Source organism: Zootoca vivipara, chromosome 8 (assembly GCF_965207765.1).
Source record: "Zootoca vivipara chromosome 8, rZooViv2.hap1.1, whole genome shotgun sequence".
Classification (NCBI taxonomy): Eukaryota; Metazoa; Chordata; class Lepidosauria; order Squamata; family Lacertidae; genus Zootoca; species Zootoca vivipara.
Window position 1 is genome coordinate 73,219,207 of NC_142591.1, and position 123,573 is coordinate 73,342,779.

The 123,573-nt window shown below is 46.8% G+C and overlaps 2 protein-coding genes and 1 long non-coding RNA gene across 5 annotated transcripts; 2 read left to right on the top strand and 1 right to left on the bottom strand.

The window, feature by feature from the left end:
• The first annotated feature begins 42,490 nt into the window (after nt 1-42,490).
• On the top strand, nt 42,491-68,923 carry COLEC10 (collectin subfamily member 10). The gene is made up of 6 exons (XM_035125985.3): nt 42,491-42,924; nt 51,892-51,963; nt 55,434-55,505; nt 57,996-58,049; nt 66,657-66,752; nt 67,325-68,923. Exons 1-6 carry the CDS (start codon nt 42,786-42,788, stop codon nt 67,714-67,716), a joined length of 825 nt encoding a protein of 274 aa, XP_034981876.3. The 5' UTR covers nt 42,491-42,785; the 3' UTR covers nt 67,717-68,923.
• On the bottom strand, nt 47,486-85,216 carry LOC132592535 (uncharacterized). Of its 3 annotated transcripts, XR_009557987.2 has the most exons (5): nt 85,062-85,189; nt 69,962-70,132; nt 68,929-69,036; nt 67,408-67,512; nt 47,486-48,487 (listed from the first exon to the last, which is right to left on the bottom strand). It is a non-coding gene; the product is annotated as an uncharacterized LOC132592535 (long non-coding RNA). The 3 variants fall into 3 exon arrangements; XR_015951590.1 differs by lacking the exon at nt 69,962-70,132 and having other exon boundaries at nt 85,062-85,216; XR_015951589.1 differs by lacking the exons at nt 47,486-48,487; nt 69,962-70,132 and adding an exon at nt 61,374-61,687 and having other exon boundaries at nt 85,062-85,200.
• On the top strand, nt 80,779-101,502 carry MAL2 (mal, T cell differentiation protein 2). Its single transcript, XM_035126101.3, has 4 exons — nt 80,779-81,328; nt 85,937-86,107; nt 93,079-93,267; nt 98,831-101,502. Exons 1-4 carry the CDS (start codon nt 80,849-80,851, stop codon nt 98,900-98,902), a joined length of 912 nt encoding a protein of 303 aa, XP_034981992.2. The 5' UTR covers nt 80,779-80,848; the 3' UTR covers nt 98,903-101,502.
• The last annotated feature ends 22,071 nt before the right edge of the window (nt 101,503-123,573 follow it).

Consider the following 123,573-nt stretch of genomic DNA (forward strand, 5'->3'; position numbering starts at 1 on the left):
CGGAAATGCCATTTACCTTCCCGCTGTAGCGGTACCTATTTATCTACTTGCACTTTGATGTGCTTTCGAACTGCTAGATTGGCAGGAGCAGGGACCAAGCAATGGGAGCTCACCCAATCGCGAGGATTCGAACCGCTGACCTTCCGATCGGCAAGCCCTAGGCTCTGTGAGTTACCTGTGCTGAATAGGATCGATGTAGGTGCCCTACTTTCGCTTGCTTGATCATTGGATGATGTGGAGAGGGGGGAATCTTGGGAAAGAGAAGCCTTCATCAACCCACTTAACTTGTTTCTTCACACCTACAGGGATGGCTATTTGGGATGCGCAAGCGTTGGCAGAAAACAACAGAAGTATGGAAGTTGAAATTTCTTGCTATATGTTGCTCTGAAGTGTTGTCCGTAGAAGAACCTCCTTATTGATTTAGAACTATCCATGTTGCCAGCAGCATCTTGCTTCTTTTCCTCTTCTTTCTCCCAGTATTTGCCTTCCCATCTTGCCTGTTATGATTGTTAAAAAAAATCCGTCCGGCCTGTCATTATAATAACTGAATCTATAAATGGACCTGCGCTTTAATCCTTCCTTTGTTCGCGGTGAAGGGAATGTGAAAGCTGAAAACAGTGAGTCAATGTACGGCGGCAGGTGAATATTGTATCATCGAGGCAACTAGGTTTTTTTCCCCAGAAGGATATTTCTGGAGCTCTATCAACAAGCAGCAGCCAAACAACAGCTTTCCTGATTCCGGCCGCATCCTTAAAAATAACTTAGCAAGCCAAGGCCAGCTCAGATGCTTGCAGGCCAACATGGTAACATAAGAACATAAGGAGAGCTCTGCTGGATCTGGCCAATGGCCCATCTAGTCCATCATCCTGTTCTCACAGTGGCCAACCAGATGCCCCTGGGAAGCCTGAAAGGGGGACCTGAAGGCATGGCATGTGGCTGGCAGGCCCATTTTCATGGGAAGCCCTTATTGCAGCGTTTCTTTCTTTCCCAACTAGAAGCTCTGTGGCAGAGCCATACAAAAGGTCCTTAAGTTCTGTCACTGGTGCTTACCATTCATCTGAGGACTAAATAGAGGCTGCCTCTCCCTAGAATAGGAGATCTCCTACCATTGGCATTCGTCTGACTGAGTCCTGCTCCCAATACCATTGCTTTGCCAAGATAATCAGTCATGAGGACAAGGCATTTTGCTGAGTGCTCACCCCATTGCTGAGGCAGGCCTTCCTAATGGAGTTTGGACCTCTTTACCCCTCTTGGCATTTTGGAGATAATTAAAAATAACACCTTTCTTTTTTTGAAAAGTCTTCTGGTGCAAAGGCCTGTTTTCCTGCTGTAATTGTGCTTTCACTTAAAAATAAATAAATCCTTGAGCTTGGGAAAGGTAGCTTAAAAATGTTTTTGAATAGATCCACACTGACATTTTGAACCGCTTTGAAACTGGCTTAATGATTCTTATCAGAGGTACCAACTTGAATAAAATATTGGGGAGGACAACACGCACACATCATTTGAATGGCAATGCATGCCCCTCTGAGTCATGGAGAATAGTTTCTCTCCCTCTCTCATAGCACTAGAACTTTTAGACATCCAATGAACTTGTAGAACCTTTAGACATCCAATGAAGCTGAATCTGAAAAATTCAGGACAAATAAGAGAAAACACTTCTCCACACTGGATAGTTAAACCATGGGATTATCCCTACCAGAGAAAAATGGCAAAATAAGCTGTTGGACTATGCCGAAATGGCAAAACTGACCAGAAAGCTCAGGAACCAAGAAGACCAAAACTCCAATAAAGACTGGGGGGGGGGAATTATAATTTACTTGAGTGACCACTGTAAGCAGATGAAAACATTAGCAGGATTGCAATAACACTTGTAATGTAGAAGATATTGTGGATTAAAAGGAGAGGCCTAAAATTTGGATGATGAAATAATATGCAGTTGAAGAGGTTTATAATATTACCCATGGAGGGGAAGGTGGGAAGTCTAGAGATTCGGAATAATCTCCAAATATGGATATGTATTTTGTATTGTTTTAACTCTGTACTTGTAAAATCAAATAAAACTTATTTCAAAAAACAACAACCCAGATAAACATGGGATCAACTCCCACAAAATGTAGCAATGTCCACCAACTTGGTTTTCTGTAGGAATCTGGTTGGCCACTATGTGAACAGGATGTTGGACTAAATGGACCATGGACCTGAACCCAGGACTCTTCTTTTGTTCTTGTTATTTTCATTCTTAACTAATTCTTGGTGCAAGTTAAAATTTTGGTTTTTTGACTGGACAGTGCCCATTCCGTTCTAGACTCAAAGTGATGGCCTACCCCTTAAGCCAAGAGATTGGTTATGTATGCATGGCAACTCTCAACCTTCAGGTTCAAAGAGCTGCTCAGAGATGTTCCTCACCAAGGGATTCAATTGATGTGGTCAACCTTGTTCTGCCATTAGAGGCTGAATTCCTAAGTGCCCTTATGGGAAAGGACCTTCTTCCAGAACATTCTTCTCCAATCTACCCATCTAGAAGGTCAAAGAGTGCATTTGCTTTGGTGAGATGGCACAAATATCCGAGAAACCTAATTCCAGGGAAACGACTGCTATGCTTGCTCAGTGCCCTCTTGATCTTCTTGGCCTCGGTTTGCTTACTCTATAATGAGCGCTATTGAAGTGGGCAGGAGTCTTCCTGCAATATGATTCAAAGAGTCTCCATCCACCCAGACGGCTTTAATCGCTTGCGCAAAGACCCACTTTGACACTGAAAGCTCATTATTCATGGCTGTATCTGATAAGCCAGATTTGGCTGGTGCCAGTTTCAACATCTCCTCCAGTTACAAGCCATTGATCCAAAAGAAGCAGCAAAGTATTATCTTTTTCTAAATCTATTGAAAGTTATGGATGTTGGAAGTGATACAAGATAAGCTCTGACCAGTACAGTTTCCTGAGAGATTTCTCCCGCCGCCACCTCCTTTCATCTCTGGCTAAATTATGCTTCATGACACTGTGATTTGGTTAACCAGCTGCAGCAGAGTTCTGTTATTTCGAGAACAGTTATAATCTATACCTTTCTTCTTTGGGGGCATCAGATCAGCTCCATCAGGATGACAGGAGGAGCTCATTTGAGACCTGGGTTTGGAACTGAATCAGCCTTGGTCACTTTGATGGATGGCCGGTATTGGGAAAGAGATCGGAGGAGTGTGGCCCTGCCTCTCTTGCTTGATAACTTGGTGGCTTTTGATACCATTGACCAGGGTATCCTGCTGGGCCAGCTCTGTGGGATGAGTATGAAGGCTGCTGTTTTCAGTGGTTCCATTCTTACTTGCAGAGAGTAAAATTTGGAGACTGTTCCTTGGACCCACATCAGTTATGTTACGGCATTCCACAGGGCACTATTTTGTCCCCATCTAAAGGAAGGTGTGAGGGACAAAAGGTACAGAGAGCCCCCTCCCATCCTGAAGAGCAGCTCCTCCACCAGCAGCAGCGCCAGCGGGGAGGGGGAAGAGTCCAGTGAGGAAGGAGGAAGGAGGCGACCCGGCTCTGGCAGCATAGGAGAGCCCCTGCTGCACGTGGGACAGGAAGAGAGAGAGGGGGAAGAGGGGGAGAAGGAAAACATGGAAAGGAGACCCCCTTGCCCTCCAGTTCCAGAATTGCGCAGGAGGAAACGCGGGAGGAGATTTGGGGTGCCCAGCCTCTTATGTTGGAGGAAGACGCGAAGCACGCCATTCCAGGGTTCTGACCAAGACTGAGCGGATGTATCCTGTATAGCTCTAGCACTGTAAATAGCCTGCACTAAATAAAAGTATGAAAAGGTAGCGGTCTGGAGAGTCGTTACTCTAGAGGAGTCGCAACGGATCCCCTGTGACAGAAGGCTTTGGAAGTGGTCATGAAGAGGTTTGGGACAAGGTGCCATCCATATACTGATGAAACCCTACTCTATTTCTCTGGTTCAGGATAGGCTGTTTGGGGACTTAAATGCCACAGAGCTGGAGCTGTTGCACCCTAAGCTACACACAAACAGGCTGCCCAAAGGAAAACAGGCTAAAAACAAACCATAGCCCTCACTTTGTTTTTATGGATCAAGGTGGAAGGGAATCTTTCTTGAACCATGAATCATGCTGCAGTTCTCCAGAACCCCCCAAACTGCCCTGTTACAAGGGCAGGAGGAACAGCTATGAAATGCAGTTTTCTGTCAAGCAACATCTGGTGTCCCTCCTTCTGCCTTAGGTGGAGGGAAGAAACTGGGATGCTGCATTTGCTGCGGGCATCTCCTTTTCATATGGATGCGTTGAAAGCAAGATAAGAAGGCGCCCTTTGAAATTTCCCTTCTGCCTTCCTGTGCTATTCAAGTACATATTGCTGCATTTCAAACTAAAACGGCTTAGGGAGCTGGGTATGTTTAGCCTGGAGAAGAGAAGGTGATATGATAGCCATGTTCAAATATATAAAAGGATGCCGTATAGAGGAGGGAGAAAGGTTGTTTTCTGCTGCTCCAGAGAAGCGGACATGGAGCAATGGATTCAACCTACAAGAAAGAAGATTCCACCTAAACATTAGGAAGAACTTCCTGACAGTAAGAGCTGTTCGGCAGTGGAATTTGCTACCAAGGAGTGTGGTGGAATCTCCTTCTTTGGAGGTCTTTAAGCAGAAGCTTGACAGGCATATGCCAATAATGCTTTGATGGTGTTTCCTGCTGGGCAGGGGGTTGGACTGGATGGCCCTTGTGGTCTCTTCCAACTCTATGATTCTATGATTCTTCCTCTTCTGTTCCTAAAACTGTGACGTGCTTCTGTTCAGGGTTCCAGACACTTCATGCCCACTTGCTCCTCATACCCAAGGTTACCATTTTCTTCTCTTTTCTCCTCTGTGTGTCGGGCTGGCAGGTCCAATGCCAAAGAACCCAAGGAAAGGAGAACAGATCCCTTGAAGTTGTTGATCAGCAGTTAGCAGTACAGTAGCAGCACAGGAACCCACAGTCTCCATTCTGAGATGAATTTGTTTCTAAATGCACAACCATACATGCAAATTAGGGGAAAAAATGTAACAATTTAAGCACACATGCATCTTCTTTGATCCTCTTTTTGGGTAATCCCTTTCCTTTATTTATTTTGGCAAGGCATAAGTGGCCAATCCAGTCTCTGCAGCCTATTATTCAGGGACCCCTTGTAGCATGCTAAGTACTCCCTGGGCTATTTTGCAGATGTCCCCCACCCCATCTGTATGTCTCCCCTAAGGATTTTCTGTACTTCTGCAAACCTTGGGATTCTCCCGAGCCCAAAATGGGCGCTGTCGTTTTGCATCCACAAAGCAATGGCACTCACAGCCTATTGCCGGTAATAGAGAAAAGGATTGTTCGGGAAAGTTCAGAAGCGGAAGAAGCAACGCAGTAATTTTGCCTCTGTTAGACAGCTTTAAAAAAATGTTTGCTTTAAGCCCAATTATGTTTGGTTTCAGTTGCCTGTTGGTGGGCATGTATGTGGGTCCCTCCCACAGCAGATTTCTGTGTCTTGTGGTATACATTGTTTTGTAGAAGAATAGCAGGAATACTTTTCATTTCCATTTGGAATAGATGAGGGAGTGTATTTGCGCTCTCTCTCTCTCTCTCTCTCTCTCTCTCTCTCTCTCTCTCTCTCTCTGTGTGTGTGTGTGTGTGTGTGTTCTAGTATAAACTACCCAAACTGTTGGTTTTTTTAAATAAATAAAAAATCCTAGAGGAACTGAACCTTTTGGAAAATCCCAGTCAGTTAAAAAGGTAAGTTTGCTCTGAAAAGTGGCACACTTCCTATTGTTTTTGCATATAATGCGTAAATTGCCACCTTAGCTCCCTGCATCATTGGTCTGGGATTCTGATCTACAATAACCCCTTCTGTGTAGCATTTGAGGGAGCGGGCTGGGCTGAGGACCAGCAGCACATTCAAGACAATCTGCTGAGGTCCAAACCGCATGTGACTCTTAGCACATGCAAACAGCAACCATTAGTCAGGATCATGGCCGTGACAGATTAGCAGGGGCATTCAGTGTTTCATCCTCTGCTGTTGGCCAATTGGAAATCAATGCCACCCCTCAGAAGCTGTCGTTTGCCTTACAAGGGTATAACAGATCCCCACCAATTTTATATATACAATGGTGCCTTGGTTCACGAATTCAATCCGTTCCGGAAGTCCGTTCTTAAACCAAAGTGTTCTTAAACCAAGGAGTGCTTTGCCATAGCCGCGGGTGACTCAGTTTACAAATGGAACACACTCAACAGGAAGCGAAACATGTTTCTTATTCCAAGGCAAAGTTCGCAAACCAAAACACCTACTTCCGGCTTTGCAGCATTCTTAATCCAAGTTGTTCATAAACTAAGCTGTTCTTAAACCAAGGTACCACTGCATATATAAATTGCACTACAATTTGCTCTTTGTAACTTTAAAAGGTATGCATAATATTAAACATCGCATGGAATTTTGCCCTGAGCTCATGGTGGTGGCTGCATTTTCATAAATTTATTTTTGCAAATTGTAGTACGATAAAAAAAATGACAAAAGCGAAACAAATGGTTACAGATCCCTCATGGGTCGTTGTTAAAGTACATGATTGGAAAAGTATGTTAAGGTATATGATTGGGGAGGAAGTGATGAGCATTAAAATCGGATAAGCAATAAGGGAAACAGCTATCTGTTATAGCCCCTCCAAAACCCAGCACGGCTAGTTGAAGGTCAGGAGCTCTCAAGAGGAGCATTTATAAAAGTTAGGAATGGAAACCCGTGTCAAATCGATTAGATGTAGTTTTGAGTTCATGGTTGAGGCAAAAATTCATTATTAGGGGCTTGGTGGTTGGCGGTTAAACCTCACTGGCTGCAGTCCAAACCTTGGCTTCCGGCTATCAGAGCTGAGCAGCACAGCAGGGCCACTACCCCATCAGAAGCACAATGGCCAGGATGGAAGGTGGGGGACTGGGAACACAAGGCTGGAGCTGGTATAGCCGTCAGACCTGGAATGGGTTGGATGTCGTTGCACAACAGCAGTGAAAACAGCTGAGGATTTAACAGCAGAAAGCTGGCTTAGCCACTTCAGCTGGGCAGAGCGACACCAAGTCTAACACACACACACCCTCCAGTCCAGTGCAAGAGAAGGCTTGTATTGCTCTCTTAGTTGGTAGGCTACATCTTCCCTGAAATTGCTTCTTCTTTATGGGCTGACATAAACTCGTTCTACCTTTCCCAACTAAAGGGGGTGGGAATATTCCACAAATGGAAAGCAAATATTGACTCTGGGCGTCTCGGTTGATGCCCATTAAAAAATAACAACGGTTCATTATTTCGCATTGTTGGTTTTGCTGTAAATTAAAAAAAAGGCACTTAGGGAACCGAGGAAGTCACACATAGAGATTTGATAGGTCTCTCTCAAAGGGAAAATGTCACCGAAACCTGAAATCCACTTTTGTAGCACCCAGTTAACTTCTGCTTCCCAGGAACTTTGCTGCCTGGCATTTCAAGCCAAAAGGTACATTTCATGCAATTCCCTGAAACTGTCATCTAATGGTGTCTTATTGGGCGAAAAGACACTTTGGGTAGGGGCACTTACATGCAGAACACCAGTAGAGTTGGGGGGCAGTCCAGGGTTGAGAAGGGGGGTTTTCTTGGCAGTAACGGCAGCTGAGGGGCGGAAGCAGTAGAACTGCAATCAAGGTCAGAGCCGCCATGTAAATTTCCCACAATTCCCTAGGCCAGTGGGGGACGCAGTGGGCAGTACATTACCAAGCCTGCTTTGCAGTGCTTGTGGGTTTTTTTGGACATAGAAAACCCTGAAATGCTATCTTGGCCCCCTGTTCACTGCTTCAGCAGATGCTCTTACATGTCAGAAAGTAAGTAAGCTTTATTAAACGCCTGCAGGCACAGATTGCATATGGCCACATTCGCACCAAGCATTTAAAGCACTGTTGATACCACTTTAAACATTCATGGCTTCCTCCAAAGAATTCTGGGCACTGTAGTTTGTTAAGGGAGCTAAGGGTTGTTAGGGGGCTCCTTTCCCCCCTCCCAATGTGATTGAACAATCAATTTCTCTTCACAGGGAACTCTGGGAATTGTGGCTGTTTTTTACATTAAGTTATATCCTCCCTTTTAACCTTCATACGTTTCTTGAAGACTTTTTAAAATTGCCCACAGGCCCATTCAGTTGTTTCATTTTCTTTGTTTAGGTGAGCCAGTCATTCTTGTGATAGCTTTGCATTCTTTCATGATACAATAGGTCCTGCGCAGCCTGGTTGTGTTATGTGAGTGGGTGATAAATAAGTAAATAAATAAAAAGGTATATAAATCAAAACAGTTAAGTCCAGTTGCAGACGACTCTGGGGTTGTGGCGCTCATCTCGCTTTACTGGCCGAGAGAGCCGGCGTTTGTCCACAGACAGTTTTTCTGGGTCATGTGGCCAGCATGACTAAGCCGCTTCTGGTGCAATGGAACACCGAAACCAGAGCAGCGCACGGAAACGCCATTTACCTTTCCTGCTGGAGCGGTACCTATTTATCTACTTGCACTTTGGGGCGTGCTTTTGAACTGCTAGGTTAAAATAATAAATAATAGATATCAAAAGGAAATAACTGTTTTCTTGCCTTTTAGAGTCGTTCCAGACTCTGTGGCAGTGTGAACAATGACAAATCACTTCCATAAATAGATAAATCACACACTGACTCATACGACACCCAGCATGGTTTGCCCAGGGTAGATTTTAGCACCTCTAGAGGGGTCCTTCAAGGGTGCTGGGGGGGGGGTCCTGTGGTTGTCCAAACACTTTCCCCAACTGCTTTTGGCTTCTGCTGGTGCATGTTCAACTTTGCAAATATTTGGTTACAGTTCAGAGTAGGGGGAGCTATTGCTGGTTGCCATGATTTGGAGCAGGGAAACAACATTTAGGAAAAGAGGTGAGGAAATGCACCTTCATCTCTTTTGCTTCCTGATCCTCAATTGTCCCTTCCTCAAATGGCCTTCCAGAGTATTTTTTTAAACGGATGTCAGACTATGACTATGGGCCTTTGTATGAAATGTGTAGCTTGGCCCTCAGATTCCCACTCTATGTGGCTATTCAAATATTTGTGCAAGAGTTATACGCAGAAGATAGTTACGACTCAATAGCTTATTATGTCTTGACAGAGGTATTTTTGCTAGTGATCTGCCTCTGCTTAGAAAAGGTCAAAACATATCTAGCTATGGGGGAATTGTTTTGGGAAAGTGGTTCATTTGTTTTATGCCGCAGAATATTCATGTAAATGCTTTGATGCTCCCTATTAAAAAATAAAGCAGGCCAGCCCCCGGACTTATTCTGTCCATCCATAACTGCTCTTTCTTTTCTTTCCGATGTGCTGCACACAGTTGTACTTCAAGCAGCAAGCAGGAGCTTCGGGTATGGTGGGGCATATAACTTTAGGCAGATGAATAAGGGTTTGCATGCAAGAAAGGTGGAGACTTTGGGGGCCCACATATTATATTATAATGCGGAATATATTGTTGTTGGCATCTGTCTGTCCCGAGAGACAATGGAGTGCACCTCCACGGGTGAAGTCAAACTGCTTCATTAGCAGTACCGAATTGACCTTCCATGGTACTCAAGCTTGGTCATTGTGTAAGGACTGCCGAGACGACAAGACCCCCCTCTTGGTCTCACTGATGTGGTCCAAAGGAATACATTTGGCACCAGCTTGGCTGCAGGAGTTGCCAGAAGGAGATGCAATCCAACCGTCTTAGGGACTCCACTCTGGATTTCTGTAGGATTCACTCCTTAGCCTTTTCTTCTCCTGAAGAAATCCTGCAACAGCCTTCCTTCTCCTAGATGGGTTACCTTCCCAGGTTGACAAGTCCCATCGGTCCCTTGCATCCCTCTACAGCACGTCTTGACCACTGGACCCACTATTGGTCTGGTTCGGTCAATCTGCTGGAGCCTGTCTTTGCATGCAGGGGAAGTCCCTAACTCACAGAGGATTTGAGATCCATCGGCTATCCTCACCTGGTTTAGCTGGCCAGACGAAGCCATTCCCCAGGTGTGTGGCCGCTGATGCATGCTGACAGCTTCTAGGAGCCACAGGTGAGTGCTGAGTGGGGGCCAAAGGTGGACAAACTACCCCAGAAGGAGCATGACATGTCCCACACCAGAGATACTCCTCCTCCCTAACATTCCATACACCCCATGGAATAATCAACATCATCCTAATGGTTTGTATCCAAAGTAGTGTTAAGTAAATTGTATCATCAGTCAAAGTATTTCCATTTGTGCAACAGAACTTTCTTCCCTTCCCTCCCCCCTCAACCTCTAAATCTTTTCTAGAGGGTTCCCTTGGGGGTTCCCTCTAGGGGTTCCCCCAGCCCTCCACAGCAGATTTGGGGAGGGCATGAGGCATATGTAGGGCGAGGAGAGGGGGAAAACGTTCTGTTGTGCAAGCAGAAATCCTTATTCTAATGGGACATGTTAACTGGATAACACCCAGTATTCTTAATTATTGGGTTTTAAATGTTTTTAGAATGCTGTTTAAAAATGTTTTACATCATTGATAAGTTTGCCACCATGGTCTCCTTCAGGAGGAAGAGTGAGATATAAATTGATCGATTGACTGACTGAACAAACAAACAAATAACAATAGTATAGTATTCCTTTCCCACCCTATACCAAACGTTCCTGTGGCAAGTTACATGATAAAAACAAAGCAGTGAAAAAGCAATGCCACCCATAACCTCAAACTCATAACCCATCCAAGACGTTATGACACCAGAGATGACACCAAAATCAGCCCTTCAGTTTTCAATACTAGGTATTGAGTAAGTCCTAGCATGTGTGGTCTTTGTAATTCAACATGTGTAATAAGGTCCTTCTCCGATGTTGCCAAAGCCTATTATCCATCTTTGGGGATGATGCTGTCTCTAGAACTCCCTTGGTGGTCCTGACCATTCTCGGCAATGCCAGAGACAAAGGAAGAAGCAAACAAACAAACAGCCTTCTCTCCTGGGTCAGCATCTTCTCAGAATAGTTATGTGACTGCAATGAAGGAGAGCACCGGCTATGTTACTGGGCCGAGGCGCACAGTAAGGCAACAACCCATTTCCATCAGCCAGTAATCAGTAAAGGCATGTCCTCTTGAAAGGGGTGTCTACATTGGGTAACCCCAAAGCCCAAGCCCCCACCCAGGTCATTTGTGCTGGTCTCCAGATCTCCTGCTCCTTCCCCTGCACAAATCTGTGTCATGTTGGAGCTGTTGCTCAAGTCGTTTAAGTCCCTGGCAATGCCCCTGTGTTCTTGGGACCACATCCCTGCACAATGCAAAAAAAGGGGCCACGTGTTTGAATGCACCCCTGAGAAATGTAGCCTGTCAAGAAGCAGGGTTCTGGTTATCAAAACAAGAGGACAAGGTTGCTGTAGAAGAGGAGAAGAAGAGGAGTTTGGATTTGATATCCCGCTTTATCACTACCCGAAGGAGTCTCAAAGCGGCTAACAATCTCCTTTTCCCCTCCTGCCCCACAACAAACACCCTGTGAGGTGGGTGGGGCTGAGAGACTTCAGAGAAGTGTGACTAGCCCAAGGTCACCCAGCAGCTGCATGTGGAGGAGCGGAGACGTGAACCCGGTTCCCCAGATTACGAGTCTACTACTCTTAACCACTACACCGCACTGGCTCCCAACTACAGTGGTACCTCTACTTACGAATAACTCTACTTACGAATGTTTCTACTTATGAATGGAGCTCCATCCACCATCTTGGATGCGGTTTAGATAGGATTTTTTCTACTTACGAATTTTTAGATAGGGTTGCTTCTACTTACATTTTTTTCTCCCAATGCATTCCTATGGGATTCGACTTGCAAATTTTTTCGACTTACAAATGTGTGTTCGGAACGCATTAAATTCGTAAGTAGAGGTACCACTGTACTGTAGTTGCTCTGTAGAGATCCTGAGGCAACATTTCCTATCCAACCCCATTTTCATAATGATTTCCCTTTCCTTCCGCATTCTCTGGAAAATTCTTATCTTATTGGCTTGCATTTAAGTCTTGTATTATTGTTTTCCCTACATGGTAGTTGAAGCAGTTGTTTTTTTAGCCATTCCTTTTAGAATGTGGTCCAGATGTGACGTCTTAAGGCTAGCAAAGCACACACACACTAGCCTGCTTCAGGCGTTCAGAGGAATGTGTGAAGGGTCAAAGGGATTGGGAAGGACTGCAGAGCATCTGTCTAGCACGCAGAAGACTCCAGATTCAATCCCTGGTTGTCTCCAGGTAGGATCAGTAGAACTGTGGTGGCCACGTGTCTTACCTAACAGACAACAGTCCTATGTTGGTGTCCTCTATCCAAAAAAGTATTTGCTCCAAATCTGCTTAGAGATAAAGAACCACAAGAAGGGAGCTGCCCATCTTCCGGACAGCAGACTGGCAAGGTACGCAGGTCACCTGGTCAGTCTTTCTCACTATGGTGAATTTTTGCACCAGTCTCAAATCTTCCATTCTTGGGCAAGGTGATTGAGCAAGTGGTTGCTGAACAACTCCAGGCACGCCTGAAAGAAGCGGACTATTTGGATCTCTTCCAGTCAGGATTCAGGCCTCATCATGGGACTGAAACTGCCTTGGTCGCACTGGTCGATGATCTCTGGCGGGCTAGGGACAAAGGTGAGAGCTGTTTCCTAGTTCTGCTGGATCTCTCAGTGGCTTTTGACACCATTGACCACAACATCCTTCTGGCCTGCCCAGAGGGGTTGGGAGCTGGGGGCACTGTTATACAGTGTTCCGCTCCTTCCTCCTGGGCCATGTCCAGAAAGTGATGGTGGGGGATGAGTGTTCAGACCCCTGGGCTCTCACTTGTGGGGTGCCTCAGGGTTCTGTCCTCTCCCCCATGCTTTTTAACATCTACATGAAGCCACTGGGAGAGATCAACAGGGGGTTTGGGCTGGGTGTCCATCAATATGCGGATGATACCCAGCTCTACTTCTCTTTTAAATCGGAACTAGTGAAGACAGTGAAGGTCCTGTGTGAGTGCTTGGAGTCGGTTGGAGAATGGATGGCGGTTAATGGATTGAGATTGAATCCTGACAAGACAGAAGTACTGTTCTTGGGGGACAGGGGGCAGGCTGGTGTGGAGGACTCCCTGGTCCTGAATGGGGTAACTGTGCCCCTCAAGGACCAGGTGCATAGCCTGGGAGTCATTATGGACTCACAGCTGTCCATGGAGGCGCAGGTCAATTCTGTATCCAGGGCAGCTGTCTACCAGCTCCATCTGGTACGCAGGCTGAGACCCTACCTGCCCGCGGACTGTCTCGCCAGAGTGGTGCATGCTCTAGTTATCTCCCGCTTGGACTACTGCAATGTGCTCTATGTGGGGCTACCTTGAAGGTGACCCGGAAACTACAACTAATCCAGAATGCAGCAGCTAGACTGGTGACTGGGGGCGGCCGCCGAATCCATATAACACCGGTCCTGAAAGACCTACATTGGCTCCCAGTACGTTTCCGAGCACAATTCAAAGTGTTGGTGTTGACCTTTAAAGCCCAAAATGGCCTCGGCTCAGTATACCTGAAGGACCCCCATTGCTCTGCCCGGACACTGAGGTCCAGCACTGAGGGCCTTCTGGCGGTTCCCTCATGGCGAGGATACAGGGAAGCAGACAGAGGGCCTTCTCCGTAGTGGCGCCTGCCCTGTGGAACGCCCTCCCATCAGAAGGCAAAGAGATAAATAATCACCTGACATTCAGAAGACACCTGAAGGCACATTTAGAAGACATCTGAAACTTCAGGGAAGTTTTTAATGTGTGACATTTTAATGTATTTTTAATCTTTGTTGGAAGCCGCCTAGAGTGGCTGGGGAAACCCAGCCAGATGAGTGGGGTACAAATAATATATTATTATTATTATTATTATTATTATTATTATTATTATTATGTCTTCCTAAAACATCACAGGGCATACGTGTTAATTAAAATGTATTTTACCTAGGTCTTTTTGGTCAAATGTAAGTAATACCTAGCCACACCATTTTCCAAAATGCTGTTTCTTTCCCTGCTATGCTGGTTACTGGTTGCTCTGCTCCCCCTCTGGTGTCACATTTTAATTCTTCCTCCTCCCTTCCCATGTCCTTTATTATCTGCCCCTCAAATACCATTGGAGAGGGGGGGGGTCAGAGTTTGAATGCAGTAAAAAAAGAAAAGGTAAAATGCTACATATGAGCAGCGTTTCACTGATACAGCAGCATAAAACGATTAAAAACATTAAGCAATGAAAAGACAAGGTAATAACACATTATGAACGTAAAAAGTAGGACATTATCTATGTTATCAAAACCATTTCTTAACCCTTCCTTAATGTTAAAAACCATCAGTGTAGATCTGCCCCTGGAGACTGAATGTGGCCCTCCAGTCCTCTCTGCCTGGCCTTCAATACTCTCCCCAGGCCACGCCCCTTACTGGCCCTGCAATGCAGCCTGAACATTTATTGCCTCTTTGGAGTGCCTGCATGGAGGACAGAAAAGGGTGTGCAAGTGTGTGAAGAAGCTAGACTTCGGGATAAAGGAACATTTTACATGAGTTGCTCCATCCACTTTGTCCTCTGGCTCTGGCCCTTGATGGGTTGCCCAGTGAAGAACACGACCCCCATCCATGCTATATGAGCTATATCCCCTAATCAAGCGCCATTCCAGACATCCTATATTCCTCATTTCGTTAGATCAACAGAGCAACGAAAACTGCCTTTCCTGGCAAGTGTAAAGTCCGTGACAGACTACAATTAGAGCCAAAAAACAGGTGCATTCTCAGAAGAAGAAGAAAGAGATTTGAAAAAAAATATGACCCAGCGAACGTCAGTCTCCTTCATGCTGCTTTTAAAAAAAATATTTCCCACCTGGCCACATGTTTCTTGGCAACAAGAGGTTTCTGCCTTCGCACAGTGCAATTTGCATTCATTTGTCGGTTCCTTTGCTGTCTTTCCAGGGACACCAGAGAGACATCATTATGGGATTTTCCAAAAGGCTCCCGGCTATATTTAGTGATGGTGTGCAGTGAGTCAAAACATCCACCTGTGTCCTCCACAAATAGACATTATAAATAGCAGTGACTGAAGTGTCTAAATCCCAGCTCCTGTTCTCCAGTTTTAGCATGAATTCAATTAGTGTTCTTGGTTCCAAGAACTGTAGGCTGTAAACGCTGGGTAAGGGGGGCGTGGATACTGGAAATCTCGCAGTTACTCTTACTACCGGCTAGGCTAGCGGAAGAAAGTTGGAAAGAGGAGATGTAACTTCACAGTGCTGTGATTCCTCCCTCTCCCCTCCCCATCACACCTGCTTTTTCACAAGTCTTTGCTTATTATTCATTAGTGTGTTAGGTGCACAGCCTGACATACTGCAAGCTTAGGTGTGCATGCTAAAACCAGGCTTTATTCAGAAGCTTAACTAATCTGGATTCCTTTGCATTTTTGCTCATTTCAAAAAACAGGCTTTTCTCTTGTCTGTCTTGAACCTTGACTACACATATTGCTAACCAACAGTTTCATTTAACGGGGTTATATTCAGGTTTAGAGTTTGTTAAGGCTGCTGGAAGTTGTAGATCTGTGAGGGGTACAGTTCCCAGATTCTCTTGGGGGAAGTCATGTGCTTTCGATGCGTGTTAGATGTACTTTATGGCATGGATTGCTCCTAGTTTAAGAAATGGCCATCCAACTTCTGTTTAAAAACCTCCAATGAATGAGAGTCCACCAGCTTCTGAGGGAGTCCCTTCCACAGTCGCACAGCTCTTCCTGTCAGAAGGTTCTTCAGAATGGTTAGCCTACCTAATGAGAGAGTGCAGTTATTTTACTGTGCCCTAATACAACCCCTGGTGCTGGAGGAGACTCTTGAGAGTCCCATGGACTGCAAGAAGATCAAACTTATCCATTCTACAGGAAATCAGCCCTGAGTGCTCCCTGGAAGGACAGATCGTGAAGCTGAGGCTCCAATACTTTGGCCACCTCATGAGAAGAGAAGACTCCCTGGAAAAGACTCTGATGTTGGGAAAGATTGAGGGCACTAGGAGAAGGGGACGACAGAGGACGAGATGGTTGGACAGTGTTCTCAAAGCTACGAACATGAGTTTGACCAAACTGCAGGAGGCAGTGCAAGACAGGAGGATTGTTTTCTGCTGCTCCAGAGAAGCAGACATGGAGCAATGGATTCAAACTTCAAGAAAGAAGATTCCACCTAAACATTAGGAAGAACTTCCTGACAGTAAGAGCTGTTCGGCAGTGGAATTTGCTACCAAGGAGTGTGGTGGAGTCTCCTTCTTTGGAGGTCTTTAAGCAGAGGCTTGACAGGCATATGTCAAGAATGCTTTGATAGTGTTTCCTGCTTGGCAGGGGGTTGGACTGGATGGCCCTTGGTGGTCTCTTCCAACTCTATGATTCTAACAGCCAGTCCATTAGGGCAAAGGAGGCACTGCCACACCAACCTATCTGCCATCAACCAGCCCCTACCTGCCCGACTTCTGACCTACAACCAGACCAGAGGGTTGCACTGCTTGTCAGCTCCTTCCTCCTGAGTCTCAGTGTCGCCCCCTGTAGAATTCAGCAAGGAGGAGGAGGGTGGGGACAAAACTAGAATTAGCTGGCTCTGCCTGCAATCGCCTCTGGCACCACCTACTGTTGGATTCCTGGTTTTCTGCCCTACCAGTCCCAACGAGCAATAGCCACCAATGCCAGCAGCTCTACTTCCTGTAGCACTGTTTTCTAAACCTGGATTAAACCTTTAGCCTAGACCATGTTCCTCAAACTTGGGTCTCCAGCTGTTGCTGGAACTACTGTACATACAGGGGTCGGCAAAGTTTACCTTGCCTGGACTGGTTCACTCCAGCAGAGATCCCTCTGTGGGCTGGCTGGATTGTGCGCGCGTCTGTGTCTGCGCAGATGCAATTTCTGGCGCCACAAAAATGAGTTCCCGTGCCGTGCTGCGCCGGTTTAGCGCAGGGCGTGGGGACTCGCTGAGTGGGCAGCTTGGTTTGGGGGCGGCTCGTGGGCTGGTTAAATGGCCCCTGTGGGCCGCTTGTGGCCCATGGGCCTTAGGTTGCCGACCCCTGGACTACAACCCCCAAAATCCCAAGCTAGCAGTGGTCAGGGATGATGGGAGTTGTAGTCCAACAACAAGTTTGAGAAACACTGGTCTAAGCCCTTAGTGAATGTGGTCCTCTCTAGAAGTTGTTGGACTCCAGTTCCCATTCAGCTCCGGCCATCTTAGCTAATGACCAGGGATGATGGGTGATACGAGTCCAACAACATCTGGAAGGAAAGCATTCATTGGCTCTTCCACCAATCCACATAGACTGTTTCAGAATAATGAGCTCCAGCCAGTTCATTCACATTAAATGCCCACATCCTTCGGGACGCTTGTCCGCGTTAACAATTATTGTTTTCTGCTTTTCATACCATATCAGAGCCAAAAACAAGATGTGCCTGAAAGGATGCTAAGAAGCAGGAATGCTTAAGGGAAGGAAACTGGAGGGGAGCCAATGAACTGAAACAAAGGAAAAGAAGGATCTGTAGCCATTTGGAACACATTCGCCAGCATTTATATCTTATAAAATTAGACCTGTACTGCAAACACAGGTCTTCTGAGAAAGCATCCCTCTTGTGAACAAATTTAATTAGCCGTGCTATATAAGTACTCCCCAATCATTGAGAAGTCCAAGGATAATTCTGCTGGGCTTCATCTGAATGTGGGATAGAGAGCTCTGGAACAATGGCGACTTTGTAATATTTGCTTAATTGACAAATATATACAAAGAGAGCCTGCAGGGTCTCTGGCTCCTTCCAGGCCAGCAAATGCTCTCAGCTTCTCCAAGTGCTTACAATTGACTCTCTGGGCCTCCCTAAAACCCTCGGACGTGTCTTGCATTTTCCAATCTGGAAAGAGAATCCACCAAGACCACGAACATTTCATTTGTTTTGTTATGTCCCTAAGAATCCAATGAGAACTTTTGGGAAAGAATAAACTAAGCCCCATATCTACACTGGGGTGGGTTGCTATTTTGGAGTTGGTTGCAGCTAGAGATGGATGAACTTCCCCACAAATTGCATACCCCCTCGACTGTCCCAGTTTTATCCTGTTTCTTCACGCAAGAGCACAGTAGCCATTTTGGGTGTTGTGATCTTGCACTGTGATCTTGCTCTGAAAAGGCACTTTTGGGGGTGTGTGATCTCATGTGGGTCATGTGACTCACACAGGAATGCGGCCTCGGAAGATGCATATCCTGGTTTTTCTTCTCAGCGTGTTGCAGTGTATGCAGACTGAGATCCTGTTGGAATAAGCAACAGCCTTTAATTGAAACCCACTGTACAAGGAAAGAGACAGACAGACAGACAGACATTGAGTAGCAAGCATTGTGAGAGACAAAGCAGTATTTCACTTCCTGATTTTTCTGTATTGTGATACTTCCCATTTAGAACAAAGTCCATTTCTATGCTTTTAATGTAAACCCCACCTTTAGGTCTCAAAGATCTTATCTACCTACTGGAATTACCCTTTCAGGCAGCTCCAATATTTTGCTCTCCAGAGTAGACAGAATGAACAAAAAAAACCCAACCCCATTGTAGTCAGGGGCTACATTGTTAGGGGGTGTCCCCGGGGGGGGGGAGATGAGACACTGAGCTCCAGGTTCCATCTACTTACCGTGTTTCTCCTAAAATAAGACGTGCCTCTAAAATAAGCCATGGCACGATCTTTTAAAAGCAAAAAAAAATAAGACATCCCCCCAAAATAAGACGTGTTGGGGGGGGTGCCGGTACCTACCCGACCCTGACGTTCGCGGGACCCTCTGGGCAGGAAATAGCCGCCTCAACCCTGCTGTGAGGCCATAGCAGGAGACCCGGGAACTCCCCCGCGGGAGAATCGGGCACGCGCGCAAAAAACAAGTAAGCGGCGGCTGATCCTTCTGGCCCCGATGCCGTCCGACGCCACGAGGAGCTGCAAGAAAGGAGCCTCAAATGAAAGGGGGAGCGCGAGCGCTCCAACGCAGCCGTTGCTGGAGTTAGCCCCCAGGCGTCTCCAACCGAGAAGAAGCTCCGCAGAAAGCCCCCTAGGAGGTCGGAGAAAAGGCAGCTTCGTTGCTGAAGCCGCACACACCGCCGCTCTCCAGCTGATCGGCGGAGAAGCGCCCGCCCAGGCGATGTAGGGGTGGACTCCAAGCGAAAAGCAGGCACAGCTTCCTGAGCGCTCACGGCTTCTCGAGCACTGGCGGGGTGGCCGCGCAGGCAGGGGACTCCCAGCAGCTCGGAGCTGCTGCTGAAGAGAGCGCACACCCTCAGGTGCTGGGGCAAAGTCCCAGCCGCGCCGCGCCGTGTGAAGCCCAGGGACCCGGCAGCGGGCGGCGCACAAAGCCACAGGACCCGGCAAGAGCCGGCAGCAGCCTCAGCCGCGCCGCGTGAAGCCCCAGGACCCAGCAGCGGGCGGCGCACGAAGCTGCAAGAGCCGGCAGCAGCCGGCAGCAGCCTCAGCCGTGCCGCGTGAAGCCCTGGGACACAGCAGCAGGCTCAGCGGGCGGCGCAAGAAAGCTCCGTACCATACTTAATAATGCTGTACCATGCTTACCGGTAATAAAAAAATAAGACATCCCCCGAAAATAAGCCGCAATGTATTTTTTTAGAGGAAAAATAAATATAAGACGTGTCTTATTTTAGGAGAAACACGGTAGGTCCCTAAATCTCCTACCCTTCCAGGCTCCTTTTTAATTCACTTACAGGACTGATGAACATGCTGCAAAAACAAAGTAACATGGAGAGACCCCAGCCACTCAGGGACCTTAATTTGTGCATATACACATAAATTAGCATATGCAAAATTTATGAGGCTGTGTCCTGAGTCTTTTGTCTCTCCTTCTAGTGTTGTGATGGATTGTCGTGATTTTGCTTATTGCTGGTATGCTTGTGCTGCTGTTTTATTGAGTTTGCCATATGGTTTTTGTATTGGGGTGTATTGTTATTTTTCTGATTTTATGCCAGCTTAGTGCTTTCGAAATGTTCTAAGTTGCTTACAGCCTTTCTATGAGTCGAGTGACTAACAAATTGAAGTAATAGTAACAACAACAACAACAACAACAACAACAACAACAACAACAACAACAACAACTCTATAATATAATATAGCATATCATATCATTCATATCATATCCAGGGTTATAGCATTCTTTCTAGGTCAGGAAACTGTGGTTGAGGCAAAACAATGGAAAGATAACTATTCACTGACTGAGAAATATCAGCTGGCTGATAGAAACAGGCCTTAGTGAAGTCCAGGCTGTATTGAGCTCTTGCCCAACTTCTAGTCATCTGACGTATTCCTCTTCTAGAGGTCCTCTGGGAGCCAGCCTTGCATCAGCAGCGACACACAGTATAACTGGCCTTTTTCTCAGCTGGACAGGAGCCACCTGCCTATGAAAAGCTCCTGTGTACTTGGGCAAAGGTGTAAATAACCTTTCCAAACAGGCAAGGAAGGACTGCCTATTAGAGATGGATGAATGTGTTAAATTCACTTTCACCTGAACATTTCCAGCATGTTAGTGCAAATTTCTCCTACTTTTGACTAACACATTTCTGCAAGCAATGTTGCCTTATATGCAATGCATATTTGTATGTTGCTTTCACTAATATGTGCATTTTACGCACTTTTTACCCTTACATACACATTTTCCGTAACACACTGTTTGGTTGGAGGGATGTGAGTTTGGAAGAATATTCAAATTCCGGTTCACATATTCAAAAAAGCGACACTTACTGTAGGAAATTTCTCCTTATAATGGAAACAGAATTGAATTTCTCCCCCTGGCCCCTACTGGATATTCAGTTATTCTGCATAGGCTCAGGACCATTCTGCGCCGACCATTCTGTGCCAGGGAGAGCAAATTTGACAAGAAAGACCTGGTGAGCATCACTTCCCAGATAACCGACTCCCCTATGTTTGGGGGACCATCTAGGATGTTCTTGCACTAATAAGACCTGAATGCTCAAATTTGCTTAGAACAGAACGTGTACAATTTCAATGTTGTGTTTTAGATTTTGTGGGCTGATGGTTTTTTAAATGAAAACAGGTTTCGGTTATTACTGCAGAAATGTTGCATAACTTGGCGCAGGGACCTGGAGAGGAGCAAGGAAAATGTAACATGAGTAGCTGATCCATGAAAACGAACCCCCCCCCAGCCCATCATTTGTGTTAACTGCATTTTGCTAAATCCTCTGATCGTATTTATCAGGACCCCAAGTTTTAATCAAGCATCATGTGCGATTAATTAAGGCAGCAACGCAACTAAGAGTTGAGCACGCTCGACAGAACAATCCTATGCTGATATTATGCCAGGACTGGGCATATGCCACTGCTGTGTCGGTGGAAAGGCCACTGTATCCAATGTGTGCTCAGGTCACACAAGTAGAAAACCCAAAAAAGAAAAAGCATAAAAACAACAAGCATCTCTGTAAACTTTGCCAGTGCCCACCAATCAGGGGGCTGAGCCAGCAATGCCACCTACATATGGAGCCAATGAACTCATAAGGACGAGGTACACACCCCCACCCACTTCACCTCCATCACCGCAGAAACACCATGCAAGATGCCAGACCGACTGGTCCCTGTGCTAATCATCCCCAGACATCTCTCAAGCCAAGGGTTCGATTCCTCTTATGTTGTTCACAGACATGGTTTCAGGAGCATGCAGCACACAAAGGGAAGGAAGGATAGGCCACACAATATGACATTGGTACGGCTCACTGCGCAAGACACCTGCCTTCTTAGGTCAAGGGTTTGAGACCCACACAGGGAAGGAAAAGCCTTATCACCAAGACCAGGTCACAAAATGAGAGTTTGAGGGTGCCGAAATCCCAAGGGAGCAGAAAAGACTATTTATGTATGTGACCACGGCTGCACGGATGTTACTGGCCCAGAGATGGAAAGAAGATAAAGTTCCTACCAGAGAAGAATGACAGATCAAGTTGATGGACTATGCCGAAATGGCTAAAAGGACCGGAAGAATCGGAAATCAGGAAGACCAAAATTTTAATAAGGAATGGGGGAAATTTATAACTTATCTTAAAGACCACTGTAAGCCGTTAAAATCGTGAGTAGGATTGGAATGCTACTTGTAGTTTAATGGTGAATTTTGGACACAATGGAGATGTAAAAGATTTGGCTCATCATAAAAGATGCAGGAGGAAATGATTAATAAAAGGATCCACAAAGGGGAGGGTGGAAGTCCAGGAGATTCCTTGGAATCTTGCTTTTATGATTTATGTTTGGTATATCTCTGTAAAATTTTAATTTGAAAAACCAAATAAAAAATATATATAAGAGAATTTGAACCTTACTAGAAATGTTGGGATGAGTGCCTACTCTTCGATACACTGCTTCCAGTTGTTTGGGGCAGGGGGGGGGGGCGTACTGAGGAATCAGCCTTATACTGTGTCAGGCCATTAAAACAGCTGCCCTCATACAAACCAGACTCTCAAAAGAAAGGTAAAACCACAAAAGATTTAACACCTGTTCCAAACTGCTCAACCATACCATCGAAAACTGGTGTGCCTTGCCGAGAAATGAATTCAAAATTTGTGGTTTTGCAATAAGCCTTCATTGCCTGCAAATTGGGTCATCCCTAACAAGAGGGCATGTGTTGCGGTGTGACCTGGCAACCAGACCCTGTGTTGTGGGTGGGAACGTTTGGATGGCCAAAACACCCTATTGGAGGTCCCTCAATCCTGGGTACAATTTGACCAATGGGATCACAGCTAAACCGATCGAGGGACCTTTACTTAAGCCTATGAACGTGTCCCTGAGCTTCCTCTTTGGGGCTCAGTGCATCGGAACACCCGCCCACCTCTCCCTATATTTAGGGCTTGCGCTTGACCTTGCTATGCCGTCGTGTGTCGTCTGTCGTTGGGACAGGGGCACGGCAGGAATTTCCCCCACTTGGCTAATTGGCTGGTGCCATTTGGGTTTCGCCTGCCACATAGCAAATCGTCACAACTTGTAAGGTTGTGGATAGGCTCTGGTTCAGGTGATGGGGTGGCAGAGCACTCTGGCCATCCCTATGCAATAGGTATTCCACTAAAGGAATCCACGGACTCATGGTTGGTCTTCCTTGTGAGGGGTTGTGCCCGGAGCCTGAGTCCAGGGGACATCTGGGTGGAGGACTAGCAGGGCTCCTGCTTTCTACTGTCCCAGGTGTTCACCCCAGGCTGACCTATGGTTGGTGCCCAGGGTCAGAGCTACTTGCAAGGGTGCAGGGAGCTAGTCAAACCAGAGCCTATGCAACCACTCGCTTGATTGTAATCAATAAAGTTGTGGCCTAAATTCTGCCAAAAACCAAACCAAGAATTTGAGTCTTGTCTGAATTTATTTCGGGGGGTGGTTAAAAGGTCTACACATGCAATAGTATCTGATGGATGAAGAAGGCTGCCATACATGGGGAGGTTCATATAATAGCTCCAGACAGTCTGTACCCTGAGCCCAGCCCATTTACGGCAAGAGCATTACTGATCCGATGTTTGATGAAAATTCGCCGTGGTGAAAAGTAAATTTTGAACTATATAATTTCAAGGAAAAGCAAAAGCGAGAGCGAACATTATGCCCCATTCCGTGAAAAGGAGCTTTGATGTCTGGGGAGGCATTTCCCCAAATGCCAGCTCTTCTTCTTACTTGGCACATGTCTAGGGCTTTCACGGAGACTTTCATCAGACAAAGAGCAAATTCAGACACAAGAAAGGAAGGGATCGTCCACATTGCCATTCCACAGATGACGTGGATTTTCCAAAATGAAGTTTAGAATTACACTTTCTGTTTTCCAGTGAGTTGGTAATGCTCAAATAATAGCAGGGAAGAAGAAACGTTGTGTCTGTCATTCCCGCTGGGAACATTTCAGCTGGGAAAGTTGCTTTTTTGGAAAGAGGATTAGCATGAGAATGCATCTCTTGCTGTCAATAGTATACAGGGTAGTGATTGAATTATAGAGGGGCAAAGCAGAGCAATTCCTTTCAGCATTACTGACCATGCTAAACTGGGGTTGATGGGATTTGCAGTCCAACAACATCTTAAGGGCTGCAGGTGTTTTAGCAGGTGGCCGGGATGTGAGGAGAAATCAGTTCAGTGTGCATTTAAAGCAGAATCTATTAAATTTGTACTTCTTGAAACAGTACGAGAACCAAAACACAGCCATCCTTTGAAATCCACCCTTAGCTGAATTTTGCTGAATAAAGTTCTCCAAACAATTTTTACCCCCTCCCATACCTACCGTGTTTCTCATATTATAAGACATGTCTTATATTTATTTTTTCCTCAAAAAAACACACTATGGCTTATTTTCAAGGGATGCATTTTTTTCCTCCTCCTCCTGCCGCGGCCGGCATTGCTGCTGCGCCTGTCACTATGTCTTATTTTCGGGGTATGGCTTATATTCCTTGAATGCTTAAAAATCCTGCTATGGCTTATTTTATGGGTATGTCTTAAAATATGAGAAACAGGGTATATCAGGGGGGGATGTACACAAAAAATGAAGATTAGTCAAGATAACATACAAAAATGAATGATATTAGGACAAATCACTAGTAAAAAATGTTGACATCAGTCAAAACTGCATATCAAAATGTTTCAGTTAGATTGAATTCACCCTAAAATGCTGAAGAAATTCCATGAAGATTTTTTTTAATAATTTTTTTGCAAATTGCTGCAGAAATGTGGATAGCTGAATTTAAGACTGGGGAAATGAGAATGGAGAGAAGCAAAATTATTAGATCCTTTCTGTCAGTTTGCATTTCTTAGTGCAGAAAGTATTGCTCAGATGTGTAGAGATCTTTCCTATTCTAATTAATTCAAGAGGGTTCTGGAAGCTGCTCTGTGTGAAAGAAACAAGCAGAAGGTTCATATTGTTTGGGTTATAGCTTTAGAGAAGCTGAGTACAGCTGATTTAAACTGGTAATCTTATCTCTTTCTGTCAATGTCATGCTGACTATAAAAGTGAGGCCAGAAAGAGCCTGGGTTTCACTTTCACTTTCTATCTCTCTTCCTTCTGGTGTGATGTTCTGTACATAGTATGCTTAGTGTTAAGGTTTAGACTTATTATAAGTCATTGTAAGTTTAAGTTGAGTCTGCTGCAACTGGATTTTTATGGAGAGTGCCAATCCTGATTGTATTGGATTTGTGACCATTATGCTCATTTGCCTTCAGTAGCAGTAGAGCTCTGCTGGATGAAATATAAATTTCCTCTTGGTCAATTTTTTGGGAATCCTGCAACTTGTTTAGGTTTTTACTCTGCTAATTGGAATCTGCTCTGGATCAGTACTGAGTAAAATTCAATGACACTTTCATCCCCACCCAGGAGGCATTTGCTGGTATCCCATGAGTGTGCAGAACCCACACACAAATTTACCAATTCCCCACGCCCAATTGCGGATAGCTGCTTACACACACTCTTGTTTGGGAATACACTGTTTTTCATAGCAATTGGCCTTTGGGACATCTTGTCTGGAGGCCAGCCTACATTTCCGCATTTTCCACTGGCCTCCAGAACTTCTGACCTAAACTTAACTCAGATGCATGTGCTGTGTCAATAAGGGCACTTTTAGAACTTTCTTCTAACTGGGATTCATCCAGATGATTCTCATGGGCCTTAATGTCCTGTTGGCAATAAATTCTTTATTTCTGAAAAGAAAGATGACACACATATATTTCAGGCTGGTCCCAGACATTATGCAGCAAACTCGGGATTCCTAATGCTGTGTTTTCTACTTAATATAAGTGGTTGGTTAGAGTGCAAATACAATATCAGTTGGTTAGAGCAGGGGTCAGCAAACTTTTTCAGCAGGGGCTGGTCCACTGTACCTCAGACCTTGTGGGGGGCCAGACTATATTTTTTTTGAGGGGGGGAATGAATGAATTCCTATGCCCCACAAATAACCCAGAGATGCATTTTAAATAAAAGCACACATTCTACTCATGTAAAAACACGCTGATACCCGGACCATCCGCGGGCCAGATTTAGAAGGCAATTGGGCCGGATCCTGCCCCCGGGCCTTAGTTTGCATACCCGTGGGTTAGAGCATGGTGCTTATAATACCAAGGTTGCAAGTTAGATCCCTGTATGGGACAGCTGCATATTGCTGCATTGCAGGGGGTCGGACAAGAGAAGGGTCCCTTCCAACTTTACAATTCCATGATTCTATGAAGAGAGAGGTATTTGCAGGGGAGAAGTACAAGATGTGGGGTGCTAAACCTTCTCCCACCAGCAGCTTTTCTCCCATAATTCTTCTTTGAACCATTTTCTTCTAGCTGGGATACTTCCCAGTCTCAGAGCCAGGGATCGAGGGAGCAGGAGAAAAGCATACAGAGGAAGGGTTTAGGGAGGGGGACGAGCAGGAGGAAGGAAATGTTTGAAACTGGTTTATCTAGCTCAGCATTGTCTTCATCAGGGATGGAGAGGCTGTGGCTTTCCAGATGGACTACAACTCCTATCATCCCCAACGGTTGGCAAAGGTAGCTGGAGATGAGGGGAACTGGGAGTTTGGCATGATCTGGAGAGCCACAAATTTCCCATCTCTGGTCTATTTTAACTGGCAGAAGGCAGTTTCCCAGGGCCTCAGGCATAGGCAAACTCAGCCCTCCAGATGTTTTGGGACTACAACTCCCATGATCACTAGCTAACAGGACCAGTGGTCAGGGATGATGGGAATTGTATTCCCAAAACATATGGTGGGCCAAGTTTGCCTATACCTGCGGTAGATCTTTCTCACTCCTGCCTGTATTTTTGGGAAGTGCATTTAAGCTACAATCCTATGTCAATTTAGCTTTCTCAAAGTTTTATGTTTTATCAACCTTAGTTTCAGTTTGCTGAATTTATGCATCAATTTGGAATGTGTGTGTGTGTCCTCACAAAAATTCCTGAGCATTTTAGTATGCATTTCCCCTAAAATGCACATTTGGTGTATGCAATTTTGCTAATGGAATGCATTGTCATATGCAATTTTTACATCATTATCTGCATTTTTAAACTTGCGTTCCTCCAATATGCACACTTTTGAACACACTTCTGCATGATGAAAGGAGATCCACTTCTTTCAAAAAGAAAACCAGGCATTGCATAGAGGAAGAGTAGGGAGTTTATTGAGGACAGGCAACCTCTTGGTAGTCTTACCACATGAGAGACTCAGTGGAAAACTGAAAGCCACCAATGCAAATAGCTTTGGAACAAGTCGAAAGGGAGAAGTTGCAGCAGTAAGCAAAAATGGTCGGACCTCAGGCCTCCTAACCGAAAAGATAAAGTAGAAACAGACCAGGCCTACTGAGTGTAAGGAGCATGTCTTTCACCATCATAATGTGTTTCAGTGGTTTCCATACAAGGCCATTTAGAGGATATTTTTTTCTATGAAAGAGTTGACTCTTAAATGATGGTGATGTTATTGCTGGATGCTGAAGCCTACCAAGCCCTCGCTCGGCTGGCATGAGCTCTGGACAAATCTCAAACAGACAGCGAGGAGCTTCAAAAGCATCTCTTTAAAATGGGAAACAGAAAAGAGGGTGAGGCTCACATATGCTCCAAATGAATGTCTCCATCTGCTAGGGCAGTCCACTTATTCGGCATTGTACTCATCTAGCTTTTGCTCAGAGTCGACCCAATGAAATGAATGAACATGGTTATGCGCAAATCCAAACTTCCCTTTTGCCCTTTTGACCACACAAGGGTGGAGCTGTGGTCTAAACCACTGAGCCTCTTGGGCTTGCCTATCGGAAGGTTGGCAGTTCGAATCCCCACGACGGGGTGAGCTCCCATTGCTCGGTCCCAGCTCCTGCCAACCTAGTAGTTTGAAAGCACATCAAAGTGCAAGTACTAGTAGATAAATAGGTACTGCTCTGGCAGGAAGGTAAATGCTGTTTCCGTGTGCTGATCTGGTTTCACCAGAAGCGGCTTAGTCACGCTGGCCACAAGACCCAGAAAAACTGTCTGCGGACAAACGTCAGCTCCCTCGGCCAGTAAAGTGAGATGAGCGCGCAACCCCAGAGTCGTTCACAACTGGACTTAACTGTCAAGGGTCCTTTACGTTTACCTTTTTATGCGAACACGGGTCGACACTTTAAAGCTCTGTGTCAGAGCACTCCTTTCTTTGTCCCGGAGCTTTCCCCATGAAAACCCACTTGTTAAAACTGACGCGCAACAACCAGCAATTCAGGTTTACAGCGGATTGCTGTTTGCTCCAATTCAGCAGTAAAGAGCAGGGGAAAGCTCTGGAACAAAAAGGTGCTCTGGTGTCAGGCTGGGAGTTTTTCTCAGCCCTATCTAGACATACCAGGAACCTCCTCAGTTTGTTATAGGCAAGATATATTCAAGAAGGAGCTTTGGGAAAGATGCATATTGGGCTGGAATAAATTTAAAAACATACTACACCTGCATAAAATGCATGTCAATGTAGTAGCTTACTAACTTGAGATGTTATTTCTTTAGCATGATTGGATTGTTCCGTTGACAATGTTTGTTGTGTCTTCCTATGAATCACGGTTGGTTTTCTCTCTGTGTGTACAAACTTATTTAAATAAAGCATAATATATATATATATATCTGCATGAGCCTTTCATTGCTACAGACCTCCAGTTCTGGATATGTGTAGACCACTAGGAATTACTAGTAGCTGTGATGAGTAAAGGTTGGTCAAAGTGAAGGAACTTCTATTTGGATCAATGTTTGTTTCCGCAAAGCCTGTTGGGGGAGTCTTTGCCACTGGGACACACTGAAGCTGTTATCCACAATGCAATGGTATTTGCTGAAAAGTAAAGGTAGGGTGACTCACACTGCTCTATGTTGCACTCCAATTAAAAGCACTATAATTTGGTTGAGCAGTAGCTGTTTCAGTGGTTACCTTTCGGGCTCGAGGGTTTGTTTTGATGCGGCAGTGAAAGTTTACCCAAGCTGCATGCTGCTACTAGTCATGCCTTAAGGGACCATGCCATCTCAACATTGATTTCTTTCCGTAGTGACTCATGCAACTGACTAACTCCAGTGTCTGTCTAGGTAAAAAAAATGCTGTTTGTTTCTCGTTGCTGTTTATTACTCTCTCTCTCTCTCTCTCTCTCTCTGATATGTGTGTGTGTGTGTATGAAGAGTTGATGATCTTTTAAAGTTCCTGTGTATTTTAATCATGGATGGATTTTATAGTTGTAAATGACTTAGAAGCCATTTTGGCATATAAGCAGTATATAAATTAAATAATATTACTGTACTAATCTGCATTGAAATTGTTTTAAAGATGTTTTTAAGATGCTCTTATTGTTTCATCACTTGTTAGTTTGCTGCCCTGGGCTTCTTTGGGAGGAGTGGTAGGATTTAATTCCAACAAATAAATAATAAAAATAAATTTCATCTGGCCTCAGGCAGTCAAATCAATTTTAATCACGTTCCGGCAAAAAAAGTGTCTTTAGTTTCACTCACAGGGAAATGAAAAACTGTTTTCTAGTAGTACGAAATAGAGATATTCTGCAGTTCATAATAATACTGCAGTAATAGTTATTTCCCGCTTGGACTACTGCAATGCGCTCTATGTGGGGCTACCTTTGAAGGTGACCCGGAAACTACAACTAATCCAGAATGCGGCAGCTAGAGTGGTGGCTGGGAGCAGCCGCCGAGACCACAAAACTCCGGTCCTGAAAGACCTATATTGGCTCCCAGTACATTTCCGAGCACAATTCAAAGTGTTGGTGCTGACCTTTTAAAACCCTAAACGGCTTAGGCCCAGTATACCTGAAGGAGCGTCTCCACCCCCATCGTTCTGCCCAGACACTGAGGTCCAGCGCTGAGGGCCTTCTTGGTAGTGGCACCCACCCTGTGGAATGCCCTCCCATCAGATGTCAAAGAGATAAACAACTACCTGACATTTAGAAAACATCTGAAGGCAGCCCTGTTTAGGGAAGTTTTTAATGTGTGATATTTTAATGTATTTTAATCTTTGTTGGAAGCCGCCCAGAGTGGCTGGGGAAACCCAGCTGGATGGGCCAGGTACAAATACAGTGGAACCTCGGTTTATGAACACCTCGGTTTATGAATTTTCGGTTTATGAACGCCGCGGACCCATCTGGAACGGATTAATTCACTTTCCATTACTTTTAATGGGAAAGTTCGCTTCAGTTTATGAATGCTTCAGTTTATGAACAGACTTCCGGAACCAATTACACCCATGTTTCAGTTTATGAACGCTTCAGTTTAAGTACTTCGCAGACCCATCTGGAACGGATTAATCCACTTTCCATTACTTTCAATGGAAAAGTTCACTTCAGTTTATGAACGGTTACTCCGCGGACCGTCTGGAACGGATTAATCCACTTTCCATTACTTTCAATGGGAAAGTTCGCTTCAGTTTATGAACGCTTCAGTTTATGAACAGACTTCCGGAACCAATTGTGTTCATAAACCGAGGTACCACTGTAATAAAAACTTCTTCCTCTTCTTCTTCTTCTTCTTCTTCTTCTTCTTCTTCTTCTTCTTCTTCTTCTTCTTCTTCTTCTTCTTCTTCTTCTTCATCTTCATCTCTGACTGAGAAAAGTCAGCCATAGAGCTGAAAGTATTAACAGAACTTTTGAGGCTTCAATCTGGTGACTGAGCGGAGAGAATATTACTAAAAGGTTTGCACAAACCATCAAAGTTCCCTCCTACCCAGAAGATGCCAGAGTGAGGAAAGGATAGGGATGGGGGAGACATTTGATTCAGTTCACAGATTGTTCTGAAACAATAGTTTTGGTGTTGACCTTTAAAGCCCTAAACAACCTCGGTCCTGTATACCTGAAAGAGCGAGTCCACTACCACCATTCAGCCCGGACACTGAGGTCCAGCACTGAAGTGAGATTACAGGGAACCAGACAGAGGGCCTTCTCGGTAGCAGCACCCACCCTGTGGAACGCCCTTCCATCAGATGTCAAGGAAATAAGCAGCTATCCTAATTTTAAAAGTCATCTGTTTAGGGAAGTTTTTAATATTTAATGCTGTATTGCTTTAATATTTGATTGGGAGCCGCCCACAGTGGCTGGGGGAGACTTAGCCAGATGGGCAGGGTACAAATAATAAATTATTATTATTATATTGTTATTAATATGTAAATGAAACTCAGTCATTCTTCTAAATTCACACTTCCCTGAATTTTGCAATGCAGTTCCTCAGCCAAGTAATGTGTACAAAATTGTGCATAAGAATGCATCTATTAGGAAAATTCCTTTACAAAGATGTGTATATTAGGGTAAAGTTCATACAAAAAAATGTGTATATTGTATTTGGAAAAATTTGCACTAAAATGCTAACAAATTTTCATGAGGACTTAAAAAAAATAAGTTTGCAAACTACTGTGGAAATGTGGAGAACTGAATTTAAGATCGGGAAAATGAGAAACCAAATTTGACAGATTTGCCTATGCCAAGAGCAGAAAGTTTTGTGCTATTCTGAAACCAAAGCAGAAGGAGGACAGAAGCAGGAAATGGAACTATTGCTTCCTTCCTCTCCCCTGGTGTCTTCTGGGTAGAAGAGATTATCAATAGCAGCAGGGAATTTGAAGCTACCACCCTTAAGTGGGACAAACACTTTGCCCCTAGTCATGCCCCTCCCCTCCCCATCTTCAAAAACACCTCACCAAATTTTGCAGCCCATTAAAGGTATGGTGAAATTAGGCGAGGTATTGCAATTCTACTGTCCCTGATTTTTAGAGTGGGGACAATCAGCCTGAAACTCTAGGGCAGCCTTCACAACCTTCACAACTCCCATCATCCCTAGTGAGAAGGGCCAGCAGTCAGGGATGATGGGAGTTGTAGTCCAATAACCTCTGGGGACCCAAGGTTGAGAAAGGCTGCTCTCGGGAATATCAAGAATGGCATCCAAGTTATCAAACAGTCCACTAGTCTTGTGAGTTGATGTGAAACAGATATTTATGGGTTAGAGAGGATGGGGGCAAGGACAGAAGATGTTGTGAGGGTCCTTTTAAGTAAAATATTTGCCCGTTGAAAGCTAGAGAGTTCCAGAAAAACGTCTACTTCTGCTTCATTGACTATGCAAAAGCCTTTGACTGTGTCGACCACAGCAAACTATGGCAAGTTCTTAAAGAAATGGGAGTGCCTGATCACCTCATCTGTCTCCTGAGAAATCTCTATGTGGGACAAGAAGCTACAGTTAGAACTGGATATGGAACAACTGATTGGTTCAAAATTGGGAAAGGAGTACGACAAGGTTGTATATTGTCTCCCTGCTTATTTAACTTATATGCAGAATTCATCATGCGAAAGGCTGGACTAGATGAATCCCAAACCGGAATTAAGATTGCCGGAAGAAATATCAACAACCTCAGATATGCAGATGACACAACCTTGATGGCAGAAAGCGAGGAGGAATTAAAGAACCTTTTAATGAGGGTGAAAGAGGAGAGCGCAAAATATGGTCTGAAGCTCAACATCAAAAAAACCAAGATCATGGCCACTGGTCCCATCACCTCCTGGCAAATAGAAGGGGAAGAAATGGAGGCAGTGAGAGATTTTACCTTCTTGGGCTCCTTGATCACTGCAGATGGTGACAGCAGTCACGAAATTAAAAGACGCCTGCTTCTTGGGAGAAAAGCAATGACAAACCTAGACAGCATCTTAAAAAGCAGAGACATCACCTTGCCGACAAAGGTCCGTATAGTTAAAGCTATGGTTTTCCCAGTAGTGATGTATGGAAGTGAGAGCTGGACCATAAAGAAGGCTGATCGCCGAAGAATTGATGCTTTTGAATTATGGTGCTGGAGGAGACTCTTGAGAGTCCCATGGAATGCAAGAAGATCAAACCTATCCATTCTGAAGGAAATCAGCCCTGAGTGCTCCCTGGAAGGACAGATCGTGAAGCTGAGGCTCCAATACTTTGGCCACCTCATGAGAAGAGAAGAATCCTTGGAAAAGACCCTGATGTTGGGAAAGATGGAGGGCACTAGGAGAAGGGGACGACAGAGGACGAGATGGTTGGACAGTGTTCTCGAAGCTACGAACATGAGTTTGACCAAACTGCGGGAGGCAGTGCAAGACAGGAGTGCCTGGCGTGCTATGGTCCATGGGGTCACGAAGAGTCGGACACGACTAAACGACTAAACAACAACAACATTTGCCCGTTGCTGGGTAAAAGCAAGGTTTAAAGGCGAGGGAAGCTGAATTCTCATTCCTGACCATATAAGTCTCAAAGTCCATGTATTGCTACATCAATTTGGAACGCTACCACAGAGGATAAAGATACACTTTGTCAGGGTGCCCAGTCCTTTTGAAAGAAGTCCACATGAATGACACTGCAATGGAGAGAGAGCACAGTGCTGTGCTGTGGTGGGTATCCTGTCGCCCACACATGATGGGGAAAGACTCTGCGGGTTACTGACTCATGCCGGTTGTAGTTGATACTCTCTAGAGGAGAACACACACACACACACACACACACACTCGGGGAAATTCTTTCTGGTGCTGTGCTTGCTTGTGAAGCATGCAGGAGGCCAGAGAATGGCTGAGCCACAATTGGTTGCTCTCGCTGCAGGTTGCCAAGCAAAATCCATCTCTGGTGGAGATCGGCACCCTACAGGAATTGGCTTACCACACTAGCGCGAAGGCTTCATACCATGTTACCCGCCAGGCGTGGAGTGAGCCGCTCCATAGCCATGTGTGGGCATTGCCTAGCGGCATTTGGGGGAAAGTTCCAAGCCCAGAAATGTTGCTGAAGCTGCATGGATGGGTGCCGTTGCACTTATATGGCCAGGGACAGGACACGGTCAACAATAGCTGTGTAGCTGGATGCACACCAAAGCACAGATCCAATGTTCTGATTGGTCAGATCCACGCCGCAGGCGTCAAAAAGCTCAGTCATGGGAACTGGAGATCTCTAAGAGATAATGTGAAGGTAAAACATTCTTAGCAGCTGTTGACAACCATATCTTCCATGGATTTGCCTAATTCACCTTGAAAGCCATCCACGTTGGTGGCCATCACTGCCCCCCTGTAGGAGCATATTCACCCCATAGTTTAATTATGCACCGCAAGAAGTATTTTCTTTTATCCATCCTGAATCATCATTTGCCCCTGCCATTTCCCCTTCTGCATATAATTTATCCCGTTGCTGTTTTGCCATTGCACCAGTCTCATGCACACCCTTGCATCCGGTCTACTGCTTCCAGTTGCCTCCTTTTCCTTTGCTATCTGGCGTCAGAATTCCAAAGGGAGGCCCCAGCATGGCATTGCTGAATTACAATTTATTTAGGTCTGAACAGAGACAATGGTTTACTTTACGACTCAGAGCTGGCCCACCCATGAGGCAAGGTGAGGTGACCTCCTCAGGCGGCAGGATTCCCAGGGGCAACGAGATCCTGATGTTGATATTCCTTTCCCCCCTTGTTCCTGATGCAGATTTTCCCTCACCCCTTTTCCCCTGGCATGGAGGGGGCTGCCATTTTGGGATCCACCTTAGGTGCCAGTTTATCTTGGGCCAGCCTACAGATGCTAATCTGCATAGTCACATAGGTTGTTTTGCCACTTAACGCTGCTGTGATCGGTTTATTACACTGCTGTTTGAAAAGTGTTGCCACATTGTAGCTAAAATTGAACTGTCACTATCTGTGGGTTTTTTTTTTACATTTTGTTTCCCTATGAACCTCACTACTTCCAGCTACCCACCGCCATTTTACATCTGCCACCTTTATTAATCTAAACTGAAGACATTTTGGATGCTTCAGCTGGTGCAGAGTTCAGCAACCAAGTTGCTCATTGGGGACAAGATGATTTGAGCACATTGCACCGATCCTGACCCGGCTGCACTGGCTGCCAATTTGCTTCCAGGCCCAATTCAAAGTGTTGGTTTTGACCTCAAGGGCTGCTTCCCCCCTTATAAACTGCCCCAGACTTTGTGTTCATCATCTGAGCTGCCTTCTCTGCGTGAGGTCCAGAGGGTGGCAACATGAGAACATGTCTTTTCTTTTTTATATAATAATTTTTATTAAATTTTCTGTTTTACAATTTCAAACCAACATTTTACAACCTTTAAAATATCCTGTGGCTTCCCTTCTTCTCTTGCCTTGCTTCATTTTGCATAGCTTACATCCCTGCATATTTTGCTATACCCATTCAAATCAATTTTCCACTATTACATCCATCAAGAATTATTCACTCTGTTGAATTTAACTTAATGCTGCCAGCGTTTTCAGCCGTACACAGTTATTTTCCATATATTCAGTAAAGGTTTTGCAATCTTCTTTAAACATATGTTCTTACTCTATTATTCTTGCTCTCTTATTCTGTATGTTAAATCTGCAAGTTGTGCATATTCTATCAACTTCAGTTGCCAATCCTCTTTAGGTGGGACCTCGCTCACTTTCCATTTTGAGGCTAACAAAACAGGGGCCACAGTTCTTGCGTATGTGAATAACCTTTCCTGACACCTGGGAATTTCAGTCTGGGTTATCCTCAGCAGAAAGGACTCTTGATAATTTTATTTTTATTTTATTTTTTGAGAACGTGTCTTTTCTGTAGTGGTTCCCTGTTTGTGGAATGCACTCCACAGGGAGCTTTGCCTGGCACCTTCATTATATATTTTTAGGCGCCAGGCGAAAATGTTCCTCTTCAACTAGGTCTTTGGCTCATTAATATTATACAGCCTTTTAAATGTGTCTGCGGGAAGGGGGGGGTTCTTATTCTAGTTTAATTATTTACTTGTGTTTTGTTTTGCATTTTATTTTGCGAACCACCCTGAGATCTTCTGACGAATGGCAGTACAGTGGCACCTCAGTTCTTGAACATCTCAGTTGACAAACGTCTCGGAACCCGATGGCTGAAAACCAAGAAGGAAATGCTTCCGTTTTCGAATGCACCTCAGAAGTTGAACAGCTCCCGCTGCGTGTTTTTCTATTTTCTCAATTGAATTTGAAGACAGACCTTTGCGCCTTGGTTTTTGAACATTTCGGGACTCGAACGGTCTTCAGAACTGATTACGTACAAGAACCGAGGTACCCTTGTATATAAATGTAAAAAAAATGTGATAAATGAGGTGGATGCAGGTCCACAAACGATTATGTAGTACCAGTAATAAAATGTGTTCGTCTTTTAGGGTGCCACAATCTGACCTCTGTGTGACCTTCTGAATGAGCGCTGTAATTACGAGCTTCCTCCATGAATGTTCAGAAATAGCTTGTCTTCCAGCATATAGCGTGTGTGTGCCGATGATGCCATGCCCCCTGGGAATCCCTGTGCCATTTTCCTATCCCGCCTCACACCACCAAAATGTACTTCCCAGCACCAGTCGTGGCACACAGCCAATTAGAAATTCAACCACAGGGCCACCCCTCTCCAAACATACTCGGGAACAGCGGGAGGTCAGCAAGGGTATGGAAGCTGGCATTAAAAAAGAACGTTTGTGTATCTGCCTACAAAGCAGCGTTCTTTGGGCACATAGCCTGCTGAATGTTAAAAATGCATGCACAGAACCGAGACAGAGAAGAACTTGGGGAGCGGGGAGGTGAACAACACTCTGTGCTGGACAAATTGGCGCTCCAAATAATTGGGAACATGGGAGACATCAGCTAACCTTTAAATAGAGTCATGAGGGACCAAAGGTGCTGTGAGGGACCTCAAGAGGCACGTGGTGAGATGGCTTATTAGAGGGATGTGGAGAAAAAACATTACATACCCAGGGGCGTAGGAAGATAGGGGCGGTGGGGGCGGGCCGCCCCGAGCGGCATGATCCCAGGGGCGCTATCGTGGCTGCCTGCCCTGACCCCCAAACGTGCACCCTGTACCTGCGCGTGGCGCACCCCGCCCCATAACGCACGTCCCGCCTCTGTGCACGGCACGCCACACCCCCAAAACACGGGCCGTGCCCTGCCCCCAGAACGTGCGCCACATCCCTGGGGGCAGCGTGCCTGCTCTCTGCCCCGGTACATACCAATGGGGCTGTTTATAGCACATGATGTCCCCCCCCCCAAAAAAATCCTGGGAACTGTAGTTTGTTATGGGAGCAGTGAATTGTAGCTCTGTGACAGAGAAAATACAGTTCCCAGTGTTCTTCGCCATGTGCTTTAAATGTATGGCAGTGTGTAGCCCCCCCCCCCCAGTCTGCACCTTACACCCATGTTGCTCCCTGAGGCAAAGGGCAAGATTGCACCCCACCCGCCCCCTTCCATGAGTAGAAGCTGACTGGACTAGCACTTGAAATTCACTTGAATGGAATGGCATCCCACAATGCACCTGAGGGCTGCAAGCTAGTTAAGGGAGTGTATGACTGGCATAAGGCACACAGAGCCACTTGAGGGTGGTTGCCTCACCTTGCCCAATGGTAGGGCCGGCCACACAAAGCAGCAGCAGAGAAATTACTTGCAGGCTTCCCAGCTTGCTGCATCAACCGGCAGCTTGAAGGACATACTGATAAGTGGAACTACTTATGAAAAGGACTCCACTTGCCCTATGGCCTGATAGCAAGAGTCTGTGGCGCTCCAGATGTTGTTGAATTCCCAGCTCCCACCATCCACAGCCAACAAAGCCAATGGTCCAACATTAGGGGAGTTGTAGTCCAACAACATCTGGATTTTCACAGGTTCCCAACCCCAGCTATACATCAAATGGAGCTTTCCTTCATTTGATTTTGAACACATGCTCCTGTTTGGTCTCCAGTGGAAGGAAAATTATTGTCCCTGTGGGACATAACGAAATCTTGGCTTGTGATACATAGCTGGAAAACAGATTTAGCTCTGAGCTTCTCCTGTGATCTGCGGTTGTATCTTCTTGCATCTAATATTAATTTGACCCTTACGGAAACATTTTGAAGCTACATCTGCTATATCAAGGGTGGACAGATTTCAGGCCTGCGGGATACATTTGGGGTTTTAAAAAACTAGATCCACCAGCCAGAGCCAGGTGGAAAAGACTCCCCCCCCCAAAAAAAAAGGTCACTCGAAGACCTATCATTAGATTCATACCTATCTTCTGCCAACCTCTGTACTACATGGGCATTTCCAAAATGTTTTGCTCAGTGGTCCTCCAATGGAACTTGGTATTTGCTTAAGGTTCACTCGCTAGCCTGTCTATTTCTCTGATCTGGTAAATAATGAAGTAGGAACTGCTTTGCTGCATCGGACAATCTAGCCCAACGGTGGCCAGATAAACTGCAGCAACTGAGCTGGCCCCACCATTGGACAGAGTGAGGTGTCTGCCTCGGGCAGCCGGTTCTGTTAGCCTTGTTTAATTCGATTTACAAATTAAGTGCTGTGGGTGCCAGTCACAAAACGGATGCAATGGGGCATGGCACAAAAGAAAGTGGCTGCTCTCGGGGGTATGAGAACATAGGAAAACCCTCTCTTCTGGATCAGGCCCTCTCTTCTGGATCAGGCATCCTGTTCTCACAGTGGCCAACTACCGTGTTTCTCATATTTTAAGGCATCCCTACAAAATAAGGCATGGCAGGATTTTCCTGAGGTGGAAAAATATAAGGCATACCTCGAAAATAAGCCGTGCCAGGTGGTGGGAGCAGGTCTGTGGCAAAGAAGGTTTGCTGCCGCTGCGTTAACCCCCGGGACCTGGCTGCAGCCTCAGCGTGCAGCGCGCGCAGCCCCAAGACCCGGCTGCAGCCTTTGCGCACCGCGTGCGGACACCCAGGACCCAGCTGTAGCCTCAGCGCGCAGCCCCAAGACCCGGCTGCAGCCTTTGCCTGCCGCGCGCGAAGACCCGGTGGGAGCAGGTCTGTGGTCTGTACAGATACCGGTACTTAATAAAAAAAAATAAGACATCCCTTGAAAATAAGCCATTGTGGTTTTTCCCCAGGAAAAAAATAAATATAAGACGTGTCTTATAATATGAGAAACACGGTAGGTGCCCCTGCGAAGCCCACAAGCAGGACCCAAGCTGGTGAATCTGGGAATCGGCCATCTGAGCTGGAGATCCTCGGCACTGTAAGCTGCTGATCCTGCCAGGTCTTCCCAGATGGTTTCCTCTTTAATGTTTACTCTGTCTTTGTGTTTCTTGCACTGTTATCTATCTACCATAAACTGAAAAAGGAGGGGATAAAAATGTGAACATGAATAAATAACACACATTTATTATTAGATTTCCCCCCCTCCACCCGCAACAGCCTTCCAGCACCATCGCAAAATTTCTGAACCTGTTCAAGGTGGGGATTAGCATTGGCCCCTAAATCTCCCCCGGTCCAAGCAAACCATTTCAAATCTAAACAGTTAACTCTGTGACAGGAAGACGTGTGTTCACTTTTCTCAAGGCGAAACGGGTGCTCCAGAAGGAATTGCATAAATATTTATGAAAATGAAGCAGGACATATTTTCCCAGGGTTGTTTTTCTCTTCAGAGCTTTATCGGGTCACAGAAGTCAGCGTTTATTTTAAACTTAGATCTAGAGCTCTGACACAGGAAAGGGCTGCCTTTTAACAAACTAAGCTGGGACGTGTACATCGATTACCTTACAGCAGCACAGCTGTCAAATTTCCCCTTTTCTCGCAAGGAAGCCTATTCAGCATAAGGGAATTTCCCCTTTAAAAAAGAGAGAACTTGACAGCTATGTACAGCATGTTTTATTTTGTGAGCATGTGTATGCTTGGTGTATCTGCTTTGCTGTTGCTGGTTGTTTTGACAACTCCAGTTGGAAAGCAGGATATAAATCTACTAAACCAGTGGTTTTCAACCAGTGTGCCGTGGCACCCTGGGGTGCCTCGAATGATGGTCAGGGGTGCCATGGGAAACACTGGCCTCTGTCCCTCTTTCCTTCCCTCGCTCCTCTGCTGCCCTCTCACATCTATGGCTCCCAAAGGCTTGCACGGCCGTTTGCTGCAACAGCCCTGGCTACTGGTGCCTCTGGGGCTGGCCAGGGGGTGCTGGTTGCAAGGAGTTGAGGCAGTTCAGAGACCGGGGGGGGGGTGCAGCAACTGCTCAGAGGACTCCCAAGGAGAGGGGGCTGAGGGAGCACCCCCCGAGGGAGGATGTTTGAAAAAGGGTGAGAGGCTGCCAGCTCGTCAGGCAGGGGGTGACATAACTGGGCTCCTGAGCCTAGGGCCGTCTCTAGGCCCGGGCTGGGTGGCGCAAGGCACCAGGGCGCCTGGCCACCAGGGGCGCAGAAGGGACGCCGAACGGCTGGTGTCTGGGAGCAATTGCTGCCGGCGCCCCTCATCCCCCACGGCGGCAGTAGCGCATGGCCAAGAAGCAGGATCAGCGAGACTCCTGCCTAGAGTGGCACCACGCGCCAGCTGCCACTCTAGGCAGGAGTCTCGCTGATTCTGCTTCATGGAGGAAGCTCAATGGCCGCGCGCCGGAGCGGCCACTGGAGGGAGGCGCCAAGGAGGGGCCGATCCAGGGCGGGAGGCCGAGCAGCCCCCTCTGCGGGAGGTGGGCTCTGCGCCCAGGCCAGCCCCCGTCCAAGCTCCGCCATCCTACACCTCTGCCCCTCAGCCACGTGCTACTGCCGCCGTGGGGGTGCCGGAGGATTCTTGAGCCACACCGCTGGATAACCTTAAGACGTGACTGCCTGAGCCCCACAGGGGTGATGCAGAAAGAATGTAGGGGGGACTCAAAAAGGCTGAAAACCTCTGTACTGTACTGAACAAAAAATAGCAATCCCCTGCTACGTGTTCCTTCCTCCCCACATGGGGAAAACCTCCCTCCCCTCTTCCATCGTCACTACTTCGTATGTCAACAGAAACAGTACCACATCTCCTTTGGCCCTTATTTGGTTGGACTGTGTGCCTACAGAGTCTCCATTTTATGCTTCTAAAGGAGAAAATAGCCCCCCAGCAGAATTATGGAGGACATGTGAGGCCTTTTGTGCCCTTTGCTGTCTGAGGAACAGCACCAAATGCAAACATGGATTAAGGGTGCATCGCACCCAAGGCCAGTCAAGTTATTTCAGCAGCTGAGGCACAAAATCACAGAAGCGCCTCCCCTCACTTCTCAGGCAATATAAATTATATATTCATTAATTAAATGGCTGTCAATTTGGTACCCTGTCATGACCATCAATATCTGCTGCCTGAAGCAGCCGCCACACTCTGCTTATTTGTACGCTGGTCCTGTGAACAAATAACTAATTACTGGCATATTATTGAGGCCCTACCCACACTATTTATGGGATGCGGGTGGCGCTGTGGGTTAAACCACAGAGCCTAGGGCTTGCCGATCAGAAGGTCGGCGGTTCGAATCCCTGCAACGGGGTGAGCTCCCGTTACTTGGTCCCAGCTCCTGCCAACCTAGCAGTTTGAAAGCACGTCAAAGTGCAAGTAGATAAATAGGTACCGCTCCAGCGGGAAGGTAAACGCCGTTTCCGTGCACAGCTCTGGTTCGCTAGAAGCGGCTTTGTCATGCTGGCCACATGACCTGGAAGCTGTACGTCGGCTCCCTCGGCCAATAAAGCAAGATGAACGCCGCAACCCCAGAGTTGGTCATGACTGGACCTAATGGTCAGGGGTACCTTTACCTTTTTACCAACACTATTTATAATACCACTTTGAACAGTCATGGCTTCCCCCCAAGGCATTGCAGTTTGTAAATGGTGTTGAGAGCTGTTAAGAGACCCTCCCCATTGCCCTCAGGGCTACAATTCCCTGAATCTCCTGGCTAGAAGGATTGTGAAATGCAATTCTTTGAGGGGGTCTCCTAACAATTCCCAGCACCCTTAGCAATCTACAACTCCCAGGATTCTTCAGTGGAAGCCATGACAATTAAAGCGTTGTTGTTTGCATCTGTCTGTCTCGAGAGACAATGGAGTGTGCCTCCGGGAGTGAAATCAAACTGCTAAGTTAGCAGCACCTCTCTGGGGTGCAAGCCTGGGCAGTGTGTATGGAGGTCCTGAGCTGCCCAGATGACAAGACCCCACAAATACTGCTTAAAATGTATTGTGCAGATGTGGTCTGATTTCAGCAGGGCTTCCTGGGTGGAACTACATACAGGGGGGGGGGGGTGAAATGCTATAAATAAGTCACAAATTAAATCGTTATAACAAAGGGGCAGAAAACGCTATGTAAAAATCGCATAGAATTTTTTTGCTCTCTGGCACCATCTGGTGTTGCATATTTATAACGAATTTAAAACGTTGCTTTTCGACTAGTGTAGATGAGTCCCCTGAGAACCAGTCCAAGCCATTTTGCAGCCTGAGGCAAAGAGCAAGATAGCACCGCCTCTCTCACATTCTATGCACAGATGTGGCAGAATGGTAATGGGTCTTCCACTGCACTAGAGAAGAGCAGGTCACCTTAGCAGGCAATGGCATAGGCAGCTCTGTCCTCCAACACCTCATTCTGCTCCCTGACTCCCCAGCATCTTTTCCCCCTGAAGTGCCCACATCTCTTTCTGTCCAATGGTAGAGACGGCCGTGTCAGCCTTACAGTGCAGGTGTGTTTACACATACTGGAGTCCCATTATCTCCAACAGGGATTACTCTCCAGGCAGTGTGTTTAGAATGGCTGCCTTAATGCCTTTTCTATTATATTTCTCTGATGAACTTAAGAAATCAGCTCTCAGATTCCAGCAGGCAAATACAGAGGCCGGCTTGTGCATTCAAGACATCTCCTCTGGCCAGTGCACTTAATTATTTCACAGCCAAGAGATAAACTTTAATAAACAACTGTCACTGCTACATAAATATATTGCACAGTGTATGCTAACACACACACACACACACACACACACACACAGAGGGCCTCTTGATGGCGTTTCTCTATTTAGCTCTAATCAAGCGGGATCTTCAATTGAGCTTGCTTTCCAGAGTTATATGGGAAATCTTATTTTAGCAATTATTAAGGCTGGAACGAGGAAGGGCATTTCCTGTGGAGCTGAACGGCGAGCAGCATGAAGAACCAACTTTGGAAACACGAAACCTTCCTGTTGCTTTTTCTTGTCCTCCTAGTGCAGATTTTTGGTTTGGATGACGACAACCGGTCAGCGACGGAGATCTGCTCCACCCATACCATTTTACCAGGACCAAAAGGTGAGCCTTCTGTGTGCGAAACATCTTTGTTATTGCTGAAGGGGACACAGTAGTGTGTGTTTCAAGGGAAACGAACACATGGCTTATTATTCTCCCCCAGCTCTTGTGTTACACAGGATTGGGGAAGTAAGGTTGCCAACTTTTTGGCTGCTTCTGCAACTGCGCCTTTAAGAGCAGAAGACCTTGCAGGCTTCTGCAGCTAATCATAGTGAGAGCTTATATTTTGGTGCATCAGATTTAGTGCCGCTGAAGGTGCCCAGGAATTTTGCTAGTCAGTTGGCAATCCTTCACAGAGCGGGCGGGAGACTTATTTTCATTTTAATCTGATAGACAATGCCTGTTGTGGAAGAATAATTCAAATGTCAGTTGCACAAATTACAACGCTTAACCAGAGTGTTTTATTATGTAAACCAGAGGTGGGAAGCAGGTGGCCCTCCGGTCTTGTTTTGTTTTCTCGCTTGACTACAACTCCCACCACCCCAGATTACTGGTCATGCTAGCTGGGGCTGATGGGAGTTGGAGTCCAGCAATATCTGGAGGGACAAAAGTTCCCCATCCCTGATCTAAGCATCTGGTTGGGGAAAAGTAAAGTACAGTGGTGCCTCGCTAGACGAATTTAATTCGTTCCACGGGTCTTTTCTTATAACGAAAAATTCATCTAGCGAATCCCATAGGAATGCATTGAATTTTTTTGAATTTTTTTTTTTTTGCCCATAGGAATGCATTAATTGAATTTCAATGCATTCCTATGGGAAACCGCGATTCGCTAGACGAATTTTTCATAAAACGAATTCGTCTAGCGAGGCAACCTCTGCTCGAAAAATCCTTTCATTAAGCTGAAATTTCGTTAAGCAGGGCATTCATTAAGCGAGGCACCACTGTACTGTAAATCATAATGGAGCAGAAGATATATGTACTGTAGTGTTTGTTTGGGTTATAAAGTGTTAAGCACCTCCCCGCCCCCTCCAGGGGGGAATTAGTTGGAAATATTTTAACTTGAATTAAAGCCAGTGTTATGCCACTGGTTTGAGGAGCAGTTAATTCTGTTTGCGGTGTGCTGCAAAACATGGGGTTTTTGCTGCAAAACTGTTGGCACTGGTTTGGAGTGATTTGGACACCGATGGTGTTAACTACAAACCCTGTGTTTGATGTATCAATTACCCAGTCTGTGGGGTTCTGCGAAACATGGGTTTTTTCCTCTGCAAAACAATGGCAAAACTTTGGCACAGGTTTGCAGGGGACCCAAAATTCCGTAGTTCGTTATCTTGCCAACCCAATTGGTTGTTGTTGTTTAGTCATTTAGTCGTGTCCGACTCTTCGTGACCCCATGGACCATAGCACGCCAGGCACTCCTGTCTTCCACTGCCTCCCGCAGTTTGGTTAGACTCATGTTCGTAGCTTCGAGAACACTGTCCAACCATCTCGTCCTCTGTCGTCCCCTTCTCCTAGTGCCCTCCATCTTTCCCAACATCAAGGTCTTTTCCAAGGATTCTTCTCTTCTCATGAGGTGGTCAAAGTATTGGAGCCTCAGCTTCACAATCTGTCCTTCCAGTGAGCACTCAGGGCTGATTTCCTTCAGAATGGAGAGGTTTGATCTTCTTGCAGTCCATGGGACTCTCAAAAGTCTCCTCCAACCCAATTGGAGGAGACAACTATTCTCTTTCCCACATCGCCTCAGTTCCAGCAGTGTTCTACCGTATGATTATGATTCCACCGCAAAAAAAAAAAGCTAGTGAAGCAGAGTGCTGGCTGTGGCTGCTTGGTTAGCATTTGAAACATCGAGGTTGGAAATCCCTGCCCAGCTACGCTGCTTGTTGGGGAACCCCATGAATCAGTCTGCCCCAGCTTGGCCTACCTCACAAGGCCGTCGTGCAGATAAAAAAATAAGAGGGCAAAGACATGTGCTCACTGTTGCCTCACAGGGCAGGGTTAAATCTAAGGGGTAGTTTTCAGTTGAACAAGAAGAGGAGAAATTTCTGAATAGGAAGAGCAGTCCCACAGATACACCAGCACAGCTTTGCCATCTTGGCAAAAAAAGAAGCGTTCTGGGAATAGGTCAGTATCAAAACCAAGCAGGGGGGCTTATGCAGGATCTTAACTCTGTTCAGCTCAGTCACATGACCTGGCAAATAGGGTGTTTTTATAGGCAGGACTTGTTTTTGCTCTGAGAAGCTTGGAACCGCTCAGCCAGCAGCAGCCTTGCTCATGAATGGGGGTTTGGATCTGGCACAACTTTATCCCAGCTTACTTGCTTAACGCCAACTCCTCGTGAGTAGGAGCGCTCCCTTAGTCCGTCTCACTGTGGTACACATGGAACCCTCATACCTTTGTTTATTTATTTGCTTATTGAATCACATTTTTAAACCGCTTCGCATTTTAAAATCCAGTAAGTGTATACAGTAAGTGTATACAGTATCCAGTAAGTGTATACATCTCCTGCCAACCTAGCAGTTTGAAAGCACGTCAAAATGCAAGTAGATAAATAGGAACCGCTACAGCGGGAAGGTAAACGGCATTTCCATGTGCTGCTCTGGTTTGCCAGAAGCGGCTTTGTCATGCTGGCCACATGACCTGGAAGCTATACGCTGGCTCCCTCGGCCAATAATGCGAGATGAGCGCGCAACCCCAGAGTCGGTCATGACTGGACCTAATGGTCAGAGGTCCCTTTACCTTTACCTTTAAGTGTATACATAAATGCAACATAAATGCAACCGAACAGTTTTGTAAAGACCGAGATACAATACCAAGACTAGAATTTCCTTCCCATTTTCCATAAATGCTCCAGGTTCCACGCCGCACCAAGGGGAGCTCACACCTTCCCTACCAGTTTCTGATTGTAAGCTCCTTGGGGCAGGGGACCTACCCCTTTTGCTTACGTTTTTATTCTGCAAAGCACCATGCAAGCTGCTAAACAAGGTGCACCTCCTCCTCAGTCCTGTGTGTTCATCCAGAAGTTACGGTTGTGATAAAAGTCTCAGGCTAAAAATACACTGCAAGGATTACTCAGGGCAGGCCTGATAATCTCAGTGGCCCGCTCTGGCTTTAAAAGTCAGCCCTTGATAAGAGCAAATGGCTCAGGCTGCTGTCCTAAGCACACTAACCTGGCAGTCAGCAGCACTGAATCAAATAGGACTCTCCTCTGAGAAGATATGGTTAGAATTAAAAAGTGCCTAATGAAAAGGACTGATGAAACCCCCTTGCTTAATAGATATTCAAGGCTGCCCCCAGGTGGCCACAAGAGATACCTGTACTGCAGGCCTTAATATCAACAGCCCCTGCAAGCAAGACCAACCTTTGCCTCTGCAGCTTTTTTTCCAGGCTCATACAATAATTGTAAAATGATTTCATTCTTTATCAAAGAAATAAAATGACCGAGACTCTAATAAGGTGGGTTCCCCTGGTTCGATGTGTCTTTTGTACATTAGTCATAAAGGAAGCTCGGGTATTTAAAGCAGGTATGCTGCAGAGCACCTGAATGAAGCTTGCAGGCCACTGGGGGTCCGGTGGCCACCCCCCATTGTCTTAGCCTGATTCTCAGAAATGCTATGAGGATGAAGAAATGAGTGAAGAATTGTACTTCGTTTACTCATAGCTGCCAAGTTCTCCCTTTTTTTAAGGGAAATTCCATTATGCTGAATAGGCTTGCTCACGAGAAAAGGGAAAACTTGGCAGCTATGCGTTCACTGAGAAGTACTTGGGAGATTATTAACACATTAAGGATCAAGCCAGAAGAGATCCAGGTCTCGTGTTTTTTTTTTTCCACCTAAAAGCAGCTGCAGGAGGGTCGGTTAACCCTTTCATCCTTTTTTGCTTCCCTGATTTCACTCAATGATCTCTTTCCATTGCTGGTTCCCCAACTGCTTCCTCTCACCGTTCCTCTGCCTCCATCATGACAACACTCTGCCACTGAGCTTATGACCTGGCTCCTCTTCCTAATATCCACTGCTGCTTCTCACGTAACATGATGAACCAGTGGATCTCCCACATCTCATCCAGTTCAGCTGTTATTATGTATGTATTTATTCTTTCGGAATTATTTATAGCTCACTCTTCCTCCACACGGACCTCTTGTGTGTTGTTGGGTTACCAGTAGCTGAAGGTACCATGAAAAGGGCCTCGGTGGAAGGTGTCGGTTCTCACACAGGGTTATATAAAGTGCAGTGGTCCTTCAGGTAGCCTGGTCCCACCCAATGATGATGCTTTATACCTTGGTCCATCTAGCTCAGTATTGTCCGCACTGGCAGGCAGCGGCTCTTCATGATTTCAGGCAGGGAGTTTCTCCCAGGTTTACCTGGAGATGCCGGGGATTGAATCTGGGACCTTCTGCAAATAAGACCACCACCTTCTTAAAGATAAGCAGGTTTGGGTATGGGCAGCGCTTGGATGGGAGACAACAGAGGAACCACAGATGTACCCTGCGTGAAATGAAGTTACAGGCAACCAGGGAGAGGGCCTTCTCGGTAGTGGCGCCCTCCCTGTAGAATGCCCTCCCATCAGATTTCAAGGAGATAAAGAACTATACAACTTTTAGAAGACACCTGGAGGCAGCCCTATACAGGGAAGCTTTTTAATGTCTCATGTTTTATTCTGCTTTTATATAAGTTGAAATCCACCCAGAGTGGCTGGGGCAACCCAGTTAGATAAGTGATGTACAAGTAAAATAAAATCATCATCATCATCATCATCTAATGGAATAAACAATCACCCATTGTGTAAAACAGGATGCTGGACAAGATGGGCTTTTGATCTCATCCAGAAGGGCTTTTCTTACATTCATACGGCATCCTCAAAAAAATATAATCAATTTATTTCACAAGCCAGAGCTCCCTTTTGACAAATGCATGGCATCACCCAAAGCACATTCGTCACAATATCTTCCTCCATTTTTAATGGTGCCTCGTGACTCTTTGCAGCTTTGTCTTTAACGAACCAGCACAGCGCAGCACCCCTAGAACATGTTGGAGGAGTTGTGTTGTTGTTTCAAGCACTATCCAAACTGCCACATGCTGTGTCCTCGTCGAACCCTCCTGAGGATGTAGGAGAGGTGTGACTCCGAAAACATATTGAAGTAATTGCACGATTGGTTCACCGCATCAAAAAGAAAAGGAATGGATGCCCTCAGCCAAGGTTGATGGGCTGGTTGCTGAGAACTTCAAAGGAACCTGAATTGGGTCCTATGCGTTCGGTAACTGGAATGGAAGGCAATTTGAAGGGGAATAATAGGAGTTCACCCTGCAGCTGTGTGGTGTGTTTTGGAACGCTCCCCTTTCATTATTTTGACAAATGTCAATTATAAACTCCTTGACATCAGTCAGTGCCTCCAAGCCCTGCTTCTTGTGGTCACCACTGCGGCTGCTGACCATCTTCCAGACCCAATAGTGGCACTTGCACAGCTCTGCTTCTGGAAAAGGGCGAGCTCAGTCTGAAGCGGAGTTTGCCATGTTCTGAGCTCCCTGTTGGAAGTGCAGAAGGACCTCACGCCACATCCTCGAGGCTGGCCGGACTCTTGTTCCTGTGGTCTCTGTCATCACTCCCTTCTCTTCTGACCTATGTGTTCTCCGTGCTAAAAGCAATAATTAAATAATATTTAATTAAAAATCCGAATTCCGTGCCAAATTCCGCAACGAGAAAAGCCACGTTCTGCAACCTGCAGTGGAAGAGCATATGGCTTGCACACAGAAGGTCCCGGGTGCAATCTCTCGTATTGCTTTGTAGAGCTGGGAATATTCCTTGGTCTGAAACCCTGGAGAGTCTCTGCCAGACAGTGTAGGCAACACCAGGCTAGATCAACCAACGCTCTGATAAGGCAGCTTCCTACTCATATTTTAATAACAGTCGTCTTGTAACAAGGATGCCTATGAAAACAACTTTTTTAGTCAGAAAAAAACAAAATCAACTTCAGAGCCAAGTACAGGTCATTCTCAACTCTTCCATGTGCCACCTGAATGGGACTTTCAGGCCACCTATGTTCTACAGATGATAGCTTGAGACCCTCTGGTGCAGGTGCAAGGTGCAGAAGTCCCACCCTCCCTGCACTTTATCTTCACAACAATCCTGTGAGGTCGGTAGGGTGTAAGCCCAAAGTCACACTGGTGATCTTTGTGGCTTCGGCCTGGGTCTCTCTCCAACTACAGAAGCCCCATGAGCAGGTAATGAAGGCTAACCTTTTTTTGGCTTGATCACACACACAGATGACACCAAATTGGGAGGGCTGGACCAGTGGTCTGATGGTGGAAGGCAGCTTCCCTGATATGATCCTACCCATCATTATTTTGAAATGATATTTCTATTCTGATGATTCCAAAGAAATAATATACATGAGCCAAACCAAAATTACAGCTGCCTTAACCCTCTGTTCCCATCTGTACTGTAGGACTAAGAGGGGGCTACCATACAGGGTTTATGGCGGGGTCAAACATAATTGAAAAAAATGTCTTGAATGCATCAATAAAAATATGGACCTTCATAGCAGTGCCAACTGGATCAGGAGCCCAGTCTTATTCAACATATTTATCAATGACTTGGATGATGGGCTTGAGGGCATCCTGAGCAAGTCTGCAGATGACACCAAATTGGGAGGGGTGGCTAATACCCCAGAGGACAGGATCACACTTCAAAATGACCTTAACAGATTAGACAACTGGGCCAAAGCAAACAAGATGAATTTTAACAGGGAGAAATGTAAAGTACTACACTTGGGCAAAAATAAAAAAATGAAAGGCACAAATACAGGATGGGTGACACCTGGCTTGAGAGCAGTACATGTGAAAAGGATCTAGGAGTCTTGGTAGACCACAAACTTGACATGAGTCAACAGTGTGATGCAGCAGCTAAAAAAGCCAATGCAATTCTGGGCTGCATCAATAGGAGTATAGCATCTAGATCAAGGGAAGTAATAGTACCACTGTATTCCGCTCTGGTCAGACCTCACCTGGAATACTGTGTCCAGTTCTGGGCACCACAGTTCAAGAAGGATACTGACAAGCTGGAACGTGTCCAGAGGTTGGCAACCAAAAGGCCTGGAAACGATGCCTTATGAGGAATGGCTTAGGGAGCTGGGTATGTTTAGCCTGGAGAAGAGAAGGTTAAGGGGTGATATGATAGCCATGTTCAAATACAGGGCCGTCTTAATCGCCCCTGGCGCCGTGGTGCGCCAGATCCCTCCAGCGCCCTCCTGCCCCATTTCCCAGCGTGGTGGGCGGGTGGGCGCAGCGCGGCTGCCACAGGCGCTGCTGCGCGGCGGGCAAGCACAGCGCGGTTGCCGTGGGCGCAGCTGCGCGACAGACCGGCCGGCCAGCGGGCGGGCGCAGCTCGCGGCGCCCCCCCTGGCGGGCCAGCGGTGTGGTGTCCTGTGCCACCCAGCCTGCACGTAGGGCCGGCCCTGTTCAAATATATAAAAGGATGTCATATAGAAGAGAGTGAAAGTTTGTTTTCTGCTGCTCCAGAGAAGTGGACACGGAGCAATGGATTCCAGCTACAAGAAAGAAGATTCCACCTAAACATTAGGAAGAACTTCCTGACAGTAAGAGCTATTCGACAGTGGAACTTGCTGCCAAGGAGTGTGGTGGAGTCTCCTTCTCTGGAGGTCTTTAAGCAGAGGCTTGACAGGGATATGTCAAGAATGCTCTGATGGTGTTTCCTGCTTGGCAGGGGGTTGGACTGGATGGCCCTTGTGGTCTCTTCCAACTCTAGGATTCTATGATTCTACAGGTACACAGCACAAGAAGGTGGCCTCTCTCCACAGCTGATCTGTGCAGCCTCTGTGCCTTGGGTTCGCCAAAGGCATAAAGGCAACAGTACTCCCTTAATGTTGCTGTCCCTCCTACCCTAGGAAATGCTATTCAGTAGCATACTGGTGTTGAGATGAGCGAGGTATTTGTGTGTGTGCCTCTTGGCAGTGCAGTTGCTCTCAGAAAGCGTTGGGAGAATTTATTATGCACCTGGAGAAATGAAGTTCTACTGCTTTCCTGCTATCAATCTCTGCCAGCAAAGTGGGTGGAGGCAGTGGCAGACCTACATTTGAGGGGCCCTGAAGCTTGAACTGTCATGTTGACTAGATGACCCTCCCACATGGTCCCTACCAACTCCACAATTCTATGAGGACCCCTTCACAACCAGCAACGAGGCCTGGGTAACCACTGTTATCTTCTTCAATGGGATTGTTCCACGACAGATCGCCACACCTTTCCAACATCTGTGCTACTGACTCTCAAGCTTTGGGAATGTTGAAATATAGACAACGACAAAAATTAATCCCTCGATTCATTGCGACTCAAACTGGGTCTAGTGTTGTTGTTGGCATCTGTTGGTCTCATGAGACAACGGAGGACTGTGCCTTTGGGGGTGAGGTCAAGCTGTAGGCAGACTATGGCCCCCCTCTGAGATCAGGGGCCCTGAAGCTTAAACTTTGTTAGTTTCATAATAGATCTACCCCTGGGTGGAAGATTTCAACAGATAATTTTACACAGCTCTAGAAAAAGGAAATGGGTGAGTTTTGGACCAACAAAAGAGGCCATGAGAGGGCAGCAAGAGTCAACTCTTCAAACTCTGTGTTGAGAGAATGTTCTTTGGAGAGGATAGTTTTCCATGGACACAAAAATCAATTCAAGGTGGTCATGGTTTAGTCTTTTTTTCTTTTGCTGACAATAAAATCGTGGCTAACACACTGCCAGCAGGGTTGCCACCTCCTCTGTTTGCCCTGGTCCTCTACCTTAAACAGTATGCTGGTGTACAAGAATTAAGACAGCACTCTAAGGCATCTGATTGTTTCCTTTGCAGCCATGCCTTTACCTGTCTCACACCTGACATCAGGTGAGGGGCAGGTGAGCCCACAGGCCAGTGGCTCCTCTGCAGCCTCTCCTTTCAAAATGAGGTCAGGATACTCATTCCTAACCTGCATTGTGACTTGTACCAGAGTGTCTGTTTTCTCCCCCTCTACCCACTCACCCTGTGTGTTTGTTTTTGAAGGAGATGGAGGCAAAAAGGGAGACCAAGGAGAAATGGGCAAGCATGGGAAACTCGGCCCCACGGGATCCAAAGGTAAAGGTACATTTGCTGTGCCCTGGAAATGTCTTGGGCCCCCTCCACCTTCCCATATTCATCCCGTCTTTGGAATGCCCTCACAAGTGCTCAGTAATGCCTCTGGATTAATGGAAAAAAGAATAAACTCTGACCCTGCAATCATCATCTGAGGCCCTTTTCTGTGTGCATTAGGATGCAACACCAGAACGGGACTTTTCAGCGGTGGCTCCCTGCTTGTGGAATGCTCTCCCCAAACCTGGCACCCTCATTGCTTTCATTATGCACCAGCAAAAACATTTCTTTTACACCTGCCATTTGGCTTTTAACTATCTGTGGCCTCCTTCAGTGGGTGAGTTGCTCAAATTCAGCACCAAAAGCAAGCCCTGATTGTTGAGGAACAACCAAGCACACTTCAAGCCTCCCAGGTGTTCCCTTGCCGCCATGGCTGTACCTGTCCCACATCTGATGTCAGTTGGGTGTGGGGCAGGTAGGCAGGGTTTGTGGAGAACAGCCTCATCGGCCAAACTGAATGGTCCTACCGAGGCTTGCAGGCTCCCACTCACACCTGAGAGCAGCCTTCACCATCATGGTGCCTTCATTGAACTCTCTCCCACCACTGCACATACACAAACAATTTCAACAATGGATTTCAATCTGTTCTCTCCCTCCGCTTTAAAATTCATGTTTCCCGAACAAGTTTGCATGCTAATTGTTTGCTGTAGCAATTACTAAAACACACATACTGGTTCACAAGTAAATAAAGCACGTCTAGACTATACTGAGGGACGCGGGTGGCGCTGTGGGTTAATCCACAGAGCCTAGGGCTTGCTGATCAGAAGGTCGGCGGTTCGAATCCCTGCGACGGGGTGAGCTCCCATTGCTCTGTCCCTGCTGCCGAGCTAGCAGTTCAAAAGCACGCCAGTGCAAGTAGATAAATAGGCTGCGGCGGGAAGGTAAACAGTGTTTCTGTATGCTCTGGCTCCCGTCATGGTATCCCGTTGCACGGTGTCCCAATGTTTACATGGGCGGACTGAGGAACGGATTTGGGCTTTAAAAAGATACCCGCTCCCGACCAATCCCTCATCCTACTCTCTGCTGTGCTTGACACTCATGGGGTGCCGTGATTGCCACTCGGGTAGGTTGCCAAGCTATTGGCACTTCCTTCCACCCTATCACCAGGTAGTATTGAGAAGCCCTGGCCCAGGCTGTCACCCCCTTGCCAGCTGGTGCTGCTGACAGTGCCAATGACAACGTGGAACAGGAGGAGAAGTTTGTGCCAAGGGAGAGGGAGAGGGAGAGTCCCCGCCACACCAGAATCTCTGGGAGGCTGATTCTGGTTCTGTAGATGAAGCTGTTGATCTCTGGGAGAGCAATACTCCCCTTGCCCCGGACAATGGCAATCCACGCTACACCACTGGGCCAGCAACATCTGAAGGACACCAGGATGAGGAAGCAGCTTGTTTAGAGGAAGCAGCTGGCCACGGGCTGGGATGCCCCATGGTGGGTGCAGAAAGGGAGCACCCATCAAATACATAACACATCAAGGTATGTGGGGGGAGGTGCCACAGTTTGAGCTATTACGAAGTTTCACCTTGGATAAAATAGGGCAAAAAGTGACAAAAGAGCACAAGGTGCTAAACAGGCCGTTTATTGTACCAATGCCCCCCATGCCAGCTCCACAAGCTGGCTGTGGGCTTCAGAGAGAAATTTCGCGGCAAAATTGCTTCGTACTTCAGGCAGCTAGTTGGGCGCAAATAATGGCCGTATAAATTCTGTCCACACATTTATAATGGCCTAAACGCTTCAGGTTTTTGATCAATAGGGTTTTACGACCGAAACACGTTCAATACGCAGCTATAATAAAACACTCTCTGGTGCGACGCTGCTTCATATTGCAAAAATGGGATTTGACGTGGGGGTGGGGGTGGGGAGATAGGCTGTCTGCCATACACATTTATTGGCTCTTAAAAGAACCTAAATTGCCGCCTCTACAAAAACAGGGCTGCTCCATTTATTCACGTGGTTTACAGCTTTAGGAGATGCTGAAGTAAGGCGCTGGGACATTCCTCTCATGTGTTGTGAAATTACTTGGTGCCAAACTAAGGCCTTATCTGCACTATATGTTTAAAGCAGTATCATACTGCTCTTAAGTAGTCTTGTCTCCCCCCCACCCCCACCCCAAATTCTGGGAACTGTAGTTTGTTAAAGGTACTGAGAGTTGTGAGGAGACCCCTAACCCCCCCCCCTCCTCTCAGGAAACCCTCCTCTCAGGAAACCCTCCTCTCAGGAAACCCTAGGAATTATGAAGGGGGGGGTAGAGATGTAACAGCTCCCAGCACCCTGAACAAAATACAGTTCCCAGGATTCTTGTAGGGGAGGAGCCATGACTGTTTAAAGTGGCATGATACTGCTTTAAAGTGTAGTGCACATGGGGTCTAAAGTATATTTTAAAAAGACATAGAGCTGCCATGGGGCGGGGCAACCACCCCTGCATTAAGATATTCCTCCCCCCCCCCCAAATACATAAAGAGAAACACAGCCATCCTTTGAAATTCACACTTATCCATTTTTTTGCAAAGGGTGGCACAAGACTCTTTTAACCGCAATGAGGTTTGCTTCCGAGGAGGCATGAATAACAGCCTTCCCAACTTGGTGTCATCGAGATGCTTTTTGGACTACGAACGCCGCCCATCAACCTTGGCTATTGGCAATGCTCCTTTTACACACAGACACGCACAAAATAAAACCTGAGCATCATCATTATGGCAACCATGTTGCTGCTGGTAATGAGTAAGCACTGAGAATTACATTCCTAAAGGGGCTTGCGGATTAAGACTGTCACATTCTGGTTTCAGCATCGTCCTTGGGGGGGAAAAAAGCTTTATGAAACAAAAACGTAACAACAACAAAAAAAGATGCCTCCGGGCTCCTCAATTGGGAACTTTTAGTTTGGCAAATAAGCTTTGAAATTTCATACTGTTTCTTCTGCTAGAGTGCCGGCGGCGGGTGTGCCGAGCCATCTGTTGCCAGTCGGCACAGAACCTCCAGTGCCGGTGAATCAAAGACAGTCCCTCTGTTGGATTGGGCTCTCAGAGCATATGGGAAACCTACTGTTCGGCTGGAAAACAGGGGAAAGCATGAATGTTCACAGCTTCAGCTCTACAGATGGCTGCAGCTCATGGCTGAAGCCTTGGCTTGCTGGAGGAAACTAAATGTCCCCACTTCTTTTTTTAAAAAAGTGGTGTTGTTGCCACCCACCACCCCTTAAAGGGCCGCTGAGTGACAATCAGAAATGTAACAAGGGAAATCTTCCCCATCCCCGCACTGGGGAAAGATTTGCCCTGTTGAATTTCTGCCTGTCACAGGGCTATTAACAAGAACAGCAGTCCTCTCGGAAGAAGGTGGTAGGGTCATCTAGCTACATAAGGTCATATGAAAATGGTGTGAGAATGAATAAAATGGGGACTTGTCACTGTATTCCTTTGCAGGAGACAAAGGACCGGTTGGCGATATTGGTGACCAAGGAATCATGGGTAAAATTGGACCGATTGGCAGAAAGGGTAGGTTTGCCTTTAATACTTTTGGGAATGTGTCGTGATGGCACAGAGCAAAATGTGAAACATCTGCTATTTACGCATCCCAAATTAAACAGATGGCTTTTATTGCCAAAGCAACAACAACAAAAAATGAAGTCTTATGCCTTCAACCCATGACCGGCAGAGTAGACCTGAGATTTACCAGGGTTGCCTAAAAGTTTTCGAAAATGCATTCGCTACAGAAGCAGCTAACCATAGCTGAAGTTTCCCAGTACAAAGTTCCCTGGTTTTGGTAAGGAGTCCCAACACCTAGACGTTGTTGAGGAACTGCACAATAAAAAAATAAAACAAATCCAAAACTTGATAGAATGGGGTATGTCCCCTGATAAAGCAAAGAATTTCTACAACCTTGTTAAAATATATTACATGAATTCATTTATTCATTTCTTTGAAATTTCTATGCAATGGTCAAGCACACAGTGACCATTCACGACACCAGTGATTGGCAATAACACACCCTTTGCTAGCTTTAGTGTGCTAATTTAATACCTGTGGTCAGAGAGAAACTCTTGGTATCAGCTGAATCATAAATTTATAGAATCAAACTAGCTAACAATGCCTGTTCAGCACACTGAAGCTGAAGTACTGTATTCCTCTGAAGTTCTTCTCTTGGAGAGTGGTAACTTTAGAGCCACCAGTGGCATGTCCCAAGAGAGGGAAATGTTCTCCTGTTGTTTTCTGAACGTTGTCATTTTCCATGTGTTCTGCCCTCTTTCCCTTATGGGATATTCCAGACCCCCTATCATAGCTGCCAAGTTATCCCTTTTTTTAAGGGATTTTCCATTATGCTGAATAGGCTTCCTTGCGAGAAAAGGGAAAACTTGGCAGCTATGCCCCCTATAGAGTCCTTAAGTGGGTTCCCTATAGGTAGGAGAAAATAACAGAGGCCAACCAGAGTATATCGAGAAGCAAAGTGGCTAGTAAGACTGATCTTTTTTCAAGGAACTGTTGCAGCAGGGTCCCCACTCAACACATGCAGGAGGAAGGAGAACCCTGAACAACTTTTGAAATTGTCCACCCTGTAGCCCAAGATCACCCCCCAAAACATCCTACATACATCACAGAACGAGGCGGTCTACAGCAGAAATCCTGCCTGCCAGGATACCTGACTGCATTACCTGGGCAACCTGGCCATTCTTTTGTGATGATTAATACTTTAGTTCCCGAATCCAGATCACAGGCTCAACCTATTCAAAGACAAATACGCCCTTAAAGACATTTTCCTACAGAACAGCTGTGCATCTGTGGTGCCATCTTCCTTGGGGGATGCCTTTAGAGGTACGCTGCTTGGCACTTAAATCTTCTTTCATGCCAACAGCACCAAGCGGAAAGCCTATTAGTTCGCCCAGGCATTTATAGATTGGTAGTTTCAGGAATGAATGATGCCTGTTTGTAGTTTGCAAGGATTTGTAAGGGTGCTGGGGTTTTTTTTGTTTGTTTGTTTTGTTTTTTAGGAAAAAAATATCTGATTTTAATTACAGCTGTTTTTACCTTTTTTGCACTTCACGGATTTCAGGTTTGTAATCATTTTAATGAGATTTAAGGTATCTTTAAAAAAATTAAAAATAAATAAAAGCATAATGCCATTGTACTATGTCCTGAGATCAGTTCTGATGAAAGGCAGGTTCAAAATACATTAAATAAATGCCAAATAAATAAATAAATAAATAAATAAATAAATGGATACTCCTATTGGGCAAGTGGGAAATTTCCACCCTGGGGCTAATAACAACTGGGGGAGGATTATTATTTTTCCCCTGAGGTTGCAACAAGGGGGGGGGAATATCCCCACCCCACACACTGAGGGTCCAGCAAAAAACAAAAAACCTTCCCACTAGTGCCTGCTATTAATATTTTAAGAAACACAGGTGTGGTTTGCAATCATGACACATTTAGCAACATGTCAGGTTTGGATCGGGGTGCTTCAGAACTCTTCAGTTGGCAACTATAGCGAGATCCCAAGAAATGGATGTTTGTGTGCACATCACAAGCAATTGTGATTCTCTCACAATACCCCCATCAACTCTTTGAAAAACTATTATCTGTCTCCATGACTTGCTGCTTACCCATGCAGGAAGGCAGTACCAGGCACCGTCCAGCCACGAAGCCTCTGAACTTTTAATGGGTCAGCTATTAAAAGCTCACAGCTTTGTCCACTAAAACAAAAGCCCGAGAGAGATATTCCATGCAGACCTGTTTAATTTGGCACCTCCGCTTAGCCCTGTATCGGGAAAGCTTTTAATGTTTGACGTTTTGCTGTGTTTTTATTATGTTGGAAGCCTCCCAGAGTGGCAGGGGCAACCCAATCAGATGGGTGGGGTTGGGGTATAAGTAATAAATTATTGTGATTATTATTAGCCCTGTCCATCTCTCAGACCCACTCAGCGAACGTTACTCAACATAGCAGTTCTGTTTTCTTATGTGTACTTCCTGTGTTTTTTCCCCTTTAATCAGGTGACAAAGGACTGAAGGGGTTATCTGGTGTATCTGGAGGAAAGGGCAAAGCAGGTACGTTTCGATTTCATTTTGGCTTCCCTGTCTGCGGGCAGTGATTCCATAGGTGCGTGCAAAGCAAGGATGGAGAACCTGTGACTCTCCGGATGTGGCTACCCAGCTTCCATCAGCCCAGTAAGCCTAGCCAATGGTCAGAGATTATGAGAGTTCATACCCTCCAACATTCCTCAGATGAAAATAGAGACACTTCTCACTCCCCACAACTGAAAAATACACCCCAACAAATAAACTTTAGAAAGAGACAATATCAGCCGCGGACACACAAAGCATTTTAAAATAAAACCAAGACTCCTTGCGCTCCACTCTTGAAATATACTCGGAGTCGAGAGTGAATTTCATGCTCTTTATTCAGCTCTTAGTCATGAAGAAGAGAAGAATGCCCTTTCCCCCAAACCATCTGCTTATATACATTATTTACACAATGGGCTTTGCGTGATTGGCTACTTCAGGGCTACACCTGTGGGCCAATCAGTTTGTGGATTGACTTCTGCCAGCAGCCTGATTGGCTGTTCCTGCAGGCCAATCAGGCTGCGGATTCAGTTCTGCCAGCCGCCTGATTGGCTGCTCCTGCAGGCCAATCAGGTTGCGGATTCACTTCCACCTGGAGTTGGATTGGGTGGCTCCTGCGGACCAATCAGACTGCTGATTCTGGATCCTATTGTTCTATGATTCAGCTCAGTACATAACAACTCTGCTTCCCCTTTCTTCCTGCCCAGGGCAGCCCTGCCCTCTGCCTGGTCCTCATAGTCGTAGGGCTGGGCCTCAATGGCTGCAGCCTCTCCTCCTCCTCCATGCCCACTCTCTAGAAACTTCTGCAAGTTGCCCAAGGGATGTGGCCAGCGGCAATGGCCAGGGAGAGGCAATGGGATTGGAACGTTCCTTCCCAGAGTGACAGCGAGGGCTCTGAGGACCAAGAGGGGTGGCAGGCAGAAAGAGATGGAGGCTTGCTTTCTTCATGCGGAGAGTGAGCGAGCCCCTCCCGTCCTGGAATGCAGGCCATAAATTTTCAGGACAGCGTAAGGCAGGCAGAGGGGGCACTGCTCTCAGGCACGCTCTGAGGGGAAGAGGGGCAAACTGGACAATATGCTCCCGAGTCGCCTCGTACTAGGAGGATGGGCAGAGCGGCCGATGGCGTATATCCTGTTGGAAAAGAGTCCACCCTCCAGTGCGCTCAACTGACCCATCTAGTGAGGAAGACTGAGCTGTGTGCTCTGACTGAACTACTGTGTAAATACCAAATGAATCTGAAAGTTATACAACCGCCAGCCTGCCGTGTCTTGGTGTGAGAGGGAGATTGTAAATCCTGACAGGGATGCTCCCTCGCCACCGCTCAGGGCAAGTGCCAGCCCCTTCTCCTCCCCAAGCTCAGCAGCGTCAGAACTGGAAGGGGAAATAGGGACATTCCTGGATCAAATCACAAGCTGGGGTGGCTTTTGCAATTCCAGGCTGTCCCGGGAAAATTGGGGAACTTGGGAGGGTTTAGGAGTTGTGGTCCATCAGCATCGAGAGGGTTACAAGTTCCCCATCCCTGGTGGAGGAGAACACAGGAAGCTGTCCATCTAGCTCTAGGCGCTGTAATAGTGTCAGTTGCTTCCTCACGAGTAAGCAGCTCCAAACCCCGTGCTTGGTTTTAACAGGGTTTTATTATATCCATATGTACAAGACAGAGCATCAAAAAGCATGACTGCACTATTCCGATTCAGAATCCGGAAGCACCTCCCGTTGTGACTTCCGCCAACACAAGCAGCAAAGAGGTAGCACAAACTGCTCCTTCAGCTTAAACCAAGCAAGGGCTGTCAATCAACAAATTGCAACAAGGAAAAATCCCCAGCAACAATTAAACCACCAATCAAAGCCAAATATCAGACCCACCCCCAAGGCCCTGGGTTGTCTTGTTAGCCCTGCCGCAACCCATGCTCTCTCCTATGGAGAGAACCTGCTTTGCATGCCGAGGCACCAAGAGGACCCCCCAATAACTCACACAGACACCATAATTTTTGTTAAGGTTTTTGGCATTAAAATTTGGCCACAACTTTTTTTATTAAAATACAATCAATTAAATGTGAGTGGTTGCTTAGTCATTGGTTCCCAGCCATCTGTCTCCCGCCTGGGATAGATCTGACTCCCTCTAGCCTAGTAGGGGAGTCAGTAAGTAAGCACCCCCTGAGAGAGGACGGGGCAGGGGACCACAAGCCCTTCTTTGTCCTCTCCCCAGATGCTCCCCGAGGCTCATGCGTGGTCCTGACCCCTAGCGGGGATAAACAGACAAACATGTGGAGCCTGGGATTCCTTTAACGGAATACTTCTATATGGCAGCAGCAATCACATGAGGGTCAGGCCCAGCCAAAATCCGTACCCCTCGACCAATTATTTGAACCAATGACTAACCGCCACACAAGCCTAGCTTGCTAGGCTTGGCACCCTAAACCTCCTCCGCTGTTCTCTCCTCTTTCCCCCCCTTCTCTGTTGGGGTGAGGGCGCCCTCTCTGCTAGAGCTGCTCAGCTGAGGGACCGGTGCTGTATCCTCTGGAGCCTCCCCTTCGGAAGTGCCTAGGTCCGCCCCCTGCAGCCCTCTCTCTGGAAAGCTAGCCCTCTCAGCATCCCCAAGAGTCTGCACCTCCTCCTGAGCCCCAGTACCACCTTCCGGTGGAAGTTGCAAGATGCTACGCTCTGGGGCTCCGGCTTCATCAGAGAGCCCTTGTCCCGACCCGATCTCCTGGGCTCTCTGCTGACTCCCCGCTGGTCGCCTGACATCCAGCAACAACCCTGGGTCTTTAGCCAGGGACCTTTTCTCTAGTCCTACCTGGAGATGCCAGGGATGGAACCTGGGACCTTCTGCCCCTCTCCCCTAAGCCACAGCCCCTCTCCAGTGTATGCATTTTGAAGGTGCTTTGTCCTTCCGACCATGGGCGTACCCAGGATCAAAACTAGGGGGGGCAAGGGGAGGGGCCAAGGCACGGAAGGGGAGGGGCCACAAAGTGGGCGGGAACGACGAACTCGCGCTCCGCCGGGCTGTGCCCCTCCCTAGAAGCAGGGCTGGTGGGCGGAGGCGGAGCCCAGCCCAGCGGAGCGCGAGTTCGGCGTTCCCGCCCGCCGCGCCGCGCTCCCTGGTTCCCCGCCGCGCTTGGCCTTGCCTGAGGGCGCGCCGGGGAGCTGGAGGGAGGTCGCGGCGCGGCGGGAATGGCGAACTCGTGCTCCGCCGGGCTGTGCTCCGCCTCTGCCCACCAGCCCTGCTTCTAGAGTAGGGCAGCTGCCCTAACTTGCCCCGTGGTGGGTACGCCCTTGCTTCCGACAGGCTGTCCCCACCCCCACCCCCACCCCAGTCGCAAGTTTTCAGGTTCTATAACAACGATGGCATTATGTAGCTTGTGAGGATGCTGCACTCGACTGAGTGTGTTATAATACTTAGCCATTCAATGGTGCGTTTAAATGTTCAAACCACTCCACGTAAAGTGCTCTCTTCTAATCCTTTGATAGTCCAGAGAAGCAGATGAGTATTATTATCTCTCTATTACCAGTCAAGGTGGGATGGGTGAGTTCCAACAAAAATCATGGAAAGGGCGAGGCTTTCCGATCTGTTGTGCTGTCTATGCTGCACCATGCACATTGTGTGCATTGTGTTGTACACTGATCTGAAAACATAAGAAGAGGCCTGATAGATCAGACCAGAAATCCACCCAGCATCATGAGAACATAAGAAGAGCCAGGCCATTGGCCTATCCATTCCAGCATCCTGGTCTCACATTGGCCAACCAAGCAGGTCATGCACACAACAGTAATCTCCCTCTCATGATGCCCATGGAGGTATTATACAACCAGGGACATGCGTGGCGCTGTGGTCTAAACCACTGAGCCTCTTGGGCTTGCCAATCAGAAGGTCGGCGGTTCGAATCCTCACAAGGGGGTGAGCTCCCGTTGCTCTGTCCCAGCTCCTGCCAACCTAGCAGTTCGAAAGCACGCCAGTGTAAGTAGATAAGTAGGTACCACTGCAGTGGAAAAGGTAAACGGCATTTCCGTGTGCTCTGGTTTCTGTCACAGTGTCCTGTTGTGCCAGAAGCGGTTTAGTCATGTTGGCCGTATGATCTGGAAAGCTGTCTGTGGACAAACGCCAGCTCCCTCGGCCCCCTCGGCCTGAAAGCAAGATGAGTGGCGCAACCCCATAGTCGCCTTTGACCAGGGGCGTACCCAGGATCAAAATTGGGGGGCAAGGGGCGGGGCCAAGGCACGGGAGGGGAGGGGCCACAGTGGGAATGTGGGCAGGGCTAAGCTCTGGAGGCGCGCGGGGAGCGCGAGCCTGTGGCTGCCTCCTCCGCGCCTCCCAGCTGTTCTGAGGAGGCGGCCCCAGGCTCCCGCTCCCGGCACGAAGCTCCAGAGGCGCGCAGGGAGCGCGAGCCTGTGGCTGCCTCCTCCGCACCTCAGCCTTTGCTTCTGGGGGGGGCAACTGCCCCCCTGCCCCCTGCCTACGCCCATGCCTTTGACTGGACTTAACCATCCAGGCGTCCTTTACCTTTTACCTACCAAACGTGCAACGTATCTGTGACCAACACCCCTGACACCACACAAGCCCTGTTCCTTGACATTTGCACAAAGAGATGATGGTCTGCAAGGGGGCACGGTGTGCATTTGTAGGATTAGGTGTTCCTTTGCAGACCCTTGGGGGGGGGTCAGGGGTAAAGGTCAGAGGGTGTCGGAGGCAGTGACAACAGTAGGGGGTCACTCACACACACCCTTCTCTACTTTGAATGGAAAGTGAGTGGAGAGGACTTTGGCCCAAGTTTAGCAAGTCTGGGTCCAAACAGGAGTGCCGACTTAAATAAAATAACGGGGGGGGGCAGGTATGCCCCACCCTGCATAATCGATCACATGACGCAGAGCACCCACAACATTTGAATGGCGGTGCCCATCAACTTTGTGGGGAGGGCGAAGACCTCTTCGGCCCCCTGGAGTTGGCTCCTATGGGTCTGACTAAATATTAGTTATTCAATTTCTATTACTCCTTTCCTCCCAGGGCAGCGAACAGCAAAGCAGTCAAACAATAAACAGCATTTAAAAGCATTAATGTCCGAAAGCGTATTAAAAACAGCCACACCCCCTCGCAGCTAATAATATTAAGGCTGCTGGGGACAGCATATTTCCGCCATTAAATGCCTGGGTTGAACAGGGTTGTGTTTGAATCCCTTCTGGGTTTTAATGAGGGAAGTAGACACACTTCACCGGGAAGAGCATTCCACAAACAAACCCACCACCAATAAGGCCCTGACGTGGTTCAGCAATAACCAGGCAGCAGCCAGTGAGGGCACCACCAAATAATTCAGTGCCTGGAGTTCCATTGTGGAGAAAAAGGGGAGAGAGAAAATAAATAAATAAATAAATAAATAGTTATATACAAAACCCCAGGTCAGTGATGCAACATTAAAACCTGGCACACATTAAGTCCTGATTTCTGTTATCGTAACACACTGAAAACTTTTGTTAAAGAAAAACATAACTCTTTTTTGTTGTCACACAAGGACTTTTCTGTTCTAAATCCAGTTTTTTTTCCTTCTTAAGGGCACCAAATTATTTTTTAAAGCACATATTGACATTCTCGCTAAAGCAGAGAAAGTACTATGCAAACAAAGGAAAGATCTTGCGTAACGTAACTCTAATCCCTCTCCTTTCAACAGGGGAATTAGAATGAGTTCAGGAGTACAGGGTTGCCGGGGTGTTTTCGTTTTGGCCTTTTTTTGCCAGGCCCAAACAGAATCCAAGGCCAGTTTGCAAGGTTGAATATTTTGGGTGCTTCTTGCCAGTCCAGCAGTCCAGTCCACGTGCTGAGGACTAAAGCAGTCCAGCAAAACGGCCCTCAGCATTTTGCAACAAGCATTCATCCCGAATGCATGGCTGTGATAAGTTGTGTGTATTTGAAATTACAGTATGCTAATAGGCCCAAGCTGCAAGATGGCAGAAGCCCACTAGACAAAACATAGAATCATAGAACCCTAGAGTTGGAAGAGACCACAAGGGCCATCCAGTCCAACCCCCTGCCAAGCAGGAAACGCCATCAAAGCATTCTTGAAATATGCCTGTCAAGCCTCTGCTTAAAGACCTCCAAAGGAGGAGACTCCACCACACTCCTTGGTAGTGTGCTGCAAGAGAGGACAGTTACCAAAGAGTCGTCAGTACCAAAAACTCTACAGTACTGTTTCCCAATCTTGGGGCTCCAGTTGCTTTTGGACTACAATTCCCGTCATCCATTACTTGCTAGCTAGGGATGATGAGAATTATAGTGCTGGAGACGCAAGTTTGGGAAACACTGTTGCAGAGGAAGAGTGGGGAACCTTTGTCCACTCCGAGATGTTGCTGACGTGAACTGCAACTCCCCATCACCCCTGGCCATTGGCCATGCTTGCTCAGCCTGATGGGAGTTGTAGTTCAGCAGCAACATCTGGCGGGGCAAAGGTTCCTCACAGCTGCTCTAGCGTGTGGTCAGTAACAGTGCTTGAAAAGCCCTGTCCCCCAAAAAAGAAATTACTTGTTCTCCTGTAGCCTCACCTAGCAGACACAGCAGCGGAAGTCAGCAGAACACAGGTTGAGATTGCAGGTGGCAGAAAAGCAAAGGCGATTTCTGCATTTTCCTCCGTAACAGCTTGCCTATTTTCCCAGCCCACAAAAAAATTATTTTTATCCTCCCTACTCCCACAAGAGCTTGAGGCAGCTTGCATTAGAAACATGACTGTAAAATAATCACGTTGAAACCTATAAAAGACAGAGGACACACAGTGGCAATAAACATGCTTTTGCCAAAACATTGACTAACGCCGCTGGGCGGCTGTGGGAGTCAGGCCCATGTTAAAAGTTCTGCCGTTTTTCAAGTCAGAGGCCTGGTTCATATATAATGAGAAAGCATGGTTTCCATTATGTGAACATGCTCCAGGTCCCCTTCACGTAACAGAGGAGAGTGGAAGATTCTGCTGCTGCTGTTACAGAAGCCATGGTTTCCTGTTACGTCCAAACGTGAGAACAAACCAGAATCAAACTAGCCCTCTTCGGGCTTTCACTTCCGAACATGCAAAGAGGCCCATTGGGACATGTGAGATTAATTCTGAGCCTCCCAATGACATCAAGTACACTAGAAGTATTCCCAATCCAGTGTGTCATTTGCAGAGTCTGAAAGGGGCAGCAGTTTCCAACATGGGGGCAGGAATTCTGGCCAATCAGGGATTGTGCGATATAACTCTGCCATGATGGTAGCCTCCTTCAGACTCGCCCAATCATGTTTAAGCCTCAGGACAGTGTCACCAAAGGGGCAGAGCTAGCCCTGCACATTCCTTCAGGGCCCTTCGCATTTCAGACTAAGCACCTGAACAGGGCTTCATTGGCTACTGAGTCTGGCTTGCTCACTCACTAGAGTTTAAACAAACCATAGTCCCTTGACAAAATGTGGAACCATGAGTTGTTTAAAACTGGAAGCAAGAGCTTCTGATCACCTCCTGGTGGGTAAAAGAGAAGAGTGTGGATATGTTAGCTGGAGCCTCATCGCAGCTCATTCCCAGCATGATGCTCATTCCTGAATTAAGAAGCAATGGCCGGTTAAACCAGGATTGTTACGTCCAAATTGTCCCCATTGCACATTCTACCCCCGACTTGCAGTGTTAAACAAAAAGGGGGCTTCCGTGTGCATTTGACTGAACACACTTATAAGCATTATAAGAATTATTTCAATTTCTTAGCTGCCCTTCACCATAAGGTCCCAGATTGGGCTGCAGCAAATTAAAAATATTAAAAAGAGTTTAAAACAATTTGCAGTCACAAGATGTCTGGATACAAAAAACATGACTTTCAGGTGTCAAAGGATGAGGTAAAAAGGTGCACATTCACCATACAAAGGAAACTCCACACTGAAATGTAAAGGTAAAGGGACCCCTGACCGTTAGGTCCAGTTGCGGATGACTCTGGGGTTGCGGTGCTCATCTCGCTTTATTGGCCGAGAGAGCCGGTGTACAGCTTCCGGGTCATGTGGCCAGCATGACTAAGCCACTTCTGGTGAACCAGAGCAGCACACAGAAACACCATTTACCTTCCTGCTGTAGCGGTACCTATTTATCTACTTGCACTTTTGACATGCTTTTGCACTGCTAGGTTGGCAGGAGCAGGAACCGAGCAATGGGAGCTCACTCCGTCATGGGGATTTGAACTGCCGACCTTCTGATTGGCAAGCCCTAAGCTCTGTGGTTTAACCCACAGCGCCACCTGGGTCCCCTTCAGGGGTCCTTTACCTTTACCTTTTTCCATGCTTTGTGTGCTGCAAATGGTTGATGCAATTCTATGGTGGAAATCACCACAAGGCCTTCCAGTCATGAAACAGGGGCTTTGCCCCTGCCATTACCCCTGCAACCCCAAACTGACTCAGCCGAATGGGTTGTGAGAACCTTCAGAGCAGCTTGCATGGGGAAAACTCCTTCCCAGGAGTTGTGTGTGGCATCAGACCACACCCAGGTCCTTCCTGACTTTATCATATGTATCTTTGTTTTAAACGGCTATGTAAAGCTTGCCCACTTTGATGCTTTACCCACTTTGATGCTGGGTAGCCTGTTTGATTATATACCTGCATGGGGTTAGGTGCTGTCTGTGACTGTGGGAAATATCGCAAAGTCGTTGGACAACTGGACATCAATGTTGCTCGGCTCAAGAGTTCCATCAAGTTTGTGAAAAATGGTATGTTTAATTTCCTTGGTTCGAAAACTGTCATTTTGGAAAGGTGGCATAAAAATGTAATTAGGCGCCAGGCAAAAACATTCCTCTTCTCCCAGGCCTTTGGCTAATTAATCAACCTATGGCCTTTTAAACTGTGGGTGGGAATTTATTGCTTTTGTTTGTTACTACCGGTATACCATAGCCTTTTATATACTAACCTTTTATATTCTTCCACATCCGTTTAATACTCCTAACCCTTCTTTTAGCCTCTTTTAGATTACAGTATTATAGTCTTTTACATATACTGTACCTTCTGTTTTAATAATTTTAGCTTTCCAAAACGTTTTACAGATTTTAAATGATTGTTCCCCACCCTCCTTATGCTGGTCTATGACCGTAATAAATATTTGATTGGTTGGTTGGTTGATATGTTATGTATCTTTGTGTTTTTATATTGTAAATCTCCCTGTGATCCTCGGATGAAGGGCCGTGTAGAAATTTAATAAATAACAACAATAATGATTCGGGGCTTTTGAGGCTATCCTGGAAAAGTCTGCTTTGTTAAAACAGGCTTTTTGTTTTTCTCCCCCAAGTGTTAGCAGGTATCAGGGAAACAGAGGAGAAATACTATTACATCGTACAGGAAGAAAAGAGCTACAAGGAAGCGCTCACTCACTGCAGGATTCGAGATGGGGTTCTGGCGATGCCGAAGGATGAGGCTGCCAACGCCGTGATCTCTGACTATGTATCCCAAAGCGGCCTCTTCCGGGTCTTCATTGGCCTGAGTGACATGGAGAACGAAGGGCAGTTCATGTATGCTGACCGTACACCATTGCAGAACTACAGCAACTGGAAGGAAGGAGAGCCTCAGGACACCTCTGGGCAGGAAGACTGCGTGGAAATGCTCAGCACCGGGCAGTGGAATGACACAGAGTGCCATCACACTATGTACTTTGTCTGCGAATTCCCAAAGAAGAGGAAGTAGGTGCCAGGGGGAATCTGTGGCACACTCTATGATCACCCTGTGCTGGTCAGCTATTGAACTACGAGTCTAGGAGAGGAATCTGCTTCCAATACACCAGGTATACAGAACTGGTGGCCCTCCATAAATTGTTGGACTCCAAATCCCCTCATCCTTATGCTGGCTGGGGGCTGATGGCCCTTGGAGTTCAACAAACTCTGGAGGGACATTACGATGACAGTATAATTTGGATATTACAATATTTACTACCCAATGAATCTTTTAGTACTGGAGCTTGAGATCTGGGGCTTCTGCTAGGTCTCTGCATTATCTTCGGACACAGCAACCTAAGCTGTTGCCTCTCGTCCTTGCTTCCAACATCTGGAGCTCATCCACAGGTAGGGTTGCCAGACTCAATAGAGGACAGGACTTCTGTGCCTTTAATTGTCCGGCTCTCTTTTGAGTCTGGAAACCTTAAAGAGAAACCAGCAGACCCTTTGCTTGGAAATTAAACAAAGGTTCTGCTGGTTTCTCTTTAAGGTTCCCAGACTCAAAAGAGAGCAGGGCAATTAAAGGCACAGAAGTCCTGTCCTCTATTGAGTCTGGCAACCCTATCCACAGGCCTGATTACAGACAACCAGTGGCAAACACGAGTACCAAAGCCACAAGAGATAGAAAAAAGGGCACCCTCGACGTATGCATGTCCTTACAGGCCTGTCCTAAGCAGCTTTACTTGGGGGTACGTCCCACTGAGTTCAATAGGACTTAGGCTTGGTCTACACATATAGAAAAATGAGAATAGAATACAGCTTCAGAGAGCAGGTGGTGGAGTTAATGCTTATGAATTCTGATCCCCTCTTAATTATTATATTTTAGAAACTCCAGCAAATAGAGAACCTGTGTAACAAGTAAAGGTCTGGTTTTCTCTTTGGAGGCAGGATTGATTTTGTTTTTCTACACAGAAGCAATCAAAATTGGTATCCCTTACTGGCTGTAGCACAGTCTGTTCTACCACCACACTTGGATCTCATTCCCCTGCATGTTGGTTCCAGCGTAAGTATATTTAGGACTTTCCCCTTACTCTGATCCAGCAGCCTGGCTGCTTCTGATAAATTGCAGTGTGGTGTCAGTGAGATTATTCCTGGGGCTTCATTTCTCATGCCATGTACTATATCACAGAATTGTTGTGAAGGTTAGGACACAATAAAGTCTATAACATGGTGCACTATGACGTACTGCATGATAAGTAGTTCTCCGTAGTAATCCCACTGGGTGGTCTTGGGTCTTCTTCATACAATCACCTAATAAACAGGAACCCAGCTCCCACTCGTCTCCCTGTTCCAACTAGAGATGGAGGAGAAATTTTATTCAGTTCACATTTCAAGGCAAACCAACATAGTTCACATTTTGCAAAACAATATGTTTGCAAAACTGAAACCTGCCCGGAATTCACACTTCTCTGAATCTTGTGGTACAGTTCTCCAACCAAGCGATGTGTACAAAAATGCATAAAAAGGTAAAGGAGCCCCTGACCATCAGGTCCAGTCGTGTCCGACTCTGGGGTTGTGGCGCTCATCTCACTCTATAGGCCGAGGGAGCCAGTGTTTGTCCGCAGACAGCTTCCGGGTCATGTGGCCAGCATGACAAAGCTGCTTCTAGCGAACCAGAGCAGCACGCGGAAATGCCGTTTACCTTCCCGCTGGAGCGGTCCTATTTATCTACTTGCACTTTGATGTGCTTTCGAACTGCTAGGTGGGCAGGAGCTGGGACCGAGCAACGGGAGCTCACCCCGTTGCAGGGATTCGAACCACCGACCTTCTGATCAGCAAGCCCTAGACTCTGTGGTTTAACCCACAGCGCCACCTGGTCCTTTACAAAAATGCATATACTGCCATAAAAAGTGTGCATACATGTATCTATATACTGGTGAAAATAACACACAAAAATGTGTTAGGGGAAATTGCTTGGCATATTTGGCAAAAATCATGATAAAACCCTGATCAATTTTCGCAGGGACTTAAAAAAAGAATTGCAGAAAGATGTGGAAATGCGGAGAATTGAATTTAAGATTGGAAAAATGAGGAACTGAGAGAAACCAAGATTGACAGATTCATCCATCCTTAATTCCAACCCTCGTGGGTGGGGAATGGGTTATTAATTTCCTGTTCTTCTTAGGGACTTTTGCCAAGAGCTAGTTAATGAATCACAGCAATGGTGATTTTAAATGAGCAGAGAAACTTGATTCACAGGTTAGTTCAGGAGATATCACCTGAGTCACGAGCTTCCTGGGATGGGTGTTGACTACGGTAGTAGCGGGCATCTGTCTGCCAAATTAGCACCACTGGCGGTAGAGATGATGGAAGAGAAGACAGGAACGGCCCCATGGCTTGCAAAAGTGGCAAAATAGCAAAGGACCAAGTACCTTCCAAGTCTAGTTGTCCTTTAATCAGAAGGACCCCATTATGATGCACCAAGAAAACACAAGAGGGAGAGAAATTAATACGTCATCTTTGGATACTGAGTTGTCCATGCCTATTGCAACTGGATCTGAAGCATGTTTGCTCAGCAGAAAATCTGAGAGCTCCTTTTGTAAGTTGTGCATAAGATTTCAGCCTTGGGCTACTTTCACAGGTCTGGAACTTGTTTTTCTCTTTGACATCTGGTGGGAGGGCGTTCCACAGGGCGGGTGCCACTACCAAGAAGGCCCTCTGCCTAGTTCCCTGTAACTTGGCTTCTCATAGTGAGGGAACCGCCAGAAGGCCCTCGGCACTGGAGGTCTTTCAAGACCGGTGTTATGTGGTCTTGGCGGCTGCTCCCAGTCACCAGTCTGGGATCTGGATTAATTGTAATTAATTGCTGCAATCTGGATTAATTGTAGTTTCCGGGTCACCTTCAAAGGTAGTCCCACGTAGAGCGCATTGCAGTAGTCCAAGTGAGAGATAACTAGAGCATGCACCACTCTGGTGGTGCATATCAATGAAATACAGTCATTCACAAACAGCAGATACAGCTGTGAGTGAATGGGCTCTCGAAATATAGCCAAGAAGTCTTTCAGTTCAGTGATGATTATATTGATCTATATTGATGTTAGATTTGTGTGGTATGTGAGAACTCCAGGGCAGAGCAAATGCATTTTTCCCTCAAATGTTGTTGCTGCGCCTTGCCTGCCTTCCTGCCACACCCTTAGCCATCCCCAAAATATTTCCCCACTGCGATGTTGCACCATGCAATTTCACAGCCTGTGTTTTACTCTCTTGATTTTCATTAGAAGGGTGGAATCTTGGAACGACTTGTAGAGTCTTGTTTACCAAGAAGGAACAATGAAGTGATCGACAGAGAAACCCTTAACAAATACTATAATGGAAGACATACAGGTCTGTACAAAGGCATGTCCATTCTTAAGGGGTTATTCAGCACTTAAGCCTGTGTTTAAATTTAAGTGTACATTTGACATCCCAGTGCCAAACAATCCAGTCCTATACAGCCACAGTTATTTTGACCGGAAGGTTAAACACAGGCTGAATTAAGAACTCTCCAACTGAAACCAATAGCTTTAAAAAGTGTTTAATTGAGCAGGATCGTGTCCATTGTGTAGAAGTCATTCCTGCTGTAGTTCATATGGCATGCATATATAACAAAAGGTTTAAAAAGGTAAAGGTAAAGGACCCTGGATGGTGAAGTCCAGTCAAATGGGGTTGCGGCGCTCATCTCACTTTCAGGCCAAGGGAGCTGGCATTTGTCCACAGACAGCTTTCCGGGTCCTGTGGCCAGCATGACTAAACAGCTTCTGGTGCAACGGAACACTGTGACGGAAACCAGAGTGAATGGAAACGCCGCTTACCTTCCCGCCGCAGCTGTACCTATTTATCTACTTGCACTGGCCTGCTTTCAAACTGCTAGGTTGGCAGAAGGTGGGACAGAGCAACAGACAGAGCTCACCCCGTCACAGGGATTCGAACGCCAAGCTTCCGATCGGCAAGCCCAGGAGGCTGAGTGGTTTAGACCACAGCACCACCCGCATATCCACTATGCTTTTAAAGAACTATGATACAGTCATGATTTCTCCCAAGAAATTCTGGAAGCTTTGAAACTTTGCTCTCCACTCCGTCGATCCCACTGCAGTCCCAGTCCAGATCAGGGTCTCCATGCCTTCAATGTGCATTGCGAAAAGTCATTTTTTCCAGGGGTGTGTGTGTGTGTGTGGACTTCAACATGGACTGATGGATGTTGTACTTCAGCATCATCTAAAAGAGCCAAAGCTTCCTTACACCTGGGTTAAACGAAACGGTGCACTTCGTATGCACAAGGAAGAGAAGTTACAGCCCTTTATTCAATTTAGGTGTCTGCAAAATCTCGACAGGGTACTGGGTCGCCATTAAATTTTGACATTGATGAGATGGCTATCTTTGACGAAAGCAAAATCTGGCAGGGACTGAGTTGTGGCTGTGCCGCTTCGCTGCTGCAGAACTCCAGCCCTGCTGAATTTCAGGAGCACAAAACTGAAATTAAGCAGCCACGAATAGAAGCACGGAGGACCAGTTTCTCTGGAACACACCATCTGCATGGGACTATGGTCTGAATGCCCAAAGCAGGTGTGTTCCTGGATGAAGTGCCCGCTTGAAAATGACTTGCAGCTGCCGTGTGCTAGCAGAGGACCACAGAACAGCTGCCACCTTCAAGGGAAACCTGTCTAATGACATTCCTCCCTTGCCTTCCTTCATAGAAGGACATGATCCAGCAAGCATTATTGCTGAAAATGTGCAAAGATGAATTTAAATTCCATTGGAGCAACCCTTTTGCTGTTGTTGTTCTCAATAAACTGGGAATGATCAATGCAACCAACACATAGGAAACACCGTAGCTGTGCATTGAGGCAGCACTCAATTCCGTTTTCAGGACAATTTCTCCTTCCCTAACTTCTGTGTTCAATGTGATTTTTCACACAGCACAAAGCCTAGTGAAGTTTAGTGCTCAAATGCATATTAAGGGGAAAGGTGGGGGGGAGCCTGCAACTTGGTTAACCCAGAAAACCGTGGGAGTTTTGTGCTGTAGTTTTCCCACTGCTTTTGGGGACCCCGCCATGCGACGAAATTTGGGGTGGTATTCCAACATACAGATATTTCCCGTCACTTTCGTGGGTGATTCATGGAGGCGGTGGAGATTGATGCCCTCTGTTGCATCACACCAAGCCCACCCGGTGGGGTGGGATGGATTTTCACTTGGAATGAATTTTAAGGCAACATGGTGGCATATTGATCAAGAAGCAGCAGGCACTGCTGTGTAAACAGAATGATAGAAACCAGGAAAGAAGCGGCAGCACTCTAACCAGGAAAACAAACGCAATAATCGCAATGTCTGGATGCATTCTGAGTGGTGCTTTTGCAGTAGTGCATTCCAGACGATCATGCCCCATCCTATTCTCCTTTAATGATGCTCCAAAAGGTTGCCTTTATCTACACATAAGCGTATTTTACAGCCTCTGCTAAAAAAAAAAAACATAAGAAAAGACTCATCTAGTCTGGAGCAAGCTCCTTTAAATCCTTTTTCAGGCGTTGACACAATTTCGTTGTTGGTTGCTCATCTCTGAAACCCTTCTACACCACCAGAAACCAGAGTTTCTACATCAGGGTAATTCCTACCCCAGTTCAGGATCAGACCTATGCTGTATCATTTTTATTACTACCAAGCACCTCTTTCATGCTTGCAAATTGCAACATGACTCCATAGATAGTTGCAACTATGCAGTCCAACCAGAATGTGGTGTGCTGGTTTGGCACAACACGAGTAAGATGAATAAAGAGGGTTTTTTTTAAAGGATATTGAAACTTGATACACAGTCACAGGCGCTTATTATAGCCACACCTACTAGGGTGTGCATGTGTATACTGGGTACAAAAATGAGAAATCCTGTCGGAGGTTCCTAAAACCTAGCAGAGCGCTGCAAACAGGATTGGAGAACAGGCCTCTGATTATCTTCCACGAGTCTGATTCATTCCATTTAATGAGAAAAATAGCCCAAGCCTTTCAAATTAATCCCATTTCCCTTCATTTTGTTGAATGTGGCTAGGCAGAGTATATGCATTCATTTAGCAGACACAGATAGAGAGAGAGAGAGACACACACTCATTCCAGCTCTCTGAGTAGCAAGAAGTTCCAAGGACACAGAACCTACTCAGGTGTGGCATCCATTAGAAGACAGTGGCACCCGCCCTGTGGAATGTCATCTCACCAGATGTCAAAGAAATAAACAACTATCTGACTTTTAGAAGACATCTGAACTAAGGTAGCCCTGTTTAGGGAAGCTTTAAATATTTGATGAATTATTGTATTTTAATATTTTGCTAGATTCCGCCCAGAGTGGCTGGGCGGAATATAAATAAAATTATTAATTATTATTATTAGTATTATTACTGGAGGCTTGTTGGTGTTTTTTAATGCTTGCAAATATATCTTCTTTTTCTTCTTCTTTGGCAATCACTTGTAGCTGAGTAAGATTGTCTCCCATAAACACGGTTTTAACAGTGAGTCCATAAGTGACTGTGGAGGCCAATTCTGCGCCCACATGTTCTTCCACAATGGGGACATAGGTTTCCAGACGGGAGTTGATCACTGTATTCTGCTCTGGTCAGACCTCACCTGGAGTACTGTGTCCAGTTCTGGGCACCACAGTTCAAGAAGGATACTGACAAGCTGGAATGTGTCCAGAGGAGGGCAACCAAAATGGTCAAAGGCCTGAAAACGATGCCTTATGAGGAACGGCTTAGGGAACTGGGTATGTTTAGCCTGGAGAAGAGAAGGGTTAGGGGTGATATGATAGCCATGTTCAAATATATAAAAGGATGTCATATAGAAGAGGGTGAAAGGTTGTTTTCTGCTGCTCCAGAGAAGCGGACACGGAGCAATGGATTCCAGCTACAAGAAAGAAGATTCCACCTAAAGATTAGGAAGAACTTCCTGACAGTAAGAGCTGTTCGACAGTGGAATTTGCTGCCAAGAAGTGTGGTGGAGTCTCCTTCTTTGGAGGTCTTTAAGCAGAGGCTTGACAGACATATGTCAAGAATGCTTTGATGGTGTTTCCTGCTTGGCAGGGGGTTGGACTGGATGGCCCTTGTGGTCTCTTCCAACTCTATGATTCTATGGTGTGGATTTGCCAAGCGTGCCTTCCTCTTAGCTCATTTCTCCCTTTCGTCCTGAGTTCAAGCCTCTTCAAAGCCCATGACACCTTTGGTAAAGGCTGTTCTCCAACTGGAGCGCTTGCAGGCCAGGGTTTCCCAGTTGTCAGTGTTTATACTACATTTTTAAAGATTTGCCTTGAGAGAGTCTTTGAACCTCTTTTGTTTTTGCCACCAGCATTACGCTTTCCATTTTTAAGTTTCGAATAGAGTAGTTCCTTTGGAAGATGATAATCAGGCATCCGCACAACATACATATGCAAATATATACGGTAGGTTGTGTACAGCCTATGCAACAGAGGCACCAGCTTGAACACTTCAAAGTCCACAGCCCCCACATCAGATCTCCAGAGAGATAGTCAACGCTCTAAGATCCCCACACAGCCCAAACTCAGCTTTCTGTGCCTTTGTCGCTCTCTCTCAAATTGCAATCACAAGCACAACCCACGGTGCTTCCGGATAACCTGTTTATTGAGCATTCATTCCGATTTGTTTGTGGGGGAGATTCTTCGGCGCCTGGAGACAGGTTGTGTAGCAGTGACCAGAGAAGGAATGACCGCTGGGAGGATCGCAGAAAGAAGAAATGCCATGGTATACCTGTATCAGCACAACCGGATGCCTTCACCTGCCCCAGCTGCAACAAAACATGTCTCTCCCACATTGGTCTCTACAGCCACAGCAGGCGCTGTAACTCTTCAACACTTTGACTTCACCTCTAAAGGCACACTCCTCCATTGTCTCCCAAGGCAGATAGATGCCAACCAGTCCAGTCCATATCAAAGCAAGCATTATTCCCCACTCTCCAGTGCATTTTCCTGCCACAAATAGACCAATCTTTTGGATAAAGCAGATTTGTTGTGCATGAGTTCCCAGTCAACTATAATTGGACAACCTTAATTTGCTGCTATGTGGTTGAATCTTGCCTGAAAATAGTGAAAACCTGGGAGTGCCTCTAGAGCAGCGTTTCCCGAACTTGAGTATCTAGCTGTTGTTGTTTTTACAACCCCCATCATCCCTAGCTAGCAAGACCAGTGGTCAGGGATGATGGGAATTGTAGTCCAAACAAGCAGCTGGAGACCCAAGTTTGGGAAACATTGCTCTAGATCCGGCATCCCCAAACTTCGGCCCTCCAGATGTTTTGGACTACAATTCCCATCTTCCCCCGACCACTGGTCCTGTTAGCTAGGGATCATGGGAGTTGTAGGCCAAAACATCTGGAGGGCCACAGTTTGGGGATGCCTGCTCTAGATTATACATCATCCTTAGCAAAGGATGGAAAGAAAAGAGAGATGACTCAGCTATATTAGTCAAAAACCAACTTTTGAATGCGTTATAAACATGCAACACCAGGTGGTGCTGGAGAGTAAAAAATAAAACCCTCTGCGATTTTCCAAAGCATTTTTTTTCTTTTGTTATAACAATTTTATTTCTGACTTATTCATAGTGCCCCCCCCCGTTGTATAGATCCACCCAGAGAAAGGTATCCGGATTTCAGTTATTCCCAATCCACAGAAAACCACCAGCTGATTTCCTTAAGAAAAGGAAGATATTTGGCAACTATGCTAGGGCTGTTAGAGCTGTCTGTAGCTCCATTGACCCTTACTGCCCCAACCCCCAGCCTCACAGCAATATTAAAACGTTGGTACATGTCTATATAATGCTTTTGCAATCTGCTGAAAATGGCTTACAATCTTAGGTGACTGGAGCAAATGGCTGTCATTGCATTTATGGAGTGGCTCCTCATGGCTGCTCCACCTGCCTTTTTATAAGGCTGGAGGAAGTGCAAACACAGGCTGGGTGGTTTTTTTTTAAAAAAAGGATTTACCAGCAATAATTTTTTTTAAAAATGGGGAAAACAAGCAATACAGAAAAAACAAACGGTGTGATGCATTTCAGGATTGTAGAAATCAAAAGATGCAGGCATGGGAAGCCTTCAGAAATTGATGAAATTTACTTCGAGCTATAATATAAGAGAAAACATGCTAAAGATGAACCACAGGTGGTACCTCACACCTTCCAAACTATCTAAAATATATAAGAACATCGCAAATGTCTGCTGGAGGTGTGGGGAAAACGATGGGAACCTGTTTCATATGTGGTGGACCTGTGAGAATATTAAGAAATTTTGGGATAAAAATCATGATGAGATCCAAAAAAATTATAGGTAGGAATATTCCAAAAAGACCAGATATTTTTTACTAAGTATCACCTTTCAAAAAGATATTCCCATACAGGTAAAAGAACTCCTTCTATATTCATTAGCAGCGGCTCGTATTGTTATTGCCAAAGGATGGAAAGAAAGAGAAGCTCCAAAAATTATAGATTGGCAAAATAAACTCCAAGAGTTTGCCGAAATGGGACAGCTAACAAACAGTCTGAGAGGAAAGGCTAAAGAAGAAAAAATTTAAAAAAAATGGGATAGGTACAAGAAATATGTTAGAAAATATACTGAGAACAAAATTTCTATGATAGCGTTTGAGTAAAAAGGGAAGAAAATTTGCTTGGATTTGTAGAAATCAGGTTCTTTAAAGCAATAGGAGTGTGAAACGATATGTAAAAACAGAGATAGTATGGATTGAACATACACTCTGCGACAAAAGAGAGGAGAGCATGCTGATGGAGATAACAGGAAGCCCAAAGACAAAATTCTTTTTTTCCCTTTTTGTATTTTTCTTTTATTTCTTTATTTTTTTATCTGTGGTTTTTTCCCTTTCCCTTTTTCTTTTGGGAAAAGGAGGACTTGAAATATGGTATGAAAAATGTAACAAACAAATGTATATGTATGTATATGTATATAAGCACGAAGAAAAACTGTTCAGGTTTGGTGAAGGAAAAAATAAATAAACATTATTCAAAAAAATAAAAAATTGGTGGGACTCCAGTGGATTCCCTATCCAATGATCAGGGATGATGGATGTTGCAATCCGACAATATCTGAAGGTCCACAGTGTCCCTTTCTTGCTGCTCTAATGCAAAGACAGTGGGACACAGGTGGCACTGTGGTCTAAACCACTGAGGCCCTTGGGCTTAGCCGATCAGAAGGTCAGCAGTTTGAATCCGCATTACAGGGTGAGCTCCCATTGCTCTGTCCCAGCAATCTAGCCGTTCAAAAGCATACCAGTGCAAGTAGATAAATAGGTACTGTTGCAGTGGGAAGGTAAATGGCATTTCCGTGCGCTCTGGTTTCTGTCACGGTGTCCTGTTGTGCCAGAAGCGGTTGAGTCATGCCGGCCACATGACCTGGGAAGCTTTCTGTGGACAAACACCAGCTCCCTCGGCCTGAAAACAAGATGAGAGCCGCAACCTCATAGTCGCCTTTGACTGGACTTTGCCATCCAGGGGGTCCTTTACCTTTACCTTTTTACCTAATGCAAAGACCGCAAGAGTTGCATGTAAGAACTGGTGGTCATGGGTAGGGATGCATCCTGCTTCATCAACAGAGCCTGAATAATAATAATAATAATAATAATAATAATAATAATATATTATTTATACCCCGCCCATCTGGCTGGGTTCCCCCAGCCACTCTGGGCGGCTTCCAACAAAATATTAAGATACAGAAATCCATCAAACATGCCTTAAGATGCCTTCTAAAGGTCTGATAATTGTTGTTCTCTTTGACCTCTGGTGGGAGGGCATTCCACAGGGAGGGCGCCACTACCGAGAAGGCCCTCTGCCTGGTTCCCTGTAACTTGGCTTTTTGTAGCGAGGGAACCGCCAGAAGGCCCTCGGTGCTGGACCTCAGTGTCCGGGTAGAACGATGGGGGTGGAGAGGCTCCTTCAGGTATAATAATAATAATAATAATAATAATAATAATAATAATAATAATATTATTTATACCCCACCCATCTGGCTGGGTTTCCCCAGCCACTCTGGGCGGCTTCCAACAGAAAAATAAAACACAGTAATCTTTTAAACATTAAAAGCCTCCCTGAACAGGGCTGCCTTCAGATGTCTTCTAAAAGTCTGGTAGTTGTTTTCCTCTATGACATCTGTTGGGAGGGTGTTCCATAGGGCAGGCGCCACCACCGAGAAGGCCCTCTGCCTAGTTCCCTGCAACTTGGCTTCTTGCAACGAGGGAACCGCCAGAAGGCCCTCGGTGCTGGACCTCAGTGTCCGGGCAGAATGATGGAGGTGGAGACGCTCCTTCAGGTATACTGGACTGAGGCCATTTAGGGCTTTAAAGGTCAGCACCAACACTTTAAATTGTGCTCGGAAACGTACTGGGAGCCAATGTAGATCTTTCAAGACCGGTGTTATGTGGTCTCGGCAGCCGCTCCCAGTCACCAGTCTAGCTGCCGCATTCCGGATTAGTTGTAGTTTCCGAGTCACCTTCAAAGGTATACAGGACCGAGGCTGTTTAGGGCTCGGATGAATACCTGTCAGCCTCTAGACGAGGCACACCTATGTCTGCAATGCCTGTGAGCTCACAAGCCTGCTTCTGCAGAGCGCTCTTCCTTGCTGGAACTTAAGAACATAAGGAAAACCTGTCGCCACGTCCATACACACAGCAAGGTCTGCAATCTGAAGCAGATCCTGCAAACCTAATTTCAGTATGGACAAGAAGACTTTCCCCCAGTTGAATTATGGGTGGAGTGATGGAATTCTGCTCTGTGCCGCTGCTGAACCTAGAATAGTATCTGATGAACATGAAACACATATATCCGCAAGGAGCTACAATGACAACTCCCAAATCTCCATTGTGTGTAATGTGCAAAGGGGCAGACCGAGCATCTTTATCCGGTCTCAGGTGCATACTTGAAGAAGCATCCATGTGGATATTAGGTAACCATTAGGCATCCAGCAAGCTGCATACACAAGATGCAAGAGGCGAGATGCAGATTCCCTCATCTGTAGCATCCCTGTCCTCTTTTGCATCTGGACAACCTAGTTCAGACTCCTGGCTGGCTGCTCTTCCCACATCTTTGGCTATTTCACCCCGCTTTCAAAGGCACAATTGGAACAGGAAGAGAATGAAACAGTAAGAGTTTACTGTGTTACTATATTTACATATCAATGGAGGCCAACACTTCATGCATCATTCTAGGCCAGGGGTGGGGGACCTTTGGCCTTCCTGATGTTGCTAAACTACAACTCCCATCAGCCTCAGCAAGCATGGCTAATACCCAAGGATGAAGGGAGCCGCATCAGGAGACTCAAAGGTTTCCCACACCTGATCGAGGCCATGAAAGCTATCAGACCACAATAAAACCACTAATCTTTACAGTGCCACCCATGTTCTTAGCTGATTTTTTTGCTGCAGCTCAGAGCAGACGTGTTGAAATCAGTGCATTTCAGTAACTTTAGTCTTGACCAGGCATCCCCAAACTGCGGCCCTCCAGATGTTTTGGCCTACAACTCCCATGATCCCTAGCTAACAGGACCAGTGGTTGGGGAAGATGGGAATTGTAGTCCAACACATCTGGAGGGCCGAAGTTTGGGGATGCCTAGTCTTGACTCAAGGGGTCTCCTCTTGAGTATGACTGAGCTGGGGGGGGGGTCACTCCAACAGCATTTCCCTACTCCGAAGTAAGCCCTCCCCGAGTTCAGTTGGTCTCACTCCCAAGCAAGGGTGCACAATGCTTTTTTAAAAGGGGCCTTAGCTCGAGAGCAGAGCCTCAGCTTTGCACGCGGAAAGTTCCGGCACCGGGCGCGTTCTCCGAGTCCGGGTTGGGCTGGGAGAGACCCGCGCCAGAAATCCTGTTGCCACTCAATGTAGCCAATGCAGAGCTAGACGGGACAATTGTCCTACTCAGTTTCTTATGCTCCTGAGCGTGTGCAAAGTGCAAAGTTCTATTTCCTTCCTTCTTTCCTAGCCTTCCCCCAAACACAAATCGGGCACCTTAAAACCCCTTAAAAGGGACTCGGTGCTTAGAGACGGTCAAGATTCCGCAAGCAGCCCAAGTCTGTGTCAGCCTGTACAGCGCCGAGCACACCCGTTGCCCTCATTACCGAGGCGTGTGGAAGAAGCGTGTGCGTGTGCATGCGCGCCCACGTGTGTGCGCGTTGCCTTGCTCAAGAAGACGGAGCTCCCTCCAGCTCGGTACCGGACGCGGGAAGGTGGGCGCCAAGGCCGCGTCGGCGATCGGCGAAAGGGGGCGGGCGATCGGCGGGGCGGCGCCCGGCGAGCACACCCTCCCGGCCCGCCACCTGCGCCTCCGCGCGTCCCTTCCTGGTCCCTCCTTCTTCCTTCCCTACCTGTCCGCGGCCACGTCAGGGGCTCCTGCTGCTGCGCCGCTTCTGCTGCCTCTCTCCCTCCCTCCCTCCCTCCTTCGCCCGATCGCTCGATCCCTGCTCTGGGATCCCCCCCACCTACCCCGCAGGAACCATGATCTCCTCCCGAGGGGGCGCCATGCCACCGCCCCCCAACGCCACCGCCTACTACCCGCCGCCGCGCATCACCCTGCCCTCCGGCTTGGAGATCCTGCGCACCTACTCGGGGGCCTTCATCTGCCTGGAGATCGTAAGTGGGGGAGCGCGGGTGGGAAGAGAGGGGATCGGGGCGGCGGCAGCAACAAGTGGGAGGCAGAAAGAGAGCCAAGCACTCCGGGATCTCTCTGCCATGATGATTGTGCAGGAGGGGATTTTATGCAGTTGTGTTGCTTCGCTGGACGCTAAAAAACACCAGTTGCAGTTTTTGGCATTGGTTGAAAAATATGTTTCCCATGCATGCTTTTTCTCTTCCTAGCAGCACTTCCCTAGCAGAAACGCACCAGGTGACATGTCTATCCCACACCTGCCCCCCTCCCCCTCTCAAACCAGGGCACATAGTTTGCTGGAATTCACCTGGTCTTGCCAAGATGGATCCCCCACCTTGAGTTCTTCCATGGAAGAAAGGTGGCATACAAGTGTGTGTGTGTGTGTGTGTGTGTGTGTAAATATATAAACTGACATCAGGTGTACCTGTTGGATTGCCACTTACCAAACACAGCTGTTAGTCATGAGATGCTCTAACCACTTCTTAGAATTGTGTTTATCTATTCCGTCGAAGTCCCTCCTAGCTGCAGCTTTTCGCATTTCCTCCTTGATTTGGATTTTGAAAATATTATAGTCTTCAACCTATGTTCTATGTTTACTTGGTCTTTGAAATGATAGCTGCATTAGGGCCAGTTATGGGTTTAAATCACGAGCCACAACCTCATTCCTAGAGCCCCCTTAATTGCTCACTTAATACTTATTTCTCTTTCCAACCCTACAAGTCTTACTTGGACCCATGCCATCTTAGTTAAAAGCTTCCTGTCTTGCCTTAAGCGGCGCTCATCTGTATAAACCCCACACTGTCTGAATAGCAGCAGCTTTCCAGGGTCTCAAGTAAAAGTCAGAGATCTTTTAATTAGGAGCCAAGACCTTAATCTCTGACATTATGGATGCATCCAAAGCTCTGCTTCTGAGCTATGGCCCTTCCCCACAAATCTCTCCCCCCCCCCACATCCAGCCTTCCCAAGGTGGCCAGATGCAAAAGAGACAGGGCACTCCATAGAAGAGGAAATTTCAGCAGGTGTTGCATCCCTCCACCGCAACTCTCTCATCCTGACCAGTTCATACACCCATTCCATTCAAGGTTAACTGGCTTGTTGTCAAAGCAGCCGCAGAATATGTGGTGACAGCCGGTCTTGGGTGTGGCTCATCGCAACTACAGATTGCAACCTCCTTGTACCGTGGATCTGCCCTCCCAAATGTGGTTGGACTTAGCCCTAGCCAGGATAGCTAGTGACCAAGGACGATGGAAATTGTGGTCCACAGGTTCTCCAGCCCTCTTCTGTGCTATCATAGGCACTGCGAAACCAGGTTTAGTTTCAGAGTTCCCCTGGCACGACTTGCAAGGGGCATGCAAAATGGCATGCAAAAATTCAAGAGCTGGCATTTCCTGCAGCAAAGAGAAAAAAAATATTCCTCCTATGCTGTTAAAATCCACAGGAGCCCAGCCAAAAAACAGGGTTGGCAACCTTGCCCCCCCTTATTCTCACCTGTGTGGATGTACCCAGCCTGCTACACCTTCCTCAGACACACCCACATTACAGGAACACCTCTCCCTACTATTCTCACCTGCTCTCATTATTTCTCGGGATCATGCATGTGCCTTCCTGCATGTGCATTTTTCCTCATGCGCTCAACTCCAGGATGCTTCCACTCCTTGTTACCCACATCCCTGGACCTGCTAAAGACAAGAGCTGCCCCCCCCCCGGAGTTTCACGGTAGCCCACGAAGGCGCTTCAAATCCAGAGTGTGATTCACAAAATGGACAGTCCATCATATACCATTTGCCTAACAAGCCAGACTGGAAATCAGTCACAGGCTTCCCTCTTTTAAAACCTACCATTTAATTGTAGGGTAGATTCATTGAATTCTCTCCCACCGCTGCACCTACACAAATAATTCAATCATGGTTTTCAATCTGTTCTCTCCCTCCGCTTTAAAATTCATGTTTCCTGAACAAGTTTGCATGCTAATTGTTTGCTGTAGCAATTAAAACACACGTACTGGTTCACAAGTAAATAAAGCACGTCTAGACTATACTGAGGGACGCGGGTAGCGCTGTGGGTTAAACCACAGAGCCTAGGGCTTGCTGATCAGAAGGTCGGCGGTTCGAATCCTTGTGATGGGGTGAGCTCCAGTTGCTCGGTCCCAGCTCCTGCCAACCTAGCGGTTCGAAAGCATGTCAAAGTAAAAAAGGTAAAGGTAAAGGGACCCCTGACCATTAGGTCCAGTCGTGACCGACTCTGGGGTTGCGCGCTCATCTCGCATTATTGGCCGAGGGAGCCGGCGTATAGCTTCCAGGTCATGTGGCCAGCATGACAAAGCCGCTTCTGGCAAACCAGAGCAGCACATGGAAACGCCGTTTACCTTCCCGCTGTAGCGGTTCCTATTTATCTACTTGCATTTTGATGTGCTTTCGAACTGCTAGGTTGGCAGGAGCTGGGACCAAGCAACGGGAGCTCACCCCGTCACAGGGATTCGAACCGCTCCAGCGGGAAGGTAAACAGCGTTTCCGTGTGCTGCTCTGGTTTGCCAGAAGTGGCTTTGTCATGCTGGCCACATGACCTGGAAGCTATACGCCGGCTCCCCCGGCCAATAACGCTGCAACCCCAAAATCGGTCACGACTGGACCTAATGGTCAGGGGTCCCTTTACCTTTAGACTATACTGAAGCGATCCATATGTTATTTGTGTGGACAGTTGTCTTTTGCACCCCAGAATTGTAGCTCCGTAGAGACAGGGAAGTGAAGAAGGGAGCAATTGTGAAATGAATGGACTTTTGTGTTGCTCTCTCTTGGTAGAGATGCAGGGATATGAAGCAAGATTGCCTGCTTGAAATCCAAAGCTGCAAATTCCTATGCAAATAACCTGGGTGTAAGCCCCATTGAATGCGCTGGGACCTACTCCCAAGTAAACATGCATAGGATTATCTTGTATGTGCCTAGAGTTTTCCAGAATAAGCAAGTGATTAAGAGCAGAACAGCGTTTCCCTCTTTGAGATCGAAAGTAAATTTCCTCCTTGTTTGCTTAGTAGGGTCATAAATATTTAGTGACTGGGAAGTGAACGCTTTGCAGAGCTCAAGTTAGACAGGATCATGCAGATAGGTGGCGGAGTTAGTGAATTATCCAAGCAAGATAATCGACAGTGTCTACTGCAGTGTAGGGAACCCTTGGCCCTCCAGGCAGTGCTGAACTACAACTCCCAACAGCTCTTGCAAGCATGGGCATCGACCAGGAATGATGGGAGTTGTCGTTCAGCAACAACCAGAGAGCCAAAGGTTCCCCCGCACCTGGTCATAGAGCTATGGAATTGAAATGGGTCTCGAAAACCATCTAGTCCACCCCCTGCTCAATACAAGAAAAACAGAGCTAGGGCACCCCTGACTTGATGGCTTGAAGACCTACAGTGAGTTACAGCCCACCAGCCTCCTAAGTAATTGCAAAGCTGCTCTTACCATTAAGAAGTTTATTATAAGGCCTAACAAACCCAGGACAGTTCTGATATACAGCAAGTTGAGGGCATGGGCAGAAGGAGCACCCAGTTGGGCTGAAATTAAACAGGGGTGGTTAGTACCTGAATGGGAGGCTGTCTGAGAACCCTGCGGATGCCTCCTTGAGCTCCCTGGAGGAATGCAATGGGTTTGCACTTCATTTCTGCCTGCAAAAGTGTTCTCGGTGGAAATGGTTCACCAAAATGCCCGCCACCCCCTTCAAAAGTACCTTCTTTGCAGTTGGTGGGTTTCCCCTTCCCTGCTGCTCCTTCAGCGCCGCTCTTGCTCTTTTCTCCAACCAACTCCACGTAGCCCGTGAGCGTGTCTCGGTTGCTGAGGCAGCCAAGGCAAGGCTCCCTGGCAGGATGCAGCGATTCCTCTCACAGCATGACAAGGATCATTGGTCCAGTTGCCTTGGCAACAGGGACATTTATTCTCATGCACACCCAGGCTGCACCCTTTCCTGCCTTCCCTGGAAGGAAATAAAAATCACAGAGGAAAGGTGTGCTTTTCAGGGTGTGCAGAATTGCTAGCAAAAAAACTGAGCCGTTCCATTTTGGCTTAGTCCTACAAAGCACTCCCTGTTTCCTCTTCCAAGCGTTCGCTTTGCCCTTCGGAAGGGCCTGAGAATGACCACCCTGCAGTCTGTGTCATTTGATCCCTGACTAGGAGACTACTGGATCCACCATAAACCAGAGGCTTAGTGGGGGGGGGAGGAGTGCCAGGGGCCCCATGGCTCTGGGCATGGATTTTTGAGGGGGGGGGCAATCTTAGGCTTAGGTATCCTGGGCCCAAATCCTTCTAGGCTCTGTCTTTCAACACAAAAGCCTTGAACCTAGTGCATAGCATGTGGGGACATCAGGGGACAATAACAATAAAGATCTGATCTATTCTATTCTATTCTATTCTATTCTATTCTATTCTATTCTATTCTAGTTTCCTATATTCAGAATGGAGTGGCAATGCTCCAGGAAGTGAGGGAAGCTCCACTTCTGGCAAACGGTGACTTTCTGAAGTCCGGGACGACACATATTTTGTAAATACAGTGTGATTATTGTGCACATACGTTTCGGTTTTAAGACCTCCTTTTGTTTGTGTTTTCAGCTGTTCGGAGCACTTGTCTGGATTTTAGTATCGGCTACCCATGTCCCTTTGCCGCTGCTGCAGGGTTGGGTGATGTTTGTGTCCGTGACGGCTTGCTTCACCTCCATCTCCTTCCTCTGTGTTTTCCTCTTCAGTTACAGAGAAAGAATCGCAATTGATTGGAACCGTTTGGTAAGCATTTAAAAGGCGGTACATTATTATTGTTATTAAATGGAAACCAGTTAATAGCAGTGTCTTTGGGGTTTGTAACATTCTCTGGAAAGTTGGACCCAATTAGCAGGTTCAGTTTCAGGTTTGTTAGCAGGTACAAAACAAGAAACACATTTTACTTATTTGATTTCAACCCCACCAAGGAATTGAAGGTGGTGACATACACGGTTCACCCCTCTCTACATTTTACGACATCCCTGTGGGGTAGGCTAGGATAAGAAGCAGAGAATGGCCCACGGCCACCAAGTAAGTTTTGAACCTTCTTCTCCCAGGTCCTGGGATCCCACAGGAGAGAGAGTGGTCTAAACCACTGAGCCTCTTGGGCTTGCCAATCAGAAGGTCGGTGGTTCGAATCTGCGTGACGGGGCTGAGCTCTCGTTGCTCTGTCCCAGCTCCTGCCAACCTAGCAGTTCAAAAGCACGCCAGTGCAAGTAGATAAATAGGTACTGCTGTGGCGGGAGGGTAAATGGCATTTCCGTGCACTCTGGCTTCCAGTTGTGCCAGAAGTGGTTTAGTCATGCTGGCCACATGACCTGGAAAGCTGTCTGTGGACAAATGCTGGCTCCCTTGGCCTGAAGCAAGATGAGCACTGCACCCCATGGTCACCTTTGACTGGACTTAACCGTCCAGGGGTCCTTTAACTACCTTTTAGTCCCCCTAGGGCTCTTAACATTTACAGCTCAATATTTTGTATGTTTTCACTCCCAAGTACAGTAATGGATGCATAGCATTGCAGCAGTAATGCATAAGAGCAGTCAGAATTTACTTAAAATGCCCCTCCAGTTAAAGCGAAGATGTATAGATATAGATGATGTTTTTATTTTGTATAAGTACCTCCCCAAGCCATGGATAATAAACTTCAATTTTTAAGAGAGGTATCCGTTCTTGTGTGAGAGGGAAGGTGGCATGCCTTTTTTAATGAAAACCCCTACTGCAGCATTGAAAAAAAGACTCTCCTCCCATCTTAGAACGCCTGATTTCTTCAACAAATGCGTAAATTAATGGTGAAACAATTTAGTTCATTATGATGCATGCAAATAGCTCCAAGGTGAAAATGTGACAACCACACTCTCCCATTAGCACTTTGTAAATCTCTGCTTCATTAGGAGGAAAAGTTGTACATCTTTCACGACTAATTAGCAGTTATGGGGGGCGGAACATTTTCCATTTCATGTATTCATCAGTAACGAATAGATGACAGTTGCAGATACAGTGCTAGGCAAGTCTTGGCCGTTTCAAAGCTTTTAGCTTTGTTTACTGAGTACAAGTAAAATAAACATGCTACGTTAGATCGCTTCCAGTAGCCAAACAACATGCGAAGGGCAACACACTGGCTACCTCTCTTCTAAGTATACACAAAAAGTATCAGGTGTAATAACAATTATTAAACAACAAACCAACAACGTCAGAACCGGCTATGAATATAAAGGACAATTTTTCTAGAATAAGTATACAGTGGTGCCTCGCTTAACGAATGCCCTGCTTAACGAAATTTCCGCTTAACGAAAGGATTTTTCGAGCGGAGGTTGCCTCGCTAGATGAATTCGTTTTATGAAAGATTCGTCTAGCGAATCGCGGTTTCCCATAGGAATGCATTGAAATTCAATTAATGCGTTCCTATAGGCAAAAAAAAAATTCAATGCATTCCTATGGGATTCGCTAGACAAATTTTTCGTTATAAGAAAAGACCCGTGGAACGAATTAAATTCGTCTAGCGAGGCACCACTGTATAAACTCAAACCTACTGGACAATGAGCAAACTCGTAAACATATAATGAACCAGTGTCTCTCTCATTGCTATACTGGTTATGTATGTGGTAAGTATGTGATTACACTCCTCTTTCTCCTTGGTCTGCACTTGCTGGATGTTGGGGTAGATCTCCAAGCTGAGCGGCGCCAGCAGGCTCTGGTTCACACTGATGGCCATGATGCCTCCCATGGACGAGCCTCGGAAGGCAGCGTATATAAAGAGATGAGCACCCACCCGCTTGAACCGTGCCGCCCTTTTGCAGTGCCTGAGCAGCCCGCCTTCCTGCCCGCTCACCTTCGCCCCGCTCTGCTTGGCAGCCTCCCGCAGAGGAAAACGAGAAAGGCAACATGATGAAGCAGAGGACAACAACCTCCACCTTGTCCTTCCGCAGCGCTTCCTCGGACCCCGCGCGCTCCTTCGGCAGCCGCTCCTACACGGCGGGCCCCGTCGGCGCCTGCCGAGTCAGCACGTCCTATGCCTCCTCCAGCTATGGGGGAAGCCGTATGTTTATGAGTATCTCCAGGCCTGGTTATGCTCATTGCACTTTCATTTGCTCATTGTCCAGTAGGTTTATGAGTTTATATACTTATTCTAGTAAAAATTGTCCTTTATATTCATAGCCAGTCCTGCCTCTCTTCTAAGGCATCAGGGGGAGGAAATACCCTTTCAAAATGAAAATTTTACAGTGTGAATTACCATATTCCAATTCAAAATTTCCTGCAAACTGCACATCACCGCTGATTCACAAGTGCGAGTTCATCGCTTATCACATCATGGCTCTTTGCTGAATGTGTGAACTCTCTCAACTGGGAAAAGTGCATTTGAGATGACACTGAGTGATTCTGTGATGATTCATTCATACTTATGCAAGTCATAACTCGATGTTGCCATAAGGGAGTAATGAACGTGCATGCTGTTGGCTGGCTAGTGGGTGTCCAGGAAGACTTAAAGCAGCTGTCCTGGGTCCTCAAACATTGTTGGGTTACAAGCCTATCATCCCTGACCAATGCCTATACTGGCTGGGGATGCTGGGAGTTGTGGTCCAAAAACATCTGGGCACCCAGTCTTGGGGAAGGCTATTTTGCTAAGACTGTGAGCATGATTGCTTGGGACGCTAATTTTCTGGAACGAGGGTGGACAGAAATTAGCTGCTGGTGCAGTTTTATGTCATCTGATCAAGTCCACAAGAAATGTTTTGCACTCAGTTTTGCTCTTAAGGAAGTCAAACCCTCCTGAACAAGGGTAGCCAGTGTGTTATTCTCCAGATGTTGCATCCGTAATGCCCTCCATCCCTGACCACGAGCTGGGAGATGATGAGAGCTGGAGTCAAGTAACATGGAGCTTTTCAAGCAGAGGTTGGATGGTCATCTGTTATGGATGCTTTAGCTGAGATTCCTCCATTGCAGGGAGTTGGACTAAATCAGTGATGGCCAAACTTGGCCCTCCAGCTGTTTTGGGACTACAATTCCCATCAACCCTGACCACTGGTCCTGTTGGCTAGGGATGATGGGAGTTGTAGTCCCAAAACAGCTGGAGGGCCAAGTTTGGCCACCACTGGACTAAATGATCCTTGGAGTGCCTTCAAACTCAACAATTCTACGGTTCTACGATCTGGAGGACACATAGTGTTGTTCTTGAAGTATTGTGGACACGGGATTGTCTACAATGCTGCTCCTGCTCAGAGCAGACCCAGGCAAGTTACTGAAAGTGACTACTTCAAGGTCATTCATTCCCGTGAGTCTACTCAGAGTAGGACTAATCTTGGTGACAACCCAGAAACTCTGTGGAGGCTGTGCAAGCTAGCAGAGGAGAGCAACTTTCAAGACCACACTATGCTACAGGGCCACAAGAGAGATTGTAAACCTTTCAGACCCAAATCGAAGCACTTAGAAATCCTATCACTCCCGTGGGTGAACAATTCCATTAGTTTCAATGGAAGCAAATTTCAGCTGGGGATAGGCTTGTCAACGCCCACTCAATGTTTACGCCATGCCTGCAGAGATGGAACCATCGTGGTTTATTTGGGTGTTCCTTCGGTGTTGTTGCGGCATTATAATCATCTCTTTGTCTGTTGTGTGTGCGCAGAGTGGGAGCACTCAGAAAGCACTTTTGATCTGGAAAGCCACAAACGCCTCCATGTATGTTTGCGTTCATCCTTTCCTTGCTTGCACAGCAAACAAGAAAGGCCCATGGCTCTGTTGCAGAGCTCAGGCTTTGCCTGCACAACACCCCTCAGTCTGCAGTGCCATGGAGAATTGTTTGCTCGTTTGACCTCTGTTTTACACCAGGCGCTTAATTTGTGTCAGCTAATGCAGGTCCAGGCCTGCCTGCCTGCTGTTGTATGTCCCACACCAGGGAACCATTCCTAATTCATGTCAGGCCTTTGCATCCATTTTGCACCCCAAGGATTTCATTGTGGCATCTTCAGCATAGAGTCAGCCATACTGCCTTTGTTGTTGTTGTTTAGTCTTTTAGCCGTGTCCAACTCTTTGTGACCCCATGGACCATAGCACACCAGGCACTCCTGTCTTGCACTGCCTCCCGCAGTTTGGTCAAACTCATGTTGGTAGCTTCGAGAACACTGTCCAACCATCTCGTCCTCTGTCGTCCCCTTCTCCTAGTGCCCTCAATCTTTCCCAACATCAGGGTCTTTTCCAGGGAGTCTTCTTTTCTCATGAGGTGGCCAAAGTATTGGAGCCTCAGCTTCAGGATCTGTCCTTCCTGTGAGCACTCAGGGCTGATTTCCTTCAGAATGGATAGGTTTGATCTTCTTGCGGTCCATGGGACTCTCAAGAGTCTCCTCCACACCATAATTCAAAGAGTGGCATAGGGAAGCCGGGTTTGAGAGAGAGGTGGGCAATATGCTCATGGTAGCTTTTGCTGCTTGCTGCAGCTAGTGGGTGTGATCCAGAGGTGGCGAGGGCATCAAGAGAAAGGAGCAGTGGGCCTTCACAGGTGGACTTGCTGGCACAGCTGCCATTTTAATTGTCCCACAATGCAACACCCTTTTGGAATGGGTGGGTCCTCATTTTGTCAGTTCTGTTCAAGTGGTTTTGTCTGTGTCAAAATAATGGTGTGGGTTATTGAATTTGCACCCCCAATTATTATTTTTTAAAAAACCAAAAACATGCCTTTCCCTCTGGCAAAGGTTTCCGTCCTTTTGCTTCTACTAGTGACAGAGAACTTTATTGTACTGGTTGCCAAGGGGCAGAGGAAGTTGCAGGCGGGTAGAGGAAATGAGATCATCTACCTTCTGAAAACACCCACAAAGACCCGCGCACACTGGGCTACTCATACGGGATGTATGTGGTCCCTTCATCGGCCAGAAGTTTGAGCAAAGGAGTTGCCCAGTGGACATCTGAAGGCCTAGGACATGAATGGTGTTCACTACAAACTGCTTATTGTGCCGCTCGTTTCCTCAAAGGGTCCTGGTTCCCTTGTGTGTTCCTAAGACAGGACAGGAACAGTAATTGGATTTCTGTGAATCGCCTTGTGGCTTCATCTTGCCACACTCCAAGAGAATGCCCTTTTATATGATGGACGGATGGGTGCCTGTGTGAGAAGGGAAGGCCTTGTATTCAAAGAGGTCCTGGATATTGCAGCGGTTCTCTGTGAGATCTCACACAGAGGCACATTATGTACATATTTACACACACACACACACACACACACACACACACACACACAGCTTGCGTTTCCACTCACTGGAACCACAATTCTTGCCACACTCTCCTTTCCAACTACCGGTACCTCAAATGCAGTACACATTACTTTTTCTCTGTAGGGTTGAACAGCAGCTGTTCACTCATATGAGAGGAACTAAATAAGCAAACTTGGGGAGTTTGCTAAATGTTAGGAGGAAATTTGCCAGCCTACACCATCCCTGATGTTTTCTCTGGTGGGGGAAAAATATGTGGGATACATCTGGCATTTCCCGACATATTGTTTGGTAGCTGCTGCAGGAGTGAGCAATTACCAAAACCCTAAGCACAGCGACATCCCATTTTTCCTTTTGCAAAAGGTTGTCAAAGGAACATTAGCTGACAGCAGTCAACATCCCCTGTAACACAGGGTTAGGCCCTGAGTTCATTCCTGTTTTATTTCTACCATATAAAATCAAGGTTGGGAAACTTTGGGTCTGTGGGCCGAAAGTGGCCCTCTAGGCCCTTAGAATTCTCCCCAGGCCACAGCCCTCACTGGACCCCCAAGTGTATTTGCTTGGCTGAGTTGTGTCCTTGAACTCTGATAACATACCCTCCAAGATTCTTCTGATGAAAATCAGGAAATGGGTCTTTTCGGTGCTGGGCTCCCATGTGAGTCAGCTGGCTTACAGGTGAAACTCGGAAAATTAGAATATCGTCCAAAAGTGCATTTATTTCAGTAATGCAACTTATTAATTTTTATTTTTATTTCTACAAATGCTTTCTTTTGGAAATTCCACAATAATAAAACAAATAGTTACAATAATACAATAATAAACATCGCTATTACATTTCATTAATTACATTCCATTTATAATTGACCCACCTAACGACAAATAATTACATTTACAACAAATAAAGGCTTGACATATCTTGCTTTACATGCCATGCATCTATCTCATATATTGGTTTCACCTTTTAAGTTGCATTACTGTAATGAATGCACTTTTTGACGATATTCTAATTTTCCGAGTTTCGCCTGTATGCGAGAGTGCAGCTCTGAAAGATCTTCCCGAACTCAGCGGCGGCAATGCTGGAGAGGGAGAAATTGGGACATTCTGCAATCCAGTCAGAAGCCAGGATGGCTTCTGTAATTTCAGTATGTTCCAGGGAAATCAGGACGGCTGAGGGGTTTGTAGGAATTAGCCTACTGCAGAAAGGAGAATCCATGTGTGGTGCCCTGCCAGCTTCAAAAGAGAAAGGCTGTGTGGAGTAGTGGTTAGAGTGTCTGACTAGGACCTGGCAGGCTCAAGTCCTGAAGCTCACTGGGTGACCTTGGGCCAGTCCTCATCTTTCAGCCTTTCAGTGTTTGTGAGGATAAAATTGAGAGGATAAAATTGAAAATCAATGGACGTGCCTCTGCCTTGAGCTCTGTGGAGCAGAGGTGGGGTATAGATTTAATAACAAATATTAATCCTGCTTTTATTTATTTTATCGTTCCGCTCAAACTGACTCTTTATTTTATTTTTGTTCCTTTTCAGGATTTCATTTACCACGCAGGTGTCTTTGTCTGCTATTTTGGGACCTTTCTGCTGCAAGCGGCAACCACCTCTTTGCATGCTCACCCGGTGAAGTACACCGTCAATTTCGACAGCGTCCAGAACACCACTACCACTACCTATGAGAAGCTTCTAAGTGAACACGAATACAACTTGAGCATCGCAGCTGCCGTAAGTATTACAATGGCACCTCCTTAAAAGGGGAGAGGGGAGAAGTATCTCCCTCCTCTTCTCTCTCCTTCGGACCTGTCTTCCTCTCCTGACCACGAGAGGGCTCTGATGGGATACTCTGCAATGCCTTGTGGTGGCTTTGGGTTTGCCCAGGCTTCCTTTTGTGTTGTGTCCCTAGACAGTGGTCCACGCTTAAAAGCTCCGTGTCCGAGCAGTTATTTCTTTGTCCTGGAGCTTTCCCCGGGGAGGCCCACATTTAATCTTTTTCAGGCTGGAGTACCCTACCCAAGCTTTGCCCATGTTAAGTAGAGAGTCTTCAAGGGAAAGCGCTCTTGGGCATCAAGGAGTTTGAGGTGCTTGGTGTGCAAGGGGCAACTTTCTCAAGGGAGAACGACTTACGGGTTGGTGACTCTGGTGGTTTGCAGGTGGGGGGGGGAGGCTGCCAGGGCGATTTCCCAGATGCAATTTTTTGGGGGGGGGGGCTGCTCATGGCGCTGTCCTCGAGCCAGCCCTGTGCTGTCTTGCAAGGCTGGGATCTGATCCCCGCAAGGCAGGGCTGGCTCAGGGAGGGCAGAGCAGAAGAGACGCAACAGCCTTGTGCCCTTCAATCCCAGCTCCTTGGGGGCAAGGCTACACACAAAGGGCACATGGCATTCTTTTCAGGCCGCCCTCTCCGAGCCGCTTCCCAAAGCCTCAGAAAGTGGCACAGGCCTGGTGTCGCTCTGGCAGCGAGGGCTGGGATGGCATGCAGCGGGCTCCTTCTGTGCTTCAGGCACAGTTAAAGCACGCTCCGCCGCTGGTGGCTTGAGGGCCTCGGGTTGGAGGGGTTCTTGTCAGGCAGGCTGCAGCTCAGACTTGGAGTCCAGGCCTAAACCTGGGTTCAACCCCTCCATGGCTTCCACTGCTGGTTTCCCCTGATGTAGCCGGTTCTTGCTCCTCTGTCAGAATCTTAGTTGCTGTATACGTAGGCATGTCCTGTCCAACAGGTAGATTGCAAGCTACTTGTAGATCACGGGGGTGTCCCAGGTAGATCGGCATCTCCAGGTTGATTTCCCCTCCCCCAAACAATGCTCACCAACTTTAGCTTCCTAAAAAGAAGCTCAACGACCTTGGCTTCTCAAAAAGAAGCTCAACAGCTCTGGTCCACCCTCCAATGACAATGGGTAGATCATGGGTAGATCATTGTCACATTTTTTTTTAATACTGTGAGTACATTGCAGTCTCTTGGAAGTTGGTCGTCCCTGCTGCAATGTGTCAGGATTATGACACTTCCTTGTTTGGGAAGAAGTCTTGACTAGTGATGGCCAGGCCTTTTTTTTGGCAGGTGTGAGAAATGACACAGAAGTCCTATGGATGAGAGGGAGGGAGGGAAAGAGAAAGAGAGAGAACACCACACCCTAGTGGTTTTGCCTGTGGTTTACGAAGCTGCAAAACAGGTAACAGAGCAAGAGTGGGTAGGAAATCCATAATGTACAGCTGAATTCATGCTGACCTGACCCCATGGGTCAACCTACCGCAAGGCCATCTTAAGTATATTTGGCGCCCTGGCGCCGTGGTGCGACGGATCCCTCCAGCGCCCCCGCCCCGCCCCGTTTCCCAGTGCGGCGGGCGGCCGGATCTGCGCGGTCGAGCGGGTGGGCCAGCGGGCCAAGCATACAGCGCGGCTGCCGGGGCCGCAGCTCCGCGGCGGGTGGGCGGGCGCAGCTGTGCAGCGCCCCCCTGGCGCCCTGCGCCACCCAGCCTGACCATAGGGGCGGCCCTGACCTACCGCTCTTCACTACTGCTGCCTGTGCCACTTTTGCAGTGCTTAAATTGGGGGCAGGGCAGGAAGAGGAGCTGTGCCCCCGTCCGAGTTGCGACTGACCCTCTTAGCTACATAGGAAGCTGCCTTGTTTCGGCTCAGACTCTTTGCCCATCAAGCCCAGTGCAGCTTCCTCGGATAGGCAGCAGCCCTCCAGCATCCATCCCACCGCTTCCTATAACACGATCCCTTAAACTGGAAGTGCCAGCTATTAAACCTGTGACTTTCCCTGCAGAAAATATGTGCTCTTCCACTGAGCCCACCCTCTTTCCCCTGAGAGGCTGTGGGAAGGACTGGAGTATTTCTCTAATGTCCAGCCAGCCTTCTTGGGCCCTTCCCCATTCAAGCATGGCACATGGGCCCTTTCTGGTGATGTCTGCCCATCCAAACACTGACACATGACCATCCATGGTTCTCCTCCTGTTCCTTGTCTGTTTCTTCAAAGGGTCCTCTTGAGCTTTCTCCCTCCCATTATGGTTTCTATAGGACTCAGTCCTCAATCCACCCCCAAAGTCGATGTGCTTCCTTTGAGGACACACAGTGCAAATTAGTAATCATTTCTCCTTTCCAGGAAACCCTGGAAGCTATAAGTCAGGGGCAGCCAACATGGCGTCCTCCAGATTCTGTTGGACTACAACTCCCATCATCCCTGGCCATTGGGACTTGGGAGTCCCACAACGTCTGAAATGTGCTGTGTGGAATACTACTGCTGCAACGTTTTTGAGAATGACATACTGTTGTTGTTGTTGTTGATGTTGTTTAGTCGTTTAGTCGTGTCCGACTCTTCATGACCCCATGGACCATAGCACGCCAGGCACCCCTGTCTTGCACTGCCTCCCGCAGTTTGGTCAAACTCATGTTCGTAGCTTCGAGAACAATGTCCAACCATCTCATCCTCTGCTGTCCCCTTCTCCTAGTGCCCTCAATCTTTCCCAACATCAGGGTCTTTTCCAAGGATTCTTCTCTTCTCATGAGGTGGCCAAAGTATTGGAGCCTCAGCTTCTCGATCTGTCCTTCCAGTGAGCACTCAGGGCTGATTTCCTTCAGAATGGAGAGGTTTGATCTTCTTGCAATCCATGGGACTCTCAAGAGTCTCCTCCAGCACCATAATTCAAAAGCATCAATTCTTCGGCGATCAGCCTTCTTTACATAGCTGCCAAGTTATCCCTTTTTTAAAGGGATTTTCCCTTATGCTGAATAGGCTTCCTCGCGAGAAAAGGGAAAACTTGGCAGCTATGCTTCTTTATGGTCCAGCTTTCACTTCCATACATCACTACTGGGAAAACCATAATTTTAACTGTACGGACCTTTGTAGGCAAGGTGATGTCTCTGCTTTTTAAGATGCTGTCTAGGTTCACCAGACTACAACACCCAAGATTCTTTGGAGGGATCCATGACTAGTTTAACCTGTCCAAAATGTATAGTAAGGCTAAATCCTCAATGTCTGCTTGGACACCCACTTGAGTCACTGCCCTGGTTCCTTGTGACCTAAAAGGTGTGAATATCATGTGCAATCAGGGATTGGTTATCTTTTTATAAGAACAAAACCTGGTTTGCATTGCTAAGCATGCTTACGTAAGGATACACATTTGAACTTGGTGGGGCTAGTGCTCAGATAGATCTGTTTTATTACCAAGGCGTTAGGGAGACATCAAAGCCATTAAGCAATCTATGGAGCAGAGTCCCAACGTAAGAAAGAAACCTGGATTACGTTTTCCCTTTAACCCTGGAGAGGTTTCAGGTTGAGAATTAATGCCAAAACTTATATAACCAACGTTGATGTCATCCACATTATTTTAGGGTGACTCACCTCAACGGTTTTGATGAACAGGTAGATCAAAGAACATGTTATGCAGGGAATCTTCCAGCAATATTTATTCCTCCCCCCGCCCCCACTTTTCCTTTATGAAACCTAAGGGATACTTTACTATCCCACCGACCCAACAGGCGCAGTTTTGCAGGTCTTTTAAAATCTGTTGCTCTTCCTATTATTTCCTTTTAAGGTGATGATGTTTTAAGTGAGGGGAAATTGGGGGGCGGGGCGGGGAGAGAGCAGGCCTCATGCCTAAAGCTTGGAGAAAGAGTTGGGCAAGGCGCTGTGGTCAATGTTGGGGTCCCAGGGCACATCATCACCCCCGATCCTTAATCTAAATATATAGAAATTTTCACGATGCGTGCGCAGGGGCCAATGTATGGAGATACAGGGGGGAGGGGACAACAGAGGGCTCAGACAAAAGTAAATACTGGGAAATGGAACCCAGAAACTGACAGCTCCTTCTCCAAGGATGGGGCCAATGTAGGAAGATACATGGGGTAGGGGCCAACACTCCCCAGGAACAACAGAGGGTTCAGACAAAAATGCATGCTGGGAAATAGAACCCAGAACCTAACAGTTCCTTTTCGAGGGTGGGGCCCAAGGTATGGAGATACAGGGGGGAGGGGCCAACCCTCCCCAGGGACAACAGAGGGAAGGGTATCCTACGGAAACACAGGGATGAGCCGGGGTGGAGGGAGGAGGGGCAGGATATGTCATGGATCGTGACAGGGGGGGTCACAGGAAAGAACCACAGCAACGCGTGGTCGGGTCAGCTAGTGCTGTTATGTATTCGTTTATAGGGAGAACCCAGACTTGCTCTGCAGGCCAAAAAAGCCACAGTGAGTGGTGCTGAACAGTACTTCTGCAGCCACTCCACTTTCTGTTTAAAACCTCTTTTTCTCCAGGGAGAACGTGGTTCACCCCACTCCCCCCCCCCCGCTCTTTAGTTAATCCCTGCAACAACCCTGCGAGGTAGGTTAAGAGGTTGTGACTGAATCCAAGGTCACCCAGTGAGCTTCATGACCGGATTGGTGATTTGAACCCTGATCTCTCAGGTCCTAGTCTGACACTCTAATGCAGGCTTCCTCAAACTCAGCCCTCCAGATGTTTTGAGACTACAATTCCCATCATCCCTGACCACTGGTCCTGCTAGCTAGGGATCATGGGAGTTGTAGGCCAAAAACATCTGGAGGGCTGAGTTTGAGGAAGCTTGCTCTAATGACTACACCACACTGGCTTCCTAGAGAACTTATGCTATGGGGCAGCTGTATAAATTAAGTAGGCAACTAAATACTGTACGGGGAAAGGGAAAAGTCAGTTAGAGAAGGATCTGAAATATTTTCCTTGAAGCTTGAATTTGTTTTATTTTGGATTGTATTATCTGATGTTTTAATGTGTTGTAAACTGTTTTGAGATTTCCCCCCTTTAAAATATAAAGTGGTATAGAAATGAAAATAATAATAATAATAATAATAATAATAATAATAATAATAACAGTCGTACCTTGGAAGTCAAGCAGAATCCGTTCCGGAAGTCCGTTTGACTTCCAAAACATTCGGAAACCAAAGCACGGCTTCTGGCTGGCTGCAGGAAGCTCCTGCAGCCAATCGGAAGCCACGGAAGCCGCTTCGGACGTTCGGCTTCCAAAAATAGTTTGAAAACCGCAACACTCACTTCCGGGTTTCGATCGTTTGGGAGCCGATTTGTTTGAGAGCCAAGGCGTTTGAGATCCAATGCGCAACTGTAATTATAATTATAATCTCACTGCAAAAAAGGTGCCTAGGCATTCCATTGTGGCAAAGATAACCTTGATTTAAGGTGCCATGTGGTGATTAGCTTATATATCTTGAGTTTCTGATTGGAAGGGAAGAGGGATTTGAAATCTAGTGGAACAGCCAATTTTCTATAGGAAAACTCACCTGGCACTTTCTTTCCTCCCTCTGCAGATCTTTGCCTTTGCAACAACTGTGTGTTATGGGTTCAGCACAACCCTGGCTCTACGGAGATGGAAACTATAGCACTAGAAGCTGACAAGGCAGCTCAAAGGCATCCCGTCTCGTTTGCGTACCTGTTCAGATGATCAAATGATGTACTACTTGTGGAGTTGCAAAGGATGCTGGGAACACATTTATATTTTTCTAAAATGTTGGCACACACAAACATACACAAGAAGTCTATGTCATAATTATATATGTGTGTATATAATATATATAATATATTTGGACAAGGGTGGGGAAAAACTCGCTTGTTTATTTCTCCAGTTTTCAGTTGCTTATGTTAACTGATTTACCGGGAGCATTATCCTCTGCTACAGATAGTATTATAAAGTTGAGTGATGGAATAGGGTTATCCTCGGCAGACAACTGCGTACTTTTTTTTGTTTGGTGCTAAACATCTGCTTGCAAGAGAAACAAACATCTCTGCAGATGGGCTGTGTCTCTTGCGCACACATGCAAACACAGGGAGGCAGCTATGAAACGATAACCCACCAAGCTTCCGCCTGAAAGCTAACTGTGTTCGCAGGCCTGCCAACATCAGCAGCTAAGCACAACCTCCATTTATTTCAGTGCGGCATCCTTTGGCAACCTGGCGCCCTCCTGATGTTGTTTTGGTCCAACTCCTATCAGTTGTCATTCCACAACATCTGTAGGTTGGCAAGAGGTGGCGCTGTGGGTTAAACCACAGAGCCCTAGGCTTGCTGATCAGAAGGTCGGCGGTTCGAATCCCTGCAACGGGGTGAGCTCCCGTTGCTCGGTCCCAGCTCCTGCCCACCTAGCAGTTCGAAAGCACATCAAAGTGCAAGTAGATAAATAGGGACCGCTCCAGCGGGAAGGTAAACGGCGTTTCCGTGTGCTGCTCTGGTTCGCCAGAAGCAGCTTTGTCATGCTGGCCACATGCTGTCTGCAGACAAACGCCGGCTCCCTCGGCCTATAGAGCGAGATGAGCGCCGCAACCCCAGAGTCGGACACAACTGGACCTGATGGTCAGGGGCCCCTTTACCTTTACCTTAGGGTTACCAACTCCCTGGGTTTGGCCCTGAGTTGGGTTTTGCAGTCAATTCTCGAGGCCATTGAGTAGTGTCAAATTGCTGCCTTTGAATCTTGAGGTCTAGGGGGGTTGAAGTAGTATTCCTTTAAAACAATATAAAAATAGCTCACCATTCTGAAAGAGAAAAGGTGTAAACTTTTTTTTTTATCAATGTTTCCCCAGATTTCCAGTTTCTCCAGTGGAAAAACCAGGGAGGAAATTTACCCAACCCCATATTAATTTCCCCCCATTTCCCCTGATCTTCGCATCTGTAAGTTCCACCCCTCTGAGCCACTTCTAGCTCTTTTTTTAAGAATTGGCAGCTCCATTCCGAGGTGTTGGGATTCCAGAAATCTGTCAACCCCATGTGGGATTTCCATGGAAGTCTCTTGCAATCATTTAACAATTTCTCAGGAGCGATGTTAGGTGGATTCTCCTAATGCAGGCACCCCCAAACTACGACCCTCCAGATGTTTTGGCCTACAACTCCCATGATCCCTAGCTAAGAGGACCAGTGGTCAGGGATGATGGGAATTGTAGTCCAAAACATCTGGAGGGCCAAAGTTTGGGAATGCCTGTGACCTAATGCTCTTGAACTGATGTCTATACAGGCAGGGTAGTGGAGTTCTAAACCAGTGAATGTAATATTTTTCAGGAAGTTGATTTCCTTTTTTTTTTTTACTTTAAAAAGAAAGTAATTTATGGAAAGGTGGGTGGGTGGGGGAGTCTTTTAATATTCATTCAGTCCTTATATAAGGATCTAGCTTTAGTTTTTAAACTGTACTTTTCACCTGTGATCTTCAAAGCATTTTTCTTGCCCAAGAGTAAACAGCATACTAAAAGCTTTAACATTAGCAGAGAATGGAAAGGCAAGCCAGGAATATTAATTGGTTGGATCTGAAACCATGACAGCTAGCTAATTCAATAACCACATAGCTCTCAAAAGTCAGGCTCTTTCTATCTAGTATTTGTTGGGCTGATAATATACATATTTTTTACAGCTCTGAATTTAAATTGTATATCAAAATTCCTTTTTGAAACTACTTGTGTTTCTTCAAGGGAAATAGTTATATTCAGTTTTAAAATGCATACCTATATTGATTAGCACTGTAGTTCATATGATCCACTCAGAAAACAAGTATATTGCTTCAACTCTGTGTGGGGTGTATAAACTTGGATTTTATTTCTAACTTCTCCTGGTCTTGCATGTCTTACTGCAACAATATGGAGTTCCTTGCCAACTTTTGCAGGCAAGATCTGGAAAGTGCCAATGTCTAAACTCATATTATTTAATTTATATTGCAGACTCCTGCACTTATCAGAAACGGCTTTAGATTTTGAAAGCCAATAGCATCTTGGATGTTTTAGCAACATGTATGTATATTGCAGAGCACCTCTAAAGCATTGTTCTCAGTGTGGGGGAAAATGTGTATTTGTGATTAACTGTTGTGCAGATTTCTCCCTTGAATATAAATGTTTGCACTATTTCACCTGGATGGGCAAGTTCTTAACCCATTTATGCTTTCTGTAAGTGTGGCATTTACGCTTTCTTCTAACGAAAGTTTCTTAAAGATCATGTAAATGGAACTGAGCCCAGGTCTCCAGCTTGACTTCTTTGTATCGTCTCATTTTCTTGCGCTCCGAGACCCCCACAAACCAAAGGAAGGCATCGCCACTGGCTGAAACCAATCTTGAAATCGGAAAACGCAGCCTACCCAGACAATTGGTAGAAGATTAGGAGCTCTGTATAGGAGACTGGCTGGATCCAGGCCAGGTATGGCAAACTAGGTAGAAATTGGGTTTGGAGTGCAATTTCGAGAGGAAGTGGACAAATCCTAATGACTGGAGCCGTGACCTAAGCAATAAACAGCTGATCTACTGGCTTCACAAGTCAAGGGAAGGGCTGTAGCTCAGTGCTAGAGCATCTGCTTTGCATGCAGACGGTCCCAGGTTCAATCCCCGATATCTCCATGTATGGCTGGGAGAGACCACCAACTGAAATCTTGGAAGAGCTACTGCCAGTTAGTGTAGAAAATACTGAGTTAGATGTACCACTGCTCTGACTCAGGGGACGCGGGTGGCGCTGTGGTCTAAACCACTGAGCCTCTTGGGCTTGCTGATCGGAAGGTTGGCGGTTCGAATCCCCACGACAGAGTGAGCTCTGCAAGTAGATAAATAGGTCCTGCTGTGGCAGAAAGGTAAATGGTGTTTCCGTGCGTTCTGGCACTCATCACGGTCTTCTGTGCGCCAGTAGGGGTTTAGTCATGCTGGCCACATGACCCGGAAAACTGTCTGTGGACAAACACCGGCTCCCTCGGCCTGAAAGCGAGATGAGCACTGCAACCCCATAGTTGCCTTTGACTGGACTTAACCGTCCAGGGGTCCTTTACCTTTACCCCTTTTTTTGCGCTGACTCAGTATAAGGCAGTTTCATATGTTTCACGGAGAAAGGGTACGGGAAAGGAGACGAAGAGATCAACATGCATTGGCAAAAACAGAATCTCTCCTTCTTTCTTTGATTGGTGCATTCGGGTTTCCCTCTTGCCTTTGAAGCTGGCTCTGAAGTTTTGCGAACGTCGTTTGTACCTTACTCGAGTCACAAACGCCTTAAACCTGGGCTAGTAAGTTGGGTGAGGAGAGAGGGAGCTCTGGCGTCAGGAGGTTCAAACTGGATTTGTGACTAAACTAACTGAACCACAGCTGCTGCTGTGGGGAGACTTTCTCAAAAGGAAGAGGGGAATTAACCTTTTCGTCTGCTTTGCCTCCAGCCTGGATGGTTCAGCAGAAGCATTTCCTGTTTGGCCTGGGAGCGCCAGGAAAATAAACTGCCAAGGCCTCTCCCCGCCTTGTATTCCTGCTGCTGCTGTAGCATTTGTGCTTGTGGCACATTGTGCCAACGAGAAAGGAAACTTGAGGACTTGTAGGAGCTTTCGAAGCCATGGGGCGGAGCTCAGTGGATAGGAAGGTTTAGGACAGACGAAAGAGCTTTTTCACATAGCACACAGTTGCTCTTTGATTCTTGTGTTTTTATGCCTCAATTGCCAAGGTGAGTGTTTGCCATTAATGCTGTTATAGCTAATGCACCACCAGAGGACTGAGTTGCCATTTATTTTCCTGATTTGTATATTTAATTCATTGTGCATATCCCAGGCTTGGGTTTTTTTTATAAAAAAATGATCCCTAAAAATTCCATCCCTATTCTCTCTCTCTCTCTCTCTCTCTCTCTCTGTGTGTGTGTGTGTGTTGGATTGGGTTTTTTTAAAAAAAACAACAACAACAACCCAACACACCAATCTTGTGGGAAAACATGCTTTGAATGCGCATAAAGAAATTTATAAAACCAGAACTCTAAACACTGACTTTGGTTTTTTATGTTGTATAAAAATGACGTTTCGTTATACAGTACACACGTTCCGCACTACACACACAAGTTCCGAGCTCCATTTAAAAGTGACCCAAATATTTGGTGGTTGAAGCTACTGAGGAATTCAAGACTGGTATTAAAAGTTGGATGCACAAGAGAAGCATTTACTTTTTTTAATGTTTTAGTTAGAAACAGTTCGGAATTGCAAGATGGAAGATGAGACTTGTAGCAGCTTTTCCACAGCAGGAACCTCCTGTTGATACTGGAGAAGAAAAAGATACAGGCTAGAATGAATGGGTCTTAAGTTACAGGAGGACAAACATTGATTGAATGCTAGGAGAATCTTCCTGAAATTTGGCAATGGGATTACAGTTATCAACTGGGGTGTTGGCCTCCCCCTTCCTGGAGGTCTTCAGGCAGAGGCTGGGCAGCCCTCACCCCTGTGAGGTAGGCCGAGAGATAGTGACTGGCCCCAAGGGATTTGAACGCAGGCCACTCCAACACACTCAGCATCCGGGCTTTCCCTACTGAAGCTTTTGCTAATGTGGCACCCTTCAGATGTTGTTGGACTACAATTCCCAGCACCCCCATGGTCAGCCACAACCTAGGCACTGTGGTTCCCATGGATTCCTGCGGCCAGTATCTTCTCCTGTTGCGGCTTCTCATTATTGCGCCACTCTAGCTGCAAACGCCTCCAGCCCGTGAATGAAGTGTTTGTTGTGATTTGCTCCAAGCAGGAGTTTTGTCGGCCAAGACGCACACCCCCTCTCAGCTCAAGTGATAGAAACTTGATTGAACCGCAGACAAGGACCTTGTCAAACTCCCTTTTCCAGCCGCCTCAAGTGGAGCGGTTAGACGAGTGCCAAGTGCACTCCAGCTCTTCCCCGAAATAAGAATCAGCTTGCAGCTGTTGATCCTGGAAAAGGGCTGTTTGAGCTAGAGAGAAGAGGATTCTCCCCAGCTCCACACCTCCCCCTTGCTTTATACCCTCTTCCTCTTTCCTGATCTGGGCTTGCTGCTATTGTGCCATAAACATCGACATATCTCCTGGTCTCAAAAGCAGCCGTTGGGAATAGGAAGTAGCTGTGCATGCCTGTGGTCTCAGGTGCAATCCCAGACATCTGCAGGTAGGGCTGGAAGACACCTCTGTCTGAAACCTTAGAGAACCGATGCCAGTCAGTGTGCTGTAGACAACCCTGAGCTAGCTTCCTATGTTCCTAAGGCGAAGCGATAGGTGTTGCCTATTGCTGTGTCTTTGTAGTTGTTACTGAGGTGGGGAGCACAGAAAAAGCACAGACCAAGCTACCCAAACTGGACTGGAGAGAGAGAGAGAGAGAGAGAGAGAGAGAGAGAGAGAGAGAGAGAGAGAGAGAGAGAGAGAGAGAGACCACCCTGTGCCCTGTGAACTGTCCTGAGACCTCCAGGTTTAGGGCAGTATATATTTATCATATATAATTATTATTTATTATTTATACCCCACCCATCTGGCTGGGTTTCCCCAGCCACCTTGGGCGGCTCCCAACAGAATATTAAAAACACGATAAATGTGGTTGAGAAGGTAAAAAGGGGCTTTAGAATAATAGAGTTGGGAGGGACCCCAGGGACTGCCTGTTCAATTAACAACAACAACAACAACAACAACCCCGCCTCCCTTCCTACCCCATGCAAATACTAACCTCTCTGATAGCTCTGTTGGTTAGAATATGGTGCTGATAATGCCAAGGTTGCAGGCTCGAGCCCCGCATGGGAAGACGGCATATTCCTGCATTGCAAGGGGTTGGGCTGATCCTCGGGGTCCCACCCAACTCTATGATTCTAAGGCCCCTTTTTACCTTCTCAACCACATTTCTGAAGCCACACCCCCATTGTACCTTCACCCCATTCCCATGCCTCCCTTCCTCGCTTCCCTCTTCCCATATCACCCCTCAAAATGCCTCCTTTGTTCTGCAACCCCGTTCACCTGCCCCAGCCCCAGTTCCTCCTTCCCTCCAGCACTCTCCCCCAGAGGCCTAAAAACTGTCACACACATGCCTCCCTTCCTCCTACATTTCTCCTCATTCTTCCAAATGCCTCCTTTACCTCCCAGTCTCCTCTCCAGTTCCTTCTCTCTCCCTTCTCACCACCATCAAAGGACCCCCACCCCCCTCATTTTCTCTTTCTCACACACATTTCTTCCACCCAGCCAGCAGGTTTTCAGTCGTCTTCCCCAGCCCTACCTGGGACCTTAAATCTTGTGTTCGAGTTCTACTTGTGAGTTTCCCATAATGGGCCTCTGGCTGGCCACTGTGGGTAAAGTACGCTGGACTAGATGGGCCATCGGCCGGATTCTGCAGGCTCTCATAATGTTCTCATGCGTTTCCTGCATCGATTGGAGAAGAGGAAGAATGCACATTAAAAGCATGTGCGCTCTCTTCCTATTTAACAACACAAGATGGAGCTCTAACCTAGCCTAGCACTTTTTCCCGGTCACATTCAATGTATTTTACAGAACACTGCCTGGAAAAAGGAAGATTCTAAAGAGGCCTTTTCCTAAGATGAAAGGGAAGGGCACTCGGCCTTCCTAGAAGTGTGCCCTGCATAGGCAGAATTGCTAACTGCGGAAATGACCACTCATCCGCTTTTAGCACATCGAGAGGAAGCAGGTGGCTTTGTATTAGCAGCCTTGAAGGTCTCCCACTCAAGCTTTTCCTTCACCCACCCGGCTCTGTAGGTTTGCGGCAGTGCCTTCTCCTTCGGCGTGACGGCAAGGGCCATTGCTACAAGCTCTGCCCCTCTCTCAGGGTCCTGAAGTGACAGCGCCACAGGTTGACGTCTTACACGGCAATCCGGTGGCAGGATCTGCCAGGAAGGGCAGCTTAAGATGCAGCAGATCTCCAGCACTCAGTCCTCAACCTTGGCTCAGCCAAAGATTTGCCGGTGTAAGTTGTTAAGCCGGATGAGCCAAAGCTGGCTGAATCAAAACTGGTCCCCCAAAATGGAGGGTGTGTGTGGAGGTGGCAAGACCAGAGAGGGGAAACTGAGGCTTGGACCTAAGCCTATTCAAGTCAATCCTGTGACTGGACAAGCTGGAATAGAACACTATGTTAAAGGCTTGCTTTCCCTCTGCCAGGCTTAGGCAAGAGCACAGCCCTACTGCCTTCATTTACACTGACTTGCTGACACCAGTTTCTTGCTACCTAAGGGCTCGTACACACTTCTTCTTTTCCCATGTCTAGACACTGTGGTTAAACCACTGAGCCCTAGGCTTGCTGATCAGAAGGTCGGCGGTTCGAATCCCTGTGACGGGGTGAGCTCCCGTTGCTTGGTCCCAGCTCCTGCCAACCTAGCAGTTCGAAAGCACGTCAAAATGCAAGTAGATAAATAGGTACCACTCCAGCGGGAAGGTAAACGGGGTTTCCATGTGCTGCTCTGGTCTGCCAGAAGCGGCTTTGTCATGCTGGCCACATGATCTGGAAGCTGTACGCCGGCTCCCTCGGCCAATAATGCGAGATGAGCACGCAACCCCAGAGTCGGTCACGACTGGACCTAATGGTCAGGGGTCCCTTTACCTTTACCTAGAAAGCATGGGTCCAAACGGTTTTGTCTTTTCCCCTGGAAAACCCTCTCTTTAGCAATATATTGGAAGGAAGGGAAATCCAGGCAAAACCCGATTGCTGTTTGCTTTGATTCAGTGCTAAACCACAGGAAGGTGGCAGGGCAAACGGAAGTGTGGATCGTAGAATCGTAGAGTCAAGTTGAAAGGGATCCTGAGGATCATCTAGTCCAGGAGTCGGCAAGGTTTACCTCGCCTGGGCCAGTTCACTCCAGTGGAGATCCCTCCGTGGGCTGGATCGTGAGAGCATGCAGCTGTGATTTCCAGCGCCTGCGCAGACGCAATTTTCAGCATCTGCATCTGCGCAGACACGATTTTCAGCACCGCAGAAGCGAGTCCCTGTGCCGTGCTGGTTTAGTTGCTCGGTTTGGGGGCAGCTCGTGGGCCGGTTAAATGACCCCACATGGGCCTTAGATTGCCTACCCCTGATCTAGTCCAACCCCCTACAACGCAGGAATGTGCAGCCTTGCAACCTTCGAGGTTAGGTTGAGACCTTAGTCATGCTTGAATCCAAATAACACCTGGTCCCAAACTCATTTGCTTGAATTAAACTCACAGCTCTCTGCACACTCCCCCTGCTTTTGTTGCAGCAATCCTACTGATTTGTTTCTGAGAGGTGAGATGTGTACCCCTCCTCTTAGGACATAAATACTCATCTGTTTGCACTGGATCATCCTGAGCTGGAGGAAGAAAGGTGAGCAGTCCAAAGGTCATTGCATGCTCTTCATTTATAGGTACACCACGTACTCTGACTGTTTATGCCGTTTCATATGTGATGGCACACATACAAATTCTTTTATGCTGAGCTGTTTTGGTGCAGTTAAATGATGTTAAGTCGGGTTAGGAATGTGCTTTATTGATGGGAAGTTGTTACGGATAGGCGTTGTTGTTTTTGAATCACCCGTGTGTCAAGGCGATTCACAAGCACATCACAAAAAAAGCAGTTAAAAATAGTTTTTAAAACAGTACAAAAGGTAAATGTATATAGGTTGGAAAACAGTGCAGAATGAGCACCTATGGCAGAGAACTTTTCATCCAGCTGGAAAAGCTTGTTGAAACAAAAATGTCTTCCATTGTTTCTGGAAAGTGGAGGTAGTGGACACCTGTTTTATCTCGACAGGAATTCTGTTTCATTAAACAGGGGCAGCTACAGTGAAAGCCCTAGTATTGTCTGGGGTGACTGGAAGCAGTTCTCCAGGGGGGAAAGGTAGGAGGCTCTGGACCAGCAGCTGAACCTGGAGGCGGTTGGAGGATGGATGGCGGCTAACAGATTGAGGTTGAATCCTGACAAGACAGAAGTACTGTTGTGGGGGACAGGAGGCGGGCAGGTGTGGAGGACTCCCTGTCCTGAATGGGGTAACTGTGCCCCTGAAGGACCAGGTGTGCAGCCTGGGAGTCATTTTGGACTCACAGCTGTCCTTGGAGGCGCAGGTCAATTCTGTGTCCAGGGCGGCTGTCTATCAGCTCCATCTGGTACGCAGGCTGAGACCCTACCTGCCTGCAGACTGTCTCGCCAGAGTGGTGCATGCTCTAGTTATCTCTCGCTTGGACTACTGCAATGCGCTCTACGTGGGGCTACCTTTGAAGGTGACTCAGAAACTACAACTAATCTAGAATGCGGCAGCTAGACTGGTGACTGGGAGCGGCCGCCGAGACCACATAACACTGGTCTTGAAAGATCTACATTGGCTCCCAGTACGTTTCCGAGCGCAATTCAAAGTGTTGGTGCTGACCTTTAAAGCCCTAAATGGCATTTGTCCAGTATACCTGAAGGAGCGTCTCCACCTCCATTGTTCTGCCTGGACACTGAGGTCCAGCACCAAGGGCCTTCTGGCGGTTCCCTCACTACGAGAAGCCAAGTTGCAGGGAACTAGACATAGGGCCTTCTCGGTAGTGGCGCCCGCCCTGTGGAACGCCCTCCCATTATATGTCAAAGAGAAAAACAACTACCAGACTTTTAGAAGACATCTGAAGGCAGCCCTGTTTAGGGAGGCTTTTAATGTTTAATAGATCACTGTGTTTTATTTTTCTGTTGGAAGCCGCCCAGAGTGGCTGGGGAAACCCAGCCAGATGGGCGGGGTATAAATAAATTGTTGTTGTTGTTGTTGTTGTTGTTGTTGTTGTTGTTATTCAACACCTCTGGTTGGGATAGCATCCTCCAGTGCAGCTGTCCTCCAACAGGCCCTGGGGCTTAGGAGGAACAGCCAATGAGCTGCTATTGTTGCTTCCCAGAAACCACTGCCTGAGGCAGGCGTCTAAAGATAGGGTTGGCCTTGCAAGCAGAAGGCTGCTTCAAATGCAGTACTGTCCTCTAACAACCCTTCAAAGAGATGACTCCCCTCCTGTAAAGCAGAACACATGGCCACCCTTGCTACCGGTATATTATTTTAAGGGTGGAAATTTATCACCTCTGCCCTTATTGTATTTAGAGCCAATATGTCCATTTGTATAGAATCTAGCTTACCTTGGTACAACATTGTGATTCTAGTAGCATCTGGTATGAAGAGCCTTGCCCATCATGAGATTCATCTGGGGTTTCTAGATCATAGGTAGACCTGATAGGTAGACCCAATGACATCACCATCCCGGGTAGGTGTCATCCCCTGATGACATCATCACTGCAGGTAAGCTCAGCCTGCCCCTTTGTGGCTTTTCATATGAACTTGTCCATAGGAGCTGGACGTGGTTTCGAATTCCAACCATAAGATAGCTGGCGACTGCTAGCAGAGGGGAGAAGGGTGGAGTGTTATGAAGAAACATATCCAGGGAAGTCGAAAAGCAAGAATTAAAATATTTCCTATTGCTAGGATCTGAAAAAATATTGACTGTTCCCAAGACTCAAATGTTATACAGTGTGACCCTTGTGGTTTTCTCCACAAGGCCTCTCCAACTATTTCCTTTGATGTGTTGCCTGTAGTGTAATAAACTTTAGCTAAGACATGGGAAGGGGGGGAGGGTGGCACACAAGAAACCCAACCAGCTGGTCTCCTTGAAAGCGCAGAAGAAATTAAATGGGAAACACAGATTGAAACAATGCACTTAAGGCACAATCCTGCACTGCAGTTCCTCTGGCTGGTGGTGTTTGTTGCAATCCTAGCTCCATGTCCCCTGGGAGCACCATGCTTCTGAATTGCTGGGAACGACAACTGGGCAGAAGGTTGTTGCCTTCATTTCCTGCTTGCAGGCTTTTCTTCAAGCCCCTGCGAGATCAGGATGTATTTACGAAGGTTTTTGTTTGTTTTTAGCAGGAACTTAGAGAAACTGAGTTTCCTTACCTTTTTAAAATTTATTTATTTATTTTTAGACTGAAACGGATATATACCCCCATGCCTGAGCCAAAATCCACCTATATCTGTAATCAATAAAGTTGTGGCCATTTCTAATCCAGATCATTGTCAGCTAGAGTTTATTAATCACTTCTTACATTTAGCCTGGGTGTGGGGCATTGCGACTGGACCCGCAACAAACAAACAAGCAAACAAACTTCGTGGTAAGTTCCCCCACCTTTCCTCCCAGAAAAAAAGCACTGGTATTTACTCTCGCTCTCGCTAAAATTTATGTCTCGACACACACACATACCCTTTGCCCTTTTGGCAGGAACATGAATGCATATGGTTTTTTTAATATTAAACGTTTACGAATTTGTTCTGAATGTTAATGGTTCACATTGTTTGTATTTGCGTGGACAGGCGGAGTCCCCCAAGCCCCCCGAGCAGAATAAATACACAAGACAGCGTGCTATGGGATTCAAATTGGCCACAACTTTTTTCAAATTCAGATGTAGGGAGACCTTGGCTTCAGGCATTGGGCGTTATCCTTCCCAGTCCCCAGCAGGGGTTCTGGGAGGCTTCGGGATCATCCAAATGTATGGGGGTTGGGGCTGGCTCTGGAGAACATATGTTCAAGCAGAGAGAGACCGCCCCCTGTTCGCCACCGCAGGTAGGAGGAAGCAATGACACATATTGGCATGGTCAAGGCTTCCCCCCAATACCCCGCTCTTGTTGTCTCTGCCTCATGCCCCTCCCTCTAGGAAAATCGCCAAAGAATTCCGCCCAAGGCCTGACACCGCCAAGTTGTGGCATATTGCTACGGGAAAGGTGAAACCTGCCAATGCAGGGAAATTCCTTTCCGACCCTTTAACAGCAGCCTTGACGTAGCAGCGCCTGAGAACCTGTAGAGAAAAGGTTAGCCTGCAAGGAAATTGCATGAGGGTGTGGAGGGTGGGAGAAACTCTGGAACCAACTGGTGCTTGGAGGTAAGATTCAAATGCTATTGTCCGAGCCGGTTTGTCCCTCCCCTTACCTGGCCACCCCCTGGCTACACCTCCCCAGGCAGGATTGGATGCCAGGCTTGGTAGGCGGAGACCCCTGGCATCCTACCTGGGAAGGTGGGCCAGTCCTGAACTTCCAGGGAGCCACCCTTTCGGATCAGGGGGCTGTGCGCGTCCATGCAAAAAGCGCCCCCCATAGATGTGTGGAGCGGTCATTGTGTGTTTATTCTTTGTGAGCAATCTTGGGGTTCTTTTTGGCCGAAAGGCGGCATATGAATAAACAGTAACAAAGCAAAGAATTCTGAGAAAACCATTTCCCGTTTCCGGGGAGATGTCATTGAGGGCTGGGAGCAAGCCCTCCCCACATGCACAGGGCAGGATTGGATGGTCCTTGGCCACGTCATCCTTAGGCTGTCCAATCCGGATGGTTCGGGGGCGTGGCATGGGCTATTTAAACTGCCCGCGGCCGAAGACTCGCCTATGTTTTCTCCCTGCTCAGTCAGTTCTCCCGCCCTTAGGTTAGGCTATTTTATTTCTTGACCTCGGTTGGTCGCCTTGGTTGTCCAAGGGACCTGGTAGGAATTTTTTCCCACTTGGCAAATTGGCATTGGCCATTTGGTTTTTTGCCTACCTTGTAGCAAATCGTCACAACTTTGTACAGTTTGGCGGTTAGGCATTGGAGCATTAGGTTGAAGGTGAGGGGAGGTAGTGGCCTCCTAATTCAAGGGTATTCCATTAAAGGAATGGGGGGGGGCGTGGTCTCTGTCCAAAGCCCCAGACAGGGGCTAGGGCCATGGCACGACCCCTAGAGGTGACCCTGGGGGAGTTCCTAGTTGATGTGCACCAGCAAGGCTTCCCCTACTGGTGGTTAACCCTTCCAAGACTCCTGCAAATGGGCAGGAGTCAGATATAGTCACGTGGTTTCCAATGCCTAAGCCAATATCACTCACATTCTGTAACCAATAAAGTTGTGGCCTTTTTCGCCCATTAACCAAAAATACTGTTTCATGTGTCATTATTCCACTTCCCGGGAGGGTTTGGGACCTTGCCACGCAACTGTCATTTCCCGCTCACAGAGCTGCAGTTCCCAACATCCTTATCAAACTACAATTCCCATGACTTTTTGAGGAGGGAGCTTTCAATGTGCTTTACATAGTGTATACACAGAGCCCAAGACATCTCCATGTCTCTCAATGTGCTGAGCAGAAACAGGGCTGGAATGGCCACTGGATTTCAACCAAGGTGAAGTTTTTCAGGAGGTTTCTCCTCATTTCGGAAGAATTCTGAGGAAAGCTTATTAATTGTTTTGATAGGTATGAGTGACATTTCCAACACACCCTTACACTGTTCGTACCTGAGAAAACCGGGGAGGAAATGAATCACTTAACAGCAACAAAGAGATATGCAAATAACATTATTCTCCGAACAATAGTATATTGCTCTAACGTTTTGTGGAAAACCAAGTTGATTGAATTAATGCCAGCGTCAGGTTTACCGCAATTTCATGAGGCTTCGCTGTAGGCTAGTTCCGTTTTGCGTGGAAGTGTTTGTTGCACCTTCTTAAGCATGGGGATTAATCAGCCTTGGGCTAATGGGACTCCACGTTGCTCAGGTGTGATTCAGCAGAGCCAAGATGCCTACTGGGGATGTTCATCAAGGTGCAAATGCATCTAGGCATCCGGGACAGCTGCCTTTTTAGCCAACAGGTTGCCAATCTGCGTTTCCACATATATCACCCCCTTCCATTTCTGACACTCTGAGGCGAGTGCCAGTGCTTGTGTTGCCAGAATGGCACCACCCACATCGTGGAGGGAAGTATCAGCAAGCTTGGGGGGAATTCCAAGGTTTGCATAAGGCCAAAACATTGTTTTGGGGGGCAAAACCCTAAGTAGGGGGAAAACCCCAAAGAAGACTGCATGGGCTCAGTAGAAAGGAAGCAATGATTAACTGTTGATGGGGTGGAGGAGGGAAAAAATGGGTGGGAAAGGGTTATGGAATGGAATAGTATGCTGGAGGGCCTAGCTGGCTGTCTATAAGATACCAAACAGAAGAACTCCATACTGCAAAAAATAAAATTAAAAATTATGCAGGTTTCCCTTAGACCACAGCTTCTATTTGCTTTTTAGGTCTGTGTCTTTAATGCTAGTGGTGGAGGAGCGAACACAGCCCCCTTCATGCATGTGAAGCCCCAATTTGGGTAATCTTTCAACCTCAAAATAAGAAGGCAAAGTATGCATGGGACAGGTGTTGATTTCTTGTTTTATTATTTTCTAGAAAAAGAGGTGCTGAAACTCACCATGAACACCTCCCTTGTTCTCTTCTATAGTGGTATGGGGATTGATCAGCCTTGGGCTAATGGGACTCCACATTGCTCAGGTGTGATTCAGCAGAGCCAAGGTGCCTACTGGGGTTAAGAACGTAATTCGTTCCGGAGGTCCGTTCTTAACCTGAAACTGTTCTTAACCTGAGGTACCACTTTAGCTAATGGGGCCTTCCACTGCCGCTGCGCTGCCACCACACGATTTCTGTTCTCATCCTGAAGCAAAGTTCTTAACCCGAGGTACTATTTCTGGGTTAGCGGAGTCTGTAACCTGAAGTGTCTGTACCCTGAAGTGTCTGTAACCTGAGGTACCATGTAATGACTATGGCTCCCACCCGAGAGGTGCCGGCAAGTTCCATCTGAAAAAAAGCCACACTAGTGCATATGTAACTGGGGAAAATATCATTGTTGTAACTTGAGCTAACAGAAGGAGGGTGTTCAGATGAGTTCCGTATACCCAAAGGGTGTGTGAGTGCATTGTAGGCTAGCCCCCCCTGCCAGTAGCAAACCGAGTAGCAGGTGCTTACAAAATTTCCCAACAGGAGAGTCACTGCTTCTTACTGGGAGGGGGAGAAGAGAGGCAGGGGCAAGGTCAGCGCAGTGCAAATGCATCAGCAGAGCCCACCTGGTGCTCCTTCTGGCACTTTTGCACAGCATTGTCCTCCCTGCTGCTAGTAAGCAGCAGACCTCCAGCTCACCTGCTACCACCTGCCACGTAAACATCCAGTGGTCACTACTTGAGGTTTGTGGAAGGAACGACTGCTCAGCCGCAGAGCATGTGCCTTGCATGCAGAAGGTGCCAAGGTCAATCGCCAGCAATGAAAAGCATCAGGTGGCAGGTGGTGGGCAAGGCCTCTGCCTGAGACCCTGGAAGGACAATCCTACACTTCATTGACAAAGCACCTGGCCTCAGATGAGGCCGTTTCCTGTGTTAAAGCAATGCACCTCCTCAGATGCCTGCAATTTGTCAAGATGCTTCCTTTTCAGCAACAGCTTCTAGCTATCATGAAATGGAGCTGGAGTGAGTGTGTGAGTTAAAGGGGCTTTAGCTGATGTTATTCTTAAGGAGTCACCAGCAGCCGAAAGAAATCCACGTTTCCATTCCATTCCATTTGCCGACAGATGATGCCTCTTTAAATGACGGCGGATTCCAAACAAAATGTCACCGGAGTGCTTGCTTTGGAGCATCTTTTGTTTAAAGTATTTCCCTATTATCTGCAGGATGGCCAAAGGGTGTTTTCTCTGGAAAGCCTGGTGGGCATTCATCTGCTGACTTCGAAATCCTAACTCAGACTTTCCCCAATCTGGTGCCCTCCAGATGTTTTGGATGGCAAAGGCCAGCAGGAGTTGTTATCCAAAACATCTGGAGGACACTGGGTGTTGTCTGGGGCAAAGACGGCACGACTCGAGGCAGGTTGAACTCAATGGGAAGGCGACCAAGAGCAGAGCTCGAGCGCTTCCTTTTATTGAAAGCTCAGGATGACAGTTAATCATTACAACGACAGTGTAACTTCTAGCCAATTACAGCAGTGCAGTCCCATACAAGGTGATGTTTCCTGTAACGTCACACCCGGTCACTCCCTAAGACATCCTCCATAGCCCACGTGTTGTTTTGCCATGCCCTCTGTCCATGCTCCGAGCACATGTCACTCTGTAAACACCCCCTCCTAGTTCCCATTGTGTTACCCTCCTTGGCTTGACCCATCTGGTTTGTCCTGATTCATCCAGTTCCATCCAGATCCTCCTAGATCCTTCTAGCTCTGTTGTGACCTGCTGCCCTGCTGACCTGAGCCTCTGACCTGTCCTTCTTCACGTGTTTCCCATTCTGACATTAGCCGGCTTGCCGTGCTAATGCCCACACTCTCGCAGATCGGTGTGGCTTGCCAGCACCAGATCTCAGACATTCCCACACATGCAAGCACAATTTCCTCGTGTAATCCCCACAACTGGGTCTGAGATGGCTGCCCTAACATGTTAGGAGCTGCAAGCCAGACATCATTTCCACCAGAATAACCCCACTTTGGGGGTAAGTGGGGCAGAAACATAGTTCAACTACTAAGAAGGGGGCAGTTTGCACCCAGAAACACTGTTTCCCATGCATCAATAATAGCCAGTGACCCCACAATATCTTTATAGGATTGGGGGAATCTGTCTGGATGATATCCTTGAGTCTGTGCTTGTGGTACTGTGTCCCTGAGGTTTAGAATCTAGTAGAAGAGCCTAATTACCTGTCAGGTGTTAAGGTAATGGCTGCTCGGCTAAGCATCCATCTGTCGGAACCGGGGATGGAAAGCCAGCTGGCTTGGCCCCAGCCAGAGCGTCTCCCTTCTCAGCCTTGCCGCTGCGGAAATCTATCAGTCATCCTCCTCCGACGTGCTTCTGTGACTCAAGTTACTGTGCATGCAAGAGTCATTACTCAGCAGAGTAAACATACAACAGATCAGGCTTGAGGCATGGATACTGTACTAAACTACACATTTATTCTACATAAAGCAGAACAAAGAAAAACATGGCCCCTCTCCTTGTCGTTCTTCTCGGAGAGAGAGAAAACCCGAAAGCAATACAGAGCGGATGTTCCGCTCAACGGGACTCCAGCAATCTGTGCTGGAATGTAAACAGACATGTGACATGTAACAATCCCACATATCTGCAGCAAAGGGTGGAATGGAATTCCCAACACCATCAGCATCTTAAAGAGGCTGCCCTGCTGCCAGAGAGACAAACTGGTGTGTCTTTCCCCAGCTCACCTGGCTGGATGCCACATCATGTTAGGATGGAGAACCATAGGTAAAGGGAGGCTGTAGGGGATGAGTTTGGCTGATGCTGGAAGCAGGAGACACAGAGGACAGTCCTGCTTTGAGCTGGAAACCAAGCTATGGAATGGAGGTCTCCCTGGAAACCTAATGGAGATGCAAGATCTGTTGATATGTAAATGCTGTGAGCCCCTCCATCCCATGCTTAGCTTGTAGATATGTGTAAATGAAACCATATAACCTGAAGACACCACAGTCTCCATTGACCTTCATTCCAAGGAAACTGAACCTTGGAAACCCTACTGCTCGGAGACTGCGGTGCACGCAACATTATATGGGCCTTTGGGCATTGGCAGTTCCAGGAAAGCTGACATCCATCTCAACAAATAGCAAGAGATGGAGATTGCCCCCCGCAATTAGACCCATTTGCCAGTGACAGAATGTTACTTTCTGTTGTGACTAATGATTAATGAGTAAAAGCAATTATAAGAATCACAACGAATGTCAAGCTCTTGATTATTTCCACTGTACCTTGGTTGTGCGAGCAATGGTTTTCTGCCACTGCAGCTACAACAGTTTCCTGGGTTATCATATCTTCATCTCATCATAAATGTGCATGACATTCTAGGGTAGAAAAGGACAGGTCCCTGCTGGAAGGAGCTTGCAATCTAAAATTTGACACAGGTGGAGAGGAATGGAGGGGAGGCAGGTAAGATTTGAAGTGCGGGGCCACCAAAGCACCCATACCCCCAACACAACCCAAGGAGCAGCCATTTGTAGCCTAACAGTCAATTTATTAGATTTACTGGTGTAAGTCCACAAAAGGGTTGTTCCAAGAGTAGGACAGGATCAGAGAGGGAGGACTTACTAAGCCCATCCAGTTTGGTCACGTCACCTGGAAAATTGGCCCATAACACTATTTTAAAGGCTTGTTTTCCATCCGCCAGGCTTAGGCCCTGCTGCAGAATGGGCTTCGGGTCAGGTGTTAATTTTACACAAGCTTAAATTACAGCAGGGTGCTTTATGCCAGCTTCCTGTGCATGGGATTGCTCCCTTAGGTAGCTTCTCATCAAAATGGAAAGAAAATAAACTTTCTCACCCATCCCTAGTTGAAATCCATAATACTCTATTTTTAAAAAACAACAACACCGGTTTGAAATGGCCTTGGCTATGCAGCAAAGCCATTTGCCCATAGCACCTGGAAGAACAGTGCTTCCCCGAAAACATTGATGTTGTGGTCATTCTTTCCAGGACATTGGAACAGGGTGAAAGCAAGTTTTATAGGCAAGCAAAGAGCCTCTGAGAATGAAGGGCTGGCATAGCTATGAATAAAAGGCATTCATTCAGAAGCGATACCTTTCTTAGTGCTTCTTCTTTGGAGTTGACATCAAAGGCCAAGTTCAGTAAGGAATGTAGGGAGTTTTCTCTTTTCTCTATGGAAAGGCATTTTTAAAAATCAGAAACAGGAGGCGAACTGAACACACCGTCCCCTCAAAAATAGTTTCAATCCTATCTACCAAGAGTTAAAATTTATGTGCTGTGATTCAACATATTCTCTTTTTGAAAGAAAAACCCCTATCCTTTTTATAAAAGGGGGTGGGGTAGGGGAATCAAGGCCAACAAAAGAATTAATGAATGACCACAAAGTCTCGGTTTCTGTTTCACATTGTGATGGAAGTTCTTTTGGGGGGGGGAGGGAAACACTTGCACATTCTTCCACATCCTAGGAGGCTGCACATTATTGGCATTAAATCTTCCTCGATGAAATTTGGGCAGATTTTTTAAAAGCACATTTTCTGCCTCGCATGGGATTCAGATAATCGACACATGCAAAAACTTCATAGCCTGTCAGTTAGAAACTTGCTTTAGACTAAGTCCATCTGTTGAGTCCACCGAGCTCTACATTACACTAGCCTGCCAGCAACTCTCCAGGGTTTCTAAGAGTAATCTGTGCCAGATCCTACCTGAAGATCCTGTGACCTTCTTGTGAAGTCTGGAGATCAGCTATTTATTCCTTACCACTGAGCTATGACTCTTCAATTCAGTGGATTTGTAACTGGCTGGCTGACCGAACCCAAAGGGTGCTCATCAATGGCTCCTCTTCATCCTGGAGAGAAGTGACTAGTGGGGTGCCACAGGGTTCTGTCTTGGGCCCAGTCTTATTCAACATCTTTATCAATGACTTGGATGATGGGCTTGAGGGCATCCTGAGCAAGTTTGCAGATGACACCAAATTGGGAGGGGTGGCTAATACCCCAGAGGACAGGATCACACTTCAAAATGACCTGAACAGATTAGACAACTGGGCCAAAGCAAACAAGATGAATTTTAACAAGGAGAAACGTAAAGTACTACACTTGGGCAAAATAAAAATAAAAAATGAAAAGCACAAATACAGGATAGGAGACACCTGGCTTGAGAGCAGTACATGTGAAAAAGATCTAGGAGTCTTGGTAGACCACAAACTTGACATGAGTCAACAGTGTGATGCAGAAGCTAAAAAAGCCAATGCAATTCTGGGCTTTTTTAGCTTGGGCCTGGCAGAGGGCCTGGCAGAGTGTTCTGGAGGGCCACATACAGACCCTGGGCCAGAGGTTCACTGTCACTGTTCTATGATATCAATCACCTTTTTATGGGATCAGATAGGTGCCAGCCTTCCCGGTCCCCTGCCATTCCATTGGAAGAGGTCAGGACAGAGCTCCGGGTGCCACAATAAATAGCCAAGTGCAAAGGAAAACAAATCTCTCGGATTCTAAAACGAAAAGAAAAGCACACCCCTTGGCTATTAGTTGATAGGACGTGGCTGAGCTATCACACCTATCATCATAAATCAAGAACTCTAATCAAACTTGCAAAGTATTTTGCCTGAACAATGTCTCGATCATGGTCATTGGTTGTGCACATGACAAAGAACAAACTAGGCCCTGGGCTGTGCATCCCAGCACAGGGGTTTGTGAAGAGCACCACATGGAGCCATATTTTCAGAATAAGCAAATGAGCACTGGCCTCTCCTCAGTCCAGAGTTGGGAGTTGACTTTGGTTGTCAAGTTGAAAGGCTTCTATCCCCTCCCTCCTTCTCCTGAGAGATGCTACTATTTACTGGAGAGCTGACAAGGCATTATAAACATCATGGGACATCAATGTTCGTGTCCTGTTGAGAAGGTAAGAACAAACGAAGGTTCCTTCTTGTCCAGCATCCTGCCTAATCTCAGACATCACCTCCAGACCTCCAGGAAGCCCTCAAGCTGGGCATGATCCCTCCTGCTGTTGATCCTTCAGGTATTCAAATTAACTCAGCTGAATACTGCCTCTGAACATGGGGATTCCTTAGAGTCATCATCACTCAGATAGCAAACTCAGGTGCTGAGCAGTACTGGCAGGCTAGGAACCAAAATGGGCCACCGAGATGGTCTTAGCATGCTCAGGGAAACCCTTTCGTTGCCTGAGGCCAAGGACAAGAATGTGGTATCTGTGACTCTTGACAGTTGTCCCTGTCATTGAATCATAGAATCATAGATGGCCCTTGTGGTCTCTTCCAACTCTATGATTCTATGATTCTAGAGTTGGAAGAGACCACAAGGGCCATCCAGTCCAACCCCCTGCCAAGCAGGAAACACCATCAAAGCATTCTTGACATATGGCTGTCAAGCCTCTGCTTAAAGACCTCCAAAGAAGGAGACTCCACCACACTTCTTGGCAGCAAATTCCACTGTCGAACAGCTCTTCCTGTCAGGAAGTTCTTCCTAATGTTTAGGTGGAATCTTCTTTCTTGTAGTTTGAATCCATTGCTCCATGTCCGCTTCTCTGGAGCAGCAGAAAACAACCTTTCCTCTATATGACATCCTTTTATATATTTGAACATGGCTATCATATCACCCCTTAACCTCCTCTCCTCCAGGCTAAACATACCCAGCTCCCTAAGCCGTTCCTCATAAGGCATTGTTTCCAGGCCTTTGACCATTTTGGTTGCTCTCCTCTGGACACGTTCCAGCTTGTCAGTATCCTTTCTTCTGCTCTGGATTTATGTTACAGGAAAGCAGATTCTAACTAAACATCAGGAAGAACTCTCTGATGGTAGGAGTTGTTTGACGGTAGAACAGTTGGTGGTCCCTCGTTCATTGGAGGTTTTTAAGCAGAGCAATTTGTTGTGGATGCTTAAGTTGAGATTCCTGCATTGCAATGCTATGATTCATTCCTAAATAAGGTCTGGGAATGTAGCATAGGCTGGTGTTCCTTAAAACCATTTCACTGAGACATCTTTGATTTAAGTAGCTCAACAAACGTGGCACTACAGTTCCGGGTTTGGAAATGTGGGTCACTTCAATCTGCCGATCACCCTATGCCTCATGTCATATGCATTTTCCTGAGAAATGGTCTCCTAATACTTTGGAAAAGAGCAACGTCTGCTATTTATATTTTTGCCAAGAGTGCCAAGAGTGCGAGCAGCTGTGTACCTACGAAGCCACCCCTGGGAAACAGGGTGCAATCCTGTAACTAGTCAATTACCCTCAAGTAAATAATTGAGGAGACGCACAGGCATAAACGCTGATACCAAGGAAGCTCAAGGAAGTGCTGGCTATCAGACCTTTCATTTGTACATTCAGTACTTTTGCCTCGAGATAAGGATCAAATATTGCATTAAATAAACCAGATGAATGCAGATTTTTTTGTGTGGGGATATTTTTTTTTAAAGAAGTTAAAAACTACACATTGATGCGTGGAATGAGTTGAACTTAAAGGCTGGAAGAATGAGAAACTGGGAGAAATTGAAAATTCACAGATTTCTCCATCTTTACCCACAAAGGAATGCAACCTTCAAAAGAAGAAAAGGTGTCCACTCCTGATATAAAAGGAAGGAGCTGTGGACTTCTATTGGACTGGGAAGTTGAGGCACACATGAGCTTGACGGATACAAGTGCAGGGGGCTGGTGACCCAAGTGATAGATTTGTAATAGCAGAAATTATGACAAGACAATAGTGTGGGATTAGCATTGGCCACAATTTTATTGATTACAGATGTGAGTAGGCTGTGGCATTGGCACTGGGTGTCTATCCTTATCAACCAGCCCATCAGATGATTGATTACTCCTTCAGGGTCAATCCTGGGCTCAGGAATCTCTCCATGAAGCAGATCAAATGAGGTGACCCTGCCAGGATGCCATCAGGGTCCATCTGGACCATTGGGCAAAAGCCTCACTCTGGACCCCTTCACCAGGGCACCCTGAATTTTTATCCCAATTAGGGAGGGGGTGGGGCTCTCTCCCCAGCCCAGAACCTAGACCAGGCACCCCCAAACTGTGGTGCAAGAGTCTCTTTCCAGATGGCAATAATACCGGGAAGGCATCACAGAACAATTAAGAACGTAGAGGGATGCATTGATGGTGCAGTACCAGAGAACAAAAGCACTCTATCCTCCTGTGGCTTCCAGCAACTGCTATTCAGAAGCATTATTTCAGGCTTCCTCAACCTCGTCCCTCCAGATGTTTTGGGACTACAACTCCCATGATCCCTAGCTAACAGGACCATTGGTCAGGGATGATGGGAATTGTAGTCCCAAAACATCTGGAGGGCCAAGTTTGGGGGTGCCTGACTTAGACTATGGATCCAACCCAATGCCTCTTTTCCAACAAAGTTGTGACAATTGCTATCAGGAAGGCAACCCCACCCTCCGAAGACCTGATTTGTCTGCAGGCATATTCCTTCCTGGCCTCAGATATGGTGACTGATTAATTCCACATCAAGGCCATGCTGCCCGTTTATCTCCAGGCAGCCTAAACTTATGGGGTGGGCAGGTGGGTTATTTGATTGCCAACTGCGCTGGCCATTCCAGGAGCAGCTGGTGCTCATGCTGGTTTCAGCTCCACCCTCCAAAAGCCATGATTGGCCAGTTTTTTAAAAAAAATAGTGGGAAATCCCATGAGTCCCCTTGGCTGGCTGAGGCCAATAATGACACCAACCAGCTGTGCAAAGTGACATGCCCCCTCTCCCTGGCTCCCCCCAGTTGCACCTGGCCACAACAACCATTGTCCCCAAAGAGGTAAAGGGTCTTTGTCATAACAAGGTAACTTTCTGTACTGTGGGCACCCTCAGTAATTCAGTTCTTTCCCCCCAAGAAAGTCTATGCCGGCAGTGTGCTAACGTTCAGAGTGAGCTAAGTTAGCAATTTAAATAACTTCGAGGGGTGGGGAAAAGATAACAACATTCAGCAGAACTTAATTTAAGATGACACGATGCGCTTATTCCTTAGGTATGTCAGGGGAATATTTATTCAAAGGGGGGAACCCCATAAATATGAACACAACATCTGGGCCCGACTTGGCTGTACATGTAAGAAGGCTGTTGCAATCCTCAAATACCAGGAACAAAAGGGAACACCTATTGGCACGTCTTGAAGGGGGGAAAGGGAACATTTTTAATAAGCAACGTGCTTTTCGGTGTTTCCGTCACCTTGGCTATTTCCAGCTTCTGCGAAGGGATTCTGAACGTGCTGTCGTACATACATGGATCTCAGGGGTCATTCATGAGCAGAACGTTGAAGAACTTCTCTGGCTTCCCAGTGTGTTTCTGAATGCAATTTGAAGGGTTAAGTTTACAGCCCTCTCAGGCTTGGGACTTGATTGCCTGAGACAAAAGATAGTAAGAGTTCCAAGTACAAAAGCCAATCTCACGGGGGACTCAGTCCTACTTCAATGCTGTGGATAAGTGGGGAAACTCAGGCCTGGGTGCCAATTATGGGCATGTGCAGAACTCTCCTCAGGCCACACCCCTTAGCTGCCTGCTTCGCATCACCAAGAGCCAGTGTGGTGTAGTGGTTAAGAGCGGTGGACTCGTAATCTGGTGAACTGGGTTCGATTCCCCGCTCCTCCACATGCAGCTGCTGGGTGACCTTGGGCTAGTCACACTTCTCTGAAGTCTCTCAGCCCCACTCACCTCACAGAGTGTTTGTTGTGGGGGAGAAAGGGAAAAGGAGAATGTTAGGCACTTTGAGACTCCTTTGGGTAGTGATAAAGCGGGATATCAAATCCAAACTCTTCTTCTTCTTTTTGCCTCGCTGGACTCTTGATCACGCCTCTTGTCTGGATGGGGGTCAGAGAGGGGTGTGTTGCTGTGCAAACTATCCTACTGTACAATGGTGATAGTCACGCACAGTGCTTTTTTCTATTTTTAAAAAAACACATTTAGGGGTACTCTCATTTTGACTCAAGAAAACCACCATTTCATAGCTCAAACTGGGAAAAATAAATACAGTAAATGGACAAAAGTACAAAGAACATGCATTACAAGAAAGAAGATTCCACCTAAACATTAGGAAGAACTTCCTGACAGTAAGAGCTGTTCGGCAGTGGAATTTGCTGCCAAGGAG

What these genes read in the sequence shown, in the direction of transcription:
- COLEC10 (XM_035125985.3), top strand. Translation starts at nt 42,786, where the DNA reads ATGAAGAACCAACTTTGGAAACACGAAACCTTCCTGTTGCTTTTTCTT. An exon ending in CATTTTACCAGGACCAAAAG is followed by an intron (nt 42,925 to 51,891) that starts GTGAGCCTTCTG and finishes TTGTTTTTGAAG; the next exon opens with GAGATGGAGGCAAAAAGGGA. An exon ending in TGGAGGAAAGGGCAAAGCAG is followed by an intron (nt 58,050 to 66,656) that starts GTACGTTTCGAT and finishes GCATGGGGTTAG; the next exon opens with GTGCTGTCTGTGACTGTGGG.
- MAL2 (XM_035126101.3), top strand. Translation starts at nt 80,849, where the DNA reads ATGCGCGCCCACGTGTGTGCGCGTTGCCTTGCTCAAGAAGACGGAGCT. An exon ending in CCTTCATCTGCCTGGAGATC is followed by an intron (nt 81,329 to 85,936) that starts GTAAGTGGGGGA and finishes TTGTGTTTTCAG; the next exon opens with CTGTTCGGAGCACTTGTCTG. An exon ending in ACTTGAGCATCGCAGCTGCC is followed by an intron (nt 93,268 to 98,830) that starts GTAAGTATTACA and finishes CTCCCTCTGCAG; the next exon opens with ATCTTTGCCTTTGCAACAAC.